The following is a 103,087-nucleotide window of genomic DNA, read 5'->3' on the forward strand; positions in this document are numbered from 1 at the left end:
TCAGGGAAAAGTGTGGGAGACTGATTTTTCTGCTATGTTACTTCTCATTTTGCAATTCAAACATTTTCCCTTCAAGCAGCTTCAGACTGTGGTGTTAGCAATCCAAACTGCGTGTGTGTTTCTTCCCTGGGCAGAAAGGAAAACGTTCATCTTATCTGCATTTGTATAGATTCCTACCAGACTCATTGAACCTTGCCCACACTGAGGTTCCCAGTAAACTCTCAGTTTCCATACAAAAGCAGCCAATAAAGAAAAGCACTCTTCAGCCACACCCTGCGGCTACAAAAGGCAAAACTCCTAATGGATTGGTTTATGCTGTAGAACAATATGTAAGCGATTTTCTGAGCACAACTGCTAATTTTTATAAATATACCTTAAAATGAGGCCTGTGGTCTGTATGGCAAATCTAACAGATTGTTTACAAATAAGCTTGTTTAAAAGCCAGGGTAACTGCAATCACATACTGTAAATCCTTATTTATAACACCCCAGCCACTGACAGAACAATGTTAAAAGTCAAAATAATAAATGATTAACAGAGCTATTGACTCCGGGATATGTAGTTTAAATGGTCAAAAAATACCATTCAAGTAATACCAAATGCATAAAACTGTAAACAGAATTATCTCAAACTTGAGTCTGTGACTAAATCATCTGATTGGACTAAACCCTAAAGAACAATTTATGAATTCTCCAATCCCTTACCTTACCCTCCTTGTTCTTTCCCCACCCTTTTACACATTATTTCAACATTCCTGCTCAACCGGTTTATCTTAACTTGGCCTCCCTCACTGAGAAGAAGCCCCGCCTGCTTTCAATCAATAACTACTGGAATTCACAGATACAGGCAGTTCCTGTCTCATGGCACTCTGACTTTCAGGTTGTAGGAGTCTCAACCTCTCCCTTCAGGACTAGAGAAAATGGCTGAAGCAAGCATTTCCATGGCTCGAGACCAGTTCAGCTGTCCTCTCTGTGTGGGCATATTGAGGGATCCTGTTGCAATTCCCTGTGGACACAGTTACTGCATGGACTGCATCAATAACTTCTGGAATGAGGCAGATTACACAGGTGACTACATCTGCCCACAGTGTCGGGTGGCCTTCACTCAAAGACCCGTCCTGCGCAGAAACACCTTGCTGAGTAAAGTGGCCGAGAAGCTGAAGACGACTCCAGTTCCCGGTAACAGCTATGCCGGGCAGGGAGACGTGCCGTGCGATTTCTGCATTGGGAAAAAGTTCAAAGCTGTGAAATCCTGTTTGAACTGCCTGGCCTCCTACTGCGACAAGCACCTGAAGCCCCACTACGAGTCGGCCACTTTCAAAAGGCACAAGCTGGTGGACGAGCTGGGGAACCTGGACCGTAAGATTTGTCCCCAGCATCAAAAATCGCTGGAGCTTTTCTGCCGCACTGACCAGATGTGCATCTGTGCGCTGTGTACCGTCAGCGAACACAGGGGACACGACCTAGTCTCTGCTGAAACTGAGAGGGCTGAGAAGCAGGTAAGGGCTTTGACTCAACTCTGAGAAAACAAAAGTACTTTGCATATTCTGGGGGTCTTTCTATAAGAGTTATTAGCTCCTTAAAGTGTAAAACTGCTTTTAGAAAGCACTCATTTGTGGAGAGATAGAATATCATGAATATCAGAAAGGCATGGGATGTATTTCCAAGTGTTTTTAACTGTAAAGAACATATAAAGCTTATTTTGTAAAATGAGAATCCTACAGTGGACACACATTGACTCCAGAGTGTTATTTGTAATGTGAGGTAAAAATAATTAACTATACTGCATCAGTGATTTGACAAATTCTCTCTTCATTTTTATGGCACCATAAAATAAGAGTTGATTCCAAACAATTTATTACTGTATGTTTGTTGTATTTTAGGTCACTGCAAAGTGGACTCAGATTTGATTCTCTTGCCTTAATCTAATATAAGTTTAATTTTATGTACCTTGATGAATTAAGAAGCTGTAATGTGCATGATATGAAAAAAAGGAAACTAGCACTCTCGGTTGCAAAATACAGTATGACACATAGCTATTTATGGCAATTTAATACAGCACAGAAAGGTAACCAATGAAAAGCTGTGGGGCCAAATTTTAACGGTGTTTGATCACTAAAAGAACAGCCCTCCACCTGCTTAAAGGTGACTCATCAATCACGTTTTAATCTTTAATGGGTGATTCCCCAAGGTCTTTTTTCATCAAGTTTGATTTTCCCAAGGGAAAGCACTTCAGTACTGTTTATTGCTTTTAAAATGGGAACTGCTGTACCTGAAGACAAGGCAAGGAATGCTTTCGGAGCTTTATGGAGTATCTAAACAAGGCGAAACTGAATGAGCACAGTTCTACCCCACCTACCTCAGTAAATAAAACCAGAATAAATACCTTGAGTAATAAAGTCAACATGTCCCATTGACACATTACAAGGCCACTTTGAGCTTTTTCTTTTTTAATTCACATGACCTTAGAGATTTACTCTCACAGGTACACTCCATAGCCACATGTCCTGTCATCCGATAAAGTTCCCACCGTTACCCAAGCTTAAACTGTCAAGAGCACTTCACTATGAGATGCAATTAAGCATCAAAGGAAGGTTGCATTCTATGGGCCATGTGTACATTATATTTTTTGAAAGCCTATCACCTGTTTTGAAGCAAATCGCAGGGACTGCAAATCATGCTTTTGTATCTCACAATTTTGTTGAAAATGACCTTGAAAAAACCTTCATTTGGTATTCATCCAAGGACATTTGTGTGGAAATAATAAATCATGATCCTGCAAAAGCAACAAAATGCATGTACTTTATAAAAATCTGAATTTGTAAGCACTACAAAAGGACACATGCGGGGAACGTGAGCTTTATAACTCATGTTTGTATAACTCATCAGATTCCTATCATTCCTAAAGCTTATCTCTAATGTTGGGTCACTCACTGAGCCTAAGGGCTGAACAGAAACCATTCTCATGTTACAGTGGTAACGGGCATTTGCCATACTTGGATAAAGAACTTAATGACTTTCTGTGTAGAAGTCACATTGCACAAGGGCTTAACTGTTACCGCTCTCTGGCTGATTTATCTCCGCTTTTTCACCAAGCCAATGAGAGTCTCACATTCCATTCATTGTCAGCATTGCTGTGCAGAGATACACCCACCTGCGCCTGGCAGACACAGATACCAGCCTCAAGAATCCAGTACTTACAATTCTGAACCTTCAATGTTTGCCAGTCAGCAGGCATGCCATTCTTCACAAATGAAACAAAAAAAAAGAAGAAAAACTCACGTTAGAGTTGAAAACAGGTTTCCTATGTAAAGGAAGGTGGGTGGTCCCCCATAGGTGGTCCTATGTAAAGGAGGGTGGACTATGTTACAATCACAAACCAACAAAGTATTATTATTCCTGTGCTTTCAATTAACTCCTAAGCACCTGAGTTCTCAGTGCAAGGTTTTGAACTATAACAGCTGCAGGCTACGGACGCCTACTTGTTTATAATAGCTTATATCACCCAATATCTCACCGTATTTTGAAGCTGGAAGACATTTTTAACTTTTCCTTAGAGTAAAAAAATTAGATTTGCTTCAAGGGAGCACCAAATCACAGAGAAGCTGGTACAGAAGTCAGCTGCAAATCTTTCCAGAGTGATACATGTTGAGATGTCTTTGCACGCAAGGTTGTGCATCACTGCACCTGACCACCCACTTGTGTCGTTTGCACCTCTGCAGAAACAGCTGGGGGTGAAACAGGCAGAGATCTACCACAAGTGCCAGGAGAGAGTGAAGGAGCTGGAGGATTTGAGACGGGCAGTGGATTCTCTCAAGGTGAGCAGAACCAGAACCAAGACAGATTTGTAAATGAGAAAAATGTTCAATTGTAAGTGGGTGGCGCGGTGGTGCAGTAGTTAACCTTGCTTCCTCACAGTGCTGAGACCCTGGGGTCAGTTCCAGACTTCGGGAGCTCACTGTGTTGAGTTTGTATGTTTTGCCCATGTTCATGTGGGTTTCCTCCAGTTTCTTCCCACATTCCAAAGACATGCCGGCAGCTTAATTGACTTCTGGGGAAATTCAGTACTGATGTGAGTGTGTGCGTGTTCGTGTCTGTCTCTGTCTGCCCTGCAATGTACCCTGCCTTGAGTGCGCATAACGTTCCAGGGTAGTCTGCAGCTCTCCTGCAGCCCTGAAGGGGATGAAAGGGTCAGAAAATGGATGGATGAATGAATGGAAACATTTTAAATCTGAAACAGAATATTCAAACTCAATTAGGTCACTAGGTCCAATTAATAACTACAATCATTTTTCCTTCATTTTTAAAGGATCCATAAACATTTTTAAACCAACGTCCTTAACATGACTTGGTACACTGATACACCTCAGAACTCATGCCTTCTGTTCAGTAGGATCTACTTCTCTTAAATTCCTGTGCTGCAACAGGAACAGTCTATTTGGTTGACATTGAAAAAGTCGACGTAAACATTTTGGAAGTCGATTCAATGAAGCCTAGAAAAATAAGCGTCTGAGCTCTGATGTCACACGAGCATGTCTGATCCCTACACGATGTGTGGGTGAGTCCTTGTCAGGGTGCGTTCTCAGATGGTTCTTTGTTCGTTGTCCCTTCGATCAGAGCTCAGCCCAGAGAGCCATGGCCGAAAGTGAGAAGATGTTCACTGAGATGCTGCGCTCCATCGAGAGGATGCGCTCCGAAGTAACAAAGCTGATCGGCATTAACGAGAAAGCAGCTTTCAATCAGGCGGAGGGGCTCGTGGAGAGGCTGGAGCAGGAGATCGAAGAGCTCAAGAGGAGGGAGATGAGTGTGAAGCAGCTGCACAGCACGGAGGATCATATACACTTCTTACAGGTAGTGCCACCAGGTCTTGGAAGTACAAAAGTTTGGCTTTTAACCATTCCCTACTTTTACCAAAACATCGGTCATATTTTAACATTTTTGACAAAAACGCTTGTGTGCTCTTTCGGTTGTAGAATTTCAATTCCCTGAGCACTCCAACTGAAGATGGACTCATACCCAGAGTGACAGTCAATCCCGACTTTTCCTTTGGAGCTGTGAGGAGAGCCGTTTCCGAAATTAAAGAGCGCCTGGAAGAAATTAGCCGGGAGGAGCTACTGAGGATCTCCAAATCAGGTGTGTAGGAGTTGATTGTTACTGGTGTTATACAGGCTCTTGAGCTGTGTCTGAGTCAGCAGTGCCTCACAGCCCCTCAGTGTATTTTCACATGAGGTTTGATTCAGTGCTCTAAATCATCCCTGTACTGAGTGATTCCATACTCGGCATGGGCTGTTACCTGTAGAGCCTGTTCTAGCTGTGGGACTACAGAGAAACAGATCCAAATGAGCGCTGAGGGGCCCAATGTCCCTGTGTTATTGGTAATGTTTCTTATCTTCTGCGAGGTCTGTGAGCAAACAAACAGAATGTGCGAAATGAATGGGTGAGAGGGAATCGATCGCCAGATAGTTTCGGGATTGGGTGCTTATTCTGGAGGCGGCGTGGTGGTGTGGCAGCTCTGCTGCCTAACAACTCTTGAATCCGGGGTACGATTCCAGCCTGGGTATGGGCTTTCAGTTCCAGGCTGAGGAATCTGGGTGCTCTCCCTACGGTGGTAGGAATTGGATTCCAGATGCACAGATTTGCCCCCACTTTCCAAAACGGCATGTGGAAGGGGTTAACTGGCATCTCTGATTTGCTCCTGTGTCCTTGTGATTCCTGGGATGGACTAGTAACCCCACCTTCTGCCCTGCGTCTGCCAGGTTAGGCACTGGCACATCATGACCTCCCTTGTATGCAGTGGCTGTGAATAGTGAGTGGAATCTCATTCTGGAAATAGTTGACATTTTTGTGGTTTAAACACATCCTATTTTTTGTCAACTTCATTTTATTAAAGGAAAACATTTACAGAGTACACACATACCAGGTTATAATACACTTGTATGTTTCGCATCTCGTTTGTAGTGAATGAGACCCCCGTCTACCATATGGAGAACAGGATCAAAGAAAGGCAAATAAAAGGTAAAGCTTTACAATCCAGAGAAGTAAATGACCAGATTCTCATGTGTTTGGACCAGGATAGCTTTGACTATATTGAGCGGTAAGCTATTTATGTCCAACTGTGGGTTTGACTAATGTGAGCTATAAAAATAAAAGTTATTAACAGCTTCAGCCTTGCCTGGTCCTTATCGTAACATGATACGCTCAATAGTTAGGCCTGTTTGGAGACTTTTAGATGAATGTATTCAAAATATTAATTTGATTTCTTTTTTTTTTTATTTTCAGCTAATGAAGTTTCAGTCGACAGCATTCCAGCTCCAGAACCGAAGACAAGACTGGACTTTTTAAAATGTAAATATTTATACAGAATTTAATACTGTAGTTTAAGCTGATTTTTCCATGCCATTAAAAGACTCAGTTCCAATGTGAATTTGCATTAGGAAGAGATTTCTTTATGCCTTTTAATGTAGCAGAAAATTATCTTACATATTTTAAACTCAATTGTAGTTATTACTACTGTTATTAAAGTAGTAGCAGATTTTATTATGTAATCAATAATGTTATTATATCACTATAGTATTTAAACAGAAATATCAACAGAAACATCCAGAGCTTTCCTGAGCAGTTATTGTGCACTACTGTACTGTATTTCTTTAGGGAATAGAAGATTCTGATTTTCCTATGTGATTTAATCCAATATACTGTAAAACATACAAAGCATAGGCTGAAAGGTTTAGATCTAAACACAGAAAAGTGTAAGAAACAGCTGAGCACAAATACTAAAATAAATCAGTAATCAGTAAATTAGTGGAATGTGACTGTTCTGGATAATCCATTTTCCCTTTCACCTCTTCGTTCAGACTTCTGTCAGCTCAGGTTCGACCCCAACACGGCCTACAGAGAGCTTCATCTGTCGGAAGGGAGCCGAAAGGTGATTCGGACCCGAGAAATCCAGCCGTATCCCGATCACCCAGAGAGATTTGACAGCTTCGCCCAAGTGCTGTGCCGAGAGGCTTTGCAAAATAATCGCTATTACTGGGAGATAGAATGGAGCGGAGAGTTCTCCATCGGAGTCACATACAAAGGAATCAGTAGGAAAGGGAAGGGCTCGCTGTGCCTCCTGGGATACAATGACAAGTCCTGGAGTCTGCTGTGCTCTGATTCAGGCTACTCTGCTTGGCACAACAGGGAAGACGTATATATCAAAGCTGCACACTCCCCCAGAATTGGGGTCTACCTGGATCACGCTGCAGGCACCCTGTCCTTTTACAGCATCTCCGACACAATGACCCTTCTTCACAGATTTGAGACCACCTTCACCGAGCCACTGTATCCTGGCTTTGGGGTCGGTACCTCCATTAAAATATGCCAGGTCAAGTAAATCTTCTTGTGCACCGTGAAAATATTACTATTACTACCCCCTGAAGCCCTGCACCCGAGATACCTGCGACCCCTTAACTGGAGAGCCACGCTGACCTTCAGGAATGATTCACTTGAACCAGCTATTTGCTAAATCAGCGCTGAGTTAACAAACACGTCTTTCCAAGTCTCCAAACCCCACTAGAAAACCCACAGGATTGAAACTCTCCAGGAACAAGATGACAGACTCTAACTGTTACCATCCAGGTATACTCATAATAATCCCTTGCATTGGTATAGTGCTTTTCATCCCAAAGCCCTTTTTACACACAGGGAAGGATCCAGTTCAGCACTGCTGAGGTGCTGCACCCATCAGGGTGACTTTCAGCAGCCATTCTGCACTTCAGCAAGGGGGAGTGAGGAGTTGTTTGAATTGAGTTAAGGGGAGAAATGGAGCTCCAGAAGCCCAATTGTTCAAACCCAGAGTGGAACTTAAGCCGGGACACTGCGGTTAAAAGCTATTGACAAGCATTCACATGCCTAAAATGTTCAAATGCCCCTCATTCTCTTTGTTGCAATTTATTTCTCATTATTCAGCCTGTTCATTTAATACATTTAAAGTATTGCCTATTTTTTATGTCTGTGTAATTCTTTATACTCAACTCTGTACTTTATTAATTGAATTGAAGATAGTGACAGTTATGCACATTCATTAATATATAATCTTTTAACTCAAATCATGTATTTTATATGGAAATGAAAGATGGATTTTTTAAAATAAATTTTTTAAAGCAAACTTAACAACTTTTTGCTTCTATGAGCCATTTTCTAGACGTGATATTTACATACACCTTCAAAGTATTATATTTTTAATGTTTCTTCAAGCAACATTAAAGTCTGTTCCTTAAATATATAATTAGGTCATGACAGGATACTTCACTAGTTTGCTGCCTGCCTCTGTTTTAGTCTGTTCCATGCTGCACAGTAAATGTCATTCAACTCCAGTCATATGATATTTTCCTTGCCTTAGCCTATGGCATTAAGTACCTGATTCTGATCACTGGACAAATGCTAGTAAGAAACAGAAAACCACTCAACACCTGATCATCAAGTTCTAAGTCAGAATACAGCAGTATCAGCTCTACAGTATGATTTTGGTCATGGTTCACATAGTTTCATGGTTAGAGTTTCAGCACTGGAGCTTTCTACAGCAGAACCTTAATGATATATTCATCCTGTAATATATTCAAATGTACAGAAGCAATGTGTGTCCATAAAATATTTCCCCTAGGGGACAACAAAGCATGAGCCTTTTAAAAAAATTTGTAGTGATGTCACCCCTCAGAAAAGGAAAAACTATTTTGGCTATATTGCGAACCAATGCAAATGATATATCTGACAGATCTTATTACATTAAAGTTGGGTTATGAAAATATATTTTAAAAAAAGCATATTAGAACACTGATTCAGTCAAAATGATTACACTGACCTTACATTTCTAATGCAAAATACTAGTTGCTTCACTCACCAAACTGTTCTGCTGGTATTCAGTACCCAATGTATTAAGGAGAGAAGTAGACTAGATTATTAAGGAGTCAGAGTCTGGAAAAAATGATTTAGGTTTTATTAAAAATGATGCCATCTTGATGAAGGATGCTATTAATAACGCCCAGTTAATTACATGAAAATGCCAAATATCTTTTCTGTGGCACATTACCACTTTAGTGGACAAGGTCATGCATTTTATACTAATAATAAAATGTGGAACTGTCCTCAGTATGAGGAGAAATCACATCACATTCACCCATCTTACCTGAAAAACAACTTCACAAGTAGTGTTGCAGATTCAACTGCCTGTTTAAGAACAGGCACAAAGGTTAAGGAACTTCAGAAGAAATTCAGGGATTTGTATAAATGTATATATTACTGTGTAATTGAAGATGCTATAATATCAAAGATATCCATACTAGCACAACAGCTGAATTGCACTGCAATAACAAGAGTCATTAAATTGCTACCTGCAGTTTACACAGCTCACAGAATCTGTTCGATTGATGGGTTTATATGGCCCTGTGGCTGGAATCATAAAGGATTTGAACTGGAAAACTCACGTTAATATGCAACATGGACATTAATCATGCATTTAATGGGGCTAGATTTTCCACTCTCACTATTCTTTACCTGGATTGAAAAAAATAAAATTAAAGTGCCTTGACACACCTAGCATACTAGGTGAAACACCACTAACCTCATGTCATTTAAAGGGTACCTTTGTCTTAACTTCTGCAAAAGTCAAGCCTATGACAATGTAACGACCTCACTAACACTAATGTCATTGTCTTGACAGCAATGCAAAGCATAGACACTGCATATTTAGCACACAAAAAAAGCTCACATCCACAAACGTTTAATGACAAAGCCAATCCCGGAGTCTGGCATCCAAACAGCACTGAGCACTGAGCCTTCCTCCTGAAAGGAGTTGCCATCACAATAGTAGATCTGAAAAGTCGAACACCTGCTAAATTCATCCCGTGCTCTCCACATTGTGGGATACCAGATTTTCCAAGCAGCAGAATCTCCTGCTCCGATTTGCCTTCTCCCCCTTCCCACACAGGCAGAGGAACTAGGATTTCCCCCCCGAGTGGCTCTGCAGGTGGTTCTTCAGGCTCACCCTGTGAGTGAAGCTCTTCCCGCACTGGTCACACCTGAATGGCTTCTCCCCCGTGTGAGTGCGCAGGTGAGACTTCAGGTTCCCGGGCTGGTTGAAGCCCCTGTCACAGACCTGGCACAGGTATGGCTTGGCCCCCTTGTGAATGTTCTCATGCCGCCGCAGGTGGTGCACCAGACCGAAGCTCTTGCCGCAGTAGCTGCAGACGTGCGGCTTCTCTCCGGTGTGGAGCTGGAGGTGAGTGGTCAGGCTCTGCTTCTCGGTGAACTTGTTGCCACACAGGTTACACTGGTAGGGCTTCTCCCCCGTGTGAGTGCGCTGGTGCTTGACCATGCTTACATACCAGCCGAAAGTCTTCCGGCACACCTTGCAGGTGAACGGCCTCTCGCCGGTGTGACTTCGCCGGTGCCTCTTCAGGTACATTAAGTGGCCGAAGCTCTTCCCACAGTCTCCACAGCGGTGCGGTTTCTCTCCGGAGTGAGTTTTCCGATGAATGTTCAAGTCTTTCAGGTGGCAGAAACCTTTTCCGCAGTCCTGGCACAGGTACGGTTTCTCCCCTGTGTGGTAGCGGGAATGGTGCTGGAGGTACCTCTCTGTGCTGAAAGTCTTACCACACGCAGTGCAGCAGAAGGGCTTCTGGCCTGTGTGGGTCTTCTGGTGCTCCTCGAGAATCCCCTTGAACTTGAAGGACTTTCCGCATTCAGTGCAATGATGGATCTTTTTCTTCTCCCCGGAATTCGAACAGGAACGGGGATCACAGTCCAGAGAAACCACAGCCGTTGAGGACAAAGACACTCTTTCTCCACTGTCCACTAACAGACGGGGCTTTTCGGCTTCCCCTTTATCTCCATTTATCTCCAGCTCCTGCTCCTCTTCCTTCACAATAATGCGCAGGTCCTCGCAGGCTTCTTCTTTTGCATAGCTGTCTTCGAGATCTGATCCTCCAGACCTCTCGTGGAGCGGTTTTAAGTCAGATAACGTCTCGGTGGTGAAAGACCCTGCTGTTTCTGGGACCTCTTTGTTAATATGGGCAGACTCCATCATGTCAATCATCCAGGTCATCTGAATCAGCTGACGTGTTTTTAACACCACAGAGCTGAAAAAGACAATGGTTACAATACTATTACACTCACATATATACTTACAGTGACATTTTCATAAAATTAAACATCTGATCCTTAGGGGTGCAGCTAGCAGGCCATGCCTCTGGCTAAATGAATTGCTGGATGCATGTTTACGGAAAATTAATCTTAGGGACAGAAACAAAAATATTTAACTATAAATTAAGCATCTTTTATACCATACTAGCTCAATAATAGGTTTATAATACTGCTTTTAAGTTTTTAATTTTGGTAAGTAAAAGCTTCACTTGATAATCATTATTCAAAGGTTCAATACCATTTAAAAAGCTTAAAACCTTAAGGAATGATTAATAATAAATGATTAAGGAATACACATATTTACAAATGCTCACTTTATCTGCTGTTTAAAATCACATGACTTAATTCTTCTTTCTAATAACGTTGTACAACCCAGCTACCTGATGCTCAATCCAAAGTTCAGACAAAGAAAGCAGAATTTACTGTTGTGGAAATTTCCCTTACACATTTATCCAAGAGAGGACTGACCTTTAGTTGAGATAACATTTCATTGCATTCTGGTCTTACACACGCAGGGTGAAATGTTAGTCAGATGTTAAATGTTAAAAGCTAGTTACTGAATTTTGTACATTTCTTAAATCTCAATGGATCAAAACATCAGTAAAACTAAAACATAATGTGAATAATGTAATATACTGCTCACAAAATTATTAAATAGCTTTGCTACTAATAACCTGACTGAATGTATTTTTAGCTTCTATATAATATCTTTCACAGACAAAATGACCTCGTATGATGCTTTTTGTATTTACGCTTCATCAGTTTATTTTCCAGAGAGTTTCCAACAGATTGGCCTTGAAAAACATCCCATCGGTAGCATCCCAGCCCAGACCATTCGCCTTTCTGAAAGCGAACTGAACTAACTTGTCTATGTCGTTTTAGTTATAGAAGGATATTTTGAAGACAGAGAGAAAAACATGTCTACATGCTTATGGTATGAAACATCACTGCAGCAATCTGGCACCAGTCACAATCAGCAGATAAGATACAGTACATGGGTAGTTTCGGTATTAGGCGCTTGTTATCGCACTCTTAAACGATTCGTACCAGGACTACGTCACGGATCGAATTAAAACCCATTTCGATAGCTAAGAAAAAAATGGAAACAAAACATTTATAAATTACATTTCGAAATCCCAATAACACCCTTTTAAGTTCCGAAATCAATTTTAAAATGGCTTGAAATAAACATAAACAATACTCTTCCATATAATATTGTAACGCAACGGTTACAATATTTTTATTATTTAAGATCCACCTCTCGATCCTACTTCAAGTTCCAGTCTCCTACGAGAAGCAGTTCGGGACAAAACTCCTTCTCTGAAGACCGTGAGTTTCATTGCCAGCAAAGTACAGTATAGCAGCACAGCTGGTTTCAACAACTCAAGTCGACACAAGTTGAAAAATGTTAACTTTAAAGTCGAAAACCGTGGCAACGTCACGGAGCTGCCTCAAAGAAAGGGGTTTTGAACGGATTATTAAAATTTGCCCAAGCATCGGAAGATATTTTAATCCAATATTTATATCTGAAGTAATAAGAAAGGTACTACTATATGTAATTCGTACATATTAATTCAGCACAGAACTTCAGTCACAAACTAGCCTTGCGCACGGTAGTAAATACATCTTCTTCCCATTGGGGTTCTTATAAGCCAATGCAGAGTTCTTTTATTCTATGCTTTTGAAAATGATGATTATCTAAAATTATATCTCTGCATTTTTAGACACAGGGTACAATAAGAGTGGAAATGTCAGAAGACTCAGTTGGACTTGCAGTTGTGGAGCATTGATTTGGCAATTCTGCGCCATAGGGAAGAGCGCTACCTGCTGGCCGTCTGCTCACACTGAAGTATGGATTGGCGATGTATTAAGGTATCTCCACCAAAGGTATTTATCAGAAGCCTTATGTACTGAATATCGGAACACCATGCGGTGTATACAGATACCCTAAACTACAATCCACAAAGCATATGTAATAGTAGTTACAGAAAACAACAACTTCCAATTCATTGAACCAGAGACAATTAGAACAGAGGTATAGAGGCTCATAAAAAAAAGACAAAAAATTGCCAAAGTTGCAAGGGTTTTTTCCCCTGTGAATGTGCTCGTGACACCTCACATGCTGCAGCTGAACTGAGGGGTTTCTCTCCCCTGCGCAGCTGCCGGTGGGTCAACAGGCTTTGCATGCTAATGGAGCTCTTCCCACACTGGTGGCACTGGTATGGCTTTCACCCAGAGTGAGCTCGCAGGTGCAGGTGTTTCAGGTATGGCTGAAGCTTTTCCCACAGTCAGCACGGCCGTCTGCCAGGGGCTGCTGAAGCTGGTCCTGTGGCCGAAGCCGAAGTCGGATTCAGGGTTCAAACACACAGATGCCCTCTTCCTGCTCTGCCCAGTGGTCTCCAGCTGAGGGGGGCTGTGTTCGTGCCAGCCTGACCCCGGTTCATGGTTCTCCTCCTCCTCTTTCACCACAACGTGCGGGTCTTCACACCTCTCTTGTTGAGCGGATGTTCCCTCAAGCTCTGATCCTTCAGATTTGACAACTGATTCCAGGGCACATGACTCTTTTTTCAACACTGACAGATTTGACAAGGACAATTTCTAGGGACTTCTTCTTTGATTTGGACCAATTACATCACATGAATCCCTTTACTAATCTCAATCTCCCAAATGTTTGCTGAAAGCTGTGGTGCTGAAAAATAAAGAAAGCTGACTGTGTCTTTATGCGTGTCATCTAAGTTCCTACCAAACGCAAGGCACTAAGTCCAAATTCATCATTTTTGCACATTTTCCACATCCGACACCAAATTAAACATGAAACTGAAAACAAAGTAAGCGTTCACCTTACCAGCACACAAAAACCAAAATACACGCCACCTCAGGTAGGCTGAACAGCCAAAACGATGTTTCTTCTCCTTATGTTGGAATAACCTTGGAATTAACCTTTACATGTTCCTTCAGTATAGGAAGTCTCCACTGTAGCTACAGCAGTGATGGCTGGTGTATTAACAAAAATAATAATTTACTTACTTCTAACATTAGCATCATGAGCAGGAAATGATATGAGCGATGAAGTTGAAAATGGGAGGAGCCATTCAACAGTTCCAGCTCGTTTTGCTAGTGGATAACTTAATGAAGGTTCACATTCAGCTTGTTCTTGAAGGATCCTCCTCATTTCGTCGTGAAGGGCATCATTCCTAGTAAATGGGCTGCACTTAATATGTTTTCGGAGTCCTGTGAAAACGTAGTGAGGTTTGTGCCATCGGTTAGGCTGTTTTCAGTTTCTCGGGGAAATAAATCGATCTCCGTTTTAAATGTTAGTGAGGTGCACTGTAGTGTAGGTCAAAACCCGTTTTTAGAGAGATGCAGAAGTGTAACGCTGAAAATATTTCCTCTTCAATTCCATGCTCAGATTCAGACGTTACAGGAATGCATTAAGCTCCCTAAATCCACATCACAGAATATGTTTTGATCATTGTCCTTATAATTTGTTTTGTCTGAAAATGACGAATCTGCCACACTAGTCGACCCTGCTAAGTAAGTATTGCATCCTAAAAGGTTACTAGGAAGTAAACGTTATTTTATATAAGCATTCCCCCGATACTCGGTTAATTTTGTCCTGTAAAATATAAATTGTATAATGCAAACATTTTATAACTTTATTCATTTAAAATAGTGTAAATTGAAACTGTTTTTAAAATATCTTAAATGCGTTTATTTTAGAAATGGGCTAATCGGAAGGCAAGATAGATATACCTAGTGCCTAGGAACAGAGTGTAGTAACAAGGTTTGTGGACATTTTTGTGAATGGAAGAGCTGTGCGCGGTACTGCTGTCCTGTAAATCTGTACAGAAATATGTACGTCGTAATTTTTTAGTTGTGAGCATTTTCAGCTTTATTTTTTTATTGTCTGACACCATGTGACCCTTTTTGTTTTGTATCGGGACAGTGATAATTAGTGGTGTGCAACCGCTCCCTACATTTCTTTACTTTTTAGGTTTAGGTTTCAGGAAAAGAGAAAAATGTTTAAAATGAAAATATTAATAGTTGGACCAAGTGAGGTAAGATGAAATCGAATTTTCTTAAAACACATACATTACATAAGAGCTAATAATAAATGAAATGCAATAAAATTATTAATTTTAAAAGCTGGTCTTACTGAATCATCGATTACAAATATATTGTATTTACACGATGCAATTGCAAGTGTTTAAGCGGCTTGTAGTTTACTGAAGTATGGATCACTAGGAATTGACTGTATATAAAAATTTCAAACTTAAACCGAAATCTAAACATTAATATAGCTGCAATATGGTTACTTTTCCCCCTCACAGTGTGGAAAATCCGTGGTGGCAAATTTTCTTTCGGATACCACAGAAACAGTGGGAGGAGAGTACAGTCCGACTCAGGGAGTGAGGTAACAATCTTGTTCTTTGAGAACTGCATAGATTCTAGGTAACGTTTCAGTGGGAAAGTTATGTATAATTTTGTGTTCTGGCTTTGACCAAAGTAAACCAAGAAGCCTACAATCTAAGCATCAAATGTAAAGTTAATTACATGACAGAAATTGAGTTATCCCAACTGAGAAATTTCTGGGAAACCTTATGATGAGACCCTTAGTCATTTAAGAAGAATGCAATCTGGTAAACTCATTACATAAATGCACTGGTAAAATTAATCATACATGTCTGCACTGGAAAGAGGTGTTTCAATTACTGAGCTATTTGACTCAGACATTTATTATTCAAGTACAGGAGGTGTCTTCAGATTTATTGGCTTCTGGGAAAACTTGTGTGCGTTGTGCTTGTTCCTTGCCAGGATAGGCTCCAGCTCCCTCCATGACCCTTAATTTGAAGAAACTTTTATGAAGTGGATGAATGGAAAATGGTGTCTTGAGAAATGTAAATCACTGCTAGGTTTTGAAAACAGTTGTTAGCACAGTATTTCACATGTGAACCAATTTCTAAAATATGTTTTGTTCATGAACTGATCACCCTTGTAGGATTCTGGAGTTTGAGTGCCAGAGTCTTGGAGGTTCTGGAAAAAATGTGGGATGTGAAGTGGAGCTTTGGGACTGCGCTGGTGATCTAAAGTAAGGACAACGTCATTTCTGGAAATCTGCAGTCCTGGCAGGATGAGCTCTTGTGTGTCAGTGTTGTGCTGCAGTGGGTAGAAATCTCGTGTGTCAGTACTGAGTGGGCCCGTGAGGCACCATCATTATACTTGGTAGTCAGACTTGTTTGTGGGAGATCCTTAACTTGTGTCTCCTTAACTTCATTCATGGGTTCCTGAATTCCGGAGGAGAGTATCAGGTCATCCATTGGTCAGCTGAAGCTGAACCGAAACTGGGTTGTGCTGCAAATCACTGATCCTGTACATGCAAGCATACATTATACTGTATAGAAATGCACTCTAAAGGGTGTTTTCTTGTAAGCCACACCTATATAGACCTGTTGTGGTAGTCATTTAGCTTTGTCCCACTTACCAGCACTTACAAGGGTGAAACAGGTGTCCCTAGTTTTGACTTTATATACAAAGAAACTGAGCTAGAGAACTGTTGTATGTACTGTGTCAACAGTGAGAGCTTTATTTATTATAACTAAAAATTCTGTATTTATTTTAGGTAGATCCTATAAAACTTGAGATGTGGTAAACTGTAAATTGTGAATCATTATAATTAGTACCACATTAATTATCAAAACTGTGTTTTTAGTTACTAATAAAAAGTCTTTTTCATAATCAGTGCTGAAAACTGTTAATGTAACCATCAATTGGTATAATAAAAAATTGTGCAGTATGCATTTGAACCATGATGCTGTAGCAGAGGAAAGTCACACTGGAGATAAAGCATCTACTTTTCAGGGTTTTGATTGTATTGAACATTTAAACTTGTTCAGTTCCAGTCTCAAAAAATGTGCTCTCCAAGTCTCTGGTTTTATTTTTGTGCTGTACGGAGTAAGCATTCAAACTAGGCTTGACCTTGTAACTTTTTGTACTTCCTGTAGATAATAATGGTTATAGAAATATGTTTCCATTTTATATTCCCTGGTTTTTATCTCGTTTATGCTCAAAAGATTTGAGTCCTGCTGGCCAGCTATGATGAAGGATTCCAATGGGGTGGTCATTATGTTTAACCTTGACATGCCAAGCCATTTAAAAGAAGTGGAGACCTGGTACTCCTCATTTATTTCCGCACAAGGGATGCAGGATAGCCAATGTCTGTTGATGGCTCACCACAAACCAGGCTGCGGAACCAACAACGGACAGCCAGCTTTAGGTATGATCATTTAGTTAGCCTTGGGAAATACAAAATAGCCTGTATGCTATTTTGTCTCAAATGTACTTAAATTTATATTAAGTTATATTTTCAAAGGTGATAAGTAAAACAGAAAAAATATCTTGAAGACAAATCTACTACCTGAATTGCACCCAATTTATAGTTGTATTTCCTGGATGTTTTTTTAATTATTCATAGCCTTAGAAAATTAAACATATTAACAACACCTTCTATCATATCTAACTTAAAAATATAAAAGAAATTGAGAATTATATCTATTTTATTGTTATTACACTGGTTAGAGATTCTGCTGCGTTACCACAAAAGCTACTTTGCCTTTGTTTTTTTCCTACCATCTATAATATAAAGAACTCTGCTCTGGTAGGCATTTGTTATAGTGTGATATTATAGATAGGTCTTAGAAATAGCATTCATCTCATACATTTCCCATCATCATATTTTTCTCAAATACAGATGGTAGTCTGCTCTTTTAACTTGCATCTGTTAAAATAAAGTTAACACCTTTACTGTTCTCACCTATTTATTCTGTGAAGCTCCACACCTGAACAAGTTGAACTTGGTCCATTCAAACTTAGAGGAAGACCCTGAAGAGATCCGGCAGGAGTTTCGGCGCTACTTGGGCACCATAGCAAAGACTCTGTCTGAGAGCCGAGAGCGCGAGGAGATGTCCATCATCACCTAGAGCTCAGCTGCTCATCTTCACTTTGAAGATTAATCACACCAGCTATAATATGACTCTCAGTCTCTTCAGTGAAAATTAAAACTCACTAGTTATTTTTATGAGGGATTTAGGTACAACTGGTAATACACAAAGACAACTTTAGTGTCTACCTCATATTGGGAGAGCACTGTGTGTGATATGGTACGTATCATAGTTCCTATACAGCTGGCGGGCTGGCCATTGTATGGCTTTGAATAAAGCCAAGCCTTCTTTGTAAGAGTGTATAGATGCATTAACCAGAGTTAATATTCATATGGACCATACTATAATATGAAAACCTAGTTCAGTACTAATTAGACATCCTCTTTCCTTAATTCCAACAATGTCAACAATGCTTGCTTTTCTCATAGAACTAGGAAGTCTACAATTTAGCAAAGCACTGCAAATTTCTTGCAAAAGAGATTTTTTTCAGGCCTTGTTTTACATCTTTTTCAACAGAGTATAACCTGTAGGCACGGTTTCATTTTTTGCTTTGACTGAAAAAGTTTGTAAATGTCATGTATCTTAGTCTATGTTTTCAGTACAACATCTACAATAAAAAACCATTAAAAGAAGAGGATTTCTATCTTTTAGAAGTTAAACTAAATCCAGTTTTACACAAACTCAATATTCTTAATTATGCATATAAATTAAGCATAGTCAGTTGTTTCCTTTTGAATTCTCAAAAGCATGTGTTAAACTTGAATAAGATACAATTACTGTGACAGGTTTGCAGCCAATTAAAATATACTGTATGTGCATATATAACAAAAGGTAGTTATGTAAAATATTTTGTCTATAAATGTAATGACTAAATGAAACCTCAATTTTATGCAGAACCACATTATCACACACAAATCAGGAATCTGGCAGGTCATTTGAATGAAATAATTCTGTTTAACAATTTAATTCTTAAAACTTGTTCTACATTAAAGCTGAAAAGAATCATCTTTATTTAATTTAAACTGAAACCATACAATAAGAAACAAAGAGTTGAAAGCAGTAGAAAACATCAAGTAGAAAACAACTGTCCAATTGTAAGGCTTATGCGACCGTATTCGCACCCGATCAGTCCAAGATCTACTGCAGAGACGGTCGGGAAATTGTTCCTTTTCCAAATTGCATTAGACGGGAAACGACCTTTTCATGGACACGTCCCACAGCATGCAGCCGAAGCAATAGGTGTCACAGCTCATCCAGCCCTTCAGCCTTGCTGCCGATCTCCTTCAGTGCGTCCTGGATGCGCCTGGCAGTCTTAAGCACGTAGGTGAAGCTCTCCTGGACCCAACCCATCCCGTTCCGCGCGTAGGCGGCCCGCACTTCAGAAATGCACTTCAGCAAGCCGGCCAGCTCCGCCTGCACCGCCTCCTGCTCCTCCAGCTCCGCCAGCAGGGCCTGCCTGGCGCCCACCTCAGCCTGGTAGCGCAGCTGCAAGGCGGCCAGCTCCGCTTCCAGCTTCACCAGCTGCTCCCGGCCCTGAGGGTGCTGCTGGTGCGCCGCGTCCTCGGGCAGCAGCACGTTGGCCGGCACCTGCAGGACGCTGCTCTGCAGAAAACGCTCCATGCGGCCCGTGAGGCGGCTGATGCGCTTCTGCAGGAAGGTCAGCAGCTTCTGCGTGCGCTGCCTCGTCTGGCTGTCCACCTCGCCGGCGGCCTCGGGCCCCCTGATCTTCTTCACCAGGACGGTTTCCACGATCAGCATGATCTCGTACAGGCTGTCCTGGAAGGCATTGTACACCCGCAGCATGCAGGTCTGGGGCGTGAAGCCGAAGAACTGAGCCTCGTACAGCTTCAGGGACTCGGCCAGAGCTGAGGGCAGGGGCCCGGCTGGAGTCAAAACAGAACATAGGGTCTTGAAAAAAAATCAAACCCTTCATGTAACAGAAGTAACTTGCTTATAATCCGTGATTCAGGCATTTCCACGGTTATACGTCTAAATACAGGACCAGTTACCAAAGATCGCAGCTCTCGCATTAACCCACGGGATTATCACTTGTTCTAAACTTTTGAATGACTGTAATTTAACTACAAGTAGAACAGGCAACGCCTACGACGAATTTTCAGTTTATTTTTATTTTCTTGTTAGTGTATACTGAATGTAAATAGGTAAAATAACGTTCAAGCATAAAACAACTTTTAAAATGCCACTTTTTATAAGTTAATAAATACAATATACAGGTTTATTCCATGCTGAAAAGAGAAGAAAGAAAACACAACGTTTTGGCCGTGGAGCCTTCTTCCAAGAAGGCTGGAAGAAGGCTCCACGGCCGAAACGTTGTGGTTTCTTTCTTCTCTCTTAGCATGGAATAAACCTATTACTTTTTCCTTTGCAGTTTACGCATACTGACGCAGCTACACACATAAACACAATATTACCCATTCATCAATATATCATACTACATTCATTCTCATTTTCCAGATGCAAGTCCCGTGTTGAGGTCTTCCTCCTTCCTGCTTTTCTGTGCACTTGCTAATAATGAAACTAAGAAAAAAGTCGCTTTATCAGATACTGGAGGAAAGGTGGGGGTTTATTATAACAGAAATATATTGTAGTAAACAAAAAAACCTGTTACCTCCTCCGTTCACCGCCATTTTCCAAAACTCCCGCTCAAGCAGGGACCGGCGGACTCCTCCCACCCACAGAGGTAGACACGCGCCCGCCACCCAATCACTGGCATGTAAACAGGGTTGCTGGGTTATCCAATCGAAACGTAGACCCGGAACAGAAACCACGCCTTTAGCTTTTCTGGGACTAATCAAAACTCGCCAGAGCGTGGAAACGCCCCCCTTCAGCCAGTGATCGACATGGCCGTGGCGCAATCACGGGCAGCGCTGGAATGGAGCTGTCCAATGAAAAGCCGCGACTGGCCCCTTACCCTTTGCTGTACTCCTCTTCTGACGTGTCAGGAAAGTGCCGGAAGCGCCCAGTCCCCTTTCAAGATGGCTTACCAAACCTTCCATCAGGAATATCTCCAGATTCCTGTAGTAACTCGGGCTTATACCACCGCCTGTGTACTCACCACTGCTGCCGTGGTAAGTAGATGAAAGCCCAGATTTAATTCGAGACATTTCAGCCCTGTGGACATAGCAAATGCCTCAATTTATTTGTTTCTCCTGTTGCCATCTAGGTATTTTAAAAATGGGAGCTCCCAGTCAAGCTTAATTACGAACTTCCTAAGTTATTGTGTAATGGTTTTAAATAAATTTACCCTGTCTACAACAGACGCGAAAATGGGAAGACGACTTTGTCTATGAAAGTGTAACTGAACCAGATCGAAACTTGTAAAGCTCTATCCACCCAACTGATTTTCATCAGTAGAAAGTTTTCTCAGTCTAAAAGCACTGAAACAATATATATATATATCTGAGTGTGTATGATTATTTTCTTGCAATGGATAGCACTTTTCACTTACCAAGACACTCCTGTTCCTTTAAAAGTTTTAATTTGGTCTTTCCATTACAGTTCAATGTTTGATTTTAACTTCAATAGAGGGCTAATTTCTTGCACAGATAGTCATTGTTTAATGAAAGATTTAAAACGACTAGTTATAGTTATAGTGTTGTTTTGGCATTGGTCTCCTATTAGTAATAGCTGTATACGTGACCCAGATCTTCTCTGCCTTGGTTATCTAGGAGGGGATTTGTGTATGGGGTTGTGTTATAACTCCTCTCCTTCCTTCTTCCAGCAATTAGAGCTCATCACACCTTTTCAGCTCTATTTCAACCCAGATTTAATATTTAAGCATTATCAGGTGAGTGGGTTTTCGAATACTCCTCATGATCTTTTATAGTCGCTAAGTGTTTTTCATGCATCTGGTTCTATATTCGCACACAGTGTGAGCTGGACTGATTGGCGTAGCACTGACTTTCTTCCGGAAAGGACATACGACCAAATGTCTGTCCAGGATTTTTTTTTCTGGTTTCCTTGCCTCTTGTTCCGTGTGTGCCTCCCCCCCCCCCCACACACACATTTTTTAAGCCTCAATAATTTGCATACGAGGACCTGAGTTGATAAAAATGATCAGGGAAAAGCAGTGGTGTGCAGTGCCACACTCCTTCCATCAGCCCATTTGGAGGCCGTGACATGTTTCCTGATTATTGAAACTAGCTAAGGAATTGTGTTGCATCACTTATGTGGCTCCCTTAGGTCTAAATATGTGAAACATTCTACTGCCCTAAATGCAGGATAGTGTCTCCATCAATAATCATTTTCTTTCTCTTTCAGGTCTGGCGCCTAATCACTAATTTCCTGTTCTTTGGTCCCGTTGGGTTTAACTTTTTATTCAACATGATTTTTTTGTATCCTTTCCCTGGTTAACTAAACTGCAATATAGTGATCATCGACTTTCTGGCTGGGTAGCAGGCACAGATGATGGAGGGGGGGAGCAAAATTACCATTCAGAATGATGTAACAAAAGGAAGAAAAAATCACAGACCGCTCATTGAAGCGAAATAACAGAATAGGTACAATTTATTATATGGGCCTGACCACCTGCTCTCTCTAGATTTCACAGGAGGTCAAGCAACTGTATACAAAATAAGGGCCTGAATCATGTAAATCCTACACCAGCAGGGGTTAGAGTGTGCTGTTCAGAGGTGTCCTTAACCATGGGCTCCCAGATACAGGTATTGCCGAATGCTGGAGGAAGGATCGTTTCGGGGACGCACCGCTGACTTTGTCTTCATGTTCCTCTTTGGTGGGCTCCTGATGACTGTATCCTTTCCTGTCCTGTCCAGTGGAGGGCGCTGTCTGCCGTGTCTGCGCTCTATAAGTGGGCTCAGATCAGATGTTTTAGCTTTGGGCTTGGTTTTTCAGTTCAAGCTCACAGAGTGGTTGTGTGGTATAAAGTGTTTTGTCGAGACCCTGAATGCTGGGTTTTCTTACTGAAGCGGCAAGATGTGCTTCTTTGCCGAGGAAGACAGTTAATTTATGTTACGTCTCAAAAGTCCACTGAGGTGAAGAGCAGAATAATGCCTTCTAGTGATGATCATCACTCCTTCAAATATTTGTTTTGCTTCTTTCCATTAAGTACATATTAGCTGTTCAGAATCCTGACTTGTACAGAGGATTACTCTGATAAACCTGGATCACCGGTTTACTTTAATATGTTTACCGTTTGGGTGGCAAAGTGGTGCAGTGGTTTGCATTGCTGCCTTGCAGCGCTGGGGCTCTGGTTCTTTAGGTTCCTCCCACAATCCAAACACATCCTGGTAGGTTAATTGGCTTCTGGGAAGGTTGGAGCTGGTGTGTGTATTTGTCTGTTTGTGCCTTACAATGTACTGGTATCCCATCCTGGGTGTGTCCTGTCTTGTGCCCGTGGCTCCCTCACAACCCTGTATAGACAGTCATATCAAGTCAATGTGTTCATTTTTTTTACCAGTCAGTGGCAGCAGAGATTGTTTACTTGCTACATATCTTTACAATGGGAGATTTGACAAGGGGTGTGAGGGGGCAGTCCTATTATGAATGAACTGATTACACAGACTTTTGACATGTACTTTATTAAACATCCAGGCTTTACAGCCCAGTCTCGGGGTCCCACCCAGTATTTATTCCATTTCTTCTCATTCCCTGTAGTTCAAACCTGCAAGACTTTTAGCGACCATGCAGACTCCCGTCATCTCCTTCACTGATGCTCAGATATTTGGCATGTTTGTGAGCTTGGTGTTCCTGGGCCAGGCCTTCACGATCATGTTGGTGTACATATGGAGCCGGCGTAATCCCAACGTGCGCATGAACTTCTTCGGCCTGCTCAACTTCCAGGCGCCATTCCTGCCCTGGGTGCTCATGGGCTTCTCTCTGCTGCTTGGTAACTCCATCATCGTGGATCTGCTGGGTAACTCGACCACGCCTCAGAAATGGATGCACTGCTTTGAACTCTTTCTGTTAACGGTGTCCTTTTGTGCGGGGAGTGGTGACCAAAAGTAGACACTGAGATTTGAAAGGGATCGCAGTTTTGCTTTCCTAGGGTGTAGTTCCATGTCAAGAACTGCTGATGGCTTATTGCTTAATCCGTGTGGCCTCACTGAGAAGGCGAGCGGTTAGATTCTCAGTGTAGCACTGGTATAACACTTCTCCTGTCTGGGATCCTGAAGGCCTGATTGGTCTTATTTATCCCCATTCCCAGGCATCGCGGTGGGACATGTCTATTTCTTCTTGGAGGATGTCTTCCCTCACCAGCCTGGGGGCACTCGCTGGCTCAAGACTCCTGCCATTCTGTGAGTTACTGGGAGGGATTGCTTATGAGACCGGCTGGGACGGTTAAGGCTTCAACCCATTTCCATTTAGAGGGGCTGTTTGCCCTCTTTGTGAACATCTTGTTTAACAGTTCCTTACAGCTATAGAACACTTTTCTGGACATACCACTTAAAGCACTTTACAGGCAATGGGGACTCCCCTCCATCACCACTGTGTAGCACCCAGCTGGATGATGGGATTGTCAGGAAGTTATGACTGGTAAAGGGTGGGGGAGATTGGCCAGGACACCGGGGTTAACGCCCCTACTCTTTTTAAGACATGCCCTGGGGTTTGTAATGACCACGGAGAGTCAGGAACTCAGTTTTACCTCTCATCTGAAGAATGGTGCCTTTTTACATTATAGTGTATCACAATACTGGGGCACTAGGATCCACACAGACCACAGGGTGAGGCCTCCTACTGGCCCCACTAACACCTCTTCCAGCAGCAGCCTTAGCTTTACCATCCAGGTACTGGCCAGGCTCACACCTGCTGAGCTTCAGCGGGCTGCCAGATGTGAGTTGCAGTTACTTCTTTAACGTACTTCTTTAATCTCCCCGTAGTAAAATGTTGTTTGACACCCCGGAAGACGATGTGAACTACAACCCCCTCCCCGAGGAGCGACCGGGCGGGTTTCCCTGGGGAGAGGGCCAGCGTCTAGGGGGTTAGTCTGTCCACATCCCCGGAGCGACATCATGGGAGGACAGGTTCTTCGGACAGCTGTGGAACACCTTTTTCACCCCATTTCTCTTTCGGATTTAGAGGGTGAAAGCCCTCTCTATACTGAGAGACCAGTTAATGGAGGTTCTGCTGGCTGACACATGACAAGTCCCCTGACGAGAGAGTTTCACTGTCCGGACTGTCTCTAGAGACCATTTCCGAGTGCACAAACCTACACCCCTGGGTTTCCAGGAAGTGACTGCTGCTGGGGAGCACATGGCCTGCTGGAATACCGCTTGTTTCTCTTAATTTTATTATATTGATCAAATGAGTAACACCGATCAGAAGGGAGGAAACAAAATGCAAAACAAAATCTTGGATTGTTTCTGATCTCCAGAGCCGTCTCTTTTTTTTTTACACTCTACATTTTTGTATTTATAATTATATTGAAGATCTACATCTAGGAATGGAAGTGTTGGTGTTTTTCTTTCCTGACACTTCATTTTTGGGCTCGGATCCATGTAATGTCTTTGAGTACACACAACAAAATAGCCTAAATAATGCAAACATTAAAATTAGTTAATTATTGGTTGTGATAAAAATAATTGCATAGATCACTTTAGTAGCGAGTATTTCCTTTATATAGGTTACTGCTGGCCAAATCCAGTGTTCGAGAATTGCACAGATGCACGATTACACTTAAGCCATCCAATAACATAATTGTCTAATTGCTGAATAATAATGTGCCAAAACCTTACACTTGACTATGGTGGTCAAAATGGTCAGCACTCAAAAAAACACAAGACCCTCATGAAGTGAAGTCTGGAAAGCTTTATTTGCAGACTTTTTCAGGCTTTGCCTATCCATCCATTCATTTTCGAACTGCTTTGTCCTGTACGGGGTCATGGTGGAGATGGAGCCTCTCCTGGCGAGCAGCGGGCGCAGGGCCCAGACTCCCATCAGGACCAGTTTTCCCAGAAGATAGTTAGCTTAGTAGTATGTCTTGAGACCCATGCAAGCGTGTGGATAACATACGAACTCCATGTAGATACCACGTCAGGAACTGAACTCGGGGCCACAGGGCTGAGAGCCAGCAATGTTAATCACTCAATCACTTTTTCAGGTTTTACAGCCATCACTGTATGCCCTTTATATGCCAAAAGTGCCTAATTACACCTTTGCGAGAATGACATTTTGAACTCTTCAACAATTATTGAATGAGTAATTAACACCCCCTGTGGCAGTTGACAAAGATTAGAGGCTGTATAGTGGCCTCTTGTGGCAGAGCATCTGTAACTGCAGCACTTTCTTTAGCTTGTCTGCTGCAATTTACTTCCTGTTTTTTATGTGGTTAAATGCTACATGTGAAATACTGGTAGCATCTACAAATCAATCTGGATACTGGGTCTAATGTAGCAGGTTTTCAGAGTAAAGCCATAGCAATAAAAAATTTTGCTGCCTGGGTACAGCACTTCACTTTGTTGTGGAGCAAAAGGCCTGCAGGTTTTTCTTTTATTTTCTCTTTCAGTTCCCCAAAAGCAGCTTGTTTTTAGAAACGCAAAGCAGAAACATTCCATAAAGATCACTTAAATGCTGTGTATTGGAAATAACCCACAACTGAACAGAACACTAGACATTAGGCTTTTTCTGCAGCCTGTGGGAAGCCAGTTCAGGGGAATTCTTCAGCTTGAGAAGAGCTTGAATAATGAAGGCCATTCACAGGAGCAAGGCTGGCTGAAATAGCCGGCTTTCTTCTGTCGCATTTCTTACAAAGCCACGCTTGAGGTGGGAGGGAAAAACACCAAAATTGCACAGTAGGCAGTGTACAACATGCTTTATTGCTACACAATCTTGAACCTATTTAGTAATTCTTACCAGAGTTCATTATAAAACATTACCTTTTAAAATGAAATTAGAAGTTTTACTTTTAATGAAAAACAAGTCCTATAGCAATTATTCTCAACAGCATAAGTCCAGAAACAGGCCATTTTAACTGTAACCACATACAAAACAAGAGATGGGATGTCTTGGAGTGTCATTTAACCATATGCTCAAAATACTGTGAGAGGTCTACTCCTTAAAGTATGCTCTGTGACTGGAGTTTATAACAAAAGTAAACGAAACAAAAGCATCTCTCTCTTACTGCCCTTTCAAAAACTCCTTGGCCTTTCCAAGCTTGGTTGTATGAGTTTCCAATGCACAAATCCAATAGTATATTTAAAATAATCTGAATACAAAATAATACAGGTCAGTTCCTGAAGAGATGTCTATAACATATTTTTCTCTGCACAATGTATTCACAGTGAATTAGAATTATTCTTTTGATTCCAATGCGTAATATTTAAAAAGATAAAGCAACATTTGTCCCCAATTTGTAGATAGTTTCACTTTTAGCCTCAGTCACTGCTCTTAAAACTGTGATCTTCCTACCTTGTGCCGAGTGTGACTAGTTATTCTGTCATGTTTTAACTTTGAAATTGTAAACTTTATATCTTCTTTATACCTCAGTCATGTGCTGCCATCTGACCTCCAGGGGTCAAATCACAGGCAGAATTCCCCCTTCTGCTCAAGGGCAATATTACTTCAGGAAGAAGATGGAAATTGCTTGAGGCACGTGATGAATCTGAAAACCATATAGCACTTAATACTGTAGACTGGGTATTAATTTGAACATTTTCCAGGTGTTAGCAGTTTTATCAAAGACATTTGAGCAGGTGGCATAGTAGATCATTGTTTACTTTTAAAACCAAACATGGGGCTTATCTGGGCTTATCTCAGAACTAATTCTTCTTTTTACTTCCCAAGATTCCTATATCTGTAGTGCAGCTCTTGGTGGAATTAATACTTTGCCATGTTGTCTACTGGAAGCAGACACTTTCATAGAGAGAGATCGGTAGACAGATTCCAGTGCAGGGCCTTGGACTAACTGTGAGGTAAACAGGATGGATTTGAGCAAATACCCTGTATAAAAACTGTATAAAAATCTCTGATACTCTTCACTCCCTCCAGTTTCAGAACAGCCTGCTATTGCTTTTGCAGCATAGGTTTGAAAGAATGCAATCCATCAGCTTTATGAAAATTTGAGAAAATGTGGAGGTAAGAACCTACATTAGACATTCATTCTTGAAGGTCAGGACACCTGAGACCTGAAAGGACCATAGCAGTAGTTCGTAATTCTATGAAAGTCTTCAGATTTACTATTTAAGGAAACTTTTTCACGGCCACTGTCTGATTGGAAAAAAGCCATTTTCACCAATTCTAGCAGGAGGATTAAAAAAGTCCAACATTTAGGACTCCCTTGGTCCCCAGGCAATGCTGTAAAAACACCACAGGCAGCTGGACAAGCTCTCTGTCCTGGTTTCTGGGCTCCGGGACTCCAACAGCACCTGCTTCACACCACGTCATCGTAGTCCTCACTGATGTATCCCGGCGAAACCACGTCATCGTATTCCTCCGAGTCCTGGCACTCTGGGGCACAAGGGGGCACGGGCACGGGCACGGCCATGGCCACGGCCACCTCCTTGCGCTCCGTCAGGGGTGGGGTCGCCACCACTTTCACGTAGTCTGGAACTTTTTCGGTGTCTTCAGGACATTTGGTGACTGCATGTGAACACACGTGAAGTCAGCTCTGCACATTCCCACAACACATATACCCATTTCAAAAGCGCCACTGAGCAGCTCACGATGTGTGCAAAACAGGTGTCCCTATTCATATTTCTCAAATTTCTATTTCTAAGAGGTGCATGTAGACGACTTAGGAGAATATTGAGTGACCACTAGATTCTAATAAAGTCACTCTTCATAGTGTTAATAGAATGTAAAACATTTCTGTTGATGTACAGTGGTTGTGGCACATAGATCATAAGGGCTGAGAGATATCTGTATCTTGTTAATAAGAAGAAACACCACCAGATCTCACCTTTTTCCATGGAGCAGTCTGAGAAATGTGAAACAGCACTGGGACATGATGGAAAATCTAGGACTCTTGGAGGAAGTGGGGGTAGCTCCTCTCCCAGGTCTTTAGGGTGATACTGACTACTCCTGAAAGGTAAAATAAACCCGAGTTCTATGTGACATAGTGGATAATGCAACTTACCACTGATCAGTGGTAAGAAATCTGTTGCGTCTTGCAGTAGAAAGCCAAACAGTTTCATAAACTGCAGGATGCAATATGGAGCCAAGCCGATAAGACTTCTGAAACTTACCTGGCATAATAATTGTTGGGTTGTGGATCTGGTTTAAAAAAAGTTGGTTCTGTAAAGACATAGACACAATAAGAAGGTAGGACAGGCAGATGGAGAGGACATTGGTGGTGATTGTGAGTTCAACTTAAATAATGGAGCTTGCCTTTATCTCTTCTTCACTAAAGAGAATATGGAAATAAAAAGGTGAGTTGGAGAGGGGGTATTTCAGTGTATTTTTAAAGCAATGCAGCATGTAGGTACAAATTCAAGGCTAGTGTGAACAGGTTATGAACTGCAATTATGATAGTCAGTAGCCAAAAGCCAATTAAGACTATACATGAGACTAGCACTATATACTCCAATTCAACTGCTATCTTTATCCTTCCTCTTGGTCCTCAGTCCATAAAAAGTCCTTTTGTGAGCTCTGAGATGTGCTTCAATGGTGATGCAGTTTCTTTTCAATATCAGCTGCCTAATCTTATTTACTGGGGCATCTACTGTATGTCATTTCAACAAACAGTGGTGCAGACAATTATGCTTTAGAAATTAATAAGTGCATTAATAAAGCCCACACATTTTTATAGATGCAGTGGTACTTTGAACATTTGAAGAAGTACAGGTGTTATTATGATTTCTTGTTCTTTCAAAACAACATGAGCAACAGAAACAATAATAGTTAAGTTCATGCAATGTCACTGAAGCCCAAAAGACTTAAAAAACACAGTAAAGTGGTTTAAGTATTTAGAGTACCTTTCTTTGCGATACACTTGTTGATCAGGAAGAAGAGAAAACACAGGAAAATGGAGACAAACACCATTCCTAAAGTCACCCAGAGCCAGAAGTAGGAGCGCAACAGCTCCATCTGTTGGTTAGATACAAAAGAAAACACATCAGGCTGCCCTGCCTCTCCCCTGCTCCCGCCTCCTCCTCTCTCCTGGCTTGTGTTTTCCCAGGCTATATTATCTTTGCTGACTGCCCTATCTTTCTTACACCCGAAGAAGGCTCCACAGCTGAAACGTTGTCTTTTCTGTCTTCTCTTTTCAGAATGGAATAAACGTATTACTTGTTCCTTTGCAGCTTACGCATGCTGACGCAGCTGCCCACCTGAACCACATCAGGAAAAGTTTAGTTTGAACAGCAGAGAACCCAGCACAGCCTTGGAGAGAGAAATGGTCTTGATTGTCTTGATATTTAACGATCTCTCGCTCCCCACTTGCCAAGAGGAAGTACATGTCATTGGTCACGAGTAAAGAATAAATTGTTAAACCACTGAAACTCCCCCCTGAAGTGTGACACGTATTCAAGGTTAATTAACATGTATTCAAGGTTATGTAGTGTTAATACTTAATAAGAATGGAATATTGACTGAACAATTTTAACTATACAGCTCTGTATTGGTCACCACACTGCATCAAGGTCTGTTAAAGTATGACTTTGTTAAAACAATAGGAACTGATCTGCTCCTAATGAAGTTGTCCAGAGAAACTTCAAAGAAGAGGATCATGAAACAGGCCAAACTATCACAGAATATGTGACGCTATACGTATTAAAAGAGTTAGAAAACTTTGACAGTTTGTTCATTCTGCAGATCTGATTTAACGCCGTTGTTGAGTGTGCCCTGTGAGCTCAATAAAAGTACTTATTTCTTTTTAAGGTCTTCACTTCTCATAAAATAACCTTATAGAAAATAGAGAAGTGATGACTTTCAATGTTTTCCCACTACTTCCTCTCAGTGGATTTTCAACAGAATTACTTTTGAGACAGAAAACTGTTACTGTACACTTGCTATGCACAATCTCAACAATTGTTCACAATTAAACCTCAATTAAAACATTTTGTAGTGTTTCATATTTTGTCTTGCTTAAATCAAGCTTTGAACTATCCTATATTATAACGGCGTCATAAATAACTTGCTCTAGTATCAGCAAGTGAATATCTGTGGAATTGATAAGTGATTTAAGTCATTTTGTTAAAGTCGTTAATTTAATTTAAGTCTGAAGTACAGCTCTTCCTATTTTTGTGTTTTGGCCCTGTACTATAGTGCATTATTCTATATTATCTACAATGGTGTTAAACAAGTTTTACAATTGTTATGCAATTCTCAAAATTGTCAATTGTAACAAAAATGGAGATTTTTTTATCTATCTTTGAAGTTCAGGGTTACCTTAACATGAGTACATTAACTTTGAGCAGTGCTTGAATTTCAGCCGCCAAGATTAGCAGATGAACACATAGTGATTAATTCCTTGCTGAAAGACAGAAAAACAATTTTATGGCTGTTCAGCCATTTTCAAATGTGACGATGAGAGAGAAATCATGCATCAAAGAGTTCAAACGTGAAAGCCGAACCAGAGGACACGTGTGGACTGTAAAGGGAAGTAGACTTAAAATGGAGAGATGTTTTTACACAAACACTTGTAGGAGAGTGTAACAAGATGCCCAGACTTGGTCAGTTAGTTACTAGCAATCAAATGTGCTAGGAGAGTCAAATGCACTTGTCTCATTTGTAACCCTTCTGGATTTAAGTCCATTAAATATAGCACATTTTTGCTATGTAGCCTTTTAAGGGTTCTTTTTAATTCCTTGGTAATCGGCTATTTCATGTGCTTATTGATGGGACACGTGATGCTGTTTTTTTGCAGTCTTTGCAAAGACCAGGCAAAGTATAGACCTCAAAATTAGAAATTAGTGCCTGTGGTGCATTTTAGCATATACAGTATATATAGTTTAAACACAGCCAAGATAAGTTCATAAACACTAGTCTCTTTCCTCCAGAAGGCAATGTTTTGGCTGAAATCATTTCCTGCTTCTAAAAATATAGATAGAAAGTAGTGAGATATTCTTTTATAAATACATGAGGTTACTGGTGTTGCTATAGCTGATGTTCTGCTGTTTTCAGTTGCTGTAGACCTACTGGCTACATTACAGTGACATGGACCTGTAAAAGAGGCAGAACCTTTTTCTGTGCAATATCCAATACTGCATCTTGACGGGAGTTCTGCCAATTATTAACTTTGCCAAATTGTTCTCTAGCCGGACCTAAACACAGTGGACCTCAAACAAAGATCATTCTAGAGTCTAGACACAATTTGCCACATCAAATACTGTCACCCGTTTCAGCTTTCTTTAGAAAAGGTAAAGATTTCTCCACTGTTCGGAAAACACTTTCAAGTTCAAAACGTCAATTCCTAGTTTCAACAAAGTCATGACTGTGTGCAAAGACCTATCACTGCTACAAGATCTTCACCATTGAGCTCATGCTCAATTTACCCTATGCTCAAAGTTAATTTCAACCTCCGAAAAGGCAGCAGGATATATAGAGAAACACTCACATCCATATGTATATACATTATATCTTAATAGACATGCATACTTATACAAAGGTGTTTCAATAAAAAAGTAAAAAACCTTCCCCTGATAATGCATTATAATAAAGCTGCAATGCCCAATAATAAGATAAAAATATACTTCACTTTTCCACTTAGTCTCTAAACCTGCTCAAGCATGAGAGCCACATTGACACAAAGAGATCTTGACACTCCTCCTACCTGTAACACAAATGTGTGGCCAGGCATTATTTATTATTATGTCTTGTCTGTCATAAGATACATATTCTACAGTGCTTACCCACATTCAGACTGACTAGGAGAGGTCTTCCTACCTTAAGAATTGAAATGGCCTCTTATTCTGTACATTAGTTACTGTACAAGAGGTTCATCCAAAAACATTCATAGGTTGCTCAGCTTTTCTGAAAAAAAGAAAGACACATCATAATGGTTTTAAAAAAACTTCCTCTTGTGTCAGTAGTTATCTGCTACTTAGACTGCGACCGAGGATGACAGGATATGAGTAAGTCATGGATTTTATAGTAAAGAAGAACAAGCCCTACTCCCCCACCATCAGTCCTTGTAAAGATTTTTTCTTCCTCTCAAACTTTTGAGTTTTTTGCATATAATTGACATCCATCTGTTTTCTAACTCCTTTTTCCAATTCAGGGTTACAGGGGACCTGGAGCCTACCCTGGAAAGTCGCAGGCACAAGGATACAGCCTGGATTAGATGCCAGTCCATCGCAGGGAACGCACACAGATACCGACTCACACACTCACAAGAGGGCCAGTTTTCTCAGAAGCCAATTACCCTACAAGTATGTATTTGAACTGTGGGAGAAAACATGCAGACACCACCCAGATAGCAACCCAGGCCCCAGCACTGTAAGGCACTGCTGCCATAGTTAGATCACACCATTTCAGCGGTGTGTGACATCTGAAGAAGGCTCGTCAGTCGAAACATTCTGACTTTTCTTTCTTTCTGCTTTTCAGCATGGAATTAACCTCTACTTGTACATTTGCAGCCCTCAGACTAACAGACTGACAAATCTCCCCACCTGAGCATATACTGTATTAAACAAACTCAACAAGATCTTTTTTATTTATCTGATTTTTAAAATCTACTGTGACGTTTGAGTACAGGTTTCTCCAACATGTTGGTATACAACTTTTTCTGTTTTCTTGAAAGGAGCAGAAAAGATTACAGAAATCTATGTAAATTAATGCGTTGTCCTAATTATCTGCTGTGAGCGTGAAGCCTTTTACCAGAACCTTAATAGAGCTTCTGAAGTTTGGATAAGGTCCAAAAAGTTTAAGAATTAAGTTTCTGTTGAAGAGCGCAATATTTAAATTCAACAAAACAAAAATCGAACAGTTCCTGAAATTTGACAGTAGATGCTGATATTTAAAAAAAAAGTCAATTTGTCGCTCATGACAAATGTTCACAACAACTGATTTATATTGAAACACAGCGCATTGTGTTTTTTCACATAAGCAGACTTTTCCCCTGAGGTTTTTTAGCTTCTCACTGGTTAGCAGAAAGAGAAATCAATCTTAGAAAAACAACTCCTTACATGTAGATTTTTTTCATCAGTAAAAATACGCATTTAAAATCAAATACCACTAGGGTGGGATAAATACTGTACTTTCTTCATGGTTAAAGGACTTAACGTAAAAGCCATAAACTTCTATTTATTAAAAAATCACTGTGCACCATAAAATATTTGCTTATAACTTTACATGACCATCCATGAATATTGCTAGGTGTTTTTCATCAATAATATAGCAAAAGCTAATCCTTCCACCATTAAAATGTTATGTTCCCACCCATTAACCTAGAAGATGACACACAGTGTAAAAGTTTAGAAATGTGCAAACATCTAATGGCTACTAGATTCCTTACATTTTCCAAGGATTCTAAATCCAAAGAATTAGAATTTGTAGTCCCTCACCTGTCCTGTGGAGAGTGGTGTGAGATAGTGACTGTTCTCCTCAGAGTCGTGTGTGCTGCCTTTACAAGAAAACACGCTGAGCTCTCTGTCGATCGAGGTGACTAGTTTCCTCCCAGCATCAGCTCTATTTCAGGACACTCCTCTTTGTCTGCATCACTACTTCTGCTATTTGGTGACTCTGTGGCGAACACGCTCCAGAGAGCAGCACCCTTCCTCCCAATTCACTGTGCACACTCAGCACTGCTGTCAAACTAATATGCTTTCCTTAACATCCTGATTTTTGTGATGAAGAAAGCGAGATTCGGAGGAAGAAGCTGAAGTCAATCTGTGGGCTAAGCCGCTGAGCTCTTTCTCCATGTTTTGCATGGAAATGGCGGGGAGTCCCACATGACGTTTACTACCAGAAAATTGACTCTCCTGGGGAAGAAGACAGAAGTCAACTTAGGGTGCAAGAAATGAGAACCTGTGATGGGCTGAATGCCCCGTTCTTGAAGGAACTGTTGCTGTGTTACTCAGGAGAGCAAGGCTTGTTTCAAATGTCTGCAAATTCAAGTACAAACATCAAGATGGTTCATAATCCATACTCAAATCGAGTTGCTCACCATGCCAGGCTTTTCCCTAGTTTCTAATGGGGTCCATCTTTCCCTTATATTTTCATTATTTTCTTCGAGACTAAGGACTGGAGAAAGTGATGTTGGCTGTGGTGGTGTCAGAGCACTGGGGTGACACCTCAGTCTACCCCATTACTGGCCAGGGGCTGCTGCTGACGATGGGCCAGGATAAACTCTGCAGAGGTGCTGAGCTCCTCTTGTGGTCAGACCTGTGTAAACTGGGCGAGGAGAAGGTGCAATCTGGGCTATGTTGGCCCCTGTAGCAGTTCCCCATCATGAAAGCTGGGGCAGCTACATCTCAGGTCTGGAAGTCCTGGCTGAAGTGCTGTGTGGGAATGTGGGGGAGTAGACACACCTTGACATTTCAGGGCAGGTTTTGAGGAGCTTGACAGGTTGTGGGGGATCTATTGCTTTAGGTCTCCCTCCCCCAGGCTACTTTCTTGAGGATCTGAGAAACGCAAAGTCTGGAATTAGACTTTGTCCGGGCTGCTCTTTCCTATTTGTGTGAAGTAAAGTTAAGCCATGGTATACTGTCAAAACATGTCCATCCATTTTCTAACTGCTGGATCCAATTTATTGTTATTGCAGAGCTGGAGCCTATCCCAGCAAGCAACAGACGCACGGCAGGATACACCCTGGATGGGACACCAGTCCATCACAGGACGCATACACTCCACCAGGGCCGGTTTTCACAGAAGCCCATTAACCCAGCAGCATGTCTTTGGACTGTGGGAGGAAACCAGAGCATCCAGTGCAAACCCAAGCGAACACAGGGAGATCACACAAACTCTATGCAGGGAGCACCCCTGGAAATGAATGCATGTCCCCAACGCTGTGAGACAGCAATGCCAACCACAGCACCACTGTGTTGCCTGGCATAGTAACATATACTGTACTTCCAATTATGATGGGACTACAGAGTCTTGTTAACTGATATTACTTAGTAATTGGCTAATATATTTTCTGACATGGCTGACTTAGTACATGATTATAGTTTTTGAATCAATAAATAACAGTAATATGTTAAACAGTTTCTGGCTCCTCTTTTTAATCTCCAACAGACCCATACAAGCTGTGTTATTGTCCATATTTGTCAAGAAACACAACCACAGCCACGTCTCAAGGGTGGCAACATGTACTTTATTTGGTCAAAATTCTTATTTAATCTTAAATCAGTAAAATGACAAATTGAGATTTAAGATTTAAGTCGTCTGGGCTGACCATCTGTCCACCTAGCGTTTACCTTATGGTAAACATTAAGTTACTTTGCATTAACGACTTTATTAATAAATGCAATCCTATACCATAATAAAATGAGCATCCGGTCGACTCGCTAAATAACCTTGCAAATTCTAGTAAAGCAGACGGAATCGACACGCAAGATTGAGGTCTCAAGCCCACCCCTTCCAGAGCACAAGCCCCGCCCCCCGCCCCGGGTCAGCGGCGCCCCGCCCGCGCATGCGCAGTCGCCCGGCCGTCCCGCTGATGTTTTGATGTGTGTCTCTCCCAGCTGCTTGTCCGCGCTCTCGGGCACTCCCAGCTTTCTCTCCCTGTGAGCCGGGCACTGCGATCTGAAACCCCGGACACCATGGCTGAACAGGGCCCGGGATCCGCCCCGCCTCCCCAGCACGACGGTAACGACCCCCCGTGTTTAAAGGCTCTTTCCCTTTTCGTGCGTGTGCCGTGGAGAATCAGGCCAGCGGCCTGCACAGCCCCGGGCTCGCCCTGCTGCCCGCGCCCGGCTGGGTCGCCCTCGCTGCCGCGTCGCTAGGCGCATCCTCTCCCTGTGTGACAGTCGCGTGTGGGGCTTCGACCACCTGATGTTTTCAGATGTTGACGCGATTTGGAGGTTTTGGGGAGCCTGGCGGGCAAGCGAAGCCGTCTACCCCCCTTGCGGGCAGTGGCGCTGAACGGACCGACCTGTCACCGGCTCTTGCTCGCACGCTGGCGGGGGGGTTCAGGGTCGCTGGCGGGGCTCTCCGGTTCCCCCCTCTTTCCCGGTTTCTCAGATGCTGTTTTTGTCAGATTTGGCAGATGCCGTTACTGGCGGGCCGATACGCTCCTCTCTGTGACCCCGAGGGGCAGGGTGCTTGTGGGCAGTAATGCGATTGAGGGAACGGGCTGAAGACAGAGGAGCGTGACTCGACCCCTGTCAAGTGTGTTTATAAGGGCGACACCATGCACTGCTACCGCATAGAACCAGCAGACACGCTGATTAATGCTTGATCCATGCTGCGATATCCTGTGTAGAGCACTGTCTGCAGAATTTCCTTTCGTTCATGATGTCGGAAATAATTGAAAGGCGGTTTGGTTGTGCGTCAAAAGCACACATTTAAACATTTCCTTTACACTTGTTACGATCCGGTGCAAAACCAAATTGTTCAGTTGGCAGTTTTAAAGAAGTTAACACTTTTTATTCCCTGTGAGATTCGTACGGCCTAGCCATTGCGATATACCGCGTAGCTTTAAGAGACATTGTTCCTTTTAAAAAGGGAAAGATCTTTAAAATGTGGTTTTTATACACTTGCAGGTTGTCAGCTACTAGAAGTTGTGGCAAGTTTTATAATGTTGCAGGCATAGAAAATGACTCACGTTACAAGCTGTAAACCACAGTGAACTAGAGTATTTTCCTCCAGTGCCTAATAGTACAGTATGTCACATTAGGAGCTGAAGGGTAATTGTTAACTAAAAGTAACAAAGCTATAATTGCAAAAATTATAGCTTTTCACCCTTAGAAGTTAAGGTTGTTGAATGCAATTGCTCTCGTTTCAACATAAATAAAAAAGATTATTTTAAAGAAAAAAAAAACATTTGCATATACAGTATAGGAATCATGTTGTTATCTTCAATTCATGTTAATAGCTAAAACATTGCTAGAAATGATTAGAAGGATTACATTAACTTTGTATTTAAGTCCTTATAACTGTTGATTCCCAAATTAAAAGACACATCTTTAAGGATCTAAGGGAATTGGATATTGTTCCGGCTAAGTGCTGCTGTCCTTCAGGATTAGATGGGGGGAAAAAAGTAACCAGATTTTTACAAAGTGAAAAAACATTTTTTTTATTAGATGATCCATTGTTTTAGCCCCTAAACAGTCCTGGGATTCTACTCACTTATAGACGCATTGAAGAGACAACACAGTGAGTTACGGTTAGCACTGCTGTCTCATAGTGTTTGACTCTAGGAACACCTGGTTTGTGGAGTTTGCATGTTCAGCTCATGTTCCCTGACTGTCCTGAGAGTGCTCTTGTTTCCTCCAGCCTCTCAACAACAAGCTGACTAGGGTAATTAGTGTTTCTAAATTACCTGTATAGAAATACAGCTCAAAATGCAAATGCTTGCCTGTGCTGAAGGATTTGCATTCTGGACATTATGCTAGGCAGGCCTGTCTTGCATCGTGTACTGCTGGTTCCAGGTTGCTTCAGCACTTATCAGGGCTTTGCTGAGAAGAGAATTATGTCACATAGAAAACATTTATTGATAATGAGTAGTTGTGCATTGAAGCACTTGAAGTTAAGGAGTCAACCTTTTCTTACCTGTTGGAAAGAGTTGCTTGTCCTGTGGGTAAATGATTGACTGAGAATTTGAATCTCTACAGAGTAAATGTGAATCACAGCACTAGAGCATCTTGATTTTAGTTAAGAGTCAGGAATAAGCTCTGATATTTCAAGAGTGAAACCTAGATACAATTGCTTCTGCTTTTGTTATTTGAATGGGGTGGGGGGGGAGGCTATAGGGTCACAAATAAGTGTCACGTTGTACTCGGAGCACAATGTGCATGACTCATGTACGTCTTCACAGCTTTCCCTGAGCCTTAAACCTTTCAACAAGCTTCTGGGTTCGACTATTCAGATTAGAATATAATGGTAATAGCAGAATCACTTTAAGAAAATGAACAGCTACTGTCAGACTGACTTCTGCTTCCTCATGGATTGTCCAGTGGGCCCCTAGAATCATTTTGTTTACCCTAAAACTATCTGTGCGTAATATTAGTCCTAGTGTTGTGGTCTGTTTTGGTCTGTTAAAGGTTCTTATCTAATAAAATTTACATCCAGTCTTTTCTTGTGCTGTTCTGATTCTAATTTTATAATTTAAAATAACCATTCTTAAAATAATTATGTATTTTTATGTGCTGTTAACTTGAGTATCTTCCAGCCAGAGAAGGGTTATAAACCCAGGGCTGTAAGACATTGAACAGCAGGAACACAGGTGATTCACTTGGTCCTCTGCTCCATATAATCGTGAATCAAAAACAAGACAAACTTTTAAATGCTTAGAGTTTTTAATAACCCTCAGAAGGCGTTTTGAGGTGTATTTTTAACAGTTGAGTTCAGAATAAATGTAATGATAGTGACGGATGTTGTTATAGTCCATTGTTCAGTCTTAGTGGAGTAGGCAACAACAGTTTGTTGCTGTTTTCATTGCGTGTGTCAGCTCCCAACTGCTGGTCCCAGCCATGCTAAATAATTCAGTGTTTCTGCAGGACTGTGGGCTTCTAAACCACAGTGTCAGTAACATGCTGTACATTGTATGCATTAAACAGTACCTCCAAAAGGCTTGGAAATCCACAGGGAATCATGCATTAGGAATATTAAAGGAGGTGAATTTTCAAACAGAGTGGACAGTTTCATTTTTTTGGCTTTCCCATCTTTTTTAAAAACGTAGTAATTTCATTTATAGCAAATGCAGAGCACCTGCTGCTGTTATTTTTAAATACCACCGTAGCGTTGTTTATTCCCCAAAAAGTTACAAAAAGCTTTCTTACTGCTCATTTTATGAATTTTTTTGACGTTCTTTGTCTTTGCTTCTCTCCACCTATGTTTATGCAAAATACGGGTTAAATGGGCTCCTCTCACTTGTGACTGTTCCTGTGTTCTTACATCTTGTTTTTCTTGTTTTTGATTTGTCTTTAAAGGTTTGTGCTTTGTGTGTACGTTCAGCAGAGCCCTGGGGGATCACAGAGAGGCAGTTTGTTCGGGGCAGATGCATTTAAAATTGTTTAATTAGACAGACTTTGGATCAATATTTTTTTGCTATATTTAATTCTGTAATCAAAGCTAATGGTCTAGAATACGTGATATGGAATGGAAACCTTGTGTTAAAAAACAGTAGTTTGTAAAACTCTCCTTTACTCTGATTATAGTATTTTTGGAATTGGTCTTTTATTGTCTTTAGGTGGGCTGTTGCTGGCTTCAGGGGCAGAGTACATGTGGAATGCCCCTGTGCTGAAATGGAGATGTGAGATATCTACATTTAGGAAGGAGAATCACTGTTTTTCATGATGCAAATGTTAGTAATGTCACGATTTACTTCTCGGACTGCCATGAAGAATCCCACTTCCTTCTGGATTGAAATTTCACTTCTGTTTATTTTCTTCTTAATTTAGATTTTCTAGGAGAATTGCCAAACAGGAGTGTTATCATTATTTTTTTAAAGGCCCTGGAATGTTCTAGCATACGATAAACAGCAAGAATTACGTCCAGGGGTCAGGGATCATATTCAGCAGTATGTGACTGTTTTGAGCTCTATTTTACTTGCATTATCAAAATACATTCTGCTGAAGGTTGGCCTGCAATTAGGGATCCTCAGTCTGTCCAGGGCTGCCGTGAGATTACAAGCTCATGAGGGTTGTTCTTTATAAAACACACATAACCAGACAGGATGCCGTCATAACTAGACTGAGACTGACATTGTCACTGAATGCGGTGCAATTAATGAGCTCTGCCAGGGTAGGTTAGGAGCTTGTTGGCCGTTGTTGTTTTAATGTTTAGTATGACAGCAACTCCTGTGACTAGCTGGACATCAGCAGGCTTACAGTGATGTCGGCGATAGATGTGTGGCTTCTCCAGTCAGAGAGAACTCATCTGGGAGACACTTCAATGTGCATTCTTCAATGAGAATGTGAGGTGCTGTGATAAAGGATCATTTTAGTTATTACAGACACATTCAGGAAAATGTAAATTATTTTAAGCTCTCTTGGTAGTTTTAAAATCTTGAGAACCTTTACACGTTCTTATCTTTTTCCATGATGAGGGAAATACCCATGTCTTTGCAGAATTAATGTAGTAAGGCCTGCACCATTGTCCATATCACATCACAGCCTGTGAGTACAAGTCCTCAGACTTATCCAGACATTTCTTGAGTGCAGCGTGGGCATCCTTTTTACTAGCATTGCTGGGCAGCTTGTTTCAGGCTCTCACAACCCTTTGTGTAAAATGTGTACCCCGATCTCAGCTTTAAAAGCACCTACAGTACTTGTAATTTTCACCTGTGCTCAGGTTTGTGTCTCCCTGTCGATTCTTCAGAAAACCACTGGGTTGATTTTGTCATTGTTTTGAATACTTGAATCAGATGTCTGTCTGGTCTTCTCTGTTCACGACTGCAGTGATAGGTTTTTTTTTAATATGTCAGTATAGGTACTCTTTCAGCCTGGGTTTATGTCTGTTTGGATTTGTCAAGACTGATACCAGACCAGCACTATCTTTCTTTCTAGTGACACAGTATTTTTCTTGCTGCCGTGTTTTACAATTTCAGCATAACATACCTTTACTTACATACTACAGATTGAACTAAGGTGTTTACCTTTTTTTATTGCTTCCAAACATATTCTGACTGAATTGAAATTACACTCCAGGAATGTAAGTTTTTCTGCATGCCTTCTTCTGAGAATTAATCTTTCATTAAGAACTTTTATCGAAATCCTTCAGAAAATCTAAATATACAGTACCTTATTGTATTCTTAGTTTATAGCCATTTCTTCTATTGCTTGTTCAGTGAATAGTCTAACAAGGTGGTTAAGCATGCTTTTTGACTTTTCTCCAGACCATTATTAACATGCTGCACAGGTGATTCTCTGGGTTGTTTTTAATTGTCTTTCCATAACCTTGCATATAAGAGAAATAAGACATGGGCTGTTTGTATATAATTACCTGGTTTGGTGTTGCCACCCTTTTATGACTGTACTCTTCGGTTTCTAATTGCTCCCGACTCAGGAAGCTGCTGGAAGGCTTTTGTTAGTGGACTTTGAACTTCTCTTGTTCGGTTGGTAGAATATCATCATACCCTGGAGGATTTTTTTTATCTTATGTGCTTCTAGTACCGCTTCAGTAATGATATTATTTAATATAGAACTTTATCTTCTTTGACAAAGTCCTTTCGCCTCTGTGAAATAATCGTTTAATCCTTCAGCCATTTCTCTTTTATCACCTCAAGTGTTCCCGTTCCTGAGACACAGTCATTTCACTTTTGTAATACAGAAAAAAAACTGTTATTTTAGCCTCCGTTATAATATTATATCCTAACTGTGGGCTTTTGTACTATACCTTTTTGCCAACTCATTATACACTTCATGTTTATCTAGGTCACGTTGTTTCTTAATCATTTAATAAAGTGCTGTCTTTTTCAGGTTATTTTTCGTTGTAGATTTATTCATGTCATTTGGGTCCCTGCTTTCTAGCCTTTCATTTGCTTACTCTTGGAATAAATCGGAAGCAGTATTTAAACTACTGCCATCCAATCTGATTCCATACAGTATGTGTCCTATTCCATTCAACTCCTATACTCTCTATCTTAACATTCTGCTTTCCTGCTGTTATCCATATCAAAGTATAGGATATTTCAGACCACATAACCTTGTACATTTAAAATACTCTGTGGCTTTCTTTTATGTTATTTTTAATTTTGTGCATGTATGGCGTATGATACGTTGAGAAATGTCCAGGAAGGTTTAGTGACAGTTGTTGGGGGGCCTTTACATACTGTACATGTCAAATCAAATAACATGCCAATTAGTGTGCATGTGTACGTAAAAATACAAGCTCCCAGTGTTAACAGTCTGATCTCCCTGCAGTGCAGTCACACAGCTGTTTCTCCCTGTTTCTCTCTCTAGTGGGAGAGCTACAGAGGCGCCTGGCGGAGCTTGAACAGGAGCTGAAGCTCAAACAGCAGCTGGAGATGGAGTTCAATCAGAAGAGAGCCAAGTTCAAGGAGCTCTACCTGTCCAAGGAAGGTATGCCGCTGTCCGGTTTTTTACACGCTTAGGTAAAAGAGGTGTTAGTGGCCTGAAAGCAAATGTCTTCCAGTCTTCTTACATGGGTCCCCTCTTCGTGTAGACTGGGGTGCATCACCCAAAGGGCTGGCAGGCCTGGTATGTCTTTTTATGCCTGCAGCACACACATAATGGAGGAGAGAGTTAGATTGGTCTGGTTGTGTTAAAAACCTGGAAGCTGGTGTGTGTGAAATGAAATCCTACAGACACAACCTGCCTCCAGAACTGGAGTTTTGCATTCTCAATCTGTACACTGGGACTCATCAGGCATTGGGTCAATATGAGCCGCAGTAGTGTGATGCTTTGATTCGCCTTATTCCTGGGAGGTTGAATCAGAATTTAGCAATTAGTCTTTTTAACTCCTTTGCTTTCACACTGTCTCTTTTGTCCACGCCTCTGTTAATTCTCAGTGCAATCTCCGCTTTCTGTTGTGTTATTCTTGATTCTCCAGATCTTTCACTATTTCTTTTCTTATCCCTTTCCCCACTGTTCTGGGTTTGTGTAGAAGAGCTGAAGAGGCAGGGGGCTTCCCTGGAGACATCCCAGGTGGAGCTGAGCCGGCTGCAAGCTAAACTAGCAGATGCCCAGGCAGAGATGGAGAATATTAAGGCCGTCGCCACTGTGTCCGAGAGCACGAAACAGGAGGCCATTGACCAGGTGAAGAGGCAGTGGCAGGAGGAGGTGGCCTCACTTCAGGCCATTATGAAAGGTACTGGAGCTGTCCCACTGTCTCTCTGCCAGCACTGTAGCAGGGATCTCCCAGTAGAAAGCATGAGTAGTGCTACACTGTCATATCTGTTTTGCAGCATCATCTTCTCGAGATTTATATTAAGTGCATTATTATAGCAAGCTCACTCAATGCAACATGGAATGCCAGAGGGCAGAAAGTAACATTTGCAAAAAGCAGCGTCCAGAGGATTCCACTCTGCGCCAAGATCAACCTGGTCCTTCTCCATACTTATTGATATCGCACCATTGTCTTCTGTAACCGGGAGAACAAAGGAAGGTATCCATCTTCCTGTGGTTCAAAGACTTTCTGTATCAAAACAGAACACAAAGGTGTTTTTCATCTGTTTTATTGTTACCATACAACTGTATGTTAAGTTAAAGATTAGTAGCACTATTTTTATGTCTGATTGTTGAAATATCTGTAAAATAGAGCCAGGACACATCCTTGACCTTTCTTGCATCAGAGGTTGGAGTTGATTATGTGCAAAGGTCCTCGAAGCTTGCTACAACAGGCGAGGATTTTCCAAAATACGCAGTCCTTTACAGCAAAATTTACTTACTGCCGTTGACAAATTTAAGGCAGCCCAGTGGCGCAGTGGTTAGCTTTGCTGGCTCACGGCACAGGGGCGCAGGGTTAAATTCCAGCCCTGGGGTGCTGTCTGCGGTGGACTGGCCTCCTGTCCAGGGAGTATCCCGCCTTCCTCCTGGGGTAGACTCCCAGTTCCCTTGCGACCCTGCACTGGATAAACCTGTCAGATGATGAACGGATGGATGTTTGCAAATCTATCTTCAAAGCCTGAAAACTTGTTTTACAAGCAAAATAATGACTTCACCACTGCCTGGATGGCATGGACATTAATGAGTGTAATGGGTGTGCCTGGCACAGATGGTGATCTTCAGGCGCTCGGCCTACAGTCGAACTAGACCGCTCTAGTTAATCGTGAGCTCGCACCCGCCCGGGTGAAGCTGGTCCAGTTTGCCCCCTGACGCCGGGTGCCTGTGCCCCCCAGAGACAGTGCGGGACTACGAGCAGCAGTTCCGGCAGCGGCTGGAGCAGGAGCGGGCGCAGTGGGCGCAGTACCGCGAGGCCGCCGAGCGGGAGATGGCCGAGCTGCGCCGCCGGCTGTCGGAGGGGCAGCAGGAGGAGAACCTGGAGAACGAGATGAAGAAGGTTGGCGTAGCAACGCTCTCTTAATTAACCCTGAATTACTGTGTTACTTACACGACAGCGTCGCCTTCGTTGATCACGTTATTTTCTCTACTACACATTAATATTATTTTTATTTGTGAAACCCTGTTTTTTGTGCAATGTGACATGGTTGTTGGAAGAGTAGCTGGCATTCTTTCTTCCCCCGTGTGATGAGGAGAAGTTGTTGCCTTTCATGACATCGGGGCCCTTTTTTTTTTAAAATAAAGTTTTGCCCTGACTTCTGATTGCCTCAGGCCCAGGAGGATGCAGAGAAGCTTCGGTCCGTGGTCATGCCGATGGAACGGGAGATCGCCGCCCTCAAGGCGAAGCTGACTGTGGCAGAAAACAGAGTGAAGGAGCTGGAGGCGTCGAAGGTGAGTACGGTAGTGCAAGAAGAAGGCATCTGGCAGCCGTTGTGTCAAGGCACTTCTGACAGCTGCTGCAGCTGAATGCATACAGAAAACTATCATTGTTAATACCAGTACATTTGGTTGCTGCTTTTATCCAAAGAGACATATATTTACACCCATTTATACAGATGGGTGTTTTGCTGAAGCAATCTGGGTGAAGTACCTTGCTGAAGGGTACAGCTGTTCTCTTGCTTGGGATTTGGACCCAAATCTTCTAGTTCGATGTCCAGAACCTCTCCACTGCTCCACACGAAGCCCAATGTGTACTACACACAGTTGGGATTAGAATTAGCATAACGGTTTTAAATTTATAATTTCTTTAATCTTTGTAGATGTGCCTTCTGTTTGTGTATTTAATGCTTCAAATAAGTGTAAATAGTGGGCTTACTATAAGGGTGTTTTTACTTGAAATAAAGACAAAGGGTAGTTTGTGGGATTTTTTATAATTGATAACTCAAGTGATGCCTAGATTGACATGAAAGAGGTTAAAAATTAGACAAGGCTGCTTAGCTTGTTTTTGTCATTTTCTGACTATTTCCCTGGTAGATATTTAATTCAGAAACGACATATACGGGATGTACATAAAGGTATGTGATTTTACCATGACCTCACCCCTGTGTTCATGCGTCTTAGGTGATGGAGATGAATCACGTCCTGGAAGCGGAGAAGTCCTGTCGCACAGATTTGGAGATGTATGTGGCAGTCCTGAACACCCAGAAGTCTGTTCTGCAAGAAGATGCAGAGAAGCTACGCAAAGAATTACACGAAGGTGAGTAAAAACGCAATAGAAAACGAGTATTTCTTATCTCATAGTACTGTTGATGTTTGCTCTTGTTTGGGAATGCCAACTACAGTAAATCTTAGACGTTCTAAAACTGGATCTGAGCAGGAAGTGTCCGCTCTGGTATCTTGATGCACAAATGGTGCACTGGGATTATTGCAGATTGTAACGTATAACAACCCTCTGCCTTCCATTCAGATTTACTGAGATACACTTCCTCTCCTCAAGAGCTCTAGACTCAGAATGGAGGTATAGTGTTGCTTCAAGTCAGCTATATGACAGAAGGTGGGGAATGAGAAGTTTTGGCAGATAAGTTTCGATGTAGACACACTTATTCGCTCCTGGGGCGGTATGGTGGCGCTGCCTAGCAGCATTGGGGCCCAGGGTTCAGTTCTGCTTCTGGGGTGAAATCTGCGTCGAGTTGTATGTTTGCATGGGTTTCATCCAGGTCCATCGCAGTCCAAAAACAAACTATAAGGTTTATTGGCTCCTGGGAAGATGGGACAGTGGTGTGAGTTTGTGCATGTCTGCGATGGACAGGCGTCTCGTGTAGGGTGCACCCTGCTTTGAGCCCATTGCTTACTGGGGTAGCCTCCAGCTCTCCTGCGACCCTGACCTTGGAAGAAGCGGTTTGAAAATTGGATGGATGGTTCTCTCTTGTTCTACCAAAACTTTCCATCTTTTTCTGCGTAGTGTCACTCGTTCGGTGGTAAGAGTTCTGGAGCACCGGTCTAATGGGAATTCTCCTTCACAGTTTGTCACTTACTAGAGCTGGAGAGGCAACAGCACAACCAGCTCAAGCACACCTGGCAGCGCGCTAATGACCAGTTCCTGGAGTCCCAGCGGCTGCTGATGAGGGACATGCAGCGCATCGAAAGCGTCTTGTCCTCTGAGCAGCTGCGCCAGGTGGAGGAGATGAAGAAAAGAGACCAGGTGTGTTACAGAACAATTGTCCAGACCCTTCCTCTTGTTGGGCACCACCAGTTTAGAGTGCCAAGAATACATTCATTTTGATGCATTAAAACCCCACATCTATAGCCAGGACATGTAATCGAGTTACTGGAAAGTTTGATTAACAGACTCTGCTAACCTCAATAGTGTACAGGACCACCGATTATACTGCCTTTTGTGTTATTTAGTGTATGATGGATACCAGGCTCCCCTTTGATTGAGGCCAGTCCATGACTGGTAAATTCTCCCTGAATGAATGTCTATTTACCTGGATTAATTATAGGAAATGGGGTAAAATACCTCTCTTAAGAATACAACAGCAATAGTGGTATCAGGTATTTGAAGTTTGAGCCCATCAGCCTCTTAAACTAGCTTTTTTTAATGTTTCGTTATGTCTTAAGCTTATTTGCTATCTTAATTTACACACACAGTATCCTTTTAGAGGCATGATGTTTTATTATAGGAGGAGGATGAGCAGCAGATGAGAGCCAAGGGTCTGAAAGACGAAGCAGGGATAGAACAGGCAGAACCAGCTGAAGACTCTCTCGTTACTCTACCTAATGACGAGGTAAAATCAGAATCTTTGTGGATGTAGAAAACTGATGGCATGGAGTTTTTGAAAAGTTATACAGTACTGAACCACCTTTTGTTGGAAAGGAGTGGTGCCCCCGATTGGTGAACTGTTCGTGTTTAAATTACGAATGAACAACAAGCGTGCATGGGCTTGCCCTGGGAATGTTTTGGCTAACCACTGGGTTTACAGGCTGAACCTACTCTTGTTTCCAAGTCTAAAAAAGAGTTAAATCACAGATGAAGGCAACTAAGCATTTCTAACTACTTCTTTAACAATACTTCTAAGTACCGGTAATTTTTTTCAGCTTCGGGTGGACAGGCGGAATGATAATACGCTTGGGCAGAGAGGTAATATTTCTCCCATAAACCTTGAGAGCGAGCAAACGCTGTAGCGCATTGAAGAGTGACGGAAAGGCAAATCTGCTTGTTCAGAAGGAATGGATTGGAGTTCATATTGTTAGTGGAGGCGGAAAAAAACCAGGGATATGAACCTGAGGTGTGCTTGAACGCAAATACGAGGGCACCTGATGTGATGGACTGTTCTTGGGTGAATTATGTACTTTTCTTTATTAGGATGGCCCATTCAGTGTCCCAGCGGAGAGGACAAATAGGAGGCATCAATGCATTATAATCAGGGGTATCTTCTTTTAAGCTAATTTTATTAGTAACATGAGGCACATGAGGCACATTTTTCTTTAAAAATCCCCATTGTGCTCTTGCCCAGTCACCTGCTTCTTTCTCCCACAGTCCAACATCAACCACAGCATCCACAGCTCCCTGCATTCCTTAGACATGGAGCCCATGACCGCTCTGGATGGCTCCGATCTCTTCAAGGAGGGCCTGCGAAGAGCACAGTCCACGGACAGCCTGGGGTCCTCCGGTGGGTCCCTCCAGTCGCGTGGCCTGGGCTGCAACCACAAGGCCAAGTCCGCCAGCAACCTGGACGAGTCTGACTTTGGGCCCCTGGTGGGGGCGGACTGTGGGGGCTCGGAGAACCTTGATACGTCCTCTCTGAGCTCCTTTCAGCTCTCCACGGGGGCATTCCTGCTCACCAAGGACCAGGAAAAGGCCATCAAGGCCATGACCCCCGAGCAGGAGGAGACCGCCTCCCTGCTCTCCAGTATCTCTCAGGCTCCTGACTCCGCCTACTTTCCCGCTTCTGGCTACAGGCTGGTCAGCGAGAGCGAGTGGAACCTGCTGCAGCAAGAGGTTGGACTGCTCTCTTCTTGATTCATGTTTTTTGTGCACTTTGCAGGCAATACGGAAAGTGTACAAAATTTGGGAATGCAGACTATTGTGATGTGGACAAAATCGATAGCTAGTTAAATTAAATAGGTGATGTGATCGGGCAGAAATGTCACCTGTGGAGTCAACCATGTATTGGCTGAAAAGTAGAAAGCAAGGGTCGGTTGAAAGAGCAGAAGTTAATTGGTGTGCGTCTGTTATAGTGCAGCAGAGTTGGACGCTTTGGTTGACACCAGAATGGTATATTAATCGTTATTGCAATGCATTTTTCTTACAGGTGAAAAATGCTGGCAGGAAGTTGGGCCGCCGCTGTGATATGTGTTCTAACTATGAAAAGCAGCTGCAGGTCATTCAAGGTCAAGAGGCAGAGACACGTGACCAGGTCCGCCACACCTCACCGCATTTATTTCATCGTTGAGAGTTGCAGTTGCCTTTTCTGTGACTTGGAATAGCCAACGAAAAGACTGCACCTGTGGCGTAATTACAGCCCTGCACCCATACTGCACTAGAATAGAGGAAATTGCACTTCCTCAGAGTTAACATTAAATGTAAATGCTGAAATAACTCGCTTATTAAATTAATGTAATTGTCATGTGTCCCTGTTCTGCACTTTTTTACTGGAGGATGGAATTTGAAAAGTGTAAGATAGGTTAGTAATATGAGGAAGCCATTTGGTCCGTCTTGCCTGTTCGGTAGTTAGTAGCTAATTGATCTGAGGATCTAATCCAGCCATTTCTTGAGGAGCCAGGGTCACAGAGCTGGGTGACCCGTTCCGTACTACCACAACCCTGTTGTTTTCAGAGGTTGGGGTGTTGTTATGCTGTTGCATAATGTTATCCCCCACTGTTTAATGTCCAAATTCATATCTTCCAGTATCTTTTGCCACCCACACCTTACAGTATTAACATGATTTAAACTTTACAGTTATGAGTTCAAAGATTTAACCACTGCTGCTTTACGAACTCTTTAGTTGAGAGTGATTGGTTTCCTAATACCATTCAAAGAGTGCGCAAGTTAAAAATTGATCTCATTGCATGTCTTTCTGTCACTTTTAATCCTAGGTGAAGAAGTTACAGGTGATGCTTCGACAGGCCAATGACCAACTGGAGAAAACCATGAGTGAGAAGCAGGAACTGGAGGAATCTGTGAAACAGAGCAGCGAGGAGACCAGTGCCAAGGTCTGCGCCAGTCACCCGTGCACTCCTACAGAATGTGTTCTGACGCCTTAATTGTTCTATGCGGTGGCAGTAGTATTTAATGACAAGTACTTGTTAACTGTGTATGTAATGTACCTAGTAATTTTTATCTTGACAAATAGTAGATCATGTCACATCTAATCCAGTGTATCCACAGTCTGGAGGAAAAGCAATGTTAGTCACTACTAATGTCAGTCACATTAACACTTGTTTCACACACAGGTACAGTACGTTTGTATTATTATTTTTATTATCGGCTTAAAAGTTGGAATATAATGTAAAGGTTTTACTTACTGGAAACTTTCTTTTTGAAGAGTAAAACAAGAAATCAAAAGTTCAGTTATGCTTCAGCTATTGCAGTTGGTTTCCAGATGGTGCTGCCTACCTCTTCATGTCTTGTGTTGTAGGCATGTAATTCACTTTTCCTGACCTCGGGGTGATTTGCAGGTCTCCACACTAATGCAGAAGGTCCAGGAGTCCGAGGCAGTTCTCAGCCATCTGAAGCAGGCTTTGGTACAAGCCAAGAGAAGCACGCAGGACCAAATGGTGAGTTTCAGATTCTTATCATCTTATCACTGAGAGAGTAGTACGTTATTCCAAAAACCTGAAATTAATTTTACTGTCAACATTTGTCTGCTTGTTAATTTCCTCTTTGCTCTGTGCATTTTCTGTACTCACCAAAAATCTCCCAGCGAGGAAAAATGGATAGTTGTAAGCCTGGTATCTGACTGCTAGCATGCTTTTGCTAAATGCAAAACACATTTAAAAATATGTTAACATGAAGAACATGGAACATACTGAATAGTCCCGTGACTGTAGCGGTATGAGCGATTTCTGTGAGCGCTGTCTGTCCACGCAGGCTGTCCTGACACAGTCCCGGGAGCAGGTGGCAGAGGAGCTCAGTCGACTGCAGAGAGACAACGAGAGCTTGCAGGGGAAGCACCGGCTACACTTGAGTCTTCAGCAGCAAGAGGACTTCAGAATGCCCTCGTCAGTGCAGGTACGCCATTGTGTCATTTTCATTCATACTGTCAGCTCTAAAACATAGGAACAACGAGGTCCAGAGGGTCAAATAAAAACTGAAGAGAAGCACTGAAATTTATTCTCATGGTTTCCATTGGACACAGTGTTTTTAGAGGTAAGGGCTTAAAGATGCTGTTGACTCAAGCATTTTCAAATAGTATCCTAAACACATGGAAACCTGTAGAGAACAAACACATTCATACAGCTAATTAGATACTTAGATCCATTTATTAACTAAGAGGCGTGGAAGGAAAGGGCAAAAGCTAAGACATTGAGACTTTGATCGAAAAACATGAATGCACCATCCGCCAAGGAAAATCAAGTCTTGTCTGTCCGCTGTTTCAGGACCTGCAGGCTCTGGTGTTGCAGTACAGGGAGGACATTGTGGCAGCGCGCACAGCAGCTGATCACTTGGAGGAGAAGTTGAAGGCGGAAATTCTCTTCCTGAAGGAGCAAATCCAGGCAGAGCAGTGCCTCAAAGAAAACATGGAGGAGACTCTGCAGCTAGAAATCGAGGGCTGCAAGGAAGAGATTGGTGAGTCTAAACGGGATTTCTCTTCAAGAGCAGGTGTCACACTAGCAAGGATAGTTGTACTGTAAGAGAACAGGGATTATTATTGCAGACAAGGAAAAACAAAGGGAAAAGAGTCGTATGGCTTTGTGAGCCTCACTTGTGTTTTTAGTGTTCTTCTTTGTTAGTGTTCATAATAGCTATACTTACGTCATTCAGTTCAAATTGTCAGACAGTGTGTATTTCTTCTTTTGCGATAATAAATGTCAATACTTCCAATACTTTGTAGTAAGTGATTTCCCAATGAAGTAAATAGTCTAGTTCTGTACAGTGTAGCTCTCCTGGTACCTGTGATAATGTCACCAGGGCCTTGGTCATCTACTACATCTCTTAAACTCTTCATCTTTTTATCGTTTTCCCTAAAATCTCTTTTTTTCCTTTCCTTTCCGTCCCTTGGTGACTCTTGATCAGACATCTTGGAAGGTATGAACCAAGCCAGCACTGAAACTGGCTTTGGCTTTGTGTGTTTTTGCCATAGACTGTAGGCATCTTGCTATTAATAACCTAATTAACAAAGTATACCTCCTGTTGGAAGAAACATCATAACTGAGTTCCTTAAAGGTCTTTTCACACCCTGTGCACTGTGGAGCACTAAGCTACCTCTGTTTCACTACAGTCTTGACTCTTTTTTTTTACTTGTTGTGACAGTCACTGTGTTTCCCATTGATAAATGATGTTGCTCATGTGTATCAGTGTTGACTTCCTCTGTGTAGGCGTACCACATGTTGAGCAAGCCAAGGATGACAAATTGGTATTTTTGTCTCTGCTTTCAGCCCCCCTTCTTCCCTAGAAACTAAAAACAAAATTGCAAGGGGGTTCCCTTCTCTTCCAGGAAGCCAAACACACCTTGAAAGAAATATTTCCTTGGCTGCTCTCTTCCCCTGTGAGCAAATCAAATCAATAAAAATGACCAAATTGATGTGGATCCCTGTCTCAAACAGGGAAGGAAGACACTTCTTTGTTTGAAGTGCTGGGTTTATATATCTTTGATCAGCTGTTTCCTTGTGAACATTAAAAACCAGAAAAGTAGCCAGCTGAAACTTCAGAATTAGAAGTGAATTCTACAAGATTGGATGACCTGCTTTCTGATCCAGATCATGCATAGTAGCAGCTTCAGAGGAAATACAGAACTGTACACATGGGCTTCGATGCCATGTGCTGGGTGTGAAAATACCAGTAGACACTTCCTCATTGTGCTTCTGTCACTGCTCTTTGTTTCTAAAACCTGTTTACATTAACAGTTCTACAGATCTGACAATGTCAGGACCTTGTGAAAAAGTTGATTTGTGTAAGAAAAGTTTTTTTGTGTGTGTGTTGAGCAATGTTGGAAAAGGACTTTAAGAACTCCCAACAGCATGGGAATCTATTTTTATTTAAAAACAAGGAGGCACACAGAAATTCAGCAGCCATCCAGAGCAGCACAAGGAGAAGGGTGAAAGAGTGGGGTGAGTGCTGTACAGAGCGGGGGTCCAGTATCCACTCGCGGGTAGCGGTAGCCAAGTGCTTCCTGCGCCGGTGGATCTCAGCAGGGGTTTGATGGGCTGGACTTCTTAAAAAGTCTCCAGAGGGAACCTGACCTGTTTATGCTTTAGGGTTACTGGCTTTATTTCCGGTTCAGGGTGCACTGTAATTGACTAGATGACACATCTCTGTGCATCTCTTTGGTTTCTCTTGTGTTCAGCGCAGGGGTTAAGTGCACAGCGAGGATCTCCACACTTCTTTCACACGCCAGTAACTTTTGCTCTCATGTTCTAAGATTCACTGCCGTTTTGCAAGCGGGCTGAGCAGTTTACGATACGTTACGGACTAACAACTCGCATCCCAAACTCTGTAGAGTAGATGACTTTTTCGTTCAGTAACATTCAAAAAGAACATCTTACAAAATTGCCATTTCACTCTTGTTTGTACTCTGCAGCCTCCTTCTCCAGCTTGAAAACGGAGCTGGAACGAGTGAAAACAGAAAAGGGGCAGGTGAGGCTATTCCCTGGAAGTATCTTGCTAAAGGCTGAAAAACTTTAGAATAGTTGGAATAATGTCCAACTATAACATTGGTTATATTATTCTGGACATTATTCCAACTATTCTAAAGCCGATTTTTAAAGGTACAGATGATTCAAGCTACAGCAGATCTAAAATGAAAATGTAGTGACTGGAGAGATGAATATTACATTGGGATATTAATGAAATAGGAAATGTCATACAGAACTTGCGTGCAGCGAAAGCCAGTTGGAAGCATTTGAGTGTACAACCTGTAATGGAAGTATTAATGAATTAAAGAAGTAATAATTCATTATTTCATTATTGTGGTGTTTGAAGTGAAGCTCTTAGGGATCATTCTGTCTGTCTCCTGGCAGCTGGAGAGCAGCCTGTCAGAGAAGACACAGCAACTGGAAAAACTTCAGGGACTCAGGAGCAAATTGGAAGAGCAGCTGAAGGAAGCCAACAGCACAAAGGTCAGTGTGGGTAAAGGTGGTGGCTGCACAGAGTTGTGTAAGAGTTGAGTTGTCACACCTGACCCTAGAGCAGACAAGGCCATTTTTTCTGCCGTTAGTTTTTAAAGGCCTTCCTGTCGATTTGTTTTGGTATCATACTTATTAAAAAAAAACACAAAAAGGTAATTGCTCAAACGTTTTTTGTTTCCATATTGTATTGAGAATTTTCTGTCGCTGTTTGTGTGCAGAAGAATTTGCCTCTCCTTCATGGGCTGACTTGAAGAAGAGCAGTTTGCACATTTACCAGATCTCTCCCTTCCCTTTTTACTGTTTAATAAATAGTTGGTTGAACATCTCCCCTGGACCTCATTTTGATTTTGGAAACCAAGTATTTTGTTTGCTATTAATTAAAAAGAGAAATAAATATTATGGGTGTTGGTCAGGGGGGTTAAAGATTTCTTCCTCAAATAGGAAAAACTTAAATTAATAAATCATAATAATAACAACCTATTAGGGAGATCTTTATAGATCTCTTGCAAATGAACAGACTGCATGTTATAGCAGTTGAGCAATGCAGCACAAGAGAGGTCTTGCCTTACTGTGGTGTGCTGGTTGGTTTCAGGCAGCCCTGGAGAGCCAGGTGCTTGATGAGAAGGATAAAGCCCAGAGGCTGCAAACAGAACTGGATGTCAGTGAACAGGTCCAGAGAGACTTTGTCAAGCTTTCACAGACTCTACAGGTAACCTCCTACACTTTGAGAGTTCAGGTTGTTCCTGTTTCTTTAGTAGTGTAGACTGACCCTCATATGTTCAGTCTTGTTTTGTGGCTCCTTTCTGTATAATGTAATGACATTTTTTGTGTAAAGTGAGAAGTAATGTGTCACAGATTCCCGCTGTATTTTGGTTGTACCATGATGTCCCTCGTTCCTGGTAGGTCCAGTTGGAGCGTATCCGCCAGGCAGACTGCTTGGAGCGAGTCCGTGCCATCCTAAACGATACCAACCTGACGGACATCAGCCAGCTTCCTGAGACATGATGATGCCCTTGGCCTCCTCCAGACCGATGCCCGCCTGCCCCAGTATTGTACCCTTTCTCTCCTTTTAGAGGAACCGGGGGGGCAAAGCTGACACTTGTGGGCCTGGTGGAAAGAGATTTTTAAAATAACAATATTAAACAAAGTTAAAACAAAAGGAAAAAAACAAATGCAACACAACTGTCCCTGTCCCGGAATAAAGGAGAAATGCAGGCTGGTGGTGCGGAGAACACTAATGAGACACAATGTTTGAATAAGAAATAAGGTAGGACAGGCGCAGTTGGAACCTGCCTGTGTGTCTGTGAGAAGTGGCGGTGGGCTGCTCTGGTGAGAGTTTCCTCTGCTGTGTTGTTTTTAGCACAGGAGCTCTGTAATTCTTCTGTCTTTTGTGCAAGCAAGAGTTCCATGGACTGGCACATCTCTCTCAATCGTAGTTCTTTTGCTGTCTGGCTCCTGCTGAAAGAGGACAACACGAGACGAAACTGACCAGCTAATGAAGGAGTCCCAAACGGAACACTTGTAAAAAAAAAAAATCTATATGCTATATTGTTTTGATGAAGTAATAACTTTGCTCTACAAACAAAACGTAACTGAACTCTCTCATGTCCCATAATGTCCATTTGTGATTTAAGAAGGTTTCTATTATGCATTTTTTGTCTTAAATGTCCATTTCAGAAATGACCGGTCGTACAAAGTCGCATTTGCATTACAACTCAATTGCCAGGGAGAAAATATGTCTGGTTTGGTTTTGTATACCTCTCCCTTATAGTTGTCTCTGTGTCCACATTAAGACTAACATTAATAAACGGCCTTCCTAGAGTATTAGGGTTATGGTATCAGCACAGATATTAAGAAGGTTTACCCTTCATTGTGCTCTTGTCTCTACTAAATACTGACAGGCATATAATGTTGTGTGCATAAATAGTCCTAATGTGGAATATTTCAGATGTTCATTCCAATTTGGTGCACTTCTCAAGTGGTTTAATTATGTGGGAAATCTGGATGGTCCACTTTGAGACTACTATCAGTTTTAAATTTGAACATAATCTGGTGAAGCAGGCTTTGGAAGCACAGTCCTTGCATTTCACACAAGTAGTATGTACATCTGTTTGTTTCTGATATGCTAACAGACATATTAGGACAAAAAGTGGGAACTGGAGCTCGAGTTAGCAAGAGGCCAGGGCACACTGGATCATGTCCAGACTGTCAGATCTGTGCTCATGGAGGAGACATTCTGACAAGTAGATATTGGAGCTTGAATTCTGCATCGTTAACATTGCTATACAGCAGGTCCTCTGTAAGGAAACTGTGCTGATAGAATGTACATGTTCTTGAAATGTCTTGCAATAGATTGTCAAGCCTGACAAGCACTTAAAGAGCAAAGAACTCCTGAAAATTTGTATTTACCTTACCAACTTTTTGTGTCGTTGCCGATGTATTATTTTCATCATCAAGCAGTTTCCTGGTTTAGATGTTTCATACAGTTTTGCAACCGTTGTGGATACAGACCCTAAATTAGATGATTAAATTAGTGGGGCAGTGCAACTCCGGACTTCAGTGACTGGGATCCTGCAGGTTTTACAGTTCTTTGGAAATCAGGAGCTTTTTTTTTAAAGAAGTCCTATCTGTATTTTCTTGTTTTTCAGAGATGAACATCTCCCACCTTATCTAGCAAACTATATACCTCCTGAAAATACTTTTCAAAGCTCAGATGAATTAACATGGATCATATCATAGACCTAACATTATTCAAATGGCAGGCATTATTCAACACTAATCTCCTTTTCCTCAATATTTTCTGCACAACATGTACAATGAAAAACAGGACAATTCAGATAAAAGACTGTTTTATACTGGGGTGTTTGGGTTAAACATTCAGATGTATTTGTGCCCCACTTGGCTAACTATACCAGATTTTCAACCATAAATGTCACAAGCAGTAGAGATGGGACTCTGGTTAATAATTAGCAGAGAGTACATTTTGCTGGGAAATCAAGTCTTAGTCTTCAGAAGTAAAGTTTTGGAATTCTAAAAAATGTTTCAAGTAAAAATGCTGTGGTGCTGAGGTAATTGTCTGGCCTGGTTTGTGCTCATAATATTGGATTGTGATCTTTAAGGCATTTAACAAGGATGTTTATTTTCTACAGTAGCAAGAAGCAGCAAAAAAATAAGGTATTTTATGTTTTTTCCTAAAAAATCATCCTGATGAAAAACAAGAATCATCTGAAAAGTGTGTATTGTCTGATTTGTTTCCTGGGTTATTCTATGACGCTGTTCCTACTAAGTTTGCACATTTAGAGAAGAAAATGTCTCATTGAACGAGCCCAAGCCAAATGAAAAGCATGTGTTTAATAAGGGAAATTAAATCTGTCGCTCTGCACTGGTTAATTAATCTGTTTGGTTTTGACCAGCTATTTTTGAAAGGTAGATGTCGTAGAATAATTACCGTAGGTGACAAAGCAGTCAAAACAGAAGCTTTAATTCACATATTACATGCAATAAGAGATACAACAAGTAAAACACTAAAGTTTTGTTTAAATGCTAAAAAAATACAGCTCTAATTATGTTATTATAAAAAAATAGATGCATATTTTGAGGGAAATGATGAATTTTTGTTTCCAGGGCTTTTTTTCTTGCTGAACTGTGGCTGTGTTTTACAGCCGATTCAGACCTTCAGCACCTGAATTCTCCCATGGCCAAAACTTCCTCCTCCTTAAAAATATTCTCAGAAGCTAGTGTACATAATATCTCTTCAAGGCTGCAGACAATGTGTGTTGTGCCAAAGAAAGTGCGAAAATGCATGTTTCATTACTGTGGGGTTTGGATGGGCCATTTATGCACTAAACCTTTTTATGAGGATTGTATTACCACGCCAGATTGAGTATTGATGTTTACTCTCAGTATTGAGATTAATCAAAAGTGCGATGCATGGCTGACTGTCCAATGTGCTGGGAAATCCCCATGGCAGTCTGCAGTTAAAGGAGTGACTACAATTCTGGAAAATGGGGAGGGATAAAAATCAAGCAGTGGCTTTGGACCTGTGGGTAAGGTGCTAGCCAGGGCAGCATCTGCATCATGTAATGGATCTGCAGGAGGAAAATTCAAGGGAAGAACATGGTGAAGTTAGGCAGCAGTAGCTGCTAGCCTCTAGCCATTGCCCACAGGACTCAAAGGGGGTCACGCAGGTCAGAACAGAAGAACCAGATGGCTTAATGGCCATCTCGTGTTTGCACCTTGCGAACAATGGTTGTCCTGTCACAGACAGTGACTTAAACAAGCGCACTGGCAGTTGAAGCCAAGACTTTAATCTAAATGGCTTGAGTTGATGGAGGTGGACTCCATCATTTTGCAGGGTGTATGTGTGTAAATAAGGCAAACTAGTGTTCAGAGAGCTGGTGTTCAACTGATAGCAGTATAGAAAAGCTGTTCACTCTACAAAATATAGCTTACAGAGCACAGCCTTTTCTTGTAGAATTACCACAAGTACAGTACAGCAGATTCACTTTGCAGTTTTAAGTCCTTCATACTTGGAATGCAAAATATTGTTCCTAGATTTAATAATATTGTGCTCTACATTAGTCCTTTTCCACCTAACACTCCATCTTATAGTCCACTTCTGTGGTGATTTGATTTATGTGTTCAGCTTCCGAGTAAAATTAATGAAAATGAGGTAATACTAACAGCTGATTCATTTGCAGAGATGGATCAAATAAAAGCACTTGATTGTAACATCGCAACTAGCTTACAAATATTTATATATAGAATAAAAATCTTTCATTTAGTGAGAAGCAGAGTGTAATGATGAAAAACCCCTGAGAAATGAGTCTTAACATGCAAAGCAGCTTTTCTTTGCATCAGTAAACTTCAAAAATAACATATTTCCTCTTGACAACAAACATCGGCACCCAGTAGAAGTCTTTTCTTTTCTTCTCTGCAAGTTCAATCTAAAACCAGCCAAATATATACATTTCACCCTTTGATTGTTTTTTTTTTGTGGAAATATTGAGTATTTTAAGGCAGAATATACATACTGATTTCGGTGATTCTCAGCCCTGGTCCTGGAGCACCAATGTTGTTGAACTGTTGAACCAACTGAACTCAAGTAGACCAATTGATCTGCAGTTGCTTATTAAGAAGTTGAATAGGGTTAGCAATTACCATCAACCCTGAACCAGTTTGTGGGTTTCACTGCAACCCTCATTCAGGTTTGTGGAATTGGGGAATTGGACCTCTGCAGAGCACACTTGTTTTGTTTTTTTTCACTAACTGGACTCCTATTAAGAGCTTTTTAAACCGAAAGAAGAAACACTTAATAGTGAAATTGAAAGAGATGAGAGAGTCTTGTTTGCTTCATTTGTTCGTAAACAAAACTCCTGCTACAGGGTATTTTTCTAAAACCAAAGAATGGGTGAAGAAACAGATTCCAAGGGTAGAAGCGAGATTCTCAATTACAATCAGTTACAATTGAAATCAATTATAGTGGTCTGTTATCTCAGGTAAAACCTGAGATACGGGAAGATACGGGAGTCAGCAGCGACCAGTTGAGAGCACCTGTTTCTCTCTGAACTGGTATCGCATACGAAGAATGAGAATACTCTTAATGTGTGACTTATTATGAATCAGCACTATATCTTTTTTTTCTTAATGCTTCACTGATCACTGATGCTTCAAAAACATATGTTTATGTTGAGACCAGGATGGTACAGCCAAATATAAAATATTTGTTCAGTTGTCTGTCTGAGATCTCGAGTGAACAAGACAAGGTCATCTGAACTTGGTTTAGAGCCCCCTCTGTAATACATGTACCTCTCAGGTAGTCTAGGCACCTTTTATTGATAGAAAACAGTTCATTTTCACATCTCCATTACATCATGATGTAAAACATGCTGCAGAGGCGTGGTACGATCGGATTAGAAAATAGCCCTTCACCTCACAACAAGGCCTAATCTGAAATACAAACTGGTGGTCATTCATGTGTGGTTTAAAGATCATTTTAGTTGAAGTGTTTGTATTTCTTGTCATTACATTCTGAAGCTGAATATCATAAAAACAATATTAATGCGAACGCTTTATTCCTTGTTTTCAAGATTCTGGCAGGCACTGAGGGATTGTGATATTAATTGCATATATTGTTCTGATCCTTATTACAAAGATGAGTCTTTAAAAAAGCACATTTAATAGGCAAATTGTCAGTGGGGGGGGAATGCATTCCAGTGAGACAAAACTGCTTCTAGATGTTCTTCTTGTGCTTCATTGTAGCCTCTGTTTATTGTTTAACTGTTTTTACCCCTGCAGTTTCAAACCAGGGTTCAGCTCTCCAGCTGCGTTCCTGTGCTTTGGGTGATCACTGTTTCAGATTTAGTAACATTGCATTCACTCTGAACACTGTTACTAATTCTAGGAAGGTTGTTTTTCAATGACACATTAAAGAATGAAGATTTTACTGTTAATCTTTGTCATATTAAAAACCTCCTTTCTTAAGACAATTACCTTTGACATTTTGCATCCCTTTTTGAGTGTCAGTACTAGATTTTTATGCTATTTTTCAAGAAAGAATGCCAATTCCAAATCAAAATTGTAGATGTGCTTTGCCTTTTCCTGTTTCTTGCTTTGTATGCACTTGGAAACCTATTGTACAGGGAAGAATTTACTATCGTGCTACTTTATCTGACAGTTTGAGGAGAAAAGCAGGTTACATCCTTTTTCTTTCCGAGAGAGTGTTGATGAGAACGTTGTGATTTAAATGTATGCTCTTATGGGAATCAACAGCACAACACTAATGTTTTGGTAACGAAAAATGTACACTAAGTCACTGGATTAGAGGCTAAAGTTTTCTCCCAGTTATTCAGAAAATCCTCTGGGAAGCTTAGCTTCAAACAAATCAAACCATGTCTGTTATCCAAGTGCTATCTGCATGCTAACTCTTTCTACAGCAGGAGCCATTTGCAAGCGTATATACTGTGTACATATGTGTGTATATAGCTAATAAACCAGATTGTAATTTATCAGTGTATTGAATGCATTTAAGGGTATTTAAAAACTTTTTAATATTTTAAACCACTGAAAAAACTTTAACCTGTGCTATATTTAAATAATGACTTGGCTGAAATAAGGATCATGGTAATAGGGTAGTGTACCTGCATTTGATAGGATTCATCTTCACTAAAGCAGATGAATAAGTGTATACCAGCAGCTTGGGCATCATCCACAGTGCTGAAAGGTTTCAGGATTCATTTATTTGTCATGGTTCACTAGAACATGAAGGCACACAGTGTAAAGTAGTCTAAATTGAATTGTTACTTCAAAATGCCTTTGCCTATGATAACATTGTTAAATAATGGTATTAAGATTCAGATGAACCTGTTTGGGTGGGGGTGATGTTTAATAAAAGCATCATTTAAGGCATTTTATTATTTTGTTTTAATGTGTTTAATATGTAGTTGGCCTTGCATTATCTACATTCTTATGGTTTAGAATCAGCGGCACAATTCTGAAGCAAGAACCAGATTCTTACTGGCTCCAGCAGCACAACAAAGATGTTATTTACTGAAGCATCCTGATGGGCATTCCTGTTCATCCTGAATCTGTGGATTATGAGGTACTTTATCAGTGAAGCATCTGGGTGAAAGCAGAAGAGTGAGCATCAGGCCATGAACAGGGGTAGGTATTCTACAATGAGAAAAACCTTTGCTGCTTTCAAGATGGGTTCTTATCTTTTCAGCAGTGCAATATAGCCCTGTAGTATTCTTAGTATTACATTAACATTGTGAGAAGGAATAGCAAAGTTTCCTGCTTCATAGAATGCCTGGGTTATGGAAAGGCTAAAGTTGGTTCTTTAAAAAAAAAAGCTCAGCATTACTTTTTACACTGAAGTGTTTAGTTCTTTGTGAAGAAAACGTTATAGGACACCGGTAACCACACCATATACATAGTGGAAGAAGTCCTGTACCGTTCAGGACACACTGTAGAATCGCCTCCATCAGGAACTTGCATAAATAGCAAGTATTTGATCTGTTGCAGTCAATCTTAAGGGGAATCAGCAGTGACTGTTCTGAGCCTAGCCTATTGTATCTTTGAGCACTTCCTTTTAAACTTCAGATTATACTGAAAACGATCAGAGGTGAGAGGTGATCTCCGTTAAAGTTAAACAATTAAAACAAAAAAAAATCTTATTTACAGAAATTGTATCTTCTGTCCTATGACCTTTGAGTATATCCTATACCAGAAGGTGAGTGTTTCTCACCAAGACACTGGTGGAAGGTTTAGGAGATGCAGTGCACAGAGAAGAGATGTGCAACATTTCTCTTTGCAATTAAAAAACATTCTTCAACAGAAGTGCAGTGGTCTGTAAAGACAGTGGAAAGCACTGCAGTGCCTTCCTGTGCGAGTTCACACCCTGTCGACACAGCACTAAAAGGGACTCGGCAACAGAAAGTCACAAAGAAGTTTAATCTGTTGTTAGATCAATATACATAAAGTTCATGTATAAAAACATGGTGTACAAACTAGAACTTAAACACTGCATCTGGATTCCAGTTTTGTCTTGGTTAATCCAAGTCCAGTGCAAAGAGGGCATGTTCAAGACATTGGCATTGACCTGTTCCGCTCAAAAGACAAGTCAAATAGAAAAGCCTTTAAAAATGTTTTAACTTATTGTAGTATAATAGAGATGGATAGAAGCCTGCCGCCTGGAAAAAACACTACCTTGACAAGTGTAGGTTTGGAGCCCTTTGAGATGCATTTTGTACAACCTAGCAGAGCAGTTGAGTTTAAGATCTGAAATACCCCCTCCCCCATCAAAAGCTGAAGTGGTTCTTGATGTCTTTGATCTGTTTCATCATGTCTGCGATGTGCTCTGACCTGTGGAAACAAGACAACCCCTCAGAACAGGAGCCCCCTGGTATGTAAAGTCATGCAACACTGAAGCACTCATGGTTCCACATGGACCAGGCACAATGCTGAAACTGTCACACCATCTGGATTTTCAACATGCACCAACAGTTAAACCTGACTGCTGCAGATTTTAAATTTTACTCTGCAAGTCGTTATTGCCTGGGCTGCACTAGTTTTGTTCTCCATTGTAGGGTGGGAAGGCAAGATCTCATGCATAATCAGACTGATATTTGTAATTGAATAAACTTACATTCACAAAAGCTTATTCAAAGACCCATTTAAGCTGCAATTCAAAACCATGCATACAAACATGTATAAATATATCTTGTAGTTTGAACAATTAATGACTGAGTACAAAAAGAATCCTAGAAGAGCAAGCAGAGCAGTTACAGGCCAACAGATATGCTGGTGCTCCAGGGTGGAGAACCACTGATTTAGAGGAACAAGACAATAAAGACTGAGAAATTAAGCCATGTTGACGGCAGGTTGCAATACTTACTGTTCTTTAAGCACAGACTGGACACATTTCCGTTGGTTGGCGTTAAGTGCAAGACTAGTCCTGGGGGTTGTCATTCCTTTCTCCATCTGCTTCTTCTGATAGTCCATCTTCATTGTCACCTGAGGAAGAGAGCATCATGCCTCATTGTGCCCAGCTCTCCATAATGTTACACGCAGGAGAAATTCCCTCCTCCAAAATATGTTTTTTTAAGTTTAAAGGCCTGTCAAGATTGCCAAACATCCACATTTTCCTCATTAAAATGTGGTAGATGTTTCAACAGTCAAGCAGTGCCTGTAATTTTGGTTCGGTTGTTTTAATCGATGTTTAGTGCCGTCGGTCCCTGCCGTGGGGGTAAGGTGAGATAATGACGGGTAGAGAAAGCCTCATGGGTGTTTCTCTGCTGTCTGACCTGTTTGATGCCATTGCCCAGGTGGCGCAGCTGGTCACTGATGGTCTGTAGCTCCTTCCTCATGTCCTTCTCACTGTCGGACAGCACAGGCAGCTGGCATCTCAGGCTGCCCAGAACCTGCTTCATCCTGGCACAGTGAGCAACAGGAAACCATTACCATCATCACCAGGCAAAGCCTGTTCAAACTTTTTATAGGAATAAAACTTCCCAGTTAATTACAGTGCTTCATCATTCCCACATGTAAGCTCCTGCCTGGATGCCTGTGGTCTGCAATAACCATTGACTTGACTTCTGTATGGCAAGAAAACAGCAGGACACTGATCTATAATTTTGAGAGAGCTGTGCTGCCTGTTACCTGTTCATGATGGCCTCCTGGCGATACCTGGCATCTTCGTACTTCTCAGCCAGGCGCTCTGCCATCTCCCTTAGGCTTTTCCTGAAGGACACAGAGGGACTGGTAAGTCCATTAATCTGTTAACGTCTGCTGTTCTTCCATCCCATCTACACCCTTGAATACAGATGTTCTGCATTATATGAATTCTAAATAACTTTTCATAGATCAATAATGGATTTTTCTTCCATTTGCATGATTGTTTCATATAATAGGGAGGCGCCCAGTAGGTACAAAGCCAGCTCTGAAGTAAAGCATGCCCATTGTGTAATTGAGAATGTTCATTTACTGTAGGTACCAAGAATTTCCTGGTGAATTACTGCTTTTCTAAGCATTAATAATGTTGAGATTTGTTAATGTTCACGTGTGACGCTCATTTGCTTGTGCAAGATCCAATGGGTGTCTTTTCTAACACAGTCATCCTTTTGGTGCCACGCATGCCTGTGCACAACCACACAGATGCAGTGTACCTCTCCTCTCGGCACAGTGCCAGGTCCTCCAGCTGCTTCTTTTTCTGTTCGCCTAGCAGCTTCACCCTGATCATCATGGAGAGGGCAAGCGTGAGAAAGAGAAGATGCACAGTTATGGAGGCAGGGCTAGCGCGTACAGACCTGTGTATCAACATCCATAGCCTCAATGCAGACAACCCTGCATGAAACAATACCAACTGTGACCAAAGTCTGCAAAATCCAGCATGACACATGTTTACAAGTGTACAATATGTGTAATATTTGTTAAGCCTCCCAGTGGCTGATCAGACTCCAAGGGAGTTTAGGGATTCTCAGTCCTGATCCTTGAGGTCCAACAAGGTTCATGGTATTGGCAAATGGCTGGTATTTGTTCAGCCAAGCTCTCAACTACACAATTGATTCCTTCTTCGATGTAATAATGGGATTGATTTCAACTGCTTTCGGATCTTTAACACTGGAGGTGGTCTCTTCACAACTGCATTTCCTAGGTAGCAGAATTACAAACTTCCGAGTACAAAAAACAAAACAAACTTGTCCCTGTTCTCAATCAAGCAGCTTGTGAGCTCAATTCAGTCATTAAGCTCAGCTGAAGGGAAATGTGGGCTTTTGCAGGCCAGGATGAGGAACCACAGGTCTGATCCGGGCCCTGTTGTGGCCTACCTGCGCTCCATCTCTTCACGGGCCAGGTCCTGCTTGAGAATGTACTCTTCCCGGAACACCTGGGTGGCCCGGCTCAGCAGCTGGAGACACTCGGAAGGAGGCGGGGCAGAGTCCTTCTCTCCCGCCCTGAAAAACACTCGCCTCAGTAACTCACCTCAGAGAGGCGCCCAGAGCGCAGGTCATTACGTACTCCGTGTACGGAAAATGCATTTATTTTACAAGGATTGGGGCTACTGCAGTTGTCTGCATGAGTACGAGCACACATTAACCAAGAACAACAATTTGGTACAACACAGAAGACTGAAAATGAGAGGGGGCATTTCAGATCATCTTGCATGTTTGCCAATTAAGTAGCAAAATGAATCTAAAGATTCATCCAACCATTTCTTGGAAACACATTTCGCTTTAGTTTCTGGTTGGGACTCTGAGGTGGTCCCTTTGGATCAACCTTTACTGTATCAGAGTTTCTCTACTTGGGAAAATTGCAAATCCCCTTTGTTCTAAACTGAAGTTACAATTTTGAAATGCTTTTAAGACTATAACATTGTTTTCATGGTATGGAAAACATTAGCAAGACCTTATTTAGACTTGTAAGCAGTTGTGCCCAAACTTCATATTTTAGAGATTATGGCCTTTAAGATGACATGCTGACATGCTGTTTCTCAATCCATGTGTGCACACTACCTGGGATTCCTGTAGCCTGTAATTTAAGAATTAGCGTTTAATAGAGACTTTGTCAAATGCTTTTTGGGACTAAATAGATTGTCACTTACTTCATCTATTAACTGTCCTTAAGACTTTTTCAAACCACATTTTTCCAGTGTCCTGGTTAAGTTTTGTCAATGTTTTATTAATTGCCATTATTCCATTTTTTTTTATTTAAAATATTAGTTTTGCACCTTTAACATGTTTTTTCCTGCTTCTATTGACTATATCTACCTGTTCCCAGTTCTGCTGTAAGAGTGCTTAAGTTTAATTCAATCAAACCTTTGCTACAAAAAAGTTCAACCTTACCTCAGGAGCAAGGGATTGGTTGAGCTGCGAGCCAGAATGTTGCGGATGTGCTGCTCGAAGGAATCCTCAGCCAATCCACGCAAGGGAGAGCTGCCAAGCCCCGCCCCTGGGCGGGAACACAGCAGGGGAGGGGAGTGTGGCCGAATGGAGCTCCTTCAATAAGAGACAAAGTAAGTGTTTCTCCTGGAAGCTGAGTGCAGCAGAACACCTGCAAAATTTAACCTATTTTCATACTGTCTTGCTATTTTCCATATTATTGCAATACATTCAACATACAAATAATATAAAAATAATAATGTATCCATGCAAAACTTGTACATCGAAGTATTTGCAATGCAATATTCTTGTCTAAAAGTGTAGAGTGCTGCTTGTAATGGCATTTGGCACAAATAATGCACACTACATTCAAAATATTTTCAATAAATTTGCATGTTTTCATAAGGTAATTGCTTTACATTTCAGTTTGTGGCAACAGATACAGGCATTTCATAGATCAAATCAACATTTAGCTGGGTTGATCTGTATACACCATTTCCAAAGCATGAAAGAAAGCGTGAAAATCCCCATCGGGAGGGTGCAGTGTGTGAGTCGTACAGCAGGGGGAGTGTGAGACACTCGTAGGTACTGGTGATGCAGATCATGGTGGCTCCGAGGGAGAGGTCTGACACAATCCAGAAACCTCGCACAGGAGCTGAAGAGCTGGAGCAAGACAGGGGAAAACAGATCACTAGAGAGGCTGAAATGCATGAAGCAAAACAATCTGCCGCATTAGTTTTTCCTCCTAAGATTTAGATCGTTTAAGCGAAGTGACCGTCGCTCCTTCTATCGCCCTTTCCTTGCCAACAGACAAGCCAAGAGGCTTTTCCTGGTCTCCCATACCTGCTGCTGAGCGGCCGGGTGCACAGGATGTGTTCCACCATGCAGCGCTGCTCAGCCGCCAGCTCCTGCAGGCTGTCCTTGTCCTCTTCATCTGCCAGGAGAGCCAGAAAACCCAGTTCGTAAGGCCTCACCGGCCCAAACTACTGCTAATGCTCACATTCAAGGTCTACAGAACAGTGGCCAAAATACGTAGTGCTTTACAACCAAGATCCTTGTCCACCATTTCACCCACCTGACTGGAGGAATTTATGCAGCTTGTTGACCCAGGTGAGTCCCACGCTGTGGACACCTACTTCATGGGTACAGTGGTACCTCTGCTGGCAAAGAGGGTCTGCAAACACCAGACAGACACTGCTGTCAAAGACTTGGAGGTTAAGCGACTCTTCTGATCAGGCTGACCTACTCGTTTTGATGCCGTATTTATCTTTGCCCACCTTAGGACAGTGACAGTTCAGCTGAGCACCACACGCTAACTGAAAATGAAATTAAAATGTTCTAAGGCTAGTCGGTATTCTTATTTGAGAACATTCAAGAATTCATATAGTGATGAAGATCTGTCTATTTTCTAAAGTCTAGGAAACTCCTACAAAAATGGCAGAGCAGGAGGCAACATGAGTTTGGAAGGAGAATGTAAAATTCAGTGAGATATTTGTTGCTTTAGGGTTAGAAAAGCAGACAGCCCTCCTGTTGTGTGACTCTGCAGTGATGGGTGTTTATGTAAGCTAAAGAGAGTCTGGCAGCTGAACTTCAGTGATGTTTGCAAAGTCCAGAGATAACCAGTAGAATGTGTTTTTCCCCCAACACCACTTTCATGGTACCAAGGGAGGCTGTTCAAACTACTGTATGTCTTGGGTATAAGAAAGCACCTAGAAATGCCCGAGCCATAGAGCTGATCTCTGAGAAAATGATGGGGTCTCCCTGCTTGGCTCTCCGGAGGGCCTTTCCTAATAAACCTGCTTCCAAGCCACACCGAACTGCGTGGGACGTCTAGCAACCCTGCAGTGAGAAATGTGAGCTTGGCCAACAGCAGAACCAGCTCAGTGCTTCCAGAATTACGAGACCCCAACCACCTCGCCCCTCACCTCTGTGGAGTCTGATCGGACAGGTGAAGTCGGACTCCAGGGCCTCCTCCTCCTCCTCCCTGCCCGCCGCCACCTTCAGCGTGAGCTCCAGCTCCACGCACTCGAACACGTAGAGCGAGGGCACGGCCTCAGAGCCCCGCGCCCAGCGCTCGCCAGCCTGCTCGGGCGAGACGCGCCATTACTGCGCCGGCCACGCACTTCCCAACCACACTGACTCCCAGACCTCGTGTCTGAATGCACAGTACTTAGTTCCACTAAAACATCTTTCAACGTTTTCTCTTGCACACCATATATGCAGTGACAACATTTCAGCTGGAGAGCCCTCTTCCCGAGTACAGTGTACACCCTTCTTCCTGAAGAAGGCAACTCCAGCCGAAATGTTGCATCTCTTTTCTTTTCCTTTCAGCCTGGAATAAACCTTCACCTGGTCCTTTACAGCCTACGCATGCTGACGTAGCTCCCTACTTGAACTTCCATAGAAAATCGACACACCCTTTCCAAAGTTTGACTGAGCTTGAACAGTTCTGTGAGAAGGCAGGGACAAGCACTGCAAAATCTAGGTGAGCTGCAGTATGTGGGTAAAATTGATTTATGGTCAAAATTCAAGCAATTCAAGTACCAACTAAGGAGTATGGACACTTATCCAACCCATTTTTCGAGATTTTTTTTGCAATTACTTTTCAAGCATTTGTTTTTCACCTGAAGGTCATGTATGACAACGGGTACATAAAGTGAAATCAATTCTGATTTCACGTCTTGATTTCTGGCTGTTAGGCCGTCAAATGTGTTACTTTGCCAAGGTTGTGTAGACTTTCTAAAGGCACTGTATATAACTACAATATAACCAGCCGAATCTCACTGAAGTTAAAAGCCTGCATGCTCCGTCATCTGCAAGAAGTTACCCAACCTTCCCCCCTCCCACTCCCCTGCCTGACACACTTAGGACGTGCCCCTCTTGCCCGCTGCGGGCACTCACCCCAGCCTCTTCATCCTCCTCAGCCTCCAGCACTACGCAGTGGTACAGCGTGCCCGTCTCGGTGGCGATGACCAGGATGTTGGGCACACAAGGCAGGCAGAGCACGGCGCAGGCATCATAGCCGTAGTTGTCCTCAGCCGCGGGGTGCATGGGCAGAGGGCCCAGGGGCTTTCCCAGACTGCCCCCGCTGCAGGACACAAGCATGACACGTGGTGACCAGTGCGCCGGAGCCCTATTACACAAACTCACTCTTCACTCAGGCTGGACAATCAGAACCTAATCTCACACACGGGGAACTGAGTTTCACTCCACAAGTTCCAGACCTTCCAAACTGAACAGGAAACAAGGACATGCCAGTTCAGAATTAACTATGCATCTAGGGTAGAGGGTAATTTATTGATGATGATGATGATCCTCACACTTAGCGCTTTTCCGGACGATCGCATAAAACACTCTTTTCTCCTCCTGCAGAGTACTGACCTGTGCGCTAGGCTGATGTAGGTCAGGTAGGTCTCCCCATTCTCATACAGGATGTACAGAGGGTACGCCAGGACCTCCTCCTTCACCCGCTGTCCCAGGAGCTGGCGAGGAGCACAGCCCAGTGGCCCAAAGTCAAACGCCACCGCGATCTCCCCCAGCGAGGCCGCGTAGGACCGCCTGCAACACCAGGAGCCCAAGAGAAACTGACAAGCCTGCCATCGAGACGAGGGATCACCTCATGCAGCTACTGTCTGAATGGAAATTCACAGACCTCTGGAGGACAAGAAGGTACTTCTAAGCAGAGGAAGGCAACTGTAGTCAAATGCTGCACTTATTACTGGTTTTCTTACCACCACATCAGACCTTAATGACTTAATTGAGCTAATTAAACGTCACAACAGCAGTTTTCCAGGTGTTAATGAGGAGTTACAGAACGCAGGGGTACCCTTGTGTGCGGACAGCATTCTCCTCTTCACACTGAGACAGACAGAGGACCCGGGCCGGAGACTGGGGCTCCTTCAGATTGTAGAACCTGTGGAAAGAGCATTGGCAGGCAGCTGAAGGAAGAGGAATTTAGAGCTCTTGACCTGCATCACTTGATGGGTAGTCAACCTTGACACTTCCATTACAAAACTGAACGCTGCAAATTCCAATAAACACCCACGGTTCAATGTCAATTGCTGCCTGTAAGAATTTTAAATCTGTTCTTTTCGATCAACACTCGCATTCTACCAATTGCTTTCTTTTATGAAAATGATATTTTGACTATTCCGTTGGGGCGGTGTGGTGGCTCTGTGACTCAGGATCTGTGCCTGTGGCTGGAAGGTTGCCGGTTCGTATCCTGCGGCCGGCAGAGGAATCCTACTCCGTTGGGCCCCTGAGCAAGGCCCTTAACCCCAACTACTCCAGGGGCGCCGTATAAATGGCCGGCCCTGCGCTCTGACCCCCAGCTTCTCTCCCTGTCTGTGTGTCTCATGGAGAGCAAGTTGGGGTCTGCGAAAAGACAAAATCCTAATACAATAAATCTTATCTTATCTTTATCTTGAGAAGAGAGTGCAGACAAAAAAAAGAGTTATAAGCAATAAGGAACATTATTTAAAATTAAACAAATCATCCATCCATTTTCTAACCACTTTCATCCAAAACAGGGTCAAAAGGGAGCCCAACTCAGCAAACAGCAGGCCCAAGGCAGGGTACGCCCCGGATGGGAAGCCAGTCCATCAAAGGGCTCTCACACACACACACTCACACCAGGGTCAATTTTCCCAGAAGCCAATCAACCTACCAGTACGTCTTTGGACTGTGGGAGGAAGCCCATACAAACAAGGGAAGAACATACAAACTCCTCGCATGACAGCACCCCACGTCCAGCACTGCGAGGCAGCAATGCCACTACTTAACAAATCAATACCCAGCTCCAGTACTGACAGTTCTGCACTGGAGCAGTCTCGGGGAGCCTCAGCAGAATGGCTTCCCGCCTCGTGCCTCTTGAAGGAGACCCCTACCTTAGCGTGTTGTCAGATGTGAGCAGGACCAGGTGGGGCTCCTCGGTCTCACTGGGGTACCAGGCCACGTCTCTCAGGATCACGGAGCCCGAGCTGGTGAAGAAGCGCTCAGCCACAGGAATGGTCCTGAGCAGACAGGGAGCAGTGGTTTTAACAGGACCTCCATTTTAACAACTAAATAACTTGTTGTAGCTGCGTGTTTAGGCCTCACATCAAATTTAAATGCCCTTATACAGGTATGTAAACAAATGCAATATTGCTGGTGGGTGTGCTTTCTTTTTATAACCCTGGAATTGTTTCAGACAACTTTAGCCATCTCCAGGGACTATAGCCTGTTTGCCGTGCAGACAATACAATCTAGCGTCATTCCTTCCTTCAACGAGTTATACAATTTCCTCCCAAGAGGACTCCAAGAGAAAAGCTCTCTGCTATACACTGTGCACTGCAGAGCTAGCCTGACTAGCCTTGGGCAGCTCCTCCAGCAGCACTGCATGGCTCTTTAGGTCTTGATGGTCAGTGTTATGTACGAACATGAGGAATTTTGCAGTTTATAATTAATCCATTATTACAGCCACAGGCTCATTCTTGGTCATTGAGGCATGTCAGGTCACAAAAAGATTGGCCAACACTGAAAACCCTCTTCTGAAAGTTTTTATCGTGTGCTGAGAGTGAGATATATAGCATTTGTGGTTATATACTTTTTGGATGCTGCTAAATTTAAATTTTACTGAAATTAAAAACTACAGCTGTAGAAACTAGACAACCACTGAATTACTTGTGAGAAAAATTTAAAGTGCTGCTGTTCATACATGATTTTCAGTCTGATTGGTTGTTCTGTAGTACAGATTGCCACAACTCCATGCAGTTTTGCATTTTTGCAGGGCTGTCAAGCAGCTATTTCAGCAGCTTCTCACAACTCTGAAGCGCAGCTGCAAGACACTGCGGATGGAACCCGACAGGGTGATGCACAGGTCAGGACCTTCAAGATGTTGTGTTTCTCCATAATGATTTGTGTTATACCCCTATACATTTCCAAGCCCCCATCTATAAGCAGCTGAATTGCGAACTGTAAAATACAATAAATTAATAGTGGCCTCATTGAATATTGTTGTTTGCTTCCCTGCAGCCCAGTACAGTTCTTTCTGCAGAAGCTGTGTTGTGACCTCACGGACCATCTAACCCTGCTGGTCACAACACATCTTGATCAGAAGTAGTTACTTGATCCAAGGATCTCATCCAGCTGTTTCTTGAATGAAGCCAAGTATCAACATCAACCACATGGCTGGGAAGCTTGTTTCTTATTGCTTTCCCACATTGTCTAGAAGATGTAAGCGAATGTGTCAACATCAACACCCAAGTTTTTTCCTAGCCTCTCCTAGCTCCACATTTCCCCAATTTCTATTTAAAGATTACGTTTTTGTGACCTGCATGCATTCATCTATATTAAATGTCAGCTGTAAGGTGTTCAGCAGTCTTGAATTTTATCTAAATCTTTTTGAATTGTAATTCCTTCTTCTAGAGTGTTTACTAATCTTCCTAATTTGGTATCATCAGAAAACTTGACACCTTTACTAACTGTATTAGAATGTAGATCAATTCTATAAATTAGGAAGAGCAGTGATCCTAGTACAGGTCCTTGTGGTACACCATTAATTACATCACCTAATTTGAAAACGACCCCTCAGCTGTACTCTTGTCAAACTAAGGAGTACCCACTTGCAGTTAATCCGTGGACGGCCCCCCTCAAACTCCGATCTCTTTCCCCATCGCTGGGGCAGCTCCAGCACACTGGCTCCCCGGCGCCCGATCAGAGCCACATGGTACTGCGTGGGGCTCAGCAGCACCTGGTAGACTTCAAACAGCGGTGGGTTGATACACATCAGGGTCTGCAGAGGAAAAGAGGGAACTAACCACAATGAGATACATCCTGCCCAGCACTGCTATGTACAACATCTCTGCCACTACATTCCGCCCTCATGCATCACTGCTTCTCTGTGCTAAATATCAGCAAATACAGCTACTTACTCTGTGAGTAATAGGCATCATGGATGTACATGATGTCAATACAATAATCTGATAGATGTAGTTACACGGTGCAACCAGCTGTTTATAATTCAACATCACAAAATAAGAGGAATGGTATAAACTCACAAAGTTCCACATGTACAAAAGTTACACAGTATAATACCAAGCAAGTTAGTCTAATAGGCTGTAAAATACAGCAATGATATTACCCTGATTCACACTGTGAATTTTTTTGCTAAAACCCACAGTTCAGTCGTTAAAATGTGTTGTAAGGATTGCAGCTTACAACATCATTGCAAAAACGTGCAATGATATCTTAACTAGAGTGATGAGGGAGTAAACTTGAATCCACCGAGGAAAACAGGCGAGTTTAAAAAAATACAAGACCATCGTAACGGAAAGATGAACTACTGCAGCTAGCTCATTGTCCCGTTTATGAAGCCCCGAGTACTTGGAAGAAACCTGTTGCATTGGTCTTATCGTAGCTTTTTAAAATAACTTTATGTTTACATAAAACAACTAAAAGATGTCATCGATAACTACAGTGAAGACATTCCCATCCAAGCCGAACCTGATAATTTGCTCCATCCGAAACATCTAGCTGTCGCAGGTTCGTCGTATAAAAAACGCTGTTGGCTTCGTCCCACACAAATAAATCTCCATTTAAGCAGAAGGCCAGGTTCTTGGCTGGCGTCCTACCGCTTCCTCTAAAGTCACGATCGAGGTTTTCACGGAGTTTGGTGAATAAATCATGTCCAGGCAACTCGCTCCTCCAACGCTCTCCTACGAACGTCGCCATCTCTACTACTGTCAAAATGTACCCCCCCCCCCTACAGTTCGTCTCAGGGTTATGACGTTTTGATTGAAAGCACCAATGAAAGCCAGCTGCACGCTAAAGGCGGGGTCCTTTCGAAATTAATCTCACCAATAAGAAATGGCTTATTGGAAACGTCATCCTACGCGCCGACCAATAGGAGCGGCAGCTATTTATTTCAGTATAGTATAGCTGGGTTGTCTGAAAGCGCTGTATAAGTGTGTATTTCGTGAGTTTACACAAAACTGTTTGGCATAGAACTTGTGTTAGAAGACGTAGAATTTTTATTTTTTTGCGTTTTTATTTTTCCAGATATGTGGCTCAGAAAAGCAAATTCATGAGTCTTTTTTTTCTAATACTTTACATCGAAAACCTCAGTAGTTCCTAATGTATATAATGTCACTTAAAGTTCAAGCATTTAACTGTTTTGCCCGTTTCTCTGTCCGCACTGCTCTGCATTGAATGGGGGTGTTATTCTCCGTTAAGTCTTTGCAGCAGTTTGAATTAGGCGAGTGACCATTTTAGCCCTAGACAAAAACCTTTCTGACTAACACGTGGTGGTATAGCAGCACAATCCATTGGGTTTTCCTCCACTAAAAGCAGCTTGTGTCTCAGTACTAATTCATTTAGACAATTAATCTTGAAGCAGACGTCTCTGAATTCACCAATGTCAATGACGGTCTTGAAATGTTAATGTAATAGCAAAGCCTCCATAGTTTTTCAATAGGATCTAATTAAGTTTTAAAAAAATGTCCGGTTCTTGGAGGGTTAACAGGACACCGCGCCCCCGTGTGGCCGTGAGCGGCAGTTCGGCTTCATTCACCGTGTCACACCAACTCGCATTGTCTGGAGCGGAGAGTGGCGTGCCGAGCTCACTCGCTCCCAGCGCCGGCACAATGAGCAGCTGTCCGCCGCGCTCAGCATGGACCCGGACGGACTAGCCCGCCGAATCATCTGACCCACCCGTCCAGGAGCACTATGTCGCGCGGCACACGGGAGCAGAACTCGAACCCTGACGGGTTTCTGGTTCTCGGCACCAGTGAGCTCCGGGATCTGTTAGACGATGAAGACAAAATGCACCAGATTGTCCGGCTCAGCGCAAAGGTTGTTGTTATTATTATTATTATTATTATATGTTTCTATTTTAATTATGGGTTATACAGTCTTTTAGGAGCAATAGGTTAATTCCAGGCTGAAAAGAGAAGAAACGAAACACAACGTTTCGGCTGTGGAGCCTTCTTCGGGTTTTATACCACATGCGGGGAGCCGGACGTTTTAAATAATGTAATCCCACAGCATGATTCAATCACTCTCGTATCTCATAGATGTCCAGGTGTATCACGAAGTAGAACTAAACAGCTCAACATTTGAACCCTGCATGTTCAAATATGGTTTGTCAGCTGATCAGTGGTGTGCATGTCTCCTAGTCACACTTCGCATGTGTTTTATGAGCGTGTCCCAAAAACACAAGACTACATAATGGAACAGATGGAAAAACGCTGAAGCATTCGCAATATCTGAAAACGCAAATGCATTTACTTAACAAGTGTGAGAAAATTTCAGGAGTTTTCGAAAGTATTGAGCTCAAAGTCATTGTCCTCGTATTATTGGCACACAGCGGCTGACTAACGTAGCTACACCTTGCTGTGTGGATTAAGCAGAACCTTCACGGGCAGAGCGCTCCGAGCTCAAAAGGGTTTCAAAGGGTTAGCTGGCCGTCTGTGTAGATTTCACAACAGAAGTTGTGAGAAGACGACACGGGGCCGGTCGTTGATGGTGCGGTTTTCTTGCAAGAACTAGCAGGTGCAGTAATGGTGACCTGCAAAATGTGCAGAGGAAACGGCTGCAGCCTCGAATCGCACGGTGATGAGGAGGGTCAGACAGTGAGGGTTTCGGTTTTGCGCTGGACCGTGTGAAGTACTGTGCAGACTGTAATATTGTAACCGCCACAGCGCTGGTAGAATGCGTTCACTGTAGGTAAAACCGATTCTGTCGGGGTAGGAAGTATTACATTAATGCCAGGCGAGCGTGAGAAGAGTGTATTTCGGGGCCAATGTCAAGCTCCTGTGACCTCAGTCATTGGCCACCTTTGTTTCTAGCACGCTAGCACCAGGTCTGGACCAGGAAGCAGTGAAGTACCCGATCTTCAAGATATGTAGAACAATTCGGAAGTCTGTTTTATGTCTCACATGGAGGCCAACGCGAAAAATAAATACTCTTGACAAGGACATAGACATGCAATAGGGATTTTAATAATGTTACCTAACTGGATGCGATACCATCCCATCATTGGCACACACAGTATTTAAAGATGACTAAATGGAGACAGAATGTTTCTGGACCGAGGGAGGAAACCACAGGCAGAACATGCAGACTCCATAGAGAAAATCATTGTCCTTGTATTATTGTCCTCCTATTATCCACAGAGAAGACAGCCCAGACAGAGCCACACCCCTGTAGGTATTACCAAGCTCCTTTCACACAAGTTTTATTTAGTTTTACTGCACATTTTTGCTTTGTCAGTCTGTTTTAGCGGACGAAACAATATTCACAGAATGGCGCAGTCCTACAGTCTCTTTAGGCTCAGGTGCAGAAATTCCAAAACCCTAAAAGATCAGATTCGGTCCAGAGACATGTGGAATATCCAATCATTGCTCTCGCAGTCCAACAGCAGCCGTGCGGTGATGCTTGTGTGAGACCCAGTGCTCGGTTCTGAACGCTTAGTCTGGTTCAAAAACTGCTCACAGAAAGTCAATGGAGCTTTGTGTCCATGTCTCTTAGAAACATCCAGGCATTCTGCGTCGAATGAAGGTTATTACTGGTAATCAGCCTACAATTGTGCACAGATCAAGAATCCTCCAAGAGATGTCACAGGATGTGACTGTGGCACAATATGAGGGCTAGTGTGGTTTTCAGTTTTCAGGGGCGCCGCTGAAAGAGCTGTAATTCAGTCAGTGATGCGAAGCATAGGTGTGAGTGACATATCCCTCTGTGAGAACTGTCGCCTTTAAAAATCACATTTAATTAACTTTTAATGTAATTCTCAGCACACAAAACAATGTGGTGGAAGCTGGAGAGACATAGACATTTGCTGGTTGAATAGGATGTAAGACTGGAAGCCTTTCAGTTCGGGAGGATTCAGTTATAATCTTCTATTATTTATTGCTGCGTATTTGTACGGCTGTCTAACACCTCTTCAGGGCTTGTCCTTTGAAATGCAGAGAAAGTTTGATTCAGGACGCTAATCGATTTCTCTGGAATTATCTTTTCAATACAGATTAAAGGGGAAAAAAAAGTGGCCATTAACCACCGCAGAGGTTTGTCAGCTTCTTTGCGCAGTTCCTGTCTTCACACATTTCACACTTCCCATGAAAACGAATTGTCCAGGAGGCCGATCTGCTAGGGTTCCGAGCGGAGAGACTGAGAATGAATTTACAGCCATTCCTGCAATGCAAAGCAGCCTCTTCAAAGCACAGTTGTCTTTTCTTCAAGGGTTAGAAATATGCTCAAGTGTTTGTTTTACACAGGATGTTCAAGATGTTTGTCCAGGGCTGTCAAACAGTATCAACTCTGGTTTATGAAGGGCTTTTCATTGCAATCAAAGATCAAAATCCCCGAGAGGGGTTTGTAAAAAAACCCTTTTGGGTAAACAATAGCAGGAACAGCTGGGAGAGGGAATGGGTCAGGAAATGGACATTTTGTAATTCAGGCTGGGGGAATGTAAGCAATTCAGAATTTATAAATCTGTTTGGCTCATGGCCCTGGAATATTTGAGGTCCCTGTTCTTTTTTAAAATGTGTCTTTAATATTTAAAAATGCAACACTAAGATGAACTCTTATATAGTAATGTCAATTGCTCTTAAGACATTTTAAGCACATTTTGGAAAACCAATGATGTGATAATTATCAGCGGTCAATGGTTTGTTCCAGGCTAATTAAAACACAGAGAAGTGGTTTGAAGTCCATCCTCTGATCCATGTGCAACTTTGCCACAGCTAGTCTATGGTATTTTTGCAGTTTTGCAGTGGTTTTACCATGGTCATACTGTTTAATGAATTAAGAACATAAAACAGCTACAGTTTGGTAGTTAGTAGCTAATTGGTCTAAAGAACTCATCCATGTGTTTTTTAAGAGACTTCAACCAAATAGCTGGGTAGCCTGTTCCACACCCCCACAACTCTTTGAGAGCAGAAGTCAGTTCTTTACCCAGTTTTAAATGCACTTCCATGTAATCCCACTTGAGTCTCCTGGTTCGTGTTTCGCTGTGCATTCTCAAGAAATTCACTGGGGTGACTGTGGATGCCTTTAGGTGTTTTGAATACTTGAGTCATGTCCTCTTGAAATCCTCTCTGTTCAAAGCAAAAATATTAATTTCCTTCTGTCTGTCAGTGTAGGACATTTCCTGAAACCTCATAGTGTATCTGGTTCCTCTTCTCCAGACACTCCAGGGCAATACTATCTTTTTTTGGAACACGGTGACCAAAATTGTTCACAGGATTCTAAACGAAGCTTTGCAAGCATATTATACCATTTTTAACATAAAATCCCTTGATAAAAATTATGTGCTTTTAACTATATATCTTATTATTTTGATTGCTTTTATCACTGTTTTCTAAAATTTACATTTCTTTTGCTGCGGTTTCTTATACCAATAAATCTGTATAAAGAAGGTGACTGACATCCAAGGGCTATTGCCAATGATAATAATTATAATGATAAAACACAAGAGGTAATGAAAACATTTATTTTGTTTCTTCACCAACGGGTGGAAATCCAATTGCTGTCAGTGCACACTATGGATACAGGCTGAGATATTATTTTCTTCTGAAGTCGATTTTGTTGTTAATCGAGTTATTTTGGCATCTAAAGACATCATTTCGGAAGGGATAACCTTCCAAAGCCAGCAGCCTGGAACATCAGTGTTGTGTTTTCATGCTGTGCATCAACAGCTATGCAGAGTCGTTCTTGCCAAGTTCTTGAGTCTCACACGGTATTGCAGTAATTCAGAAATCTCCCTGACACTGAGCCTGGGAGGCAGAAAAAATCTGGATTGCCGCTGAATTCCGTTATAGCAGAGAAGATGCTGTGGGATTTTTGACAATTACATACAAAGTCAACATTTGATTCTGTGGTTTTGTGTGACGTTGGAATGGCGCTAAAGCTTGCCATTAAGCATTTTTGGAAGCCTCTCTCTTCTTTGACCACAACTTTTTAACCAATGCATTAAAAATGTCTCAGAAGAAAAGATCTTCTTTTCATCTGGAGTACATGGCAACGCTGAGAGAAGCCCGACAGAAACTCTTACTCATTGACTCGGGTTTCTCTCCACTGCTGAGCTGCAGTTTGTGGCTTGCGGACTGTCTGTTTTATTATCACTGGTTTGTCCGTCTTCTTTTTGCATTATGTTCGACCAAGGAGGATTCCTAATGCCGATTTCACCTCTCTTGATGTCATACTCTGGGAAGTTTTGTTAGCCATGGCTAGAATTAGGCTTTTGCAGAAAACTACTTTTTAAAATGCATATTTTAAGTGAGCATCTTAATTGATCGCTCTAATATTGTTTACATTGTGTTCATTTAATTGCCTTGCTTGGTTCAGTGCAACCATCTTTAATTTTTGCTGTGAAACAAGTCCTCCGTGATCAAAATGGATAACAGAGCAGAGGCGTATTGCAGTTTCTGCAGCTCTGTGTCAACCTTTCCTGCGAGACTCCTACTTTTTTCTAATGATGTTACTCAGAGATACAGCAGCCATGGCAAAGTTAGTCAGACTTGAGCCCATAACCTTCTGAGAATGAGTCCTGAGCCCTAATCAGCGCTCCACACAAGGCGAGTGCATGTGTGATACGTAGATAGGACAGGGTGGATAACTACACTGGCTCTTGTGCTCTCTGACAACCATAACAACAAACAGGCTGTGATGTGGAGCCAGAGTCTGCAGACCTGCCACGTTAGTCCTTTTTTGTTCAATTTCTCTTTTTCCCCTTCCTGCTCATTCTAACTGCCGGGCCCTTAACACTTCGGTGGTCCCCTTTGATCACTGAAGAATGTCAAAAGGAAGTAAAAAGGAAATATTAAAAGAACCGTGCATATTTTTATAAAGAAACTAACCACAGACGCAAGTTAGAAACTCTTAAAAACGTTTTCAAAAGTCTCCGTTCCTCACAGTAGATGGCAGATCCCTCCAGAAATTTGGATGAAATTGTAAGGAATACTAAAATGAAGTTAAAGAAGCAGTGTGTTTTAAATGCATCCTTCTGGCATTTCTGATTTCATGCTCGTAAAGGCCTGTTATAAGCTCTCCATAATTCTCTGCTCTCATTTTATACTTAGATTCCTGTTTATCGTAGTTACTAGCTCCTCTTGATAGCAGTGTTCTGATGTTTTATGTAACTATGTTGTAAAACATATGAATACTTGGGCTGGTATAGTTTCAGTAGCTCAGCCACATCGTAATTAAAGTGTTGCAATGACAAACATATTAAACAAGATATACAAAATAAATTAAAAAAATATTCCTGAGAGGACAAGCTGACAGGACCCCCTCTTTCTTCACAAGGAATGAGTCAGGGAGCTGCTGCAAGAGTGAATATGAGGTGGAGAGAGGAGTGTGAGAAAGTAGCACAGGGGGGGAGGGGCTCAGCAGGAGAGGTATTTATGTGTGGGAGAGAGGAAGTGGGTGAGATAAGAATTTGCCCTCCTCCCAAACTTGACCACTAATGCCAAGGCATTTGTAGCTCTGTGCTATATAAAAAGAGTGGTGGCATATAAGATTTGTAATTAAAAGGTGACAGTCAATCCAGGTTTGCTGAGCTTTAGACATGAAATCTCGATAATTTAGTTTTCAAATTTCTTTGGTTAGAGATTTATTATTGTCCCTGACTTTTCATTCACCTAAAAGAAAAAAAAATCAGCATCAGGGAAAAGACACAATAAAATAAAAACAATTCCGGAAGTGTTTCCATCAGATAATCCTATAAACCTATTTAAAATTCAATTGAGATTCCCAATGCCCACATTTGCATTGCCCACAAACTGTTAAATAATAAGAAATAAAATTCTTTGTCAACCGTCCTTATTTTTTGTGTTTTCAAATATAAACGTTTTCAGCCTTTGTGTGCATTGTGTGCAAGTGTCAGAACATTTAAAGTTTAGTTAGGTGTATTGTCCTTTGAAACTCAGTTGAAGCTTCTATTTCAGTCTGAGGTGACACTTATTCACACCAATGACTCTGTATAGACAAGGTTCCCCATGGAAAGGAGTTTTAGAAAAGGTTTACATGACAAAAAACAGCCTTTTCACACAAAACTGGCCTCTCTCAGCATCGCACTGCGTCCAGTTTCAGGAGCTGCAGGTGGACAGAGAGACCATGCTGACTACCAACCGCAGCTTGGCTGAGGAGAGCCTGTCCCGCCAGCCAGGACTTCAGAACGGCAAACTACAGCTGGCAGACAAGTACCGGAAACTGGAGCACTTGGCCACGGTGTGCCAGGAGAAGCAGAGACGTCTGGGTGAGTCCTGGCTTTTCCACTACTGTTATTTCATCATGTAGACATGCTTTGTTGATAAAAAAGCCCAAAACATCACGCTCACAGCTTGGTATACATCAGACGATAAGAAAGGGTGATTGCAACCAGCTCAGTCATCTGGCTCATCTTGCTGATTGAGTCGTGGAGTAGCTGTGTGAATTTGTCCTGTCACTTCTTGAGGGCGTCCAGAGTTTCCACCACTTGCCTGAGAAGCCTGTTCCAGACATCCACATCTTTGTGTAAAGATGTGTTTCCTGTCTCCTCTCCAGAATGAATTCCTTTCTAGGTTCTAGGCCATTTCTGGCTTCATATCCTGGGTTTTTTGGCTGCATAGTCTTCTCTTCTTCCAGGCATGTGCTGAGGGGTGCAGCTTAAAGCTTGAAAAACAGCTGGCTCTTTTATGTATAGAAGGCAAGAGTATAAAAGACTGTAGAAGCCAAGTGGATATTTTAAAGAAAGAAATTAGATTTTTTATGTAATTCTGGAAAATGATCGTTCAGACTTTGTTCTGAATGTCTCTGAACTTTTTATTCTTAGTCACACTTTCTGAAGAACAAGTCATCTTTGGTGAGCACTATTCCACAGTCTCAAAGGGCTGAATAAGGGAACGCTGGAATTAGAATTTGTTTCTTTGTAACAAAGTTTTCTATTCAAAGCTGCAAACAGTGACTCCCAGACTGCCTTCGGTTTACATTGTGGTTTACGAAAAGCACATGTGGTGCCATTTTCCCACAATGGCCAGAAACTTTCTCAGCAGCAGACATGTTGCTTTTGAAAAAATAATGGGGGTATATGTGATTTTCTGGATTTCACCCATAAGAATTAAGGATAAATGACTTAGAAATCAAAACTGCTTTCAGTTGTCCAGAAATATTTACAGTCATGACCATGTTATCATTTTTATTTGGAAAACCTAGGATTGTGTTTATAATCGGCTTGTTTTGCTGTGGCCTGGGCCTGTCCACGCAGTGAACACCTGCAGAAAGTAGAAAAGTAAAGTTTGGTCTGAATGCAGTCCAGGATCCGCCACGGGTAAACACCAGTTTTGTCTTGGGACGACAAAAGCCAAATGAGGTTAAACTTTTTAATCAGTCAAGTCCCTCAGGTATACAAATATCAAATGGAAGTGTGTGAATGGGATTAAACATGAGATGGCAAATTATAAAATATAAAAACTTAATAGATAGCTATGAATCTAAAATTGTAATTGAGCTGACTGATTAACTGTGGGTTAGTCCACGCAGTAGAAATAGTTTGGCTCACTGCTTGGCAAGATCAAGCTATTTCGACCCAGAGTCAGAATAAAATCATTTAGCTGTTTTTGATGCGAAAAATCCTTCAATCCTTTTTTTTTCCAATGGAGACCTGATCCTGCCACTCATTAAGATCCTCTTCTAGTGGAAGAACAATAAATGAATGAGATGCAAACAAAAATTAAAACCAGCTTACGGCTTCCCTAAAAATGCAGCTTTAACCTGCCCAACAAAAGAAGACTGGGGAAAGAGAGCAGGCTGACTTGAGACTGAGAGATCAGGCTGTAGGTGACACAGGCCAGCCCTGCGCTTTGCAGGGATGAGTGTGTCTCTGCAGCTGGGACCTACAGTACGTGCTGCTCTTTCTATGGATAAAGCAGATGTTCGCTGATGGAAAGTGGGAGGACTATCGGCCATCCTGTCAAACAGCACAGGCACCCCGCTGCACTGTCAGACAGGATGGGCGTGAGTTCCTTCCTCGCCGCACATCTGATTCTCATTTTAGAAAAAGGTGGGAAACAAGTATTGGGAAAAACAGAACCCCCTTCCGCACGCCTCTCGGCTCTGGGAATCGTGAAGGCGCAGTGCTGGCGGTACATACCCTGGCCCCGCTCAGCGAGGTGTTGTGCAATTCCTCTTGCTGTGAGTGTGCAGGCACGTTCAGGCAGAGTGCTGCCAGCGCCCCGCTGCAGGGAGGTCCTTACGGTGTCCTGTCCACTCATCGTACCCCATCCCCACACCCGCAGCCTGCGCCAGACTGCAAGTGGACCCGGACACCTAACTGCGTCACTGTCCCGTCTGCCAGTGTTATCTCCTCGGTCAGCCGTCGAATAGATTCTGAATGAACTTGCTGTATGTAGATGATTTAAAAATGTAGAGCGTGGTGCAAAACAAATATTAATTACTCCACATTATCTCGTAATTCGCTGTTATATGGTTTATATATTTTTTAAATTGTTGAACCTTACCGTGTAAGTCAGGTTTGCTTCAGGATAATAACGCAAAGCCTAGAGTCCTGTAATCATCCTTTGCTTGTGAGCAAAGTCTTTCAACTTTATTTTTCCATGGACATGAAAAGCATCACAGGGCAGCATGATGGCACAGTTGTTAGCATTGCTGCCACACAGCTCTGAGGCCGTGGGATCAATTCTGTATCTGGGATGCTATCTGCGTCAAGTATGTGTGTTCTCCCTGTGTTCACGTGGGTTTCCTCTGGGTGCTGTTGTTTCCTCCCACAGTCTAAAGACATATTGGTAGATTAATTGGCTTCTGGTGTGAGTGTGTTCGTATCTGTGTCCCCTGTGATGGACTGTTGTCCCATCCAGGGTGTATCCTGCCTGCACCTGTTGCTTGCCAGGATAGGCTCCGGCTACCCCATGACCCTGCGTTGCATAAAATAGTTATAAAGTGGATGGATGACAATAATCACACTGCACTATTATAAAAATAATAGACAAGAGGAATCTTTACACTTTGGTCAAAAAGTAATGGACTGGAGCTTTTGAAGAATGCCAAAGCATAAAAGATCAATTCCCAGTTCAGTTTTTAATGTACAGGCAGCGTTTAAAAAATAATAATTCGCAGCACACTGTTCTCTTCTGGAGCCTTTTATCTAGATGAGTGTCTTCATGGCGATTTGTTCCAGGGTATAAATAAAAACAACAGAGGAAGCTGATCCAAAAGAAAAGCCCCTCGGTCGAAGCTGTGGACAAATATCTTGCAGCCTTTCATCTGCACGGCCTCTCTCTGGAGAGCCCTGAGAAAGTGTGGACAGGCCGTCCTCCCACGCGGGCTTGAGCAACCTGGACAGCTGCGGGCTGACAGGAAACAGGACCCCCTGCCGAGAGAGAAGCCCTTCCTGCCTGCGGAGCAGGCGAGCCGTGAGCCCCGTTTATGTCACCATCTGGAGCCACAACAATGACAGGGTGGTGGGTGGGGAGATTTGGCCACAAGAAGAACGAAACAAAAAAAAACGTATTTGCTGGCTTTTCTTTGAAATGAGAAAGAATTGCTGGCATTTGTTTTCAATTACTGCTGACTGACTTGTAGCCAAGACGGGGCTTGTGTGTGAATTTGACTGGTCTGGAACAGTTCTCACTGCATTTCCTCTTACGCTGGTGAAAAGGGTGTTGGGGGTTAGGTATCTGTGTTTGAACACGGGCCTCCAGACTAGACTTTCCAACACAAACATGCATCAAACATCTGGCTCTAATGTTCTTCATGACCCAGATTTGCACATTATTGGCCTAGTTAGAACAATTTGTAGCATTCTCCTGTTCTTAAGGTGTTGGTATTTAATTTCTGTGAAACCTAATTGCAGCAGAATCTTCCAGGATCATTACAGATAGCACCCCAAGTCCAGAATTGAACCCAGTGGCCCAGCACTGCATTGCAGCAATGCTAACCACTGCGCCACAGTGCTACTAAATTTTAAGTTGTTTGTTGATTTCTTTCCTTCACTGCTTTGACATCTGTGCAACATTAGTGGAAGCCTCTTTGGCCAGATCATCATCATTGTAAATAAGAAACTGTTGTCATTTGAGATATTGGGAGTCGCTTTGTTAATAATTAAGATACAACACAAATATGACTCAACATTTTTAGGTGACCCTGTCCGGGAGTCTATGTATACAGCAGTTCAGAGACAGTGCTATACAGATAATTTAATGTACACAGCATTTCAAGGAACAATTACTACTTGCTAATTAGAGACATCATGCTTGCGGCGTGTGAGATGTCCTGACAAGTGCAACTGATTACAACTACTTCTATTTTTAAGAGGTGTCGATGTACATTCCTTGTCAGCTGCTGCAGTAAAATCTGAAGGAAACTGTGAGCAAAAAAAAAATCATGAGAATAGAGTGATCATAGAGGGGCACCTTCAATCATTATGAATTCAAGTTTGCACAGCATTCACATACTGTACATATCTGATATTTGAGGATTTTTTACTCAGATGTAGATGAAGATGCAGGTATTTTGCAAAGGGCTGTGTAGTTTGCTCACTAAAGCAAATGAAACGCTTGGGCAGAAATAAGGGGATGAAGAAATGATGTTCACGCTCTGAATGGGTTAAAAACTGGAATGTGGGAATACTGTTTATAAACATGCTTATATTTACAGCAGTGCATTGACAATGCATGAAACAAGCAACGTGTACAGGTTTAATAATAGGTAGAAGAGGAAGAATGCTAGTAAAAAGTGTAATATGCAGTAGTTAGTAGTCAGAGTAGACAGGGCCACGCTGAGACAAGTTGAGTGCTTCTCTCAGTGTGGGTCTCAAGGTGTTTGCAGTTGTCCCCCAGTGCCTCAGTAGTGTGTGGTTTTGCACTTGTTGCAGACTGTGCTCATGTATCCTCCGTTAACCTGACTTCATCTGCGGGAATGCCGCTCAGTGCCTTTACCACATCCTGTTGCACCTCATATTCTCTTGGTTTGTTAGATCTAATCCAGCATGATATTGTGCATCAGAACTCTACTGATGAAGCAACATCTGTTCTACACTGACACACTAATGACTGGTGCAACACCTGCCCTGTGCTTCACGTGGAATTGGGTCAAAGTGCATTGTCTTACTGTTTTATGCTATAAATGGAAAGTCTGTTAGTCAAGCATGAACCAGCATTTGGCTCTTTGTCTAGCAGACGCCTTTGACCAACAAAGAAACCTAATTCATGACCTAGAAGTCAGTCTTTATCTGGGAAGACATGTTTGGTTTTTAGCACTGTCAGTGTTTTATTAATGTACAAATGCACCTCTTTACCCACCTTCTAAAACAGATTCTGAAAGGGGCTGTGATATTTGTTCATGCTGCTCTATAATATGATGATATTTAATAGAGGAACAAACACACTGCAAATAATATGTATGTATAAACAGAAAATTGTAAATATTTAAATTAGGAACACAATTTAAATAACCTAGCATCTAAACCTCTTTACCAGACATTGACCACAGAAATTCATCTTGTTTTCTGCGAAACTTCTCACTTCATTTTAATTTTTTTTTTAAATCTATAAAAAGGTCTGTTCTCTGTTCTCAATCTGTTTGCACTTAACTTAAGTTCTTTGATACTGGTCTGTGGGTTGAGTTTGAAGTGCTGGTTTTGGTATTGATATTGACTTCCTCACCTCCTGTGGGGATTTTCAGACCTCAGTCACATCTCCTCCATGTCCTTCTCCCAAACTAAAGTGATGCTTCAAGAAGGGTTGTAAAAAAAAAGAGAAAAATTGTCAGGAATGGAAAAACAAAACACATGCGGTATGAAATCCTTTTTTTCTTCCTCAAATCCAAAGTATTTAGCCAAGTTTGAGCTGAGGACATTGTTTTCATCCACTCAGCACTCGTGACATTTCCACGCAGTACCTGCTACCTCCTGTCATCTCTGTGAAATCCCCAGACAGAGAAACACCGTTGAACACTGTCAGCTGAGAAACAGTGTCTGACAGTAGCTTATTGTCAGCTACTTTTAAGTTGATTCTCTGGCTGGCATGTGCCATGTATTGTTAGACCAGAGAGATCATGTGAGATAATTCCACAAAATATTTTTTTAGCAAAACCTTTTGAACAGGGTTCAGAGGTGTATCTTATTTTGCCTGCATTTCCCATGTTATTCCAAATAAACAGGCCCAGGTGTGAGATGTTGTGTCCCTTGTAGGCATTGTTCGGTTTGCTTACTTTTCCCACTACTTGCCTTCACACTTTGCTCTGCCACCATTGTGAAATGCTGTGAGCTACTTAGTGGTGGAAACCTCTATGCAGATTGTAGATGGTGACAAGGAACAGATAGAAATTAAGAAAGGACGAGGAAAGACAACGTGTTTCTGCTTTGGTGCCTTCTTCAGATGTGTGTGAAGTGTGTGTTGTCTCTGACAGACGAGCAATGTGGTGCCATTTTTTTTTTGACTTCCTGCACTGTGCTGTCAGTCAATTAGCCGCTGTGTCGGTCTGTTAATCAGGGAAGCTTCTCTCAGGGCAACCACTAAATATCCCTGTCCAGCCCCGTAGACAAGCAACCAAAAAACCACAAGCACACCTGATAGGAGCTAGGCAGAGCGAAGACTGGTTTGAGCAGATTTCTCTTTTTGGTTATGCACACCATCTGTTTTGAGTTTGTGAACTGAAAGGCTGTAGAGCAATACTGATCACAGTCAGGCTTTCGTTGGCAATGCTATACTGCAGTCATGGTAACAAACCACAAAGCCCACCCTTCCCCCACCACAAACAATAAGCATAGTCAAGAAATATGTTGCTCTCTGGCTCTGAACTATGGTTACAGCTATGTTTTTTTTTCATACCGTCTGCAAATCAAGTTAGTCCATTTGGTTGTGTGGCATGTGTTAATACAGCAAACAGCTTCCTTGTGCCACTTCCATAAATTGCGCGGAGCCTCATAAATTTGTGTGGCGTTGCTCTGTGCCTTGTGAGCTCTGATGCAGAAAGCGCCAGGATACCCTTTCATTCCTGGAAACCGGTGCCCCAGCCCACTGCGCCACTGATTCCCCAGGGTGCTCTCTTGCTGGTGTCTGTGGCTCCTGAGCTCCTGAATTATTTCTTTCCCAAATGTAGGTCACTTGCTGTTGTCCCCAAAGTGTTTTGTGTTTTTGCCGCCTGTCTCCTCCCATTATTCTCCAAATGCCTGGGTTTTGGCTCACTTGTGGGGCACACCCTTTTTATTAAGATTCAAGGGGCAGGGATTAGAAAGAAAGTGGTGATACCGGTACCTGTTTTGTCAAAGGGGCTGAGCTGGTGGTTTTCATTTGGTGCATGGAAAGGTGAGGCAAAATGGCATTCAGCCACAGCTATGTAAAATAGGTATGAGGGACTTAAGAAGATTTGCAAGCATTTCTTGTAAGTGTAGTGCTGGCTACAGGTGAGGGGAGAAGATAATAGCTCTAAATCAAGCAGAACATTTGTGAATGTGAGCGATAAGGGGAGTGAATAAGACTGAAACGGATTATTTGTGGTTTATTTAACTCTAAAAATTAAAAGAGACTAGAACAAGGTGGCAATTATGACGTGTGATTGACGTGAAGTGTTTACAGTGGTATTGGGGCTTCTGCACTATTTTGGCTCTGTAGGCTTTGTGTTTGAGAAGCACAACTGCCTTTATTGCAGCTGCAGTGGTGTCACTGTCAAAGTGTTTCCCTGTTGTAAATGAACAGAGGCCTTTAATGAAATGCTGCCCTCCAGCCAGACTCAGACACACACAGGGTCACTGATTAGCTTAATGACACATGTTTCCATAGCTACAAGGGTGCAACTCTTAAAGGGACAAAGCCATTTTTTTCCAGATGGATTAAGCTGATAGAAACTGACTACTCCCCATCCTTCCCTCAGGCTCACTAATGACACTGTAGACACTTTATGTAGCGCAAAGAGAGGGCATTTGCATTGGGAAATGTCCCTATTTTTCATCTCCATCCATCCATGATCAGAAAGCGGTTTGTGCTGGAGAGAGTCATGGTGGCCTGGAGCCTAGCCCAGACTGCTCTGTCCGTGGACAGTGTGCTAGGCCATCGCAGGGTCATCGAGGAAGGGACAGTTTAGGACAGCCAATCAAACCTAGACAGCATTTGCCTTTGGAAGGTGGAAGGGAACCAGAGCATCTGTGGAAAATCCCCACAAATACAGAGAGAACATCCAGCATTCACACAGAAGGCACCCCAGTTCGGAGTCCACCCAGGACTGAAGAGCTCTGAAACTGTTGTACCAGCAATGGTTCATTGTGGAACTACCTCGTATCAATTTTGCCCTCCAGGAATGGCTGTTTTTCTATAGAAAAAACAACTTTTAAGATTCTCTCTTTAGATCTTTTTCTTCTTTTACATCTGTATGTGTTGAGAGTAATGTCTTCAGGTTTACAGAGTTAGAGAAAATAAGGGAAAATAATAAGGAGCCAAATGCTCTAAGAGATATATCCGTTTCCATAATTATATAGTATACGGTGTATGCAATACTATACTGGCCTGATATTGCCTGCAGACTTGCTAAAATCGTAATTCCATGTATTTTCTCTTTCAAATTTCATAGCTCACTGGCCTCTGATCGGATAATGATTAATTGCATTCCACAGTATCAGATTCAATTTTTTTTTAAGCTTTGCTGTTTTTCTTTGCTTCCAGAGGCCTACATACAGAAGCGGAGCCCCCAGGTGGCCCGGACTCTTCTGCAGGAAGAGGTGTCCCGAGCTGAGGAGGAATCTGAGGTGAGTGTGTGGTCCGGGAGGCCTCTTTTGGCCTCCTGTTCAAACTTGCTCCAGAGGTGAAACCCCCTTGATAAACAAACTATGTTGAGCTTGCACGGGCTCTGCCAGACCACTTGGACACTTCAACACTTTTAAACTACTTTCATGTTGCCACTTGAGAGGAGCTTTGGCACAGTAACACATATCCAGCATTGTCTTATAAACCAAATGTCAGGAACATAATTAGTGAAGTTGTGTCAACATTTGCCTGGCATTATTACATTTAGGGTATAATCTGCAACATATGTTATTTATTTTTACAAATGTAGATGCAAAACCATGTGTCAGTTATAAAACAGCACAAGCCCAAGGCTGACATCCAGCAAATAACAACAGCCAAGCATTTCCACTGAGTGCCAGCATGGGCTGTCACAAGAAGCTTTCTGACACATCATTATCTTTCTCTCTCTGACCTTTCATTACAGGTTGTACTTTTACACCCTGCATTAAAAAAAAACCCCAACAAAAACACGAAATGCAAACTACGAATAAGAAAATTGCTGCACGAGTTAAATATTCTTGTTAGCTTTCTTGTTAGCTTATTTCCCCTTTTTCCACACATATGTAATGGATTTAACTGATTGAAGTGATTAAATTAAAGTTAATTGGTGTAAATTCCATCAAAGAGTGTAAATCTAATAGTCAAGAGTAATTTTAAAATTTCTGAACAATCGTTTGACACTTGGTTTTGGTGTTGGGTTATATCAAAGTAAGAATGCTTTACTCCCCTGTGGTTCCAAGTTGGCTCCAGGTTTCTGCAAACCTTACCAGGAGCAATCAGCTTTCAGAAATGGATGGATGGATATCAGGCTGACATCTGAGATATGGTGGGGCTGAGCTGGAAAGCACTGATTATAAAGCCAGGTGGTCCATGTCTAATACAGAGTGTTAATTTATGGCTTTTAAACATCTGAGCAGTGCAGTACTCATTGTGCACTGAGGCGCAACACAGCACAGAAGAGAATGCTATAAGTCATGTGCTCTCTCCCATAATGGGGCCCTAGACTAGATCTATTTCTAAGTCCCACTCAGCTGGGACAATCTATGGATCATCTTTTTTTGTATGTGGAGGTAAATCACTGATTAACTGATTTGAATTTTTATTGCTTAATTTGCCAGGTTTTTCTTCATGGCTTTAGAGAAACTGCCTTATCAAAGGCATATCCTGCCTATAATTGCATTGCACTTTGTCGTTTAAATGATAAATATTTGTATAATTTAGTAAATTAAAAGTCAATACCTGCAAGGCGTCTTTGCTTTTCCTTCCTGGAGATCAACCTTTATATCAGTGGTAAGGATCATACACTTTGTTCCTGTGTTGTATATTTTCATCTTTAGTTGATGCCCTGTTTCAGAGTGTTCTTAGATCATGAGTGCAATCTTTAACTTGATCTCTTAATGTCTTTTTATTTTTTTGTGTTTGTTTCCACAGGACCTTCTAGAGAAGTTCATGGAAGGCAGCCTGCCCCTTGAAGGGTTTCTGGATTCTTTCCAAAGCATCCGGAAGATCTGCCACATCCGCCGTGCTCAGGCTGAGAAAATCCAGGAGCTGCTGAAACCCAACCAGAATCTCAGGAAACCCAAAAACTCTGGAGAAGAGAAAAAAACAGCCCAGCAGGAGCCCCCTTCCAATGGGTTTTCTGCTCAGGGGCCACCCCGAGTTTTCCAACTGCGTTACGGCCTCACCCCGGCCATATTGCTGCCCCATTTCCCGCTCCCCTCCACCTCAGCCATAGCCCATGCTGCAAGCCTACCTCCTCTGGACTCTCAGCCAGGCCAGACCCAGGCTTTGGGGCCTAGTGCTCCCCATTCTATCCCTGGCCAGCCAGTGGGCCTGAGAGTGATTGGACAGCTTCCTGGGTGGCCTGCCAGGCCTGTGCGTTTGCAACAGATCTGTCGGCAACACAACCACCACCAGCCAGAGCCCCCATACCGATAATGTTTTAGCAACCCCACTCTGGACTTACAGTATACTGCCATAGTCGCCACATTGAGACTCGCAGGTTTATAACAGACACTTTCAGGAGCTTGAAGGATTCCTGTTATCGGCAAGGTTTTGACAGAAAAGGTTTTTTTCCGAACTTTTGTATTCTTCCACAGCTGGCACTAATGAAGTTAATAAATTAAGTTGAATTTCATTAAATTGTTCATAAAGGGTTTTTGTTGAAAGTGAAAACAAGATCTAACATTTGAAATAATGTGCTTATGTGTATTTGATATACCCATAATCATTTTTCCAACAAATTCTAGCCAATTTATCACCTGGTAGTCTAAAACCTAGGGTTTCAATGATACATTTGTCCCAATAGCGTATGAAGAAACACAAAAAGGCGTAAACTCATATGGAAGCCATAGAAGTGGTTTACCTATAGGTATAAAATTCACCACTGAACTGTGAAGAATGAAAACTAGACATCATTCATCTATTTATTCCTATATTCTTTGAATGACGCTATGACCTTTTGACTTGAAAAGTACTTCATCAAGCCCTTGTGTGTGCCACAGATAGTATAACTAATAGTCTTTCATATTAGGCGGGGGCTATATTTTGTCAGAAGCGTGTGATTGTGTCTTGGTGTGATTTGAGAAGAGCTTTGGTTTGGAAGCGTCAGGATTTTGTTTTGGTTGCAATTAGAAGTGAACTCTAACAACTGGTATGTATGTCTTCATTGGATCAGAAGATAACAAGCTACATGTCTTAATGTATATTCTAGACAAGTTAACTAGCGTTTGCACACAATGCACTGCCTTGATGTAATTTTTTGAGCCTGTATCACCTCCTGGCTTGGCAAAGCTACTCAGTCCATTCTGGATTTCAATTCTATTTCACACAATCAGTCTTTTTCATGTCTGGACCATGTCACTGCTTCTGTTAAATTTGGCAAAGCCTTTTCAGATCTTTCCATTCTGCCCTATTTCACTTTCTGAGGATTTATCAGGTTCCACAGCATAGACATAATATAGCAAAGACTCCCAAGCTGTGTTCACAAGTACCCTTTGCAATAACGAACGAAGAAAAAAATGTTTTCTACCCACAATCAAGAACAGGTGCCCGTGGAATCTTTGACATTTGCTAATCAAATAAAGGCACCACAAGCTGTCTACACATAGTAATTGTGTTGGTTTGCAGTGCTGTCTGTGTGCAGATGCACAATGCTCTTAAGAGAAGTCTCTTGTGAGAAGATATATGTAGTCACTCCTGTGGTTTATGCTCCTGATGAAGACTGTATAAGGAAAGTAATGAGAAAACACAAATCGTCTAAATTTCAATAAGATATTAAATATGAAAAGGGGAAAATGTGAGCTACAGAACTGGGAATTCAAAATGTGATGTGCATCCTACGGTACATCTTGTACAGTGGGTCGTTGAAGTATTTATAATATATAAAATGTTGTGGTGGTGGGGTGATGCAGGGGGTGGGATGGCAGCCTCGCAGTTCTGGGGCCCTGGGGTGCTGTCTGTGTGGAGTCTGCATGTTCTCCCCGTGAGCCAATGGGTTTCCTCCAGGTGCTCCGGTTCCCTTCCACAGTCCAAAGACATGCGGGTGGGTTAATTGGCTTCTGAGAAAATTGAAAGGTGTGTGTGTCTGTGTCTGTGTGTGCCCTACGATGGTCTGGTGTCCCGTCCAGGGTGTACCCTGCCTCATGGGTAGGCTGCCCTCTGACCCTGTGTTGGATGAAGGAGTTAGGAAATGGATGGACAGAAGGATGTAACAGTCACTATAGTCTGGCATCCTTTGTGCTGTAAGTCTCACATGCTCATCTTCAGCACTGTATAGCTACATCTCTTTATTCCTCCTTCATAATGCCTCTCATACCAGGCTGTGGCCACAGACCGATAATATATGGAGGGAGAACTGAATTAGAATGAATAATACTGATACCTAATAAAAATGATTAAATAGCTAGGTCTGTTGATGCAAAACATGCTAATTCACTCAATGTGTTGTGGCTCAAGTATAAAATTAATAGTTATTTTGGATCTCTGTGTTCATTTCTTTGTTCAACACAGAAACATACTTGAGAGCGATTCAAAGAAACTTTGTTGAAAAAACAGCATTGTTGTGTAGGGTTTCAAATCGCATCAATCTGTGATTTTCATTTTTGTGGCTAAAGTTGTTCTTGCAATAGTGCGGGTTCAGTTTAAAAACATTTGTATTTAATAAATGAGACACTTTTTCCAGTACTGAGCTCTGTTTGGGTGTGGCTCTTTGTTTCTATCTTCTCACACAGTGCTGTGTCAGTGTTTCATCTTAAACAGTAGTTTTGGCCTTTTTTTGTAAAACAAAAAACAGTTTGCTGGTAACTATACTGGTTGTTATATTATAACTATAGAGTATATTATTGAAACCCCATTTGTTCAAGTCCCAAGTCCCAGGAAGGTATATTTCCAGTATATTGGTATTATATTTTATGTGTAGGTATATTACGGTATATTGTATTTATAGTGTATTCACACCTCAAACTCATCTGATGAATATTACATCATCAGATGGCAGATGTAATATTCCTCATCTTGCCTCCTCTCTACACCCCTCCCAATTGAAGATCTAGGTACTACATGTATTGCATATGTAACAAGGATACTACATTTCAAGCCATATATATCATATGGTCAGTCGGCTGATGGGAAACAGTGTCTAATCCTGAAGGGTACTTCTCAGAAATGTACACATAATGCATTCATAAAAGATCAAGAATCAGTATTCCTCATAACATCCATGATATGGAAGAACTGACCACTGTTTTGCCTGAAACACTGCCAAAGCTAAACAGGGATTATCCTCCTAACCTTGGTGTTTGGGTGAAGCTCCTTTGGGTTGAAACAAGAGAGCAGAAGTGCTGTTAGCGCTCACATGACTCTCGCCACATGGCGAAGGAATCAACGCTAGGAAACCAGATGAGGACTCCCACAGCGAAATAAATTGCACATTATGCAAATGGCAGGATAGCTTTGAGGCCAACTGAGTCACACCGCTGAGTACCCTCTGCTACTCTTGGCGAAGCCTCACAAATTAACCTTGAAATCACCAGTCCTGACCAAAATCATGCGACCAGATGAGCCAAGCCGATGCCATAGAATATAGCAGCAATGTCATTAAAAAGACCTCCCAGGAACACACAACAGACAGTTAAGGAAGTCCACGTATATGATCTGTGTTATTTGAGATGCAGAGAAAAACACTTTTTCACCAGAAGGTTGTGTTTAATTTTCCATCAAATGGCATGCCACCAGCAAAGTGTAATTGGGCTGCCTTTTGTCATAAAAAATGATATTTGACTGTGGTTTACTCAGGCCGAATAAGAATTCTTTGGATTTTTGTATTTATGTAAAGTGTTTTTGCTTCTGGAGTGATAGTCACTTCATTGGCAGGACAGCAGCCTCCGAGGTTGTCATGACACAGGTCATCTCCTGTAGCAGTGATAATAAATAGCGGCAGAACATCCATGCCCCTAATATCTGCTGTAGAGTAATAAGGGTGACCATCCAAAACCCACAGCTGCCTTAATTTATTTTAAAAAAAGACCTCTACATTTCTGCTAAAATGCTGTTTCGATGTATCCAGAGACATAATTTTTTATTTTTATTTTATCAAGCCCTGTAGTCGTCAGGGGAGGTAGGAAGAGTATTGGCAATGAACAGGAAAAAAAAGACCCTTGTTTAATTGTCCAAACAGCACACGCTAAATGTTATCTTTTTGTCTTCCTTCCTGACGTTGACTTCCTTACACTGCCAGCCAGGATCTGTTCTGTGGTACACTAACTCTAAATCTGGTGGAACTATTATTCAGACTGTTTGCTTTTATTTTCTGTGACAAATGTATGAAGAGAACAGCAGAAAGGAAGTTAGCTCGACTGTAAAAAAAAGATTGCGTACAAATGCTCCACTATCAAATTAGGAATTGGTCGGTAAAAAGGAGAGATGTAATCTTGAGACCACAGAATTGTAAATGAAATTATAGTGAAGTTATAATAAAAATTCAGAAAGGGGGTTAGATCCTAATCTCGCACACTTCCGCTTGCCTACGCATATAAACCTCGCACCCGGGATTTTGTTTCGCTTGTCTCTTGTGCTTTCCCCCTCCAACTCTGCGCCATGCAGCAAAATCCCTGGTGTGGGCAGTGTATCTCATATCAGAATGTCATTTAGCTTCCTTAGCTAAATTGCCTTATACATGTAATAATAATAATAATAATAATAATAATAAACTTTATTTTATATAGCGCCTTTAAAGGTGGCTTCTCAAAGCGCTTTACAGGATGACAATAACAATAAATAAGAAGACTACAACAATAAATAAGAAAATTTCACAAGACAGGACACAATTATAATTACAACAATACAACAATAACAATAGAGGAGACCGTGGAAGATGGTATTAAGAAGAGCAGAGGGGTGAAGAATGGAACCAGTTAAGTAAGTTAAGTAAAGTAAAGTAAATGCTTTACTGAAGAAGAAGGTTTTGAGTCTGGATTTAAGGTTTTGAGTCTGGATGTACATATTCTACCTCTCTCGCCTCTCTCGAAAACATTCCACTTACAGACAAATGTGGCTTAATAGAAATGTGAACTAGCAAGTTTCCCCGAGAGCAAGTGACCTGACTGTAGTGTATTTACTTCATAAAACTCTGAAGCTCAAGAGCCCAGAATGACATAATGATTCAATTAAGGCATCACATATTTTTCAAATATTTTAGCAACAACAATGGTAACAGCTATAATAATATGGCTGTGTATGCACAGTATTAATTTCCTGTCTTCAAATTAATTTTGACATGGACGTTCCAAAATGTCATGTTGTCATTTGTCTTCTAACAGAGAAAGAAATAATGATAACATGTAAATGGAGATTATTAACTATTAACCCACACTCGGCAAAATCTTTGCGCGATCATTTTTTAGCCCTTGTCTACTGTGTGTCATGGAGTATCTACAGATCTGCATCAAAACCCCTGCTGGATTCATCTGATACCCCAAGAGGTCAGCCGAGGGTGTGCTCTTCTAGTTAAACCCATCGCCCTAATTAGCCCTGGGAGAGAGGACAGTAGCCAGACAGAAGGGGCAAAGAAAAAGGGCGACACGAGAGGCTTTGTGAGGCAGCAGGCCTTTTTGTCCCTGAAACAGACTTCTGTTACATCAGTGTCAACACCAACCATTGTCACCAGCGGCTCAAATTAGGCAATTTTCTCTTCCGTCAGCGGGTCATTAAGTGCCTTTGAGCTAGATGTCTCTGAGCAGCACAGTTATTGAGCTATAAAACAGCTCATGCTGTACCAGTACACAAAAACAATACCATATTTTATGTGAATATAACATTTAACCACAGTGTGCAATGCAAACCACTTTAGTATATGACATGGATGGGGATTTATATTTATTTTCTATTGATATATTTATAGTATTGAAATATAAATATTAATTTATAGTATTGAACTATAACAACAGCTCATGCTGTACCTGTATATTTAAGAAAGAAACATACATGTCAGATCAGAAGGATGTAAACCTCAGGATGGAATGCAACTCAATTAGGTGTACAATAGCAGATGACACTTTGAACTTTGAAAAATTCCATCCAAACATTAAACTTCTAAATTTAGCTACCCCTAATCTGTAATCTGAGTTCAGAATTATATAGTCCGTCCCACAATGACTGGACAGTACAGATCTGTGAGTTTCTAGCTGGTCTGAAATGAACTTACAGGATGTCGGTGCTGCTGTGTCTGTGGAGTATGTGTGTTTAAGAGCAGAAAGAGACAATCGTGTGAATGATACATTTCACTAAAGCCTTTCGTGTGGAGCCAGTGTCACACAATCTCATGTTCACTAGGCAGAAGCACCCGCAGACCTCAGCCTACATGCAGTAAGGTCACTGGTAGCCAGTGAGCTGCCAGGGCCTATTAAGACGTGAGACCGCATTAATGAAGACAGCCTGCAGGTGCATTCGGGCAGCCTGGAAACAGTCTGCTGAAGAAACAACCCCCACTCTCCCAGGCCTCTCCCCCCCACCAGCTCTGGTTGCAGCAGAATCAAGCCAGCTTAGTCCAGCTCACATATAGAGTACTCCTGGCAAGACTGTGCCACTCAACTGGCACCAGTGGGACTCTTCATGTGTGGGCGGGAGCATGCATTTAGAGCTTGTGTGCACATGTGTGTGTCCATGGCTGTGCATGTCCATGTGAATTTCTGTATGTTTGAAGTAACAAGCACGTGTATGATTGTGGGGAGGGCGGGGTTGACTTGCATCGATGAGCGTAATTGTGTGCTCATAAATTTTGTGCAGCACACATATGCATTAGTGTACACGTGAGTTAGCAGTCTCGGGAAAAACACAAATTATGCATGCTTTGCAGAACATCGGATGTGCTAATGCTTATCTTCTTAAAAAACATAGTTTTTGCATAACCAGACATTGTTAGTCGACTGTGCTCAAATGTTGTTGTTGTTGCAAGGGTGGTGGAACATGTTGATGCTGTTTTCATTATTTTCGAGTAGGTTATTTTTGTCTTCCTAGCACAACTTCCAAAAATTGCAGCTGTTTTGGTGCTTGTCAAGAATTTACCAGTGCGTGTACACCAACAGGTAATCCTAGGGTGTGTGTTGTTTTTCCATTAACACTGCTGTTCCCTGTAAGCACTGTCTCTGCCTACAGCATAGTCAAGTCCAAGGTGTATTTGAGAGAAGAGATCAAAAGGATCAAATATGTCAGCTTTTCTTCAAGGGGAAGTTTTTGCAGTGAATATAAAATACGAATATGAAAGGTTGTATTTGCCTTAGAATTCCCTGAAGTCTAGAATTCCCAGTTCCCTAAATGATTGTTATTGTATGTAAAAATTGAAGACCCAATATTGTATCATCAGTTTCCTGAATTGTTTAGTATGATATCAGTATTCTTTAAATAGTACAAATTCAGCGTAACATCATATTGATTTTATTTTCTCTGAATTACGGGACTTTTAAGTTATAGATTTACAGAACTGCATAAACAACGCCTCACCAGTAGGTGGAGATCGTCCGCCAGGCTCATTTCGAGCCACCACAGAGAACACTTTCCAGAGCTGCACTTCCGCTGGGGTTGTTGTGGCGGAGACGAAAGATGGCGGACGCCAAGCAGAGCGACTCCCGGCCGGGTAAAGGAATGGGTAAGGAGTCCCAGCCCCTCATCATAGCTAAGACCCCGGCTGAGGAGCAGCGGCTCAAGCTGGAAAGATTAATGCGAAATCCCGTAAGTTTCTGAAATCCAATGCTTGACGTTTTTAAGGGTCGGGTGTAAAACGCCATGAAAGAGTTACCTTTTCAATAACAACACCTACCGGTATATAATAGAAAACGATCGAACTTACTTACATTCTGCTTTGCATTATTAATTATTGCAATAATTAATATTGTTAATAGTTATTATTATTATTTTTTAGACGTTAAGCATGCGTTTGAGTAAAACGTCTGAAAATCTAACGCATTGTAACATCATGCAACGCTGATGTTGTTACCTGGTCCTGTTTCATGTACAAACCATGTTTTTGTTTTCAAGAGTACGAGAGCCGAGAAACCAGTGTTGGAGACCCCTGACTTTTTGTTTGTGTTGATTTGTGATGCAGGACAAACCTGCCCCGATCCCAGAGAGACCCAAGGAATGGAAACCCCGAGCTGCCCCGGAGTTTGTGCGAGATGTCATGGGTGAGACCGCTTTCTGACCTCTTCCTCCAATTCAGGGTCGTGGGGGAGCTGGAGTCTGTCTCGGCAAGTAGGTGGGGTGCGCCTGGGATGGGACACCAGTCTGTTGCAGAGCAGACCCAGACACACACACACACCTACCAGTATTTCAGGTGGGGAGCTGCGTCAGCATGCGTAGGCTGCAGAGGAACAAATAATAGGTTTATTCCATGCTGAAAAGAGAAGAAAGGAAACACAACATTTCGGCCGTGGAGCCTGCTCACCTGAAGCTCATACCTGAAGAAGGCTCCATGGCCGAAACGTTGTGTTTTCTTTCTTCTCTTTTCAGCATGGAATTAATCCTATTACTTGTTCCTTTGCCACCTACCAGTATGCTTTTGGACTGTGGGTGTACAGCAGAGCAGCTGGAGGAAACCCTCATGAACACAGGGAGATCATGCAAACTTGAAGCCATGGCCACAGTGCTGTGAGGAAGCAATGCTAAACACTGCGCCGCTGTGGTGCTCACAGAGCAGCAGATGAAGCTCCTATAAGTATTCATAAGAAATATTATAAAGAGCTTTGACTGTTAGGGCTGGTGGTGGAGGCTTGGAATGCTGTTGCAATATTATAGCTGGCTATGTTTTGGGGGGTCCTTCAGTAGAAACATCGGAAGGGAGCTAAATACTACTTTTGCAAAGAGAGTTGTGGGATCTTGGTCTCTAACATGTCGTATGAGGGACAGCACCTCCTGCAGCACGGTGTCTGTTGTCACTATGCTGGGATATTGGTTGGACACTGTGGTCCAGAAGGAAGAGCACCACCTTCTGTTCCATCACACTTATTTATAGCAGCAACCTGGTTTTCTTTAGAACTCTGCTGTCTCGGTAACGACGGGTTCCAACCCTGCTGAGCTTCTGAGATTTGACTAGATCAAGCTACAAGGTGATAATGCTGCTGTTTTATTTAGGTTCCAGTGCTGGGGCAGGCAGTGGGGAGTTCCATGTCTACAGACACCTCCGGCGCAGAGAATACCAGAGACAGGACTTCCTGGACCGCATGTCTGAAAAGGTCTGTATAGTCTCATCCTTTCATTATAGAACTCTTCAGGAACCATAGCAGATGGTGTTAAATTAATAGCCAGGGTATTGACTTCAATAACAAGTAGCCTGTTACATTCTCCCACAATCCTTGAAGTGGAGAAGTGCCTTCTGATCCCAGTTGCTCTCCTGTTCACTGTCAGGAGTCTAATATTGTACTAGAAATGAGTAGAGTTTATTTCCAGTGCTGTGACAATTGTTTTTACCTTTACAGCAAAAGCAGGACATGGAATATCAGTGGAAGCTGGAACAAAACAGACACATGGCAGAGGAGAGGACAGCGAAACGCAGGAAGAAAAGGTGAGGGGGTGACAGATTGTCAGACACAAAGTGCAGTAGTTCAGAGTTTCTGAAGAGAGAAACTCTGTGAGAGACCTTACACATTAGTACGGGTATCTTCAGAGGTGTGTAGTTTAGATTCTTATCCACTGCTGTGTATATAATCCTTTTACCAAGTACCTGTCTCTTAAAAGCTTATCTGACCATGCAGTTTGCCAGATAAAGACTGTGCCAGACGATACAATAAATCAAGTGAAGAAATATTGCATCAAGGCAAATGTAAGAATTTCAAGATGCATCTCTCTTCCCAGACAAAAGCTAAAGGAAAAGAAACAAATGGCCAAGAAAGCTAAACTGGAGAATGACAAAGATGAAGGTAAGATATTCTTTGAAATAATGTGATCTAATTCTCTAAGGATATTTGCGTATTCTGTGTAATGAGTTTACATTTGGGTGGTTGGCATAGATTTAAGTGTAGTTTGTCCTGAGTTTACAAAGCTGTTTGCACAGAAGTGTGCTTGAGCATAAACACCTGAACACCCAAGTGCAGTCTCCTCCATCCTAGCCTTGTACAGCAAGGAGGATCACAGTGAAAGCTCCCTAACATGTGAGGACAAATTTGATGAGCGCCCGTGATCTCATCATTGTGACGTTCTTTATTGTCAGACTCTGAAAAGACATCCTCCAGCAGTGATGAGGGGAACAAGGAGCAGGCAGGACAGGCTGAAGATGATGCTGAAGTCCCCAGCTTTGTAATGGGAGGAAGGTGAAACACTGCACTTGTGCAAGGGGGGATGAGGACTGGATTTATAACATGCAGTGACATTGAGACTCTTTATTCAAGGAACAAATAACGTGGTAACCAGAAAAATGTGGAATGGAAAATGTGTGGAGGTTCAGAAACCCTGTTCATAAAATATAATTTCAAGTTTTCCTGTATCTGGGGTCGTGGAATATGAGCTAGGGGAATATGCCAATTTAAACCTTCACTCATTTAGAAAGGTCATGTTGCTTTAATGCTTTAAAAAAATTAAGTTTTTGCTCGCATGGAACTGGGAGGGCAGCACTGTCACAGTTAATCTACCAGCAAGAAGGAAACAGTCCAATTAAATGTGTGAGATGCACCTTGTAGATACATGGGAAGTGGCTGCCAATCAAACATGAACAGTGACAGACTAATTGGGCTAATTGGTTATTATGAAGGAATCTGAACATTACTTATTTTGGTATTGATGCACTGCATACCAACAACACTTAGTCTTGCTGTGGTCCAGATAGCCTAGCCTAATGGAGGGTTTTCCTAATAAAATCACTTGTCCTTGGTTTTTCCTCCCCAAATTGTATATATATTTTTAAAATAAAGATTTGTAAAAAAGTTTTTTAAACAAAGGGTTGCTTTTTGAAAAGACCATCCATTGTGCCAGTAATGGCTCAATTCCTCTGTCAGACCTCTACAGCTGCAGAAGTTTTTTTAAGTCCTCTTTAATATTCTAGGACTCCACCCGAGATATTGTTAGTGTTATTTAACACTCAATGTATGAGATCATAGTCCAGTTGCATGGATTAGGAAAATATGGTTTCATGGCAAACTGTTGATTGCT

At 42.0% G+C, this 103,087-nt stretch overlaps 10 protein-coding genes across 22 annotated transcripts; 6 read left to right on the plus strand and 4 right to left on the minus strand.

Moving 5' to 3' along the window:
- Positions 1-261: 261 nt before the first annotated feature.
- Positions 262-8,156, plus strand: ftr82 (finTRIM family, member 82). The gene is made up of 7 exons (XM_088616323.1): positions 262-1,498; positions 3,722-3,817; positions 4,617-4,850; positions 4,973-5,132; positions 5,958-6,014; positions 6,279-6,344; positions 6,854-8,156. The coding sequence occupies exons 1-7, from the start codon at positions 920-922 to the stop codon at positions 7,372-7,374; spliced, it is 1,713 nt and encodes a 570-aa protein (XP_088472449.1). The 5' UTR covers positions 262-919; the 3' UTR covers positions 7,375-8,156.
- An 806-nt stretch (positions 8,157-8,962) lies between these two features.
- Positions 8,963-14,345, minus strand: LOC148643630 (uncharacterized). 4 transcript variants are annotated; one of them, XM_088615849.1, is made up of 2 exons: positions 14,208-14,345; positions 8,963-11,116 (listed from the first exon to the last, which is right to left on the minus strand). In XM_088615849.1, exon 2 carries the CDS (start codon positions 11,080-11,082, stop codon positions 9,976-9,978), a length of 1,107 nt encoding a protein of 368 aa, XP_088471975.1. In that variant the 5' UTR covers positions 11,083-11,116; positions 14,208-14,345; the 3' UTR covers positions 8,963-9,975. The 4 variants fall into 4 exon arrangements, with proteins under 4 accessions (XP_088471975.1, XP_088471976.1, XP_088471978.1 ...); XM_088615850.1 differs by lacking the exon at positions 14,208-14,345 and adding an exon at positions 14,026-14,201; XM_088615852.1 differs by lacking the exon at positions 14,208-14,345 and adding an exon at positions 13,300-14,003.
- A 244-nt stretch (positions 14,346-14,589) lies between these two features.
- ift22 (intraflagellar transport 22 homolog (Chlamydomonas)) lies at positions 14,590-18,750 on the plus strand. Of its 2 annotated transcripts, XM_088615857.1 has the most exons (6): positions 14,590-14,714; positions 15,175-15,238; positions 15,512-15,594; positions 16,180-16,269; positions 17,252-17,454; positions 18,009-18,750. In XM_088615857.1, exons 2-6 carry the CDS (start codon positions 15,200-15,202, stop codon positions 18,155-18,157), a joined length of 564 nt encoding a protein of 187 aa, XP_088471983.1. In that variant the 5' UTR covers positions 14,590-14,714; positions 15,175-15,199; the 3' UTR covers positions 18,158-18,750. The 2 variants fall into 2 exon arrangements, with proteins under 2 accessions (XP_088471983.1, XP_088471981.1); XM_088615855.1 differs by lacking the exons at positions 14,590-14,714; positions 15,175-15,238 and adding an exon at positions 14,839-15,035.
- A 354-nt stretch (positions 18,751-19,104) lies between these two features.
- Positions 19,105-20,828, minus strand: mis12 (MIS12 kinetochore complex component). 2 transcript variants are annotated; one of them, XM_088615853.1, is made up of 2 exons: positions 20,748-20,828; positions 19,105-20,001 (listed from the first exon to the last, which is right to left on the minus strand). In XM_088615853.1, exons 1-2 carry the CDS (start codon positions 20,764-20,766, stop codon positions 19,361-19,363), a joined length of 660 nt encoding a protein of 219 aa, XP_088471979.1. In that variant the 5' UTR covers positions 20,767-20,828; the 3' UTR covers positions 19,105-19,360. The 2 variants fall into 2 exon arrangements, with proteins under 2 accessions (XP_088471979.1, XP_088471980.1); XM_088615854.1 differs by lacking the exon at positions 20,748-20,828 and adding an exon at positions 20,551-20,719.
- Positions 20,829-21,056: 228 nt separating this feature from the next.
- derl2 (derlin 2) lies at positions 21,057-25,539 on the plus strand. Its single transcript, XM_088615721.1, has 7 exons — positions 21,057-21,207; positions 21,861-21,926; positions 22,400-22,473; positions 22,795-22,888; positions 23,816-24,011; positions 24,303-24,393; positions 24,976-25,539. The coding sequence occupies exons 1-7, from the start codon at positions 21,115-21,117 to the stop codon at positions 25,079-25,081; spliced, it is 720 nt and encodes a 239-aa protein (XP_088471847.1). The 5' UTR covers positions 21,057-21,114; the 3' UTR covers positions 25,082-25,539.
- Positions 25,540-25,888: 349 nt separating this feature from the next.
- scimp (SLP adaptor and CSK interacting membrane protein) lies at positions 25,889-34,695 on the minus strand. Of its 5 annotated transcripts, none has more exons than XM_088615722.1 (7): positions 34,537-34,694; positions 32,918-33,004; positions 31,421-31,505; positions 30,007-30,118; positions 29,278-29,326; positions 28,992-29,113; positions 25,889-28,672 (listed from the first exon to the last, which is right to left on the minus strand). In XM_088615722.1, exons 4-7 carry the CDS (start codon positions 30,116-30,118, stop codon positions 28,464-28,466), a joined length of 492 nt encoding a protein of 163 aa, XP_088471848.1. In that variant the 5' UTR covers positions 31,421-31,505; positions 32,918-33,004; positions 34,537-34,694; the 3' UTR covers positions 25,889-28,463. The 5 variants fall into 5 exon arrangements, with proteins under 5 accessions (XP_088471848.1, XP_088471849.1, XP_088471850.1 ...); XM_088615723.1 differs by lacking the exon at positions 34,537-34,694 and adding an exon at positions 34,488-34,509; XM_088615724.1 differs by lacking the exon at positions 31,421-31,505 and having other exon boundaries at positions 34,537-34,695.
- A 1,911-nt stretch (positions 34,696-36,606) lies between these two features.
- On the plus strand, positions 36,607-61,734 carry rabep1 (rabaptin, RAB GTPase binding effector protein 1). 2 transcript variants are annotated; one of them, XM_088616415.1, is made up of 18 exons: positions 36,607-36,781; positions 43,039-43,158; positions 43,703-43,906; positions 44,937-45,097; positions 45,370-45,489; positions 46,159-46,294; positions 47,061-47,239; positions 47,721-47,825; positions 48,578-49,039; positions 49,353-49,457; positions 50,137-50,253; positions 50,719-50,817; positions 51,131-51,271; positions 51,640-51,829; positions 53,781-53,836; positions 54,220-54,318; positions 54,920-55,036; positions 55,231-61,734. In XM_088616415.1, exons 1-18 carry the CDS (start codon positions 36,736-36,738, stop codon positions 55,330-55,332), a joined length of 2,559 nt encoding a protein of 852 aa, XP_088472541.1. In that variant the 5' UTR covers positions 36,607-36,735; the 3' UTR covers positions 55,333-61,734. The 2 variants fall into 2 exon arrangements, with proteins under 2 accessions (XP_088472541.1, XP_088472542.1); XM_088616416.1 differs by lacking the exons at positions 53,781-53,836; positions 54,220-54,318; positions 54,920-55,036; positions 55,231-61,734 and adding an exon at positions 52,277-52,810.
- Positions 61,735-62,759: 1,025 nt separating this feature from the next.
- nup88 (nucleoporin 88) lies at positions 62,760-74,448 on the minus strand. Its single transcript, XM_088616417.1, has 17 exons — positions 74,184-74,448; positions 73,304-73,473; positions 71,588-71,713; positions 70,528-70,614; positions 70,083-70,259; positions 69,603-69,789; positions 68,627-68,783; positions 67,777-67,875; positions 67,545-67,635; positions 67,260-67,364; positions 66,666-66,818; positions 65,652-65,777; positions 64,992-65,057; positions 64,486-64,566; positions 64,131-64,257; positions 63,722-63,840; positions 62,760-63,189 (listed from the first exon to the last, which is right to left on the minus strand). Exons 1-17 carry the CDS (start codon positions 74,409-74,411, stop codon positions 63,126-63,128), a joined length of 2,163 nt encoding a protein of 720 aa, XP_088472543.1. The 5' UTR covers positions 74,412-74,448; the 3' UTR covers positions 62,760-63,125.
- Positions 74,449-75,229: 781 nt separating this feature from the next.
- Positions 75,230-94,643, plus strand: vps37d (VPS37D subunit of ESCRT-I). 3 transcript variants are annotated; one of them, XM_088616420.1, is made up of 5 exons: positions 75,230-75,530; positions 77,704-77,743; positions 81,765-81,936; positions 90,332-90,414; positions 91,886-94,643. In XM_088616420.1, exons 1-5 carry the CDS (start codon positions 75,490-75,492, stop codon positions 92,390-92,392), a joined length of 843 nt encoding a protein of 280 aa, XP_088472546.1. In that variant the 5' UTR covers positions 75,230-75,489; the 3' UTR covers positions 92,393-94,643. The 3 variants fall into 3 exon arrangements, with proteins under 3 accessions (XP_088472546.1, XP_088472545.1, XP_088472544.1); XM_088616419.1 differs by lacking the exon at positions 77,704-77,743 and having other exon boundaries at positions 75,233-75,530; positions 81,771-81,936; XM_088616418.1 differs by lacking the exon at positions 77,704-77,743 and having other exon boundaries at positions 75,236-75,530.
- A 4,870-nt stretch (positions 94,644-99,513) lies between these two features.
- On the plus strand, positions 99,514-102,875 carry prkrip1 (PRKR interacting protein 1). Its single transcript, XM_088615629.1, has 6 exons — positions 99,514-99,679; positions 100,053-100,131; positions 101,078-101,178; positions 101,422-101,507; positions 101,798-101,862; positions 102,153-102,875. The coding sequence occupies exons 1-6, from the start codon at positions 99,551-99,553 to the stop codon at positions 102,254-102,256; spliced, it is 564 nt and encodes a 187-aa protein (XP_088471755.1). The 5' UTR covers positions 99,514-99,550; the 3' UTR covers positions 102,257-102,875.
- The last annotated feature ends 212 nt before the right edge of the window (positions 102,876-103,087 follow it).

This window comes from Lepisosteus platostomus, chromosome 22 (assembly GCF_059453375.1).
Source record: "Lepisosteus platostomus isolate fLepPlt1 chromosome 22, fLepPlt1.hap1, whole genome shotgun sequence".
In the NCBI taxonomy this organism is placed as follows: domain Eukaryota; kingdom Metazoa; phylum Chordata; class Actinopteri; order Semionotiformes; family Lepisosteidae; genus Lepisosteus; species Lepisosteus platostomus.

Excerpts from the sequence above, each read along its gene's own strand:
- ftr82 (XM_088616323.1), top strand. The coding sequence starts at position 920 with ATGGCTGAAGCAAGCATTTCCATGGCTCGAGACCAGTTCAGCTGTCCT. Across the intron at positions 1,499-3,721 it reads CTGAGAGGGCTGAGAAGCAG|AAACAGCTGGGGGTGAAACA; the intron begins GTAAGGGCTTTG and ends GCACCTCTGCAG. Across the intron at positions 6,015-6,278 it reads CAAAGAAAGGCAAATAAAAG|CTAATGAAGTTTCAGTCGAC; the intron begins GTAAAGCTTTAC and ends TTTTATTTTCAG.
- LOC148643630 (XM_088615849.1), bottom strand. The coding sequence starts at position 11,082 with ATGACCTGGATGATTGACATGATGGAGTCTGCCCATATTAACAAAGAG.
- ift22 (XM_088615855.1), top strand. The coding sequence starts at position 14,985 with ATGGAAGAGCTGTGCGCGGTACTGCTGTCCTGTAAATCTGTACAGAAA. Across the intron at positions 15,036-15,511 it reads GTAAATCTGTACAGAAATAT|TGTGGAAAATCCGTGGTGGC; the intron begins GTACGTCGTAAT and ends TCCCCCTCACAG. Across the intron at positions 15,595-16,179 it reads AGTCCGACTCAGGGAGTGAG|GATTCTGGAGTTTGAGTGCC; the intron begins GTAACAATCTTG and ends TCACCCTTGTAG.
- derl2 (XM_088615721.1), top strand. The coding sequence starts at position 21,115 with ATGGCTTACCAAACCTTCCATCAGGAATATCTCCAGATTCCTGTAGTA. Across the intron at positions 21,927-22,399 it reads TAATATTTAAGCATTATCAG|GTCTGGCGCCTAATCACTAA; the intron begins GTGAGTGGGTTT and ends TTTCTCTTTCAG. Across the intron at positions 22,889-23,815 it reads TTGGTGGGCTCCTGATGACT|ATATTTGGCATGTTTGTGAG; the intron begins GTATCCTTTCCT and ends ACTGATGCTCAG.
- scimp (XM_088615724.1), bottom strand. The coding sequence starts at position 30,118 with ATGGAGCTGTTGCGCTCCTACTTCTGGCTCTGGGTGACTTTAGGAATG. Across the intron at positions 29,327-30,006 it reads CAAGTGTATCGCAAAGAAAG|AACCAACTTTTTTTAAACCA; the intron begins GTACTCTAAATA and ends ATGTCTTTACAG. Across the intron at positions 28,673-28,991 it reads AGACTGCTCCATGGAAAAAG|TCACCAAATGTCCTGAAGAC; the intron begins GTGAGATCTGGT and ends GTTCACATGCAG.
- rabep1 (XM_088616415.1), top strand. The coding sequence starts at position 36,736 with ATGGCTGAACAGGGCCCGGGATCCGCCCCGCCTCCCCAGCACGACG. Across the intron at positions 36,782-43,038 it reads CCCGCCTCCCCAGCACGACG|TGGGAGAGCTACAGAGGCGC; the intron begins GTAACGACCCCC and ends TTCTCTCTCTAG. Across the intron at positions 51,272-51,639 it reads GAATGCCCTCGTCAGTGCAG|GACCTGCAGGCTCTGGTGTT; the intron begins GTACGCCATTGT and ends CCGCTGTTTCAG.
- nup88 (XM_088616417.1), bottom strand. The coding sequence starts at position 74,411 with ATGGCGACGTTCGTAGGAGAGCGTTGGAGGAGCGAGTTGCCTGGACAT. Across the intron at positions 67,365-67,544 it reads ACCCGGCCGCTCAGCAGCAG|CTCTTCAGCTCCTGTGCGAG; the intron begins GTATGGGAGACC and ends GTCTTGCTCCAG. Across the intron at positions 66,819-67,259 it reads TGTCTCACACTCCCCCTGCT|GAGCTCCATTCGGCCACACT; the intron begins GTACGACTCACA and ends CTCTTATTGAAG.
- vps37d (XM_088616418.1), top strand. The coding sequence starts at position 75,405 with ATGTCGCGCGGCACACGGGAGCAGAACTCGAACCCTGACGGGTTTCTG. Across the intron at positions 75,531-81,764 it reads TTGTCCGGCTCAGCGCAAAG|TTTCAGGAGCTGCAGGTGGA; the intron begins GTTGTTGTTATT and ends CACTGCGTCCAG. Across the intron at positions 81,937-90,331 it reads GGAGAAGCAGAGACGTCTGG|AGGCCTACATACAGAAGCGG; the intron begins GTGAGTCCTGGC and ends CTTTGCTTCCAG.
- prkrip1 (XM_088615629.1), top strand. The coding sequence starts at position 99,551 with ATGGCGGACGCCAAGCAGAGCGACTCCCGGCCGGGTAAAGGAATGGGT. Across the intron at positions 99,680-100,052 it reads AAAGATTAATGCGAAATCCC|GACAAACCTGCCCCGATCCC; the intron begins GTAAGTTTCTGA and ends TTTGTGATGCAG. Across the intron at positions 101,863-102,152 it reads GGAGAATGACAAAGATGAAG|ACTCTGAAAAGACATCCTCC; the intron begins GTAAGATATTCT and ends CTTTATTGTCAG.